This window comes from Choloepus didactylus (assembly GCF_015220235.1).
Source record: "Choloepus didactylus isolate mChoDid1 chromosome 25 unlocalized genomic scaffold, mChoDid1.pri SUPER_25_unloc2, whole genome shotgun sequence".
Classification (NCBI taxonomy): Eukaryota; Metazoa; Chordata; class Mammalia; order Pilosa; family Megalonychidae; genus Choloepus; species Choloepus didactylus.
The window spans coordinates 4661090-4796615 of NW_023637607.1; the positions used below are offsets into that span (position 1 = coordinate 4661090).

Genomic DNA, 135526 nt, shown 5'->3' on the forward strand with positions numbered 1-135526 from the left:
TCAGCACTGTTAGTTATTCTCACAATAACATGCTACTGTCAGCTCTGTCCATTTCCAAACACTTATATTCAACCTAGTTAAACATTCTGCTCATAATAAGCAACTGCTCCCCATTCTTTAGCCTCATTTTATATCCTGGTAACTTGTATCTCATGTCTATGAGTTAACATATTATAATTAGTTCATATCAGTGAGACCATACAATATTTGTCTTTATGTGTCTGAATTATTTCACTCAATATAGTGCCCTGAATGTTTCTTCATCAACCCATTTTTTAAGATGGTTTTGTTCACCCACCATGCATTCCATCCTAAGTAAACAATTGATGATTCCCTGTATAATCATTTATGCATTCACCACCATCACCACTATCTATATAAGGATAGACATCTCTATTTCTTCCACAAAGAAGGAGGAAGAGTCAAAGAAGTAGAGAAACAAAAGAAAAAGAAAAGGAAAAGAAATAAAAAATGACAGCTAAAAAAAGCAACAAAAGGAAAGATAGAATTAAGCTAAAGTACAATAAGAGTCAGATAACATCACTAATGCCAAGAGTCCAATACCCCTCCCTTATTTCCCCCTCTTATAGGCATTTAGCTTTGGTATATTGCCTTTGTTACATTAAAGGAAGAATAATTCAATGTTTCTGCTAACTATAGTCTCTAGTTTGCATTGATTGTATTTTTTCCCAATACCACCCCATTTTTAACACCTTGCAAGGTTGACATTCTTTTGTTCTCCCTCATGTAAAAACACTTGTATATTTTATCACAATTTTTGAGCACTATAGGTTTCACTGAGTTACACAGTCCCAGTCTTTTTCTTTCCTCTTTCCTTCTGGCGTCCCACATGCTCCTAACCTTCCTCTTTCAACCATACTTATCATTGTTCAGTGTACTTACATTGCTGTGCTACCATCACCCAAAAATGTGTTCCAAACCCCTCTGACTTCTGTCTTTTCCTACCTGTCTGTAATGCTCCTTTTAGTATTTCCTGTAGAGCAGGTATCTTGTTTACAAACTCTCACATTGTCTGTTTGTCAGAGAATATTTTAAACTCTCCCTCATATTTGAAGGACAGTTTTGCTGGATATAGGATTCTTGGTTGGTGGTTTTTCTCTTTCAGTATCTTAAATATATCACACCACTTCCTTCTTGCCTCCATGGTTTCTGCTGAGAGATCCGCACATAGTCTTATTAAGCTTCCTTTGTATGTGATGGATTGCTCTTTTCTTACTGCTTTCAGGATTCTCTCTTTGTCTTTGATATTTGATAATCTGATTATTAAGTGTCTTGGCATAGGTCTACTCAGATCTATTCTGTTTGTCAATTCCCTGAGATGTTGCTCATAGTTTTCCATTCTTTTCCCTATCTGTTCTTTTGTGTGTAAGATTTCAGATGTCTTGTCCTCCAGTTTCTGAGTGTTTTTTCTGCCTCTTGAAATTTGCTGTTGTTTGTCTCCACTGTATATTTCATTGCTTTTTTTCTGACTTTCATTTCCATAGATTCTGCCAGTTGTTTTTTCAAACTTCCAATTTCTACCTTATGTTCACCCAGTGTTTTCTTTATATCCTTCATCTCTTTGCCATAACTTCCCTGAACTCATTGATTTGATTTTTTATTTGATTTAGCATATTTCTTTGAAAATCTTTAATTGATTGTTCCACTAAAGTGAAACAGTGTCTCAACTGTATCTCAATTGAGGTGTAAGTTTGTTTCTTTCAGCAATATCTTCATTTTTCCTAGTGTAGTTTGTAGTTTTCTGTTGTCTAGGCATCTGGTTTCCTTGGTTACCCCAATCAGATTTTCCCAGACAAGAATGGGTTTGGATCTCAGAATGGGGTTACATTCAGTTTCAAGTTTCCCTGAGGGTGTATCTGAGAAGATTGACAGACTTTCCTGTGAGGCCTCTAGCTGCTGTACTTTTCTTAACCTGCCCAGCAGGTGATGCCTGTCAGCCTGTTGCTCCAAACTGGTGTAAAGGAGGTGTGGCCCCTTTAATTCTCCCCTTAGGTTGTTTCTGGTTTAATTATTTCCCCCCAAGCCCTGAGGTCTGAGTTCTGAAGGGAAGGCCAGCGCTAGATCTGGGCCCAACCTCCTTCCTCTTAGGGAAGATACACCCCCTAGGGAGTTATCTTCTGCATTTGAATTGATCCTTTGTCTCTCTGACACTGTTATCCCCATTCCTGTCTGGGTCAGAGTGCTGCAAACTGAAAATGGCTGAGGCTTTCTCCACTGAGCCACTCATGTTAAGAGAGAGAAAAAGGGAAAGAAATCCCCCTTTCAGAGCCACTCCATGGCCCCCCAGTTTCATCCTTTGGTCAGAGAGCACCTGGTCTTCTGGACTCCCTTTCAAGGGACAAAGGAGTTTTCTTGCTCTTTAAGTTCAGTCATCACTAAAAGCCCCTGTCTGCTTATTAGGGGTTTGTCTATGTTTGTAGCTTGTATTCAGCAGTCTACATTTGTTAATTAATACCCCAGTTGGAGCAGGGTTGAGCTATATTCACCTGCTCCTGACAGGGACTATTGCTTTCTCCTACAGTGAGGTCTTGTAGCTCAGCCTGCCATGGGGGAAGGGGGCTTCTGGCATGGTTCTGCAGTTTTTACTTACAGATTTTATGCTGTAATCTCAGCCATTCCACTAATCCAGATTAGTGCATGATGTGTGGACAGTCATGGTTGTCCCCTAGCAGTTATTCCAGATTATTTACTAGTTGTCTCTGTTTGTTTGTTAGTTGCTCCAGAGGACTAACTAAATTCCACTCCTCTTTATGCTGCCATTTTGCTCTTCCTCCATCAAATGATTTTTGATAATGCTGCCAAGTCCCCCCAACTGGGACAGAGAATACTCTTCAACAGATGGTGCTGGGAGAACTGGATATCATATCCAAAAGATGAAAAAGGACCCCTATATTACACCTTATATAAAAACTAACTCAAAGTGAAACACAGACCTAAATATAGAAGCTAGAACCATAAAACCTAGAAGAAAATGTAGGGAAGCATCATCAAGATCTTGTGGTAGGAGATGGTTTCTTAGACCTTACATCCAAAGCACAAGCAATGAAAGAAAATATAGATAAATGGACCGCCCCAAAATTTAATACTTTTGTGTTTCAAAGGACTTTGTCAAGTATTGGTAGGCAGCTGATTCAATGGGAGGAAATATTTGGAAACTACATATCTGATAAGGGTTTAATATCCAGGATATATAAAGAGATCCTACAACTTACTGGTAAAAAGACAAAAAACCCAAATAAAAAATGTGTAAAAGATATGACTAGACATTTTTCCAAAGAGAATATACATATGTCTAAAAAGCACATGAAAAGATGTTCAACATTGCTACCTATTAGGGAAATACAAATCAAAACCACAATGAGATATCATTTCACACCTACTGGAATGGGCACTATTAAACAAATAGGAAACTGCAAGTATTGAAGAGGATATGAAGAAACAGGAACACTTATTTACTGTTGGTGGGAATGCAGAATGGTGCTGCCACTGTGGAAGACAGTTTGGAGGTTTCTCAGGAAGCTAAGTATAGAACTACCTGCAATCCTGCTACTAGTTATATACTCAGAAGAACTGAAAGCAGGGATGTGAACAGACATTTGCACAGCAATGCTCATAGCTGCATTATTTACATTTGCCAAGAGATGGAAACAACCCTGGTGTCCATCATCTGATGAATGGATAAAAAATATGTTGTATATACATATGATGGCATATTATGCAGCTGTAAGAAGAAATGAAGTCATGATGCATGTGATCACATGGATGAACCTTGAGGACATTATGTTGAATGAGATAAGTCAGACACAAATGGACAAATATTGTATGACCTCACTAATATTAACTAAACATAACTAGCAAACTCACGGTGCTAATATCTATAACATAGGTCATGAGAAGATAGAATGAGGGCAGATAATGGGGAGCTGATGCTTAATTTGTGCTGAATATGTAATAAGGTTGATTGTAAATGTTTGCAAATGGTTGGAGGTGATGGGAGCACATTACACATTAGTGTAACTAACAGTGATGATACATGAGTGCAATTGTGATTGAAAAGGAAAGTTTAAGGTCGTGTATGTCACTAGAAGGAAAGTCAGAGTATAAGACATGGAACTGTATAACATAGTTGTGCTGGTTTTTATATATTGTCCCCCAGAGAAAGCCATATTCTTTAAAGCAATCTTGTGGGGGCAGACCTATTAGTGTGGATTATGTTGGAACCTATTGGTTCAGTATTTCCCTGGAGGTGTGGCCATGCCCATTCAGCACTGGCCTTGATTAGTTTACTAGAGCTCTATATAAGCTCGGACAGAAGGAGCAAGCTTGCTACAGTCAAGAGGGACATTTTGAAGAATACACAGGAGCTGAGAGAGGAGCTGGAACACAACCTGGGACCAGCAGATGCCAGCCGCATGCCTTCCCAGCTAACAGAGGTTTTCCAGACACCATTGGCCATCCTCCAGTGAAGGTACCCAATTGTTGATGCATTACCTTGGACACTTTATGGCCTTAATGCCTGCAACTGTGCAACCAAATAAACCCTCTTTTATAAAAGCTAATCCATTTCTGGTGTTTTGCATTCTGGCAGCATTAACAAACCAAAACAATAGTGAAACCTCTTCAAGTTGCAAATGTTCTAGAAGTGGTTGTGGTGATGAATGCAAAAATCTATGAATAGACTAGAAGAGATTGATGGTACACATTAGATGAGTTGTATGATTTGTGAATTTATCCCCATAAAACTGTTTTTTAATCAGTTGTCCATAGAAGTGAAGGTTTATTTCTGAACTTTCAACTCAATTCCATTGGTCATACGTCTGTCATTGTGCCAACACCATGCTCTTTTGATTACTGTGGCTTTTATAAGTTTTACTATCAAGAAGTGTGAATCCTCCAACTTTGTTCTTTTCTCAAGTGGCCTTGGCTATTCAGGGCACCTTACTGTTCCAAATAAATTTGATAGTTGGAATTTCCATTTCTACTAAGTCAGCTGTTGGGATTTTGATTGGGATTGCATTGAACCTGTTGATCACCTTGGTTAGAATTGACATCTTAACAATACTGAATCTCCCAGTACATGAACATGAAATGTTCTTCCATTTATTTAGGTCTCCTTTGATTTCTTCTAGCAATGTTTTGCAGTTTTCTTTGTACAAGTTCTTTACAGCCTTGGATAGACTAATTCCTGTATATTTGATCCCTTTAGTTGCTAATGTAAATGGAATTTTTCTTTGATTTCCTCTTCAGATTGTTCACTACTAGTGTATAGAAACACTACCAATTTTTCCATGTTGATCTTGTACCTGACACCATGCTGAATTAGTTTATTAGCTCTAGTGGCTTTGTTGTGGATTTTTCAGGATTTTCTATATATTTCATCATGTCCTCTGCAAATGGGAAATTTTACTTCTTTTCCAATTTGTCAGCCTTTTATTTCTTTTTCTCACTTAATTGATTTGGCTAGAACGTCTACTACAATGTTGAATAACATTGGTGAGAGTGGGCATCCTTGTCTTGTTCCTGATCTGAGAGGGAGAGCTTTCAGTGTTTCACCACTGAGTATGATAATAGTAGTGAGTTTTTCCTATTTGCCCTTCATCATGTTGAGTAAGTTTCCTTTTATTGCTAGTTTTCTAAGTGTTTTTTATCTGCAAAGGGTGCTGGATTTTGTCAAATGCCTTTTCTGCATCAATTGAAATTATCAAGCAGTTTTTCTCTTCATTCTGTTAACGTGATGCATTACAACAATTGATTTTCTTATGTTGAACCACCCATGCATACCTGGGATAAATCCAATTTGAACATGCTGTATAATTCTTTAAATGTGCCATTGGATTTTTTTGAGTATTTTGTTGAGGTTTTTGCTTCTATATTTGTAAGGGAAGATCTGTAATATTTTCATTTCTTGTTGTATCTTTATCTGGCTTCAGTGTTAGGATGAGTTTGTCTTCATAGAATGAGTTAGGTAGTGTTCTCTCCTCTTCAGTTTGTAAGAGTTTGAGCAGGATTGGCATTAACTCTTCTTGTAATGTTTGGGTAAATTCACCTGTAAACCATCTGGTCCAGTGATTTTCTTTGTTATGGGGTGTTTGATTACTTATTCAATCTCTACTAGTTACTGGTGTAGTGTACATAGTTGGTGTGTCTCTAGATATTTGTCCTTTTCCTCTATGATATTTAATTTGTTGGCATATCATGGTTCATAGTATCCACTTATAGTCCTTTTTAGTTCTTTTAAGGTCAGTAGTAATGTCCCTCCCTTTCATTTCTGATTTTAGTTATTTGCATCCTCTTTTATTCTTTGTGTGTCTTGCTAAATATTGGTCAATTTTATTGATCTTTTCACAGAAACAACTCCTGGTTCTGTTGATTCTCTATTCTTTTTTAAATTCTCTATTTCATTTATCTCCACTCTAATCTTTGTCACTTCCTTCTGCTCACTTTGGATTTAGTTTGCTCTTCTTTTCCTAGATCCTCCAGTTGTGAGGGTAAGACTCTGAGGTGAGATCTTTCTTCTTTTTTGATGAGCTATACATTTCCCTATCAGCACTGCCTTTGCTGCCTCCATAAGTTTTGGTGTGTTGTGTTTTCATTTTCATTTATCTCAAGATATTTCTAATTTCTTTTGTGATTTCCTCTTTGATGTTTAAGATTGTGCTGTTTAATTTCCACATATTTGTGAATTTTCCAATTTTCCTTCTGTTATTGATGTCAAGCTTTATTTCATCGTAGTCAGAGAATATATGATATATAATTTCATAATTTTAAATTTATTGATATCTATCTTATGCTTTAGCATATAGACTATGCGGGAGAATGATCCATTTGTATTTAAGGAGAATGTATTCTGATGTTGGAAGAAAAATTCTGCATACTGCATGCATGTGTGTAATTCCATCTTTTACTTCTTAAATGGTTTTAAATGGAAATGCATAAAAAACAATAATAAATCTGTGTTATTGGGCACACAATATATGAAGAGCTACTTTGTAGCCAGAACAATATAAAGGGGCTGGGGGGTGCAGAGGAATATAGGAACATGCCATTTCTAAGCTATTGATATAAAGATGATAACCATATAATCTGAATTAAATAGATTTAGGATGTTAAATGTATTTCCCAAGGTAACTATCAAGAAGATGTCAAAAAAATTTACATGATCTAATTGGCTTATAGTGCTGTTCAAGTCTTCCAGTTTCTTGTCAATCTTCTTTATAAATGTTCTATTTGTTATTAAAGTGGTGTATTAACATCTCTAACTATTATTGTGGAAATATTTCTCCCTTCAATTCTGTCAGTGTTTGCTTCATCTATTTTGGGGCCCATAGTTAAGTGCATATATGCTTATAATTGTTACATTTTCTTGTTGAAATGAGCCTTTTATCAATATATAATGTTCTTATTTTTCCCTTTAACAGTTTTTATTTAAGTTTATTTTGTCTAATATTAGTAGAGACACCCCCACTCTCTTTTTTGGTTACTATTTGCATGGAATATTTTTCCAATCCTTTCACTTTCAACCTATTTGTGTCTTTGGATCTAAGATGAGTCTCTTCTAAACAGCTTATCTTTGGGTCATACTTTTTATCCATCCTGACATTCTCAGCCTTTTGGTTGGAGAGGTTTACTTCTGCCATTTTGTCATTCATTTTTTGTATATCATAATGTTTTCTCTCCTTTCCTCCATTTTATTTAGGTGGAATTTTGTCATTAACTGTTTTGAATCACTTCTCATTTCCTTTCATGTAAGTTTTTTAAGACATCTTCTTGGTAGTTACCATGGGAATTACATTTAACATCTGTTCTAGTTTGCTAATGCTGCCAGAATGCAAAACATTAGAAATGGATTGGCTTTTATAAAGGGGGTTTATTTGGTTACAAGGTTACAGCCCTAAGGCCACAAAGCATCCAAGGTAACACATCAACATTTGGGTAACTTCACTGGAGGATGGCCAATGGTGTCCAGAAAACCCCCATCAGCTAGGAAGGCATGTGGTTGGTGTCTGCTCCAAAGTTCTGGTTTCAAAATGGCTTTCTCCCAGGACATTCCTCTCTAAGCCACAGTTCCTGAAAAATGTCACTCTTAGTTGTTCTTGGGGCATTTTTCCTCTCTTAGCTTCTCTGGAGCAAAAGTCTACTTTCAACATTCATCTTCAAACCGTCTCTCATCTGCAACTCGTCTCTCAGCTCCTGTGCATTCTTCAAAGTGTCCCTCTTGGCTGTAGCAAGCTCACTCCTTCTGTCTGATCTTATATAGTGCTCCAGTAATTTAATTCAGACCCACCCTGAATGGGCAGGCTAACACATCCATGGAAATTATCCAATCAGATTCATCACCCATAGTTAGATGGGGCACATCTCCATGGAAACACTCAAAGAATTACAGTCTAATTAACACTGATAGGTCTGCCCACACAAGATTACATCAGGATAATGGCATCTGGGGGGACATGATACATTCAAACGGGCACATCCTGAATCTATTTAATTCAGATTGTATGGTTATCATCTTCATATCAATAGACTAGAAATGGCATGTTCCTATATCCCTCTGCCCCACCCACCCCTGACCCCTTTATATTGTTCTGGTTACAAAGTAGCTCTTCATACATTGTGTGCCCAATAACACAGGTTTATAGTTGTTTTTTTATGCATTTCCATTTAAAACCATTTAAGAAGTAAAAGATGGAATTACAGATGAAAAATGCAATAGGTGAACTTGGGCTGCAGTCACACAGGGAGTGGGTTCAAGTATGTTGCCCTGGACAGTGGCACATGGGGCCAGCACAAGGCAGGAAAAGCAGATGGTAGAAGAAAAAAATGAGGCAGCAATGGGAATTCTGATGCCATTATGCAGTGAAGTATCACGTAAGGACCCTGCTCCCCCAACCCCCATGTTCTCAGGCTCATGCTCTGCAAGTCTTTTGCTTCTTTCTCTAAATCTGAGCCTTAGAAGAACTCAAGTCAGACTTGAAGTTGAAATTTCAAGGCATTGGGCAGTATGGAAAATGAGGAGTGGGATATAGAAGAAAGGAAGTGTATTAGTCAAAAGTTTTTCAGCAGCAAAGGACAGAAACCCTAACTCAGTGATTCTCAACCAGGGGTGATTTTCCTCCCTCCCCCTCCCCCCAGGATCTGGAGACATTTTCAATTGTCACAACTGGGGGCATGCCATACGTATCTAGTGGGTAGAGGCCAGGGATGCTGCTAAACATGCTACAGTGCAGAGGACAGTCCCCAAAGCAAAGAATGACTCCACTTAAAATATCAATGATTCCAAAGTTGGGAAATGTATGCTAACCTTGGCTTAGGGGGGCCAAAAAAGAAGGGAATTGTTTGGCTTATGTAATTGAAGTGGAGTAAAGGCCTCAGACTGGTTTGGATCCAGTTGCTGAAACTTTGTCTCTGGGAATCTTAAATGTGGTAAGATGATGATGTCATATTTAAAACGTCAAAAGCAAAAAAAATTGCCACCCAAGAATCCTATACCCAGCAAAACTATCTTTCAAAAAATGAGGGAGAGATTGAGATATTTCCCAGATAAGCAAAAGCTGAGGGCATCACCACTAGACCTGCCCTACAAGAGATGCTTAAGAGAGTTCTGCAGTTGAAAAGAAAGGACAATACCCAATAGTTTGAAGCCATGTGAAGAAATAAAGATCTTTGGTGAGGTTAATGACATGGGTAAATATAAATATAAGTCCCATGGTGACTACAAAGAAAATGTCAGAGAATATGTGTGCTGGTTTGAATTTATTATGTCCTCCTCAAAAGCCATGTTCTTTAATGCAGTCTGGTGGAGCAGACTTATTAGTCTTTTGATTAGGGTGGGACATTTGATTGGCTTGTTTCCATGGAGATGAGACCCACCCAACTGTAGATAATACCTTTTGATTAGATCATTTCCATGGAGGTGTGACCCAACTCATCCAGTGATTAGTTGACTTGAGTATTTAAGAGCTCACAGAGAGGAGAAGCTCAGAGAAGCTGAGAGAGACATTTTGAAGAGAAGCTAAGATACATAATCCAGAGTTTGCCCTGGGAGAACAAGCAAAGATGCATAGAAGCTAAAAGATGAAGCCCAGAATTTGCCCCAGAGAGGCTAAGAGAGGACTCCCAGATGCTTAAAGAGAAATGCCCCAGAACCAAGCAGAGAGCTGAGAGAAGCTAGGAGAGACAGAAGTCCAGAGACATTTTGAAGAAAGCCATTTTGAAGTTAGAACCCAGAAGTGAAGGACCATCGGGTACCAGCCATGTGCCTTCCCCACTGGCAGAGGTTTTCCAGACACCATTGTCCTTTCTTTAGTGACAGTGTCCTCTTGTTGATGCCTTAGTTTGGACACTTTTGTGGCCTTAGAACTGTAAATTTGGGACCTTGTGAATCCTCTTTATGGAAGCCAAACCATTTCTGGTACTTTGCATAATTGCAGCTGTAGCAAACTGGAACAATATGCAAATTCAGAGACAAAAATTAGAATACAGGTTGCAGGGGTGGGGGCAAGGGGAATGAGGAGTTAATACACACTGGGTATTGGTTTTCTGTCTGGGGAGGTGGGAAAGTTTAGTAATGAAAGGTGATGAGGGTGCCACAACATTGTGAATGTGATTAATCCCATTGAATGGTATGCTTGGGAGTGGCTGAGATGGGAAAGTTTATATGGCATATATGTTCACCCCCCCACCCCCCAACAGAAAAAGAGCAACAAAGGTGACATGGCAATTAAATGGAATACGTGATCATGGATGGGATCTAGCAAGGGAGGAGAAAAGGCTCAAAGAGACATTAGGACTTTTGAAAAAATTGGAATGTAGACTGTAAGTTTTATATCAATGTTAAATTGCTTGAACTTGATAACTGAACTTAAAGTGGTTATATAAGTGAATATCCTTGTTCTTAGGAAATGTATGTGGCCATGTTAAGTGTTGAAGGAGCATGATATATAAAATGTACTCTCAAGTGTTTAGAAAACGGATTGACAGATGGATAAATAGAATGATATGGCAAATGTGGCAAAAAGCTAAAATTGGTGTTTCTGGACGAAGGGAGGGGTTAGGGGTATCTTGGAATCTCTGTTTTGTGATTGTATTATTTTTCTAACTGTTCTGTAAGTTTGAATGCATTACAGAATAAAAAGGCGTAAAAGAAAAATGTAATAATACTGGAATTTATATTTAATTATATAGTTACCTATACCAGAAGTCTTTATTCCTTTATACAGTTCTGAGTTACTTTCTAGTATCCTTTCCTTTCAATATTCCCTTTAGCATTTCTTGTAGGTAAGGTCTAGTGGTAATGAGCTCTCTCAGCTTTTGTTTATCTATAATTGTCTTAATTTCTCTCTCATTTTTAAAGGAAAGTTTTGGCAGATGTAGCATTCTTGGTTGACAGTTTTTTGTTTTTGTTTTTCTTTTTCTTTTTCTTTCAGCCCTTTAGGTATGTTGTCCCATTGCCTTCTGGTCTCCATGGTATCTAATGAGAACTTGGATGTTAATCTTATTAAGGATCACTGGTGCACAACATGTTGCTTCTCTCTGACTGTTTTCAAAATTCTCTCTTTGTCTTCAGATTTTGACAGTTTAACTATGTGTCTTGGTGTGCATCTCTTTGAGTTTATTCACTTGGAGTTCATTGAGAATTTTGGATGTGAATATTCATGTCTTTCATCACATTTGTGACGTTTTCAGCCATCATTTATTTCAATTTTTTTGCTTCTTTCTCACTCTCTTCTCCTTCTGGGACTCCTATGATGTATATGTTGCTATGCTTGATGGTGTCCCACAAGTTTTTCAAGCTCTGTTCATTTTTCTGCATTATTTTTTCTTTCTGCTCTTCAGAATGGATAATTTCAATTGTTTTATCTTCAAGTTCATTGGTCCTTTCTTCTGTCTTCTCCAATCTGCTGTTAAACCTTTCTCTTGAATTTTTCATTTCAGTTATTGTACTTTTCTACTCCATAATTTCTATTTGGTTCTTCTTTATAACTTGTATCTGTTTTAGCTCCTGGACTTCTCAAGCAAATACCATGAAGTTGTTTAGGTTAAACAATGTGAAGTTATTTGCTCATGATTTGAGGCTGGGGAAAAGTCCAAATCAAGGCATCATCAAAGTAATGCCTTCTTCCCAAGACTGTGGTTTTGGGGCTGGCTGGCAGTGATCTTTGGTCCTTAGCTTGTCAATGGTAAGGTACATGATGGTGTCTCCTGGTCTCTTCCTTATCTTCCAGGTTCTATTTCTGCTTCTTTCTTCCCATGGCTTGCTATGTGTGTGTGTGTCTGAATTTCACTCCACTTATAAAGGACTCCAGGAACAGGATTTAGACCCATCCAGATTGAGTTGGGTCTCACTTAACTGAAATAATCTCATCAGAAGTTCCTACTTAAAATGGGTTCACACCCATGGAAATCAACTAAACTTAAGAACATGTTTTCCTGGGGTACATACATCTTCAAACCACAAAAATATCTAATCATTGAAATTCTCATTTTGTTCATGTATCATTTCCCTGATATCTTTTAGTTCTTTGTCAATGCTTTCCTTTAGTTCATTGATCCTATATAAGAGTGTTGATCTAAAGTCTTGGAATAGTCATTCCAGTGGCTGGGCTACCTTCAGGACATTTTCTGTCAAATTATTTTTTTCCTGTGACTGGGCCATAATTTCCTATTTCCTTGTATGTTTATAGTTTTATGTTGATAACTAGACATTCTTAATATTATATTGTAATCACCATGGAAATATAGTCTCTCACTCTTCAGTCTACTGTACCTTCATCCCAAAGGGTAAACTGCCTCCCCAAGTCTCCTGATACCTGGTAGTGGGGAGGGCCAAAACCAAGACCAGCACCTTCACTGGCCCCGCAGGGAACCACCAGCCATAAATAAATAAATAAATAAATAACAAAACAAAACAAAACAAACAGAAAAAGGTGCAACTGCCTCTCCAAATCTTCTAGTGGATGAAGGGGAGAAGCTAGAAGCTGCTGCTGCTGAAAGGGCTGAAACCAAGACTTGTATCTGCACCGGTCCCTCAGGGATACATTGGACCAACCTCAACTTGGAACTCAAACTTTTTGGAGGATGAGATTTCCTCTGCCAGTCCTGGCCCCCACCAGTTGCTTCTGGAATCAGGATTGCTGTTTCCACAGCTGTCACCATGGAGCTTAGGAATGAGGGACGGCTTGCACATATCTCCACTGATGAAGGCTTGAAAGCTCAGCAGCCTCTCCCTTCATTCAGCACTCCATTAGCTGTTCTAATTGTCCAATAGGGTTGCAGAGTTACCACTTAGTTAATTCCAATCTCTTTTTCTAGCTCAAACATTTTTCTGGTGGAGGGAGTGATCTGTATAATGTCCCATTCCACTGTTTGTGTCTCCCCAGGGATATCAGTTTTTATCTGAAGGCTAATCTGGGGAAAGATTTACTTCCGAGAAAACTCACATGCTCATTGGCAGAATTCATTTCTGTGGAGGCTGTTGTAATGAGGATCTCTGTTATTAGCTGGCTATTGGCCAGATGATTCCCACAGTTCCTTGCCACATGGGTCTCTCCAACATGGAAGCTTACTTAATGAAAGCCAGCAAGAGAGAAGTCAGAGTCTTCTGTAATCTAATCACACAGTGACATTTCCTCAATATTGATGTGCTCTATTGGTTAGAAAGAAGTTACTCAAGGAAGAGGATTACATAAATCCATGAAAAACAGGAAGTAGGGACCACTGGGGCCAATGTGGAAGTTGCTTACCACACCCCAACAGAATATAAATTATATGAGAGCAGATTGTTCATTGTAACCATCATTTCTCCAGTATTTTGAACAGTTAATGCCATGTATTTGGTGTTCCTATCATATTTGTAAAATGATGAAGTCAGCTGTGTGGTCTGAGAATGGGATAACTAGGAAGGTTTCAAATCAAGACTTCTTTTATTATGTTCAGGGCCTCTAGCCACAAGGGTCTTGTTGAGATTTTTCAAGAAAGAGTGGAATGGGTAGAATTGTCATAGCAGGTAAAGCCAGGGGTAACAGACTGTGGGATGAATGCACACAGGGAGGGGTCATTGGACTCCAGAGGCCTTGGGATATCTTATAAGAAGCCTGACTTGCATTACCTTGTAGGGCTCCAGGAAGTGGTCAGCTAACGTTAGGCTTTGTGAATGCTATATTCCTTTGAAGATGCATTAATTGGCTATTGTTGCATAACAAATTGTCCCCAAAATTAATGGCTTAAAACAACAATTTATTTAGGTTGCAATTTTGTGATTCAAGAACTTGGGTTAGTGTTCCGGTTTGCTAATGCTGCCATTATGCAAAGTACCAGAAATTGATTGGCTTTTATAGAGGGGATTTATTTGGTTACAAATTTACAGTCTGAAGGCCAAGAAAATGTCCAAATTAAGGCATCAACATGAGTATACCTGCACTGACGGAAGGCCAATGGCATCCAGAAAACCTCTGTTAGCTGGGAAAGCATGTGGTTGGTGTCTGCAGATCCCAGGTTGTGTTCCAGCTCCTCTGCATTCTTTAAAATGTTGCTCTTGGGGCATTTTGTCTATGTTAACTTCTCTGGAGCAAACTCTTGGCTAGCATTTACAAAGCATCAGTAAAAGTCTGCTTTCAATGGCTGTCTTCAAAATGTCTCTCTCAGTTGCTCTCCAAAATGTCACTCTCAGCTGCTCTGAGATCCTTCTGTTTGTGGCCACACCTCCACGGAAACAATCCAACCAAAAGACAGTACCCACAGTTGGGTGGGTCACATCCCAATGGAAACAACGCAATCCAAAGACTCCAACCCAATCAACACCAACACGTCTGCTCCCACAAGACCACATCAAAGAACATGGCATCCTGGGGGACACAACACACCCAAACTGGCACAGTTAGGCTTAGTTGGGAAGCTCAGCTGGGTTCATTTATATATCTGTGGTCACCTGGTAGATTGGCTAAGTCTGGTACTCTTGGATGCTGTAGAAGTTTTAAAACCCAGCTGAAAATACTTTGACAATATTACCATCAAGTGATGAGGTCTATGTCCTCTCTCCTTGAATCTGGGAGGGGTTGGACTTCTTCAGTCAGTAGAGTATAGCAGAAGCAATGTTATATGACAGCAAGGCTAGATCATAAAGGACCATGCAGCTTCTGACTTGTCCCAGAGCCTTGGGATATCTTGCAAGAAGTCTGACTAACTGAGGCAGCCAGGCTGGAGATGTCATGTAGAGAGACCATATGGAGGATTCCTGAAAGACAGCACGGTCTCTAATGAGACCCTAGTCATTTGAGTCTTCCCAGTTCAGTACCCAGACATGTGAATGAAGAAGCCCCCAGATAAATACCCACAGCCCTTTGAAGAACCCCCATTCATTCAAGTCTTCCCAGCTAAAGTCCTGGACATCATGGAGCAGAGACAAGCCATCCCTGCTGTACCCTTGTCCAAAATCATGACCCACAGAATTCATGAACATATTGAAAATGGTTGCTATTTTAGGTGAGGTTTGCTACAAAGCAATAGAAAACTTGAACCGATGGCTTCATTCTTGACTGAAGGTTGTTTGGCAGGTGAATGAGGCCACAAATTTGCCTGAGCCATATGCCTCTCATCAACCAGGCTGGCTCGGGCTTGTTCACATGAAGGTGAGAGAAGAAAGAACAGAAGCTGCAAGGTGTCTTATGACCCAATCTCAGGATAAGCACAGCATTTCTGATGCATTCTGTAGGTCAGAACAAGTCACAAGGCCAACCCAGATTCAAGAAGTGAGGGGAAAACCCCACCTTTTTTTTTTTTTTGAAAGTAATTTGATTTTCAGTTTTATGTTTTTTTATTTAAGAATTTTAATCCATGTAATATACATAATAAAGTGAAAAAAAAAAAGGCAAATAACACCAAAAAGCAAATGGCAAAATGTCTCTTTCCTTCTGCTTTCCCCTCATAACCACCTTTCCCTGGCCAGTTTCACCACCCCAGGACTAACCCCCTTTTACCATTTCTGTTTTTAATTATTTTGTTGGCAGTTCCCTTAAGCCTCAATAAGAAATGCTTGTGCCTCTGTTTTGTAATTTATCAGCATTTGATCGAATGTACCGGTTTCCTGATAGGACAGAGGGATAATTCTTTGCTCCACCCCTCTTGTTCCTCTACCCCTCTTTTACTTTGGGTGGGTGTTTTAACTCTTATGCAGGTTGTGCTGGAGACTTCACATGGTGAGATTTACAGGGCTCTCAGCATGTTGTGGTTACGTGGTGGTCGCTGCAAAGCTAAAACCTGGGCTAGGAGGAAATCTCCTTCTCTGTGGCCCCTAAAGCCAGCCCCCACTCCCTTTGGAGCACTCAAAGAAGATATTCTTAGCATTAAGGGCAAATTGAGCGCATTTGACACCCCATCAGTACCTTAAAATCCTATCATGTTTTAGTTAGCTTTATATTTGAAGCTTACTTTTCATATACAGCTTTTTATTTTTCCCTGTAGCTTTTAATTGCCTTTCTTCTTTCTTGTTAACCAAAGAATAGTGTGTCTCTGCCAAAGCCTTAGTTTTACCACCTTTTTATCCCCAAGACCTCCTTCCCAGCCCCCTCCCTGCTCTTGACCCACTGCAGTTCCCAGCTCCCTGGAACTATTTACAGCTTTCCTCTGGGGACCTCCTTTGCCACCCCAGGTGAAGCACTCCATAGTCCAAATTCCATATCTTTCTCTTCCTCAGTTTTCCTCTTTTTTCAAATAATTCAATTTTATTGAGATATATTCACATACCATACAGTCATACAAAGCGTACAATCAATTGTTCACAATACCACCACATAGTTGTGTGTACATCACCAAAATTAATTTTTGAACATTTTCATTACCACACACACAAAAGTAATAATAATAGAAATTAAAGTAAAAAAGAACAATGAAAGTAAAAAAGATCACTGGGTGTTTTTTGTTTTGTTTTGTTTTGTTTTGCCCCGTTTTTCTACTCATCCATCCATACACTGGACAAAGGGGAGTATGATCCATATGGCTTTCCCAATTACACTGTCACCCCTCATAAGCTACATTTTTATATAATCCTCTTCAAGACTCAAGGGTTCTGGATTGTAGTCTGATAGTTTCAGGTATTTATTGCTAGCTATTCCAATTCATCAGAACCTAAAAAGGGTTGTCTATATTATGTGTAAGAGTACCCCACCAGAGTGACCTCTCGGCTCCTTTTGGAATCTCTCAGCCACTGAAAACTTATTTCATTTCATTTCACATCCCCCTTTTGGTCAAGAAGATGTTCTCCATCCCATGATGCCAGGTCCAGTTTCCTCCCCGGGAGTCATTTTCCACATTGCCGGGGTATTTATACCGCTGGGTGTCAGATCCCATGTAGGGGGGAGGGCAGTGATTTCACCTGCCAAGTTGGCTTAGCTAGAGAGAGAGGACCACATCTGAGCAACAAAGATGCATTCGGGAGGAGACACTTAGGCACAAGTATAAGCAGGCCTAACCTCTCCTTTGCAGTAACAGTCTTCCCAAGGGCAAGTCCCGTGATTGAGGGCTCAGCCCATCAAACCACCAGTCCCCAATGTCTGTGAGCACATCAGCAACTATCAAGATGGGGAAGCCCAATACCCCTGCATTCTCCCCCAGCAATGTTCACATTAGTGGTAGCATATAATATTTCTCTTTTTGTGCCTGGCTTATTTCACTCAGCATTATGTCTTCAAGGTTCATCCATGTTGTCGTACATTTCACGACATCGTTCCTTCTTACTGCTGCGTAGTGTGCCATTGCGTGTATATATCACATTTTATTTATCCACTCATCTGTTAAAGGACATTTGGGTTGTTTCTTGGAAACTGTGAATAATGCTGCTATGAATGTTGGCGTGCAGATATCTGTTCGTGTCACTGCTTTCAGGTCTTCTGGGTATATACCAGGAAGTGCAATTGCTGGATCGAAGGGTATCTCTATATCTATTTTTCTAAGGAACTGCCAGACTGTCTTCCAGAGTGGCTGAACCATTATACAGTCCCACCAACGATGAATAAGTGTTCCAATTTCTCCACATCCTCTCCAGCATTTGTAGTTTCCTGTTTGTTTAATGGCAGCCATTCTAATTGGTGTGAGATGGTGAAAACCCCACCTCTTGATGTAAGGAGCTACAAATTTTGTGATCTCTTTTGCTACCTATGTGACGAGCTCTGAGTCCACATTGATCAGCATTCCCAACCAGAGAGTGTTAAGTCCAAAATTTGGTCCAGAAAAAAATTTGTTTGATTGTAGGAAAATGGTATTGGCTAAGCATTAACAGAAGAGTGTTTCAGTCAAAGCTAAATATACAAAATTTGACTAAGAATAAATGACAACCACAAAAAAAAAAATCACAATGGTAGAATCTATAGTTGGTAAAAATTAAACAAAGCAACCTGATTAAAGATTCAAATGTTCACTGTAAAAATCACATGGAAAAGAAATGTTCCTGATACAAAAAAAAGTTCAAACAAAAATGAAACTTGAAAAATTTGGAAATAGTTTGACTGCAATGAATAGAAAAGTGATCCAGGAATTCAACTTCAAATGCAGTTTATGATCGAAAAGCCTTTTCCAACAGAAATTTGTTGAATCTTTTCCACTTGTTCTCATAAAAATGGAATCAAAGTGTTCCCAGAATAAAATCATCCTTTGGGTCAAAATGGTAGTGTAAGAATGAGAGGGCCCTAACGTCCTGTGCATCTTCCTTGTGTCTGATTTTATTCCCCAGTCACCAGCTGCCACTTATTTCCCTGGCAAGTCCCCCAAAACTGGTCCTGATCACTTCCTACCTGCACTCTGGACCCCACCCTGCTCTGAGCCTCCCCAGACCTCTCTGTCTCCCAAATCCTGGCTACTATCATAGAACCAGAAGCTCTGGGGTTTTCTGTTCCTGGGAGGCTGTGGCTCAGAGATTGTTCTTTTCTGAGGAGATCATTTGCAGAGTGGGCAAACCCCAAGACTTTGAATCTTGTGATGGCTCCTTAATCCCCCACACTGAGGGACCATGGGCAGCCAGCCTCAGGGATCATCCCTTGCTTGGCTCCCACCACACCCTGGTGTTACCCCTGCCCTTCTTACCTAACACCCTGCATCTATCACCAACCATGCCCATAGAGTCCACGGCCCCTCCCAGGCCTGCTCGGGGCCCTAGGAATCAGAAGACAATGGCCATCAGTGAGATTTACTTCAGCTTCACCCTCTGCAAAGTCAAAGTCGTGTTGTGACTTTGTTGGGACCATCAAATGCCTAGCATATAACATGACTTGTTGAGGGAAGGAGGTAAAGATCTCTTTAAAAAAAAAAAAATGGGGGTAGTGTTGAAATGTGGGGAGGGGATGGAATGCATTAAATTTATTTTTACCACCCAAGTTTTCAGTACTTGGGCTTTTCTTAACAGTTCCAGCATTTTAACAAATGCAGTATAGTCTATCTATGGGGGAGGGAGAGAGGGAAAACATATAGAGGCAGAGAGAATGTTGAGTGACACAGAACCAGAGAGCGTGTAGACAGTAGGTAGGAAGGGTGGAGACAGGGGCAGAGAGTGTAGACTGTACCAGAGAGATTGTAGATAATGGCAGAGTGTTGACAGGGGCAGAGTGTAGATAGCAACAGTGTAGACAGGGAGAGAAAAAGTGTAGACAAGAGAAGAGTATAGACAGGAGCGGGGTGTAGACAGAGGCAGAGAGTATGGGTGGAGTCAGGCATTGAATCCTGGACCAAAGCCTCCTACTATATTGATCTCAGACCTGACATGCCCCACCCGGACTTCCTTCGGTTTCTGTCTTCCTATTTGCAGCCTGATTCGGACTCCTGCCATGTTACCTTCTCTTCTGTGGCAGAGTCCTTCCCTGCCCCACCCCGCTCCTGGACCCGTCCCTGTATCTTTCCTGGAAACATGTTCCTGCAGAGTTTTGCCCACTGGCCATAACTGTCTCCTCAGGTCCTTCCCCAGCCTGGGCGACCCCCAGCCGTCACTTCCCGGTTAAGTGTCTTGAGCCCACCATTCATTGATTCATTCATTCATCAAACATTTATAAGTAGTTACCACGTACCAGGCCCCTGCTAGGCAATGCTGGGGACCCCGGGAGATCTGACGTAGGCCCTGCACACCCCTGTCCCCGAGGAACCATCAGTCTGGGGAAGACGGGTGTTAGGAGGGCCGTGCAAACAGGGACAATCCAGAGAGATCGGAGCTTTGAACGGGGAACACAAGGCATTGTGAGCCTCGATGAAGACACTTAAGCCGGGACAAGGGAACGAGACGCGCCCCTGTCTTCAGGGTGATCCCTACCCCAAGCCCCGCCCCCGGCATAGTACTAGGCTCTGAAAGGATGCGGTCTCCTCACCTCCCCTTCCGCCTTAGGGATTTCTTCGCAACGCCCCTTCTCCGACCGGGGCCAATAGCCCCTCCCTTGCCTGACCCCGCCCCATCGGTGGCCTAGGCCCCGCCTCTCTTTTAGCCGCTTCTCCATTTCATTCAGGCCCGGCGTCAAGCTCCAGACTCGAGGCCAACCTCACACCCATCTCATGACACCATTGGTCAGGGGGTGTCACTGAACCTCCCTCCTACATTGTCATTGGCTCCCTAGGTGTCAATCTTCTTTATCGCGCTCCAACAGTTGCCAAGGCCGAGGATTGAGGGGCAGATAATAATGGTCGTCTCAGGACGTCTCATCATTGGGCAGAAAGCCCAGCTCTGGGTGGGGCTTAGTGCCAAACGCTTGGCTGCCTCTGGCTGGTGTTCCTCAGGCCCGCAGCCTACCCGCAGCGACACACCCCTCTTTCCTTGCTATTGGCCTAGTCAGGTGTTGGTCAACGGGGTTTCTGCTTTTGATAGGTAAAACCACCTGTCCCTCACGGCTTCCCTAATTTCAATTCGCTTCTCTCCCAAAAGGCGGCAACCTTCTTACCGTAGCCAGGGCCCGCCTCAAGGAGTGGCCACCGATTGGCCAGACAAGCTGTCACTCCCGGCCAGTGGGCGGAGCCGCGCGCCCGGGGGTGGTGAATTGGCTGACCGGGCCTCGGGGGCGGGGCAGCGGCTCCTGTCAGCGGGTGGAATGGCAGCGGCGGAGCCGGCTGCGGCCGCGGTCCCGGGGGGCGGCTGAGGGGGCCGGGCCGGGGCTGCGGGGCGAGCGGCACAGCGGGGATCCGGCGGCGTGGCCCGGGACGGCGAGGGTCGGCACGGCGATGGCGGCGCGCTTGGCGCAGGTAGGGCGGCACGGGCCGGGCCTCCCGGGCGCTGCGGCCCGCGGGGGCCGGGCAAGACTGGGACTCCGGCCGCTCCGGACCCCGCGCCGGGAGCCCCCGGCATTTCCAGCCACGGATCCGGGACCCCCGCCCACCCTCGCTCCCGATCCCCCCACACCCCTCCTCCAGGGGTCCACCCTCCCGGTGAGGCCCCATCAGGCCCATGACCCCCGCCCACCCTTTCTAATGACCCTCAGGACCCCTCCCTGGACCCTTCGGGGACCCCCGACCCCCACCCGGAAGACCCGCCCCCTCCCACGACGGTCCCCCTCAGATCCATGACCCCTCCTGTCTGCGGGATTCCTACCACCCATCCCTTCCCTCACTTTACCCCCCTATCTCCTGGCCCAGACCTGCCCTCCCCTCAAAGAGGCCACCCCAGGGCTCGCCCCCTCCCCTCTAACTCTAAGGGTCCCCTTCCCTCTGACCCCACAGGCCTCCTCCCATTAGGACTCCCACCCACAGGTCTCCCTTCAGCCTGCTGTCCCATCTCCCACCCCAGCCACCCTGTGCCCAAGAGCGCCCCTAAAAATCATTCCTCTGGGTCCACCCAGGACACTCCAGGAGCTCCCCACACCCTGGATCCTGGCCCATCTTGATTCCAGATTACTGAAAACCTCTCCACACCTCGTAGTCAGACATCTGGAGCCCCCCTCCCCACCCCTAGATGCACATCTTTCTGCGAGTCCCAGATACACACACATGCACATCTGGGAGCCTCCAGTTCTCAAGCAGAGACACCTATGAGCCCCCAACAACTCATACTGACAGTCACGCTGCCCCCCTCCCCCAAAACACAGATGCCAGGGGCTCCTGAGCTCCCCAGTACACACACAGAGAAACTCAGGACCTCCAACACACACACCCCACCACACAGACACCCACACCTAGGGCTCATCAGCACGTCCACAAACTAACCAGGACCCCACCTGCCCAGGCCCTTCAGGAGCCCCCAACAGGTCCCAGCTTCAGCACCCAACCTGTCCAGCCACACCATCCTCCTTGAGACGGGCCCCATAGTAGGGCCCCTGAGGATGGCAGAGACCCAACAGCTCCCAGCGCCCCTGTGGGCCCCTGCCCCAGGCCTCTATCCATGTCTGCCTGCTTTGCCCTTCTTCAAAAGGAAGGACGCTCACTCCCTCCCCTACATCAAAGTGTCCCGAAAGGCACCACTGCCCACCCCCTAATTTATGCCACTCACTGTGGGGTTGGGGGGTGGCAGGAAGCAGGGAGGGGCTCAGACCACCCCTGGCCCCTGTCCTGAAGTCTGACTGGACTGGTAGGACCAGCACCCTGACCCCATTGCACCTGCTGGCCTCAGATGGCAGAACTGGCACCGCCATCCAGGCTGCCCACTGGGGCTGGCTCCTGACGGCCCTGTGAATTCTTTCACCCACAATGGGTGTGTTTTGCCAAAATGAAAGGGCTTCCTGCTCTCCTGGCCTTTAGAACCCTGCGGGGCTGGGTTCGGGCCTGCCAGAAGCAGACATCTCTTTGTTAAGGAATATTTTCAGAAGGGGGAAAAATGTGCCGAAAAGGCTTGGGAAGCACATGAGTGAACAGACTGCTTAGTTTTGTCCTCAGCCAGGCTGTGATTGAGCTAGAGGACCCATCTCCTTGGATCTTTCCGGGTTGTGCTGATGCTTCTGACCAGCCAGTGGGTTCCCCTGGGCTCCTGTGGTTGACTGGGGTGGTTTGGAAGGAATTGCAGGTGGCTTGGCTCCAGCACAAGGATGGTGGTGAGACAGAAAGGAGAGACCGCAGAACTGGCAAGACGGTGTGACAGGGACTGCAGGGATGACGAGAAGCCCCCGGGTCCTGCCCGTGTGGAATCAGCTCAGTCCAGCCCCAGCACAGCCTGACCGTGGGTCTGAAGTCCTTCTAGTGACAGATCATTACCACAAAGCCCCCGATTCATCACAAGCCTGGGCTTTGTTGGAGATATTCAGCAGTGGGTTCTGGGTGGCCCTGGGTCAAAGTTCATCTTGGCTCAGTGCATCAACTTCCCCAACCGGCAAATGGGGAGATAGATCCATAGCACAGTACTTTATACTGCAGGGGCACCCGGGAGGTCTGACTGTTCTCTGGGCACTGTGTGGAAGGAGACAGTGAGATCTGGGTGGACAGTCCTCTGTCTGTGGGAGCAGGTCACTTGCCGCCCTGGCCCTGGTAGTAATTGGACTGTGCCTCACTCGTCAATGGCCATTTTTCCCTGGCTGTGCTGCATCACAGGAAGCTGGCTGGAACTGGGCTGGTAGAATGAGAATGAGAGATGGTCTGTTGTGGGATTTGTGGCCACACAAGGACCTCTGGGGGTACTGAGGGGCTCCAGAGTGGAGGGCTGCTTGCAGGCAATGCTGACACCCCACACAGACCTCGACACAGATAGGGAGAGGTGTGTTCATTGCACCTGCTGGAGGAAGGAATAAAAAGACTTCTGAAGGTCACGTGGCACAGAGGAGCTAAACTCCACAGCCTCCCTCATAGGTGGGACTTTGTGTGGACGAGGCAAGGTAAGACAGCTCCCCTGGATAGAGCCTTGAACTCTAGGAAGACCCAAGAAGGCTCCCGAAAGGACTTGTGAACGATACCAACACAGTTTTACCCCCGACTGGGGCAGTGGTTCCGCGTGTTTGTGTGTGTGTGCTTTGGTAGGTTCAGGGAGGCGGGGAGGCATATGTACTTCATTTTCATCATGCAGAATATTGTTGCCGATTGTCCCCGGGGGAAGCTCCACCATGGGCCAGGAATTGAGTCATGTGTTGGTGTATGAAGGATGTAAAATGTGGTCCATGCCCTGCATCCAAAGACCCTCTCAATATCATGAGACAAGAGCTGAAACCAGTAAGCACCCATTGATCAGACCCATTCCACATGCTTGATGCTGTGCTAAGTGCCATTTATGTATTATCTCATTTAACCCCCAAAACAACCCCGAGGAACCAGGGTTCCTTACCATCACATCCTGCTGCCTGCTGCACTGGAGGCATCAGACAGAACTATCGACAGTATTCTGCAGGTGCATAGAAAAGGGCCTAGCACCTTCCTGGATTGGTCGGGAAGGCGTAGCAGGGATGACGCAGGGATGGGGTCCAGGAGAGGGAGAGGCGCTCACCAGGCAGGCGTGGCAGGGAAGGGTGTTCCAGACAGCGGAAGTGCTTGGCTCAAGGCCCAGGAATCAGAACCAAGCATGGTGCCAGTCAGGGAAGGGTGCCTCATTTGGTGGGCTTCATCCAGTAGGTCTCTGTGTCTTGGGGGACGCTCCCTGACACAAGGGTTCCATAACTGGAAGAACTTGGGAAAGGCAGCAAGTCCCCCTCCCCAGGGAGGTGTACAGCATGCTTGTTCTAGAAGCCAAAGGTTTAGATGGAGGGGTGGCAGGAGGAGGAAGGTTAGTCAGGAGAACAGAGGAGGGGCCTGGGAGAGAATTGTTGCTTCACAGGAGATATCAAAGGCCATATTGGCATAACTTGCCTCCACGTTTCTTTCATTTCTCAGTGTTCCGTGATGCTTCTGTGAGATTATTTCATGGAGAGGCCCCCCACACAAGTCTGCAAGGCCCACAAGGGTAGGGCACCTGTCTGTTTTGTTCACAGTTGTGTTCCAGAGGAGTTACGAGGCACATAGCAGATGCTCAGCAAACACTTGTTCAGTTTGCAGAGCTGACAATCTTCCCCTCTCATCCCATATGGAAAAGGGTCTGGAGAAGAGAGCGGCTCATCCACAGAAAAAAGCCTGACCCGCTTTCCTCGAAGAGCTCCCCAAGGCAGGGCTGACCCCACCTCACCCTTGGACCTCACCTCACCCTTCCCCCTGGCCCAGCAAGGTTTTACAACTGGCAAGGATGGCAGAAAAGAGACTGCTGATCTCAAAAGGGCCAAGGACCTTTGCAGAATCCTGCTTCTATTCACCTGTCCCTGCAAGGGCTTATAAGAGCTTTAGCAGTTTTCTTTTGTCCTTCTCAGAGACTCCAAAATACAGAGAAATGAGGGATTTACCGGAAATGAACCTTTCACAGTGGCAGAGAGAAAGCCGGTGAACATGCAGGTGGTATACTTTTTTTTTTAGGTCCAAAAGTATTCCACGCTTCTTAATGGTTCACCCCTCAGATTTTAGCCTAAAGTTATTTGCTGCTGCTGCTGATGATAACGATGATATTGTGATCACCAATAATGATAGTTCTAATTTTACTAGGTTTAGTGTTTCAGCAGGGTCACTGCATAGGGGACGAGCCTGCTGAGAAGGGGGATCTATTCATTCATTCCACAAATATTGGATGCCCAATAGCACGCCAGACTGGGAATCCATCCAGTAGTGAGCTAGACAGTCCCAGCCTCTGCCCTCAAGGAAGTTATCATCCAGGAGGGAAAAAATATTATGGGCCAGGGCTGGTGCTAAGCACTGTATAAGTTTTAGCCATTCCAACAAAGCCTGAGAGTGTCATTAGCCCTACTTCCGATGAAGAAACTAAGGCAAAGCACATTGTTCCCAAGGTCGCAAAGAGACAAAGTGGTAGAGGAAGGATCGGAACCAAGCTACTGGCTCTGAATCCCTCACTGGGAGCTAAGAGATCTAGGATCAGCTCCCCATACTCTAGGAAAGTCATGAAAGAAGTGCCCTGGATGTGGAGATGTCCTGGAGCAGCCCAGAGGAGCAGCTAGAATTGGGGATGAGAGGAGGGAAGGCAGTGACCTCTGAATTCCAGTGGTGTCCTTGGTATCTAAGGGGTAGCTCCCTTTCAGTTGCCCACCCCTTGCCAAGGGAAAGGACCCGAGATGTTCGGCCGTGCTGCTTCCCTAAGAGTCAAAGCCAACCAGGATGGAGCGGACCGTTTCTCAGACTGGGCAAATTGACGTCCAAGGGCATCTTTCAAGGCTTCAGATTCAGAAATGAGTCTGTTTCCCTGGTGATCATTAAAGATGGGAGATCAGAAACCAGGGGTGCCAGAGGGTTGGGAGCCAAAATCCAAAGGAAACCCAGGATCTTTATTCACTGCCTCTGAGCACACCAAGCTTCAAAAGATGGCATGTGCACACTCACTTGCTCTTCCTGTTGAAAAATAGTTTGCAATTTACCACGTCTGCTGCACTTGGCATTTTCCATATATTATTTCTAAAGTAAAAGAATGCGGAGAGCATGGCAGTGCAGCAGAATGATTTAAAGCAGAGTTGCTGGAGTGAGAAAGTCAAGTTTGAGTCCTTGTTCCCCAAAAGCCTAGTCTAAGGACCCAGTAAGTGACCCTCTGCTTGCCAAAGCCCTTCCAGGTTTCAGCCATCTTTTGCTTTTCTGTCGCCACTGGCATAGATTTTTTTTTTAATGTTTTAATAGACTTTATTATTTAGAACCATTTTAGATTTACAGAAAAATTGTGAAGCGAGCACAGAGAGTTCCCATGTATGTCACACCCAGCCTCCCTATTATTAACATCTTACATCATTTGTTACAACAAATGAACCAATATTGTTACATCATTATTAACTAAAGTCCATATTTTATTCCGATTTCCTCAGTTTTTCCCAGTGTCTTTTTGCTGTCTCAGGACCCCACCCAGGGTTCCACAGGTCAGTCAGTCATCACAGCCTTTTAGGCTCCTCCAGGCTGTGACGTTTTCTCAGACTTTCCTTGTTTTTGATGACCTTGACAGTTTTGTTTGCTTGTTTTTAACTTTTAATTTTGAAATACGTTCAAACTTTCAGGACATTTACAGAAATAATACAAACACCACAAAGAGAATTCCAGCATACCTACCCCCTCCCAATACCCAGATCCACCAATTTTAACTTTTTGCCATAGCTATCATTTTATTGTTCTATTGTTCTATCATTCTAAATCAATCAATCCATTTTCTGAACACTTGAGCGTAGGCTGTAGACATTGTGCTCCTTGAATATTTAACACTGCCATGTACATTTCTTAAGAAAAAGGATATTCACTTATGTAGCCACCTTAAATGCAGTATCAAGTTCAAGAAGTTTAACATTGATCTCAAGCTTACGGTCTATATTCCAATTTTTTTCACATGTCCCAATAATGTCCCTTTGAGCCTTTTTTCCTCCCTTGCTAGATCCCATCCAGGATCATGTGTTGCATTTAGTTGTCGTTGTCTCTTTAGTTGCCCCCTTTTTTTTTCTATTGTGGGAACTTATATACAATATGAACTCTTCCCACCTTGACAGTTTTGAAGAGCGTAGCTTAGGTGTTCTGTAGAATGCCCCTGTATTAGAATTTGTCAGATATTTTTCTCATGGTTACACTGGGGTTCTGTGTTCCTGGGAGGAAGATACAGTAGGAAAGTGCCCTTCTCAACACTTCATATACAAGGTCTGTGCAGTCAACATGATTTATCTCTGTTGATGTTGACCTTGACCACCTGGCTGAGTAGCCCAGAAATTTTTGTCTTAATTCACAGAGACAGAAAGTAGATTAGAGGTCCCTGGGGAGATGAGGGCAGGGGGAGTATTTGGGAGAAAAAAAATTTTCTTCTGTCTTCATTCATTCAATACACATTTATTAAGCACCTACTTTCTGTATGCCAGGTGTTGTGTTAGGGGCTTAGAATAGAAAATGAAGACAAATAAAAGAAACCCCATCCTCAATAGCTGTCACCCCTCATTTCCCCCATTCGCCCCTGGCAACCATGAATCTACTTCTGTCTCTATGGAATTGCCTGTTCTGGACACTGCACATGAATGGAATCATGCAGTACGTGGCATTTTGTGTCTGGCTTCTTTCACTGAGCGTCATGTTTTCAAGGTCTTAGCGTGTATCCCATACCTCAGTCCTTTTGCTGACTGAATATTCTGTTGTCTGGATAGACCACTTTTGTTTACCTTTTCACCAGCTGATGGGCATTGAGGGTGTTTCCATTTGGGGGCTCTTACGAACAGTGCTGCCGTGAACATGCAGGTCCGAGTTTTTATATGGAGAGTTTATTATTCATTCCTCTTGGCTACAAACCCAGGAGTGGGGTTGCTGGGTCATATGGTAACTCTGTGTTGAACTCTGTGAGGAACCACCAGCCTGTTTTCCAGTTATCTTTTATTCCAAGTATTTATCTGTCTGTAATAGAAAATTTGGGTGGTTGTTTCATAGCCTCTTCCCCCCGTACACTCCAGGAAGCCTTTGCCCACCAGTTTTCAGCCCTTGGCATGGTGCCAGCCCCCGGTAGACACACAGTAAATGTTGGGTGGGTGGAGGGTGGGTTCAAGTCTACAGATATTTATCGACTTTCACCATACCAGGCCCAGTGCCAGGTACCGCGGGAGAGGAGAGAACCAGACAGATTGATAAGTTGTGGCCACCAGGAGGGACGGGTTAGATGGCCCACTATCTACTCCACAGAGGCCAGAAGGGGGAATGGGGGAACAGGACCTGATATGTCCCCTGGAACAGGGTCTGGGTGGGCCATGGGTTGGGTGCTGAGGCAAAGCAGAGGCGGGCGAAGGGCAATGAAATTGAGGTTGTTAAGAAGCTCGAAGGCCGGCCCTAGGGGGCCTGCGTATGGATCCTGAGAAACCAGGGGGCCCTCAGCACTCAGGGAGCCACCTTGCCTTTGCGTCTGGGTGCCCATCCAGCAAGGGTGGAGCAGCTGCAGGCTCTGTGTAGGGGGCGCCTCATCCACCTCGTTCCACTCCACGCCTCAGTGCCCAGAACAGTGCCCTGCCCTCAGGTTGAGTCAGGGAGAAGCTTGCCACTCTGGAGAGGTATGCAGGCCCACCCACAGAGCTAGGACAGCAGCAGCAGGTCAGCCTCCATCCCAGACCAACTTGATGCTGAGAATGGTGAGATCTGGTCAGTGCAGAAAGTGTGTGTGAATGTGTGAGAGTGAGTGTATGTAGATATGGGTGTGTGTGAGAGTGAGTGTGAATGTATGTGACAGTGTGTGTGTTATGGCATGGGTGTGTGTGTGCAAGTAGATGTGAGTATGAGAGGTCTGGGTATGGAATTGTGCATGACTGTGAGAAATAAGGTGTGTATATGTGAGTATGTAAGAGAGGGAGTGGGGATGAGTGCATGTGGGAGTGTGTTTGAGAGTGTAAGAGTACATGTGATTATATGAGCATGTGGGAGAAAGAATGTGGGGGCGTGGGAGTATGTGTGTGAGAATGTGAGTGAGTGTGTGTGCACACATGCACACAGGCATGGATGGTTTCCAGGCTGGGCAGTGTTTAGAGAGCTAAGGAATAGTCAAGTCAAACTTCCTCTCTGGTTGCAGATTTCAGGCCCATGAATTTAATAAATTGCATTTCCTATATGAAATATACATTATTATATGATACATAACTCAACACACCCTGCTGGTAGGTGGTCCATTTGCTTGTTTTTTCCAGAAACCCAGAGCTGTACCATTCTCTTGACTGTGGTGCTCTGAGGCTTGGGTCCCTTCCACTCAGCAAGGAGAAGGTGGTCCCAAGCCCATCTGCCCCGCCACATGACTCTTTCTCTGAGCTCCCACTGCTCCCCAAATGCAGCTGTGGTCAGAGGCTCCAACCCCCAGCTCCACCACCCTTCACCACTCTGCCTTCCCAGCCCTGCCCTGCCCAGGGATCCTCCCAATTCAGCAGTTCTCGTCCACTGCCCCAGCCAGCTGCAGACTTTGACTCTGCAGGAGGCCCCGGAGCAGTTCCCACTGTTCTCTCTTGGGAATGATTAACTCCTGGTTAGAGGGTGCACACTCGCTTGATCTTCAGGGCAGGTGGTCCCTGGTCAGCTGTCCCAATAGGAGGCAAAGGTCTGCAGGCTCTGCCGAGAGCTGCCACCCAAAGCCGGGGCCTTCTGTGCCCAACAGACTGGGGAGCCCTCGGGGCCAGAGGTAGAACCAGTGGCACTGGGTAGCCACAGGGTCCTGGGGAGGGAGGGTCCTGGGGTCCCCGGGAGGTGAAAGAAGAGTGGTGCCTCCCCCCACCATGCAGGGCAGCACAGAGTAAGGGAGACTGGATTGAGGATGTGACCAGAGTCAAGTCCAGCTGACTACGGACCCTCTGGCATCCGTTGGGGTGGGAATGTGCCCAGCAACTTGAAGGTGACCAGGTAGGTATGAGGTGGCACTGTGCCCTGCCAGCCTGGGAGACCAGCTGCTCCTCTCTGGGGACCTGGCAGGGTCCCCCTCAGGGCTGAGGTGTCAGAGCTGGGTCAACAGGACCCGAAGGCATATAGCAAGCTCCTGGTTTGGAAGGTGCAGGAGCGTAGGCAGGCATGAAGATGGTAACAGAAGTGGGCATGGGGAGCAGGGTTGGCTTCCTGCCCCATGACCCTGGGTATCCCATCTTCTCAGACCCTCAGAGCTAGCCCGGGCTCACCAGGAAGAAGTGTGACTAGGCAGCAGGAGTCTTTCCCCAGTCCCTGCCCCTCTGCCCTCTGCTGTTCCCGACCCCTAGAACTTTCTCCAGGGTGACAAAAACCCCTGTTAGTGGTCCTCACACAGGACGTAGTGCAACCTGAGAACCCTGGCTCCCAGTCTAGGCCTTGACCTTGGGCCCACGACGGATGATTATGGTCAGTGTTCTTGGTATGGTCATGAAGTCCAGACACTGTTCAAGCCCCTGCCAACCTGGGGGACCAGATGCTCCTCTCTGGGAAAAGCTAGCAGGGGCTTCTCTCGGGGTTGAGCTGTCAGAGCTGGATCAGCAGGGCCTGATCATGCACACCCTGATCCCATACCCTGAGGGAAGTCCTGTATGATCCTCAGTCTCCAGAGGCTCAGAGAAGCAAAGTGACTAGCCCAAAGTCACACAACTGGTTGAGCGGGAGCCAAGCTTCAGACATAGGTTCCATTTGAGTCCAGAGCCTTTGCTTTCAACACAGCATCAATCTGCCTCTCACAATGCTGGCAGAAGATGACAGTGCAGTGTCCTTGAAGCCCTGAGAAAGGCAAGGCCAGACCACCCCCAGGAAGAATGAGAAAAAGGGGTGACTGGGGTGCCAGTCAGAGTCCGCTGCTCTCACCCCGTATCTGCCCGGGCACTACTTCCCAGCACTTCAACACATCCCTGACTTCCCAGCTGAAGGGAGATCAACTCTTCCAGTCCTTGGCAGTGCCAGACAATTAACATTAGAGAATAGTTGCTTCTGGCCGTGCCAGCAGCCCACTTTGGTTGATGAGCTGGAGAAGGTCAGATGCAGATGCTGGGCTCCCAGGGCAGCCGCAGCGGGGGACGGGGACAAGGCTGTCAGAAAGGGCATCCAGAGCAGGGGCTGCTGCACCTCAGGTATCTGCAGGGTCTCTGGGCCCTGAGTGACAGGGAGCCTTCATCCTGAAACCTACTGAAGCCTCCAGCTGCCAAGTGGAGCCTTGACCTCCTTGCCCAAGGATAACAGGTCCTGGCCGGGGTCCTCCTGCCTCCATCCAGGTGTCTGGCCTGACTACTCAGGCAGGAAGGCAGCCAGAGTCTGGAGCAGGAGCTGGTGTTGTTATCAGTTTGGCTGGGATGCATGGGAGGACAAGGGGGGTTGGGGCAGAGTGGGTGGACCAGAGGTGGGAAGCCTGGGTGAGGAAATGTTCAGAGAGCGGGCAGGCAGGCTCAGCTGCCACCAGGGACAGGGTGGGCATCTCACCCAGGGCTGACCGTGTGTGTCTCCCACCCCCAGACAGAGCTGTGACCCAGCCTCACCTCACGGCTGAAGAGCCTGCCCACCATGGCGAGCCCCACTCTGAGCCCCGACTCCTCGTCCCAGGAGGCCCTGTCGGCCCCCACCTGCTCCCCGACCTCTGACTCCGAGAACCTCAGCCCCGATGAGCTGGAGCTGCTGGCCAAACTTGAAGAGCAGAACCGGTGAGTTGAGGCCTGGGGGACGGGAGGGGCCTCGAGGTGTAGCCTGGGCCCCACACAGACGTTCTTGGATGCCCCTTCAGACTTGGAGCTGGGCCGGGCCCTGGGAAAAATAATGGCTTGACATTTCTTTTCATCCTCCCAACCCGAAATGAGCAGCTCACTGTTCAGATGAGGAGACCGAGGTGTGCAGAGGTCAACGGCATCAGCCATGATTCATTGTGCCTTTACTAGAGGGAAGAAGTGAGAACCTCAGACCGCAGCTGGGCCTTCCCATGTTGCTCCTCTGGCTCTGCCCCTCGTGGGCTGCGTACCCTCTGCTGGTCTGGAAAGCGCACCCCACAGAGAGCCAATTATACCCATGGAGACTAGAATGGGAACACCTAAGGCGGAAGCCTCTTCAGGCTCTGAGAGGTTGGGGAGCTGGCCAAGGCCACCCAGCAGCCCTCAGTGTCCTCTGGGACCCTGGAAGGCAGGCTTGGGCTCCCCAGGGAGTCACTGGCACCCCTGGGTCAGGGCAGGAAAGAGCCTGCAGCCCAGGCACACCTCCAACAGCCTTCCCTGCCCAGGCTCCTTGAAGCTGACTCCAAGTCCATGCGCTCCATGAATGGCTCCCGGCGGAACAGCGGCTCCTCGCTGGTGTCTAGCTCCTCAGCCTCCTCCAACCTGAGCCACCTGGAAGAGGACACGTGGATCCTGTGGGGCCGGATCGCCAATGAGTGGGAGGAGTGGCGGCGCAGGAAGGAGAAGCTGCTCAAGGTGGTGGGGGTGGCTGGGTAGAGACAGCGGGGGGCCAGGGGCCAGCCCGGGCACAGGGGCAGGAGTGGAGAGGAGCCGGCACTTTCCGGGTGTCTGGCCAGAGCAGGGGAAGAGGAGAGAGTGGGGGTGGGGGGTGGGGGGTGGGGGGGTGCGTCGACAGGGGCCTCAGCGGCTCAGGTGCCTATTTGTGCTCTGCCTTGCTGCATTCTAGAAGGACTAGGGGCAGTACATTGAGGCCTCTGAACTGTATCTGCCATGCCCTGGCATGGATGAGCTCTGTGCTGTGGGCAGGTCGGGGGCCAGCCTCCTCTCAGGGTGGATTGGGTGGCCACGTGGATGCTGAATGGGGCCGGGGTCCAGCCTGGGCCTCCCACTCCACACCCCACCCCATCCCCAGGAGCTGATCCGCAAGGGCATCCCGCACCATTTCCGGGCCATTGTATGGCAGCTCCTGTGCAGTGCCACGGACATGCCAGTCAAGAACCAGTACTCGGAGCTGCTCAAGATGTCCTCGCCCTGCGAGAAGCTGATCCGCCGGGACATCGCCCGCACCTACCCGGAGCACGAGTTCTTCAAGGGCCAGGACAGCCTGGGCCAGGAGGTCCTCTTCAACGTCATGAAGGTGAGGCCCGCAGGTTCCTATCCCCCCCTCCAGGCCTCATGCTCCCAGGGGCCCAGTGTCTGGGGCCTGCACGAAGAAGCTGCTCCCATGTCTGCTGACCTGGGCCAGGCCCGGCCGGACACTGCCCTGACGCCACGTGTGTTTCCTTCCAGGCCTACTCCCTGGTGGACCGGGAGGTGGGCTACTGCCAGGGCAGCGCCTTCATTGTGGGCTTGCTCCTCATGCAGGTAGGTGGCCCCAGCCAGCCTCCAGGGAAGGGCCAACCCACCCTGGGCACCACCTCCAGGCCGGTGGACAAAAGCAGTGTTCCCTCAACCCTGGGTCCTCCTGGAGTCAGAACCCTCATGTGCCCAGTGTGCCCAGAGCCACCCTCTCCAGCCACCTCCTGTCTCTGACAGTCCCCAGGCCAAGCCTCTGATGGGATTGGTAGACACAGGGGCTAGGCATCTGTCCACTGTACCATCCAGGGCAGAGATGGGGAGCTGGAGGGGCAGGCAGTCCTGCCCTGTCACGTCCCAAGGTTAGATGGGGAGCTTAGGCTGGAAGACTTCAGTGAGCCCATGTCACATCTATGGGACGAGGGGTGTTCTCCAGAGAAACCAGAAGGCTTGGGAGGGGGAGAAGAGAGACAGCCGGAAGTGGAAAGAAAGGTGTCTCTACCGAGTGGCATCAGCCAGACCTGGGTTCAAATGCTAGCTCTGCCGTTTTCTGCCGTGTGGCCTTTGTTTTCCATCGGTGACACTGACCTTAGAGCTTTGCCGTGAGGGTCCAGGGAGAAAGTGCAAGGCTCAGCCTGGTTGCCTAGCATAGCCAGCATTCAATAAATGTAAACATAACAGACACAAACTCCCAGGGAAAGCCCACCGTGCCAGGGCCGGAAGGAAAGCTGCGAGCCCGGCCCCTGCGCGGCCTGCCTCATGGCCCCCTCGCCTGCCCCCTGCCCGCTCAGATGCCCGAGGAGGAAGCGTTCTGTGTGTTCGTGCGGCTGATGCAGGAGTACCGGCTGCGGGAGCTCTTCAAGCCCAGCATGGCTGAGCTGGGGCTCTGCATCTACCAGTTCGAGTACATGCTGCAGGTGAGCGGGGCCAGGTGCCCTTGGCAGTGGGTCTGTTCCACTTCTGCCAGCCCACCTGTGCAGCGACAGGCCCCCAGGTGCTCAGCGAGGCCGGCCTCGGGAGTCCCTGAGAACTCCAGGGCCGAGAAGTCACACCTGTCCCCCAGGACTATGCAACCCTGCCCCAAAGGATGCTCCGGGAGACGGGGTAGGGAACATCCATGAAAAGCGAGGGCTCCTGAGAGCACGGGTTTGCAAAGCCCGCTTGGGCAGAGGGGTGGTGCTGGCTTTCTCCATGTGCCAGGAGAGCTGCTCCCACATACACTCCCGGCCCCTCCCTGTCTGCTCCTGGGGTTGGTGGTAGGGAGGGAAGATGGTGTCTGCCTGCCTCTGATGATGACTAGCCAGCTGCAGCCGTCTCTGTTTATAAATAGCAGCTCCACAGAGTCCTGCTCCTTGCTGACTCCAGAAGCCCACAGCAGGTGGGGCCACGAGGCTCCGGGCGGCAGAGGGCAGGGTGACAGCATGTTCATGGCTCAGGCTTGGCTCATCGGCATGCCATGGACCAGCCTTGGGACGTGCCTGGACACGAAAGCCCCACTCCTCGGGCCTGTGGGTCAGGGAGGTGCTGTCACTCAAGGTGGCCCAGTAGTTCTGGTGAGGAGGTGGCCTGGCCCACAGTGGCATCTCTCTGCGTAACCCCGGAGAAGACACCAACCCCACCCCAGGCTGGGTAGCCAAGACCTGCCCCAGCAAGGTGGATAGCCACCACATTAACCGAGGACCCAGGCAGCTCCTGGCTCCAGGAGGAAGCCCGGGAATGGGACAGAGTCCGTTCTCTCAGTATGGGACATCCAGGGGATCTGAACGCCTTCTCCCTTCTCCAGCCTCACTTTCCCCAATGGGCTGTTACTTTGCACAGGTCTGAAGGGCAGGCCAATGAAACTACCGTGCACAGGTACCCAGCTGGGAGCAGTGGGTGGACATGACTGGGCAGCGGGGTCACAATACAGGATGGGCCGTGATGTGCTCATACCAGGGGCTGTGTGGCACAGTGCCCCCCACCCCTTGCTCTCTTTGGAACCTTCTGGTGGTGACATGGCCTCTCTGAGACTCAGAACCTCCCTTCCAGGCCATGATGCCCTGAGCTGCTGAAGGCAGAGCAACCAGGCTGGCACCTGTTCAGGGTGTGCCCCCTCTTATACCCCTGCCCATGTCTCTGCCTCAGCCTCCTCCAAGCTCTGGGGTGCCTCAGCCTCATCCCCAGTGCTGTGGGAACATCAAGAAAGGGAGCCCAGGTTTGCCCAGGGGAGGCCAGGGAAGGCTTCCTGGAGGCGGGGACATCGAGGCCCAGCATGCCCAGCTGGAAGGGAGCCTAGCAGGCAGGGATACCTGTGCCCAGCTGTCATCACAATGCCTAGCCCTGCCTCCCCCACTTCCCACCACCCGGCAGGAGCAGCTCCCGGACCTGAACACCCACTTCCGCTCCCAAAGCTTCCACACATCCATGTATGCCTCATCCTGGTTCCTCACTCTCTTCCTGACCACCTTTCCACTGCCCGTCGCCACCCGTGTCTTCGACATCTTCATGTATGAGGTGAGGGCCTGGCCAAGGAGGCCCACGTGCCTCATCCTCCCTAGTTGGCTCTGGGTCCAGGAAGTCACACCCTACAATGGAAACCAGCCCGATCTGGGCTTGGGGTGGGGGCGGAGAGAAAGCTCCTTGGGGACAGGAGACGCACTGCCACTGCCACTGCCACCTTTGCAGGGGCTGGAGATCGTGTTCCGGGTGGGCCTCGCCTTGCTGCAGGTGAACCAGACGGAGCTGATGCAGCTGGACATGGAGGGGATGTCCCAGGTGGGCAGGGGGGCGGGGCAGGTGGGATGGCTCCACCCCCAGGGCACCTGGATGGGCAAAGCCCTCACAAGGAATGGGGGACGGCCCAGCTTCGAGAGACAAAGACATCCCCTGAGCGTCCCCAGTCCTTTCGTCAGCTTCACCCACCTGAGGACCCCTCTGGGAGCCAAGGTGGCCCTGAGAAGCCTACAGGCTCTGCCAGACAAAGTCCAGGGCTGGCAGCCTAGCAGTGAGGAGAGAGGAAGGCCCAGGCCCACGAAGAGCCCTGGGAGGTGCCCCCCCAGCTCCGAGTTCCCCAAAGCCTGATGTAGCTGAACTTCCCTGCCAGTAAATAGTAGTACTGGCCATACTTCGAGGCTTTGGCTATGGTTTCTGCCCCAGCGACCTGCCGGATGAAGGCACAGGAGGGGTGAGGGGTCTGAGGCAGCCTCCCACCCTGCCCTGCCTGCTGGGGAGTAGGCCAGCCTGCTTCTCACCGTTCCCCCATCACGCTGGCCCCCACCCCCTCCAGTGTCCTCCAGCTGGTGCTCCCAGGAAGAATGCACAAAGGCCACAGTTGTGCCTGCAGACATGGGCATCCATTGTCTGCAGCTGCCAGAGGGGGCCAGCTGGGCTTAGGAGCGAGAGCCAGGCTGCCCCCAAACAGCAACATGCCATGTCCACCCACGGCTTGCCCTTAACCCTTTTGCTGAGGCTCGAGGGTCCCGGGCAAGCAGGCAACCACTGGGGGACATCTTCCCCTCTGCAGGTCCTCAGCCTCCCCTAGCGCCTGCCTGCTTTGGGTTTGTGGACACAGACCTTAGGTCCTCCGCCTTCCTCAGTGAAGGCCCTCTGTGCTCAGGCACCACCCCAGCCCCCCACAGCCTTTGACCCAATCAACATTCCTGGCCTGCTTCACTCCAGAAACAGAAGCCCTGGCTGCAGGCAGCTCAGGGAGGCCAGCCATTCCTTCTCCCCAGTTCTCACTTCTCTCCCTCAGTCACTCCCCAAATGCTTACTGAGCGTCCGCAACAGGTGACACCCCAGCCAGACTGCTCCTTTCCCTCCCTCCTGAAGAACCCAGGCCCTCCGGGAAAGCGGGAAGCAGCAAGGGCTCAGGTCGGAGTCCGGGTCCTCCTGGAGTCAGTGACCACCTGTGTCCCCACAGTACTTCCAGAGGGTGATCCCCCACCAGTTCGACAGCTGTCCGGACAAGCTGATCCTCAAGGCCTACCAGGTCAAGTACAACCCCAAGAAGATGAAGAGGTCAGGACCAAGCGCCCCGGGATGCTAGCAGGGGGCTGGGTCCTCAGCAGCGGGGCACTGACCACGTCGGCCCTCCCCCTCTGCAGGCTGGAGAAGGAGTATGCGGTCATGAAGAGCAAGGAGATGGAGGAACAGATCGAGATCAAAGTGAGCCCGGGGAGGGGACAGGATGCGATGCCTTTGTGGGTCCCAACCCCGGGGCCTTGCTCACTAGCGGACAGCCACTAGAGGGCGGCCCTGCCCAGCATATGCCAAGGACCGAGGCGGGCTGTCCTTGGCCCTGGGGCAGTCATCCCTCTGTCCACCTGCACCTTCAATAGTCAGGGAGACAGTCAATAAACCAGGAGGACAGAGCGTGCTATAAAGCCTACTATAAAGAACTCTGGATGAAAATATGCAGGGGAGGGAAAAGGAATGGCTTAGGGATGGAACCGACCTGCCCAATGAAGAGTGTTCCAGGCTGGGAATAGAAGGCAAAAGGCCCGAGGCAGCAGCGAGCTGGCAGGCTGCAGGAATATCAAGGGAGCGATGATGGGGGGAGCTCCCGGGAGTGGAGGGGGCGAGTGGTGAGAGCCCAGACAGGCCGGGGCCAGACAGCAGGGCATGCAGGCCAGGCCACAGGAGAGTACAGGCCACCAGCTCTGGCACTCAAGGGCTGCCCTGAGTCCACCCGGAGCAAGAAGAAGCTGAGAGCCCCACGGGTCTTCAGGGGTTTTGGCAATGCCTTCGTCCACAACCCCACCCTTTTTCTCTTTCACCTGTAGCCCCACCTGTAGCAAGATGGTTCTCATTCATCTTTCATTTTCCCTTTGGAGTAAGCAGGAGAGAGGCAAGTGGGCAGGCAGGCACCTCCAACTCCCCCAAGGATGGGTCTGCTTGGTACAGCAGTGGGTGAGGCCAAAGGCAGGGGTCAAGGCAATCCAGGGTCAGGGGTCAGGCCTCTGGATCACTCTGAGGGACAGAGACCTGACCCAGGTGAGCTGGGAGGTGCGGGGAAGGCCCTGCCCCACTCTGATTCAGTTTCCCCAACCATGAAACGAGATATCTGCGATTCTCTCGGACCGCAGTTGTTTCCTGGGAATGTTCTGGGTGTTTCCATCACCTTTTTTCCCAGGAAGAAAACCAGGCCATTTTCTGGTGACCCACCAGAGGCAGGATTCTCACTAATCTGCTGAGCCAAACTATTTCTGTATCTACTTCTTAATGGGTATGCAGGGAGAGACTAGAGAGAGGGCATCTGTGATCCTCGCCTGCTTCCCCAAATGTCACCGAGTAACCTAAACCCCCAAATACCTAACCAGAATCGTCAGTGCAGAATGGAAGGCAAAAGCCAGTGACCGCCTCCAAAACCCCAGCTGGGGCAAGTGACAACCGTGGAGTACAGCTTGCTCTCAGCAAGTGACACAAATTCCTTGTCGAGCCTAAGGAAGTGAGCGTGTTCAACGAGACCCTTGCCCCCAGACCCAAACTCTGAGAAGAGTTTGTCCTTTGAGATTTTTAACCCAGGGGCTTGGAGCCAAGCCATGGGGTGGGGCTGGAGATGGGGGTCTGTCTGATTGCGCTGCACCCAAACATGGAGACATTTGCCACAGGGTGGGTGTCACGTGGGCCCTTGACCAGCCCAAGCATGGATGCTGACTGTCCCCCAATACTGCCAGTCGATGCAGGAGCCATGAAGCATTGGAATAGCCACAAAAGGCACTCATATTATTTTTATTGAACCAAGAGTGGTTTAAAAAAGAATTTAATGGGCCATTCTGAGGAGGAATTGGCCCCTGACTGTCTTCTGAACTCACCGAGCCAGAACGTATGACACGGGCTCAACTCAAGGTGACTTGGCGCCAGTCCCGCTTGGCGGTGGCAGGTGAATGGTGGTGGGGGTAGGGGGCACAGGAGTGCAGGAAGGGCTTTCACATGCTCTCCTCCCTCCCCCAACAGAGGCTTCGGACAGAAAACCGGCTCCTGAAACAGCGGATTGAGACCCTGGAGAAGGTGAGGGGCACGACTGCAGAATTCTCCAGGCCCCGCGCAGGAGCCAGCAGCCAGAGGGCCAGCCTGCCCCCGGCCCCCCTGAACCCTGTGGGCTCCTGGGAGCATGGCATAAATCCCACGGCCCACTGAGTTGGGGCCAGAGAAATTGCCCCTGTGCTGTGATCCTGACTCACTATAATTACCCCAGGGGTTGGGGTTTAATCATTACCCAGTTAACTGCACCCACCCCCATGCCAATTGGAAGAACAGCTGCTTTAATTGGGGTGCAACAAGGCACCCCAGCCTGTAATTTGGAAGTGGAGGAGGAGGGGCAGCATGGCCACCAGCCGCATTGTTGGTGGGGGTGTTGGGGGGTGCGGCCTTGACCCTGAACCCTGACATTTGAAAGATGAAGGTGGAGGTGGGGAGCGGAGCACAGAGAGTCAGGCTGTCCACAGGGTTTCATTGCCCTTGCCCCAGAGCCTGGGGTCTAACCCCGCCTCTTATTGTGCCTCAAAATTAAAACACACCCCCAGGCCAGCTCGGCCACCACAGTGCTACCCTCCCAGGATGGCTCTTTCTTAGCCTGAGGCCACCAGGCCTGAGTTTGCAGGAGTTCCAGGCGCTGAGTCGCCCTGGCTGGCCCTGAAGGGTGGGTTTCCCAGCCCTGCGGAGTCCTCGCCTCCTTGGGAGGCAGCAATGGGGGCATCCCCACCCCCACCCCCCGCAGTCACGCACAGAATATCTCCGGGACAGAACTGCCTCTGGCTTTGGTCTTTCTCCGGGGCCTCTCCTGCTGGTTCTCTGGCCTCCACTCCTCTCTCCCCTGCTTCTAGAGATAGCCCATTGCTTTAGTGACAAGTGGTTCTTGTCTGTCTCTCCCCCTCTCCCTTCCGCTCTGCTCCTCCCCCTGTCGCTCGGACCCCCTGCGCCGGGTAGGAGAGCGCTGCTCTGGCTGATAGGTTAATCCAGGTACTGTAGCTTTTTATCTCCCTCTCCAATTTCCTTCCTGGTCCCTGCCCTGCACATGACAGCCAGTAACTGCCTCTTCCCTGGCTGCTGCCACTCTGGGGGTGAGGGGATGAGGGGGTAGACCTGGTGCTGTGCATGGGGGCAACTGGGGACAGCTTCTCAGGGGGAGGGGCATATGGAGAGGAAATGGGGTGGGGGTGGTGAACACACATGCACAGGTACAGAAAATTTCCTTCCTCCGGGGGACACAGGAAAAGACCAAGGAGGGCCTGGGGACCCTAAGAGTGTATCAGCTCCAAGCCCTGGTGTATGCACTTGGCTGAGCTTTCCCACCCTATAAGCACGTGCGTGCTCACACACAACACCCCTTCTGGCCCCTTCTGCCCCCTTCTCTTCCTACCTGCAAGGCCTGGCATCTTCTTTCACTCACCTGCTTCTGCTGCTGCCTCATCTTGAATGGCTTTCTCTGAAAGCTTCCACCCATCCCTGGTGACTCTGAGCCTGGAATGGGGGCCTACCGCGGGGGGCGGGGTGTGTGTGTGTGTGAGGGGATGAGGGGCAGGGGTCTTAGCCCCAGGCAGATGGAAGCCCCTGAGTCCAGGACTAGAGAAGGCCCTCAGCGAGCTCCCCCCTACCCCCACCCCACCAGTGGTGCCCAGGATGAGTGGGGAGAGAAGGCCTCCACTGCACCTCCTACTCTGGATGAAGGGATGTTTCCCCTCACCTCGGACCCAGGCTGAGAGCCAGAACAGGGAAGGGGAAGATGCTGTGGGAAACCCTGGCCTGGGGCCTCTGTTCCCCACTTAAGACCCTTGCCAAGCTTGGGCCCAGGGCCGGTTCTGTTTCTGCTGCCCCCGACCCAGGCTCTGAGTGGAAGAGGCCTTATCCATCCCATTTCCGCCCTCTCTGGGCCTCTGAGCCCAAATTCCCTCATCCATCAGCAGGCTGAGACAGGGTCTGGGGTCTGAGCTGAGGGTCACAGCAGCCCTCCCCTCACTGTGCTCAGGGGCAGGTGACAAGGGCGCAGGAGGCCGAGGAGAACTATGTCATCAAGCGAGAGCTGGCAGTGGTGCGACAGCAGTGCAGCTCGGCAGCTGAGGACCTGCAGAAGGCACAAAGCACCATCCGGCAGCTGCAGGAGCAGCAGGTATCGACTGGGTGGGCCGGCAGCCTGGGCAGGGCAGAACCCATGCCCCAGCGCCTTCAGGGTACCCTTGGGAACAACTGGCCCCCATCAGCCCTGCCTCTGCCCGTGGCTCACCTGTTCCTTCCTGGGGTCAGGGGGACCCAAAGCCAAGCTCAGGATCTCCCCCATCCCCGCCCCCATAATAGCCCCAGTTGCCTCAGTGGCAGAGGGGAATCTCGTGGTGGTCTCCATGTCCTGCCATCTGCATTGAGTCCTAGGCAGCCTGCCTCCCCACTGCCCCAGCCTCAGCCGGAGGACCCCTGAGACCCAGGCTGTCCCTGCAGCCCCACCTCCCCATCCCCCTACCCCCCACTCCCTGGCACACTGTTCACGGCCATGGCACAGTTGACTCCTTGGGGGAGCCTTTGCAACTCTCCAGGGTCTGATGAGCTGCTGGACTTCCCCAGAGTCCAGCCGTGTAGGACAAGAGCTGGGACATGGGACAAGAGCTAGGACAAGAGAACAAGGATTCCCTCCTCCTGCCGGTGCCCCAGGACTCTGCCCATAGAAGAGAGTGGCAGGGCCATCAGGGGCTGTTTTGCAAGCAAAAGCCCAGGGCCTGGGAGGCCAAGGAAAGGGCACCCCAAGTCTGTTGTGGGGTCATGAACTCAGGATCCAGTGGTGGGAGGCTCTTGGGCTGCAGCACTGCCCAAAGAATCTGCTGCTCTGGGAGGGGGTTTTAGAACTCTTCCTACAGCTGTGCCCAGCAGGTGGCCTTTTCTGACAAACTGCCAGTGGCTGCAGCCCCCAAGCCCAGCAGTACATGCACCCATACACCCTGGAGGGGCAGGGAAAGAGGCTGCAGGCTCCGCGAGTCCTCTGCAATCCAGGGCCAAACCAGGCAGGGCCTGGAGGTGGTGCAGGGACCCTGATTTGGAGAAGCCACAAAGGTGCTCGATGAACAGGGGGTGGAGAGGAGGAAGGGTTATTCACTGAGGAAGGGCTCCCACCCCCACCCCCCAGGCCTGGAGACCCCAGCTCAGGCCTTGGCTGAGGGAATTGGGCTGATCCATGGCTCTTGGGGGAAGGGGGTAAATGCAGCCTTAGGAGTAGGGGGCAGAGGGTCAGTCCCAAAGCCTTGGCTTACATTCCATTGACCAGCTTCTCGTGCCCGTGTGCACCACCCATCCCTCAAGAGCCACAGTCTGCAGTGGTACTGACCCCTGGCCAGGCAGTCCCATGGGGCCCATGAGTACTGGCAGGGATGCTGAGGCTGGGCTTGACCCACCCGTGGAATGATGCTCCTGTTTCAGGCCAGTCAGAGAGATATGGACCAGCCTAGAAATGGATGAAGCCCAGGGCTGCATCCTCAGGTCCAAAGGGAAGCAGGAGGAGGTGATGAGGCAGGTGGGCAGCTACAGCCCTCCTGGGCTGAGAGGGCACTGGCACACCTCAGATCCCAGAGGGCTGTGGTTGAGAGCAGCAAGCAAGCCTGGGCAGCTGGGGGGTCCAGCCAGGGAGAGGGGCAAAGCCATCTGGAGAAGAGGTAGCACTGCCCTGCCAGGCCACCAGGGTAGCAGACCGGGCCACAACTCCAGCCCCGGGGGCTTCTCTCAGGGTTTTTTCAGGCCCTGGTAGCTTTCCACTGTTCACAGCACGCATCACTCCTGGGGCTGCCACTGGGGTACCTCTGAGAGGCCTTCTAAGCAATGAGGAGGGTGGCCCCAGCAAGGTCTTTCCCAATCCTTCCCTGTTCTGAAATGCAGGTGGGGAGTGGGGGTGGGGGAGGGAGGCGGTAAAAGGGGAGGAGGAGAGAGGGGGGCAGGAGTGTGCACGCAAAGCCCTGAGCCCGCCCCTGCCTCTGGCCACCCAGAGGCACATGGTGGTGCACCCCTTGCCACTGCATTGCAGGGAGGCAGCCTCAGGGAATCCCGCTCCACCCGCAGCCCAATGATCCTGAGGAAACCAGGAAACCGTGGTACCTTTCAGGGGCCATCCTGTGGTCATGGAAAGTCCCCTTCAGAACCTCACCTCTGTGCCACTTCCCCAGGAAAGAGGCTGGGCCAGACCGTTGCACCAGTGCCACGACCCCCCAGGAACAGCTTCAGGGCCCCCACCACCCAGAGACAGAACCCCACCTGGGGGTCAGCCCTCTCCACTGCCCCCAGGCGGTCAGAGATCACCAGGAGGGTTGTCCTGTGTTTCTCTTCACCACCCTCTCTCCGGGCGGCCTGGGGCTCTAAGAAGGGGGCCCCAGCCGCAGCCCTCTGCCTCCCCCAGGATAACCCACGCCTCACTGAGGACTTCGTGACCCACCTAGAGACAGAGCTGGAGCAGTCAAGGCTGCGGGAGACAGAGACACTGGGGGCGCTGCGGGAGATGCAGGACAAAGTCCTAGACATGGAGAAGGTATGACTGGGGGAGGGGGACTACTGGGCAAGTTTGGACGAGGTCCTAGTCATGGAGATGGGGCAGCCAGGTGGATGGGGGGGTGGTCCTCGAGTTGGGAATCAGAACCCCACCCTCACCCATCTGCCTGCTGCATTCCCAGCCCCACCATTTCCTACCTGCCCCAAACCAGGCACATCCAGGCCCCACTCCTTCCACTCTCCACAGCCTGGCCTTCACCTGAGGGTCTGGGGGCATGGGAAATTGGACACCTCGCCCCCAGACCCTCCCCAGCCCTGGAGATGCACACACTGGAGGGCCCCCACAAAGCAGCACGACTCCACGAAGGCATAACCACCGGCAGTGTAGCCAGCTTTCATAAACTTCCCGGATTCCCCGCATCCCACCTGTGCATGCCTCCTGCCCCCCCCCCCCCTGGCTTCCAGATGGAGGGAAGGGAAAAAGAAGCAGGGTGGGACAAGCAGGCTCAGGCCCATCAGGGCTGCTCCCCGGCCCCCCACTCCCATGGAGACACCACCCAGCGGGCAGAGTGGAGTCTGCGCTCTCCTGTCTAGAGTTCTGTGGGTCCACCAGGCCTCCTGAGTCCCTCCCCAACTGCCTTCCCTGTGTCGTCGGCATTGACAACTCCCCCAGGGAGCCACCAGAGGGCAGCTGGGAGCCAGAGCCGGACCCTCAGACCCTGCACTATTTTTGGTACCCTCCTGGGTGTGCCCACCACAGCCGTACTTACGTGCAGCCATCAGCCTCTCAGACCCATCAGCCAGCCCAGAGCTGGGACTCCCTCCTGCCTTCCTCCTTATTGGAGTAAAACGTGCACCTAACAGGTCCTGCCACCCGCCAGCACCCCCAGACTCAAGCAAGGGTCTGTGAGAACCTCGCCTGCCAAGCTGGACTTTGGTCCCAGAGTGTGGAGCACAAGTTCCCCATCACCAAGCCCTTGGGAGGCCAGGGCAGGGTCTCAGAAGGTTCCCAGGGAGGAGCAGCCTGGCCTGGCAGGTGGAGGGGGTTGGAGTACAGTCCTGTCAGCCACTGCTTGGGGCAGATCCTGGGTCTAGCCATGGGACCCGAGGGGGGTGGATCTCAGACTCCTGGGTGGGTAAGCACCTGCCCTCAGCCCTCCACATGCCAGCTCCACCCTGAGCCCCCCGCTTCCTTGGGCTTACAAAGGACCCACTACTGGCTTTATGGGGTTTGCCCTAGCAACAAGGTGAGAAAGCAGGAGCTGTTAACAGACCCATTTGACAGGCTGATGTCCCAGGAGTGTGATGTCCCAGGAGTGTGGGCCTGCACAGGAGTCCTCTCCTTCCACCCCGCATGTCTCACCCTGGTCCCTGCAGTGTCCCCCTGATGGGGCTCAGAGGAAGTGTGGGAGCCAGCCTGGGTCCTGCAGGAGGATGGTGCTGCTGTGCAGCTCCCCTGGCTTCTGACCACCTCTCTCCTCGCAGAGGAACAGCTCGCTGCCTGACGAGAACAACGTGGCCCGGCTGCAGGAAGAGCTGAAGGCGCTAAAGGTGCGGGAGGGCGAGGCCGTCGCCTCAGCCCGAGAACTTAAGCTACAGTTGCAGGAGCTCTCAGATACCTGGCAGGTGAGGGCCGCGATGGGCTCCGAGGCAGGCAGACCGCCCTGAGTCAACACACAGGCACAAGAAGTGGCCTGAGCGTCCGCTTCAGGCGAGCCGCGAGGCCCTCGACCGCAGCCTCCGGCTCCTTGGTGGAAGCTGACCGCCCAGCCCTCGGGCCCTTCCCACAGGCCCACCTGTCCCGTGGCGGTCGTTGGAAGGAGTCCCCGCGGAAGCTGGTGCTGGGCGAGCTGCAGGACGAGCTGATGAGCGTGCGTCTGCGCGAGGCCCAGGCCTTAGCCGACGGCCGTGAGCTGCGGCAGCGCGTCGTGGAGCTCGAGACGCAGGTGGGCGGTGCTCGCGCCAGGTGCCTGACCGCGGCCACTCGGCGCCCCAGTGTCTGCCCGTCTGGGATGAGGGGACTTGGCCGTGACCCACCCCCTCCCGCCCGGCCTCTTTCCTGTCCCCAGGACCACATCCACCGCAACCTGCTGAACCGCGTGGAGGCGGAGCGCGCGGCGCTGCAGGAAAAGCTGCAGTACTTGGCGGCGCAGAACAAGGGGCTGCAGACGCAACTCAGCGAAAGCCGCCGCAAGCAGGCCGAGGCCGAGTGCAAGGTGCTGCCCCGCGTCGCGGCCCCGCCCCCGCCCCGGTCCCCAACACGCCCCTTGACCCACCCTCTCCCCACTTACCCCAGAGCAAGGAGGAGGTCATGGCGGTACGCCTGCGGGAGGCCGATAGCATGGCTGCGGTGGCCGAGATGCGGCAGCGCATCGCAGAGCTGGAAATCCAGGTGAGCCGCGGCCGACGGGGACGGGGGCGGGGGGAGGGCCCGGGGACAGGGGGAGCCCTGCTCTGACCCCAGCGACCTGGCCCGCCCCGCAGAGGGAGGAGGGCCGCATCCAGGGCCAGTTGAACCACTCGGACTCGTCGCAGTACATCCGCGAGCTCAAGGACCAGATAGAGGAGCTGAAGGCCGAGGTTAGCGCGGAGCGGCCGGGCCGGCGCGGGAGATACGTGGGCTGGCGTTCCACGGGCGCCAGGACCCCTGAGAGTCCTGGGCCCGTGACGCGCCCGGCCTCGGCGCCCGGGGGAGGGTGCAGCTCGGGCCGCGGGGGAGAAGGGTGTCTGGTGGCCCGACGCCGTCCACGGGTACGTCAGCCCACACCTCAAGCGCGCCCGGCCCCCGTCCCAGGTACGGCTGCTGAAGGGCCCGCCGCCCTTCGAGGACCCGCTGGCCTTCGACGGTCTGGGCCTGGCGCGGCACTTGGATGAGGACTCGCTGCCGTCTTCGGACGAGGAGCTGCTCGGCGTGGGCGTAGGGGCGGCGCTGCAGGACGCGCTCTACCCGCTTTCCCCTCGCGACGCGCGCTTCTTCCGCCGTCTTGAGCGGCCCGCCAAGGACAGCGAGGGCAGCTCGGACAGCGACGCCGACGAGCTGGCTGCGCCCTATAGCCAGGGCCTGGACAACTGAGGCCGCGACCTGCCTGCGCCACACCTATGGAACTCCATGCTGCGGTGGCTCCAGCAGCCGCCAGGGCTAGGCCCAGCACAGAGGGCAGGGCCGGAGCCTGGCAAGATCTTTAGGACCCAGGCAGGCCCACCCTCCCCAGCAGTGTTTACTCATCTTGGTCCGGATCCCTCCGGACCGTCCTGGAGGTGCCTGGACCTGGAGGGTGGGGATGACCCAGAGGTCCCAGAACTGGACAAGCAGCAAGTTCCCTTCTCCTTCTGAGACGAGGGCGGCCCTGCTGGGAAGGGCCCAGGAGCTAGAGGAGGCCTGGGGGGGGGGGGGGGGGGGCTCTGGGCTGGATGTTGTTCACTATCCCACCACACCCCTGGGGACACAGCCACCCTTGACCAGCCCCTGGACCCCTCCAGGGGTGTCTGGCCACCGGGGACAGATGGCTGGACTGCGCTTTCCTGCCTGGTGCAGGTGTCGTGGCTCCTGCAGCAGAAACCAAAGTCCCCTCCTCCTGTGTTCAGGGCCCCCTGGGGTGTGGGTGGCTAGAGGGAACTCACCCAGCCCTGGGCAGTGTCTGTTCTCTCTTCCTGGGGCCAGAGCAGCTGCCCAGAAGTGAAGAGACCCCTTCACAGCACCCCACACCTTCCTCTGTGAGATACCATCCCCTGACTTCCCATGATGGAGGAGTACCCCTCCAGCCAGCCTCCTCTCCAAGGGGTCTTCAGCTTCCACTTCCCTTCCGGGTGCCCCAATCCCCATCCTCCACCAGGGTCAGGCCCCAGGTGAAGCTTCCCAGAGGAGCTGCCTCCCCCACACCTCCTCATGGTGGGCCCGTGGTCTCTGCTGAATCAGAGCCGAGAACGGTGCCAAAGTCCAACAATGCCCCCCCAGACTCCCCCACCACCCCCCACCCCCCGGGACCCTGAGACCCGCGGGGTTGACCCTCTCGGTACTCCTGGAGCCTCTAGTAGCGTCACAAGCAATCTCCCTGGCGCTTCCTGGGGCAGGGCCCATGCTTAGTGCCCCCCTGCCCGGCCCCTCCCTCTTCAGTGTTACAAAGCCTGGGGCCAGGGTGGACATCCCCCTCACACGTGCCCCACACACTGCCCACCACCATTTTGCACACTGCCTGTTCACAGCCCACATGTTGCCCAGGTGGGAACGATGGAAAATAAAGTATTTACACAGTCGTGGACAGGGATGCTGAGTGGGCACAGGCTGGGGGTGGGGGCATCAGAAGCAGTTGCTGGTTCCCAGCCCACTGTCCAGCCAAGTAGTGTTGGGATCTGGGGAAGTTGGGGAACAATCAGGGAGCTTTCCACAGTATGAGAGATTTGGGGGCAGAGGTCGTGGTTGGCCAGCAGCCTGGGTCAGGATGTGGGGTGAGGGTGAGGAGAGGAGGGTCTTCTGTAGTATGGGGTCAGCAAAGGTGTGGGGTAGTGGGGGGAGTCAGGTCATGGAGGGCCTCGGAAGTCAGGCTCACGAAGGATGACTCTGGAGATGGTGAGGGCTGGGGAGCAGAGGGAGGGTGGTAGAGGTGGTGATTTCCCACCTGGGTGGCTCTGCTGGAACCCTCCCATGAGGGACACGGAGGAATGCAGACTTGCCGGGGTATGGGAAGACAAAGGATCTTGCTGCATTCCCCCATTCAGCCTACACTTCTCAAGGCCTCCAGGAGCCCCGCCTGTGCTTTGCTCTAAGGGTCGGTCCCCCGTGTAATGGAGACAGACCGTCCGGCGGGCAGCTGAGCCTGTCACTACAGTGGGATAAGGGCCCGAAAGACAAATGTGCAGAGAGATCAGGCAAGACTTCCTGGAGGAAGTCACAGTTGAGTTGCCAAGGGCAAAAGCATAAAGCCTCGACATAGCAGGTACCAGCAAGAGGCACATGATACCTGTGAAGGAGGAACAGGGGAGAGGAGTGAGGCCAGACCTTGAAGGGACTGCTCAAGTCAAGAGTGACAGAGTTTGCATTTTCAACCGAAGGCAAGGGGGAGCCAGTGGAGGGCTTGGGCGAGGCAGGCACCGTCAGATGGACTACAGTGTATGGGGGTTAGTAAGGAAGGTGGTGCAGAGACCAGTCGGGTGGGAGCAGTGAGTGAGGGCCCCCTCGGGCCCACAGAAGCAGAATCCAGAGTGGGATTTCCATGGAGCACCCAGTTGAGATGGAGCCCTGGCTTGATGTGAGGGGTACAGAACCAGAGATGGTAAAGGCTTCCTAGGGACGGGAACTTGATTGGGTCCAGGCAGTTGAAGCCCAAGCCCTATCCTCCATGGGTTCACACAGGGCTCCCTCCCCCAATGCTTGATACCTGCCAAGCAGAAGAGCACCACCCTGGTTATCAATGAGGACAGCAAAGTTCTACAGATTGTCCCGTCAAACTTGTAGCTCCTTCAGGCACATGCACTATTCCCATCAAATGGATTCATGTTGAGGCTCCCACAGGGTAATTCCACCCCAGCTGGCTCCCAGGATGGAATGGCCTTCTGAGGAAGGCTCTGCCCTGCTCCATCATGGGACTGTTGCCTGGCCTCGAGGCTCTGGCTGCCTGGCATATCAGAGGTCAGCCCTTACTTTTGGGCCTCACAGATAGTGGACTATAGAGACTGGGTCTAGGGGCAGAGACAGGGCAGAGGTCCTGCTCTATGCTTTGACTCTCTTTGGGAGTAGTGCCACCTCCTCCCCCCCACCATGCCCCCATCATTCTTGGTGTGAAACAGGAGACCCTTGGGGAGGAAAGGCCCCAGGGTGAGTTTCTTGCAGGGGCACCTGGGAAGAGTGTGGGACTGGACTAGGATTTGAGGGGCTCAGGGCTAAGTGTGTCCAGGCTAGGGGAGGAAGGGCAAGGGATTCTGATGTGGGGAAGACAGATGAGGACATTGGGTGGGGTGCCTGGACTGACACCTGAGATGGGACAGGGCAGGGATGGAGGGCGAGGGGTCAGAACCTCCCATGGTCCCCTGTTGGTGGGGCACAGGCAAAGGTGCATGGAGAGGGAGGACAGGGTGATTGGCAAAGTCTCCCCTGAAGCCTTGGGAGAGACTGCTTCTTCCCTGCAGACCCCTCCCCGGGTAGAATCCCTGGTGGAATCTGGCCCGAGGTACCCCTATCCCCGCAGAGAATCTTCTGGAGAAGCCCCAGGACCAACTGCCAGCCTGGCCTTCTGCACCGCAGCCTCCTTGGTGAGCCCAGGGTGAGGAGGGCTCGGGAGAGCAGAAGGCACTGACGGCCGCAGCTGATCCCTCCGTCTCTCTCCTCCTGCACAGGTGCACAGGGCCTCTGCCTCCCCCGAACAAGGTCCAGGTCCGCAGCCTCTCGCACTCCCAGAGCATCGTCCCAGGGTGTGCAAGGTAAGGAGGCGCATACTGTGGCTAGGCGCTGCAGGAAGAGAGCCACCGGTACCGCCCCGACGCCAGCGGGCCTCTCCGCCTATGATCGCCAGTTCCCCAGCGCCGACCGTGGGAAGAGCTCCAGTCGTTCGTCCACGCTGGCCACACACCGGCTTATTCCCTCGGCTCGCGGACCCACTGGGGCCCCTTCTGCGCCCAGTTTCCAGTTTCCACTAGAAGTCAGCCATGAAGAAGCGCACGTTCATGGACACGGGTGGGTGCGCAGCTGCGAGATGTGCGGACAGGCTTTCAGCCTGAGCTCCAACCTGTTCTCAATGTTCAGCCGCCAGCACTGCGTGGCCGGCCCCTCAAGCTATCCGGCGGCCCGGACTAGTCTGCCTAGGTGAGCCCCTCAGTCCCGGCTCCCCCGCGGCGACGGCGACGGCGCAGGCGCCAGTGTCCGGGCTTTATTTCAAACTCCGGTGGCACGATAGACAATACGCGGGGCTGCGGGGCGGGGCTCGAGGGGATCGGGAGTGTGTCCTAAGCCAAAGGGGCGGGACTTGGGGGGGAAGTATGTGGCTGGGTCCCAAGCCTCGGTGGGGGTGGAGCCTGGGCCAAAGACTGGTTATCTAGAGGCTTTGGTCAATGGCATCCAAGCAGGGCCCTACGGGAGATGGCAGGGTCTAAATCGAAGGAGCGTAACCAGGGGGCCAGTCCTAAGGCGGGGGTGGGCTGGGGTGGGCTGGGTCTGAGTCTGGTTCAGTGGAAGGTCTCCACCTCGACAACGGTCCAGTCGCCCTGCGGGGAAGCCACGTCATCCGGGGAGAAGCTGGTGACCGAGGTGATGCTGGCCCGGGACTCGTCTAGTGGAGACAGCAGCTCTGCCCAGCGGCCAAGTTCGGCGTCGCTGAGCGCAGCCCGGCCGCCGCCCGCAACGCTACCTCCATCCGCAGCCCCGGAACCACCGCCGCTGCCGCCCGCAGCACCCTCGGCGGCCGCCAGCAGCAGAGTGCGGCTCAGCAGGTGCTGCACGACGCTCGCCTGCAGCGCCCCCAGCGGCAGCTCGCCCAGGCGCGCCGGCTTCGCGCCCCGCGGGCTGGCCCCCGCCACAGCCACAGCCGCCGGCTTCCCAGGGCCCGCGCAGGGTCCGGAACCTGGATCCAGCGGGCTTTGAGCGGGAGGCCCCGATTCGGGCCCTTCCGCCTCGTAGATGGTGCAGAGCCCGTCGGCGGAGCCCGACACGGCAGCGGGAGGCCACGGCAGAGGCGCTCCTGCGGGAACAGCCGCGCTGGGCTGAGGGAGATGGAGGGCGCTCTGTCGCGCCCCGCCCCTGTGCCCCGCCCCCTAGGCGCAACGGCCCCGCCCTCAAGAGGAGAGGCTCGCCTCCCACCCGGCCCTCCTCCCGCCCGGGCTCGGTTCTGGCCCCGCCCACCGCGGAGGACCGCTCACCTGGGGCGCCGCGGCCCGCCAGCGGCTGAGCCGGGCCTCGGCTCCAGGCGGCCGGGTGGCAGGCGGCGAGGTCCGCGTCGGCGGGCGGGGAGGCCAGGGCACCGCCCTCGGGCCCGCTGTCGTAGCCGCGCAATTCCTCGGGCGTGCTTGTGGCGCTGCTGCTGTGGCCTGCCAGGTCCGGGCCGCTCAGAGTGCTAGAGGGGCTGCGCGAGGGCGGAGGGGGCGGGCCTGGGGCCAGCGTCAGGGTCAGTCGTGGGCCCGGGAGCGGGGAATCGGGACCTGGGGTAGGCGGGCGGCGTGGAGCCTGCAGAGGGGGTGTGGCAGGGGGAGAGGGCGGAGCCTGCAGAAGGGGTGAGGAAGGGGGAGAGGACGGGGGAGAGGGTGGGGCCTGAAGGAGGGGTGAAGCAGGGGGAGAGGGAGGGGCCTGCAGAAGAGGTGAGGAAGGGGGAGAGGGTGGGACCTGAAGGAGGGGTGAATCAGGGGGAGAGGGACGGGCCTGCAGAAGGGGTGAAGCAGGGGGAGAGGGCGGAGCCTGCAGGAGTGGTGAGGAAGGGGGAGAGGGCGGAGCCTGCAGAAGGGGTGAGAAAGGGGGAGAGGGAGGGTCCTGAAGGACGGGTGAAGCAGGGGGAGAGGATGGGGCCTGTAGAGGGGGCAAGACAGGAGAGGGCAGGGCCTGCAGGAGGGGTGAGACAGGGAGAGAGGACGAGGCCCGAGGAAGGAGAGAGGCATGGGGAGAAATTGGGGCCTGTAGAGGGGGTGAAACAGGAGAGGGACGGCCCTGCAGAGGGGGTGAGGTGGGGGGAGAGGAAGGGGCCTGCAAAGGGGGTGAGGCCATAGAAGAGAGAGGAACCTGCAGAGGGGGTGAAGCAGGGGGAGAGGGCGGGGCCTGCAGAAGGGGTAAGGCAGGGAGAGAGGATGGGGTCTGTAGAGGGAGGAAGATAGGAGAGGGAGGGGCTTGAAGAGACGGTGAGGCCAGAGAACGTGGAGCCTGAAGGGGTGTGGCCAGGGGAGAGGTAGAGGATAAGGGACTGGGTGGCCACGGAGGCAGTGTAGTCAGAGATGAGGAGGCCAGCAGAGGGGATGTGGTCAGAGAAGCAGGGTCCTGCGTGGTCCAGGGCGTGGCCTGGAAGGCGGGCGGAGACAGAGGAGGGGCTTGACGAGGGGGCGTGGTCAGATCTAAAGAGAGGTGGGGTGTGGCTAGGGGATAGGGCCAGTTCAGCAGAGATGTTGCGGGACCGGGAGGGGGCGTGGCTGGTGGAGTTAGAGCCCGTGAAGAAAGTGTGGCCAAGGGAGAGAAAAGAGTCGGAAGAGGGGACACAGCTAAAGGAGTCTGGGTAGGTGGCATACCCTTCGGAGGGGATGGAGAGATTGGAAAGAGAACGCTGGGCGTGGCCAGGGAAGAGGCGAATGCCTCCGGAAAAGCTGTACCCTGACAGGAAGGCGCAGATAGCAAAGGGGGCGTGGCCGGCGGAGAGGGGACGGCCTGCGGAGGGAGTTTAGCAGGGGGAGAAGGCGGGGCTAGTGGAAGGGACGTGGCTAGTTGACCAGTAAGCGGTGGGGGCGTGGCCTGAAGACGGGGTTTGGCGGGCGGCGGGGGCGTGGTTGGTGGTGACGGAGGGGGCGTGGCCGGCAGCCGAGGGGCTGAGCTCTGGGGAGGCGGTGCCATCTGTGCAGTGGGACCCAGTAGAGAGGGTGCAGCCAAAGGAGGAGAAACTGCGGCCTTCCTTGGGGGTGTGGCCTGCGGAGGGCGCAGAGACGACTGCCCTTTGGTCTTGGGCTGGGAGGGATGCGTAGGAGCTCGGACTGCCCCACGGGGCGAGGCCTCCGAGCGGCCTGGGGAGGACAGAGGGGTGGCGCTGGAGACCAGGGAGCGCGAGGCTGGCCTCTGCAGAGCCCCACCGGCGCTGGGCAGCCTCCTGGTGGCGGGGCTTGGCTCTGCTGCGCTGCTCACTGATCTCCTGGGGGCCTCCGTCGCGGGCCGAGTCCGAACACTCGGAGCTGCCCGGGGGATCCCCACCTCGGCGCCCACAACCCGGTTACGGCGGGCGATGGTCGGGGAGGGGACACTTGGGGCAAGTCCGGAAGAGTCTAGAGGCAAAGCAAAGGGTCGCGGGGTCACTGATACCTCCGGGCCAGACCCCTCGCTGCCCAGGAACCCCACTCCTCTCCCAGTCACGTACCTCTCCGTGCCGCTGCGCTCAGGCCGCTTTTTCTGGGCACCTCTGCGGCTTTTCCTCTGGCCACAGGCTCCTCAGCCGGGGGCCGCAGCCCCTTCTGACTAGGAGGCCCCGACCTGGGAACAGGAGGGACCTCGCTCAGGGTAGGGCCCCAGTGCCTTGTTTGACCTCCCAATTCTCCATTTTCCCATCTGTGAAATGGGACATATGCCCTTTCTGCGGACCAATACCTTTCACCCAACTTGTGCCCAGTGATTTCCAAACGCCCTTCCACCCCAACTAATGTGTAAAATTTAAAGATTCGAGTTGACGACCGAAACCCTTGCCTAGGGGACTGCGGTACGGGGTTACCTGGCTGTCCCACTGGCACGCGCGGGGCTAGAGATACAGCCCAGGCCGGGGGCCTTGGCAGGAGCCCGCTCCCCTCTCCCAGCCGCTGGGGGTCTGGAAGCTGCGGGAAGAAGGCCCAGAGTTGTCCCGGAAGGGCAGGGCAGGGCAGGGGATGGAGGCTGGTGCCTTAAAAGGAAGGGAGAGGCGGGGAGGTGGGGTCGGGATTCGGGTCGGGAAAAGAGGTAGAGGTACCTGGGCTCCGGGGACCTGTCCCGACACTCCTTGTTGGTACCACCCGGGGAGCAGTCACAGGGAGAGCGGCTCCCCCGGTGCCCCCGGCTCGCTCCGCCAGGGACCTTCGCCCCGCCGCCGCGCCCAGTACTCGAAGGGTGGCGATGGTTACTGGGGGAGGGGGCCGAGGAGACCCTGGAGGCCTGGGAGTCGGAAGGCCGGGAGGGCGAGAAGCCGGTGTCCGCGCGGCGGCCCCTGCCTTGGCCTTGTCCCTCTTGTCCATGCTGCACCTGCTGAAGCAATAGACCCATCAGCATCCCAGGTCCTGAACCGCTTCGCTGCCTGCGGGGACCCCGCATCGGGGAACGATGCTGCTTGTCTGACCACCCACGGGCACCCAAACCTCAGCGTCGGCCTAGATCTGCCTCCCTACCACCCTCTCACCCACCCCCAGCCCCGCTGCTTCGGCCCTGTCCCGCCTCCCATACCGCCTTCCCCAAATGCTGGGAAATCTGGTCGGTCCCAGCCCACCCCCCACCCCCGCCTCTGCTCCCTTTCGGTATCCGAGATGACCGGCCTCGGGAACAGGGGGCCACCACGGGTTCCGGATGAGGGGAGGGGCACCGGAGCCAGCACCGGCGCCCTCCCCTGGGCTCCCGGAGGGACTCTGGCACCTGCCAGGAGGAGGCGCAGCCCCGGCTGCCCGCGAACCGGCTCCGGGAGACAAAGAGCACGCGGGCCTGGCCCCCTCCCCCAGTGGGGCCCTCCACCTGCCGGTGCCGCGCTTGCCTCCCTCCTCTCGCACGCAGGGTCGCCTGGGGTGGGGCCCGGCCAGAGCGCCGCGGCAACCGCGAGGGCCCAGGGGTCGAGGGCAGGGGGCTGCGGGCGGCGGTGCCGGGGGAGCAGGGCCCGGCTCCGCCTCTCGGCCGCGGGCTAGGGAGTCGGGGGAAGCGCGCGCGCTCGATGGAGACCCGGGCGAGCGGCAGGCGGGAGCGCGCCGCGGGGGTGGAAGGGGGAGAGGCGCGCGGCGGAGGGGAGGGGCGGGAGTTCTGGGGTCTGGGGGAGACCCGTTTGCGCCGCGACCGCCGGAGGAGCTCAGAGACCCGATGGGAGGGGCATCGGGAAAATCCTTTGGGGTCTCTCAGCGACTCACCCCCACCCCAGGACACACACACACATACACACACCTGCCCCGGCTCCCACCCTAACCACCTGGCGACCAAGGCCCTCCCGGACGCGGATAGGCCGGGCCCTGGCAACCAGGAGGTGGGTCCATCGCGCCTCTGGCCCAACCGACCAATCCGGCCGCTCGGCGTCCCCGGTCCCTGTCCTCCCCTTCAGGACCACGATAGTCAGGTCCTTAGGACCCTGGGGGGCTTCCGTCGCTCTCAAACCGCTCTCAAAACTACTCCAAATCCCCAACGTGATGCTGGTGAGGAGCTGCTGGGAGACAAGCAGCTCTGGGAATTTAAAGGATGCGTGGTAGACCCCAGATTTTGGGAAGAGAAGAAAGAAAGTGGTAGGGGGAGAGACAGAGAAGAGAAAGACAGAGTATGGTGAGAGACGACTCCAGTCTCCTGCAGGGCAGGGCCCCTCCACCCTCCACACCCTTCCAGCCCACAGGAAGGGGTTGAGGTCCTCAGCAGAGCCAGGCTTGGGAGCAACAGGATGTTGGGGGAATTGGAAGGGGTCAAAACAGGTGCATGAAGGAAAGGGCAGAGAACATCCTGTCCCAAGGGTCCCAGCCCTGCTACAGGGAGTGGGATGTGTAATTTTGGTGACCTTGCCAACCAGTGCAGGGGCCTGTGGATAGGGGATGTTGGCATGGAGGGGGTGGGAGCATGAAGGGGAGAAGTCCATCTTCAGCTGCCTGCGCAATGCCCTCCTGAAGCCAACCCCACACACACTGTGTGCTCCCCATCTCAGGGCCTCATCCTTCCAGACTCACAGACGCCCCCTGCCCCATCCCAGAGAACCAGCTCTCTCTGCCCTCAGCCCTGTCCCCACAACACATACAAACACACACACACACAAGCAGTCCATCCCTTCCTAGAACTTGGGGTGCTTTCATGCACAGAGAAGCAAGGGTGGGAATTGGCACCTGCATGGACCTGGGAATTGGCAGGCTTAACCCAGGTGTGGCTGGAAACAGGGGTTGGGGGCTTTCTCGCTTTAGGAGTTGTGCCCACAGTTGAGGTTCTGTGAATGGAAGAAAGAGAAAGGTGGCGGCATCAGAACTGCTTTGGCTGGTAGAAGGGGACCCTCAGAACCCACCCCTTCAATGTCCCCCTCCCTCCAGCCTTGGAGAGGGGCCCTTTCTGAGTTGCCAGGGCACTACCCTCTGGATTGGATCCCTCTAGGCCTCACTACTAACCCATGTCTACTGAGTGTCACCTGCATGAGCCCCTTCTCCCATGAAAGCAACCTGATTCCCCTGCCTGCCTGCCCACCCACCAGCTGTGCCCTCCTGAGTCACATCCATCCACCCAGACGTCTGCCCTCGTGCCTTCTTATTGTGGGGCTACACCAGACCCAAACTGCGTTGTGTGGGGTCTGGACTCTGCCCTCTTATAATGATACTCTCCAATCATCCATCAACAGGAGAATGGATAACACAAACCAAAGTAGGCCCCACAGTGGAGTACTACATCGCAATATAAAGGAACAAGCATGTGTGTAGGGGTAGGGGTGGGGAACATGGGAACTCCATAGGTTTCTGCATAATTTTCCCATAAACCTACAACTGGTCTAAAAACACAACAAGCTGTGGGGACACTCAAAACATGGACAAAACTCAAAAATATTAGGCTGAACAAAAGAAGCCAGCCACAAAAAAAAGGTATACACTGTATGATCCCATCTATATAATATTCTAGAAAAGGCAAACTCATCTTTGGTGGCAGAAAGCAGTTTGGTGGTTGCCTGGGGGCTGGGCGGTGGGGAGAGGAAGGGAGGAAAAACTGACCCATCCAGTGCAGCCACCTTCAGATTCCTGACCCTTGGAATCTGTGGGGGATAAGAAACGATTGTTGTTTTAAGCTATTTCTTTTGGGGGTAGCTTGTTATGCAGCAGTGGTACTGCTCAAACACAGGGTTCCCTGCCTGATGCACATAACAGACTATCTATGACAGTGGGGTTTCAAAGGGAGAGTTTACTGCTACACGAAGCAAGGAAAAGAGATAGGATCAATGGGCCTAAAATCTGTCTCCCTGAGCCTAAGTTTAGGGTTTTTATGGATTTAAGCAAGGAGAGATGAGTTGTTACCATTATAATAACAAGTATAAATGACTACAATATACAAATGTAAAGGGGCAGAGCTAAGCTAAAACTAAGCTAGAATAACCATTACCATAACACTGTAGTTAGTGGTTAGTTCCGGGCTGACTCAAGTTCCTTCACTAACATTAGGAAGTTGTCTTTGTGATCATAAGACTCTAAAGTTGTAAAACAGGATAAGGGGGTATAAGCAGGGCCAGTGAAGAGGTTGTTAAAATTTGCATTTCGGTGGGTTTCAGCAATTTCAGGTATTTCCTTTTGACTATTCTACGATATACTAGAAAGTAAGAAAAAGCCGTCTATATAATGACTCAGTCATCCTAAATATTTGTTAAATCTTATCATTTACAGCAATAGATAACTATCTCAGATTCACAAAACCTTAAAAGCTGGGTATTATCAATGTTGGAAAACTTTGCCAGTGGGAATGTAAACCAAGGCAGCCTTTCTGGGGAACAGCTGGAAAGCATTTGAGTCTGTAGTGTCCTATGACCTAGCCATTCCACTCCTGTGTCTACTACACCTGGGGCAGGTGTTACAGAGCCCCCTCTGAATCCCCACAGCAAGGTCAGAAATGCCAGGGAGTTAACATGCCTTCTGCCCACCATCCTCACCCCAGAGGAGCCCTTAGCCAATGACAGACAGGAGCTAGTGGATTAATACTTCAACTCCATCACCCCTTGAGTGGGACAACTTGGAGGTAGGCTGTATACCAGCTCCCAGCGGCCCCCAGCTGAACTGAGCCTAAGTTGCCCAAGGTGGTAACCTGCTCATTCATCTTCCTGTAAGCAGTCATTAATGGCTTCCTTCTCTGCTCTGTCTCACTTCCTTATTGCTTCCTGGGATCACCTGCCAGACAAACTATTTGCATCCAATTCCTTGTCTCGGGGTCTGCTACTGGAGGAGCCGATGCTAAGGAAGACAACACCTCCATCACTCACTCATCGATCATTTACTAAGTGGCTGCTGGCTGCCCTGCCCTGTTCCAAGTGCTGAGGATACAGCAGAGAGCAGAAGAGACATGTGTCTTGCCCACATGGTTGGAAACAAACACCCAGGGCTGGATCTGAAGGAGAGAAGCCTCTCAAGAGAGAGGAAGAGGCAAAAGGGGAGACAACCCGGTCTCAAATGTCCCCACCTCTTGTCCCTTGCTACCATCTTACTCTGCCTTGTTATATTCACGGCACTTGTCATGAACCACTATTATCTTGTTCCTTCAGTTGTATTTGTGTTCCGTGTTTGCCTCTCCCCATCCCACTAGGACACAAGCTCGGTGAGAGCAGGGAGGGTGTGTGGCTTAGCTATCCGTGGTCCACCGTGGAAGCTTCTGGAAGCTTTGGGCTGGTCACAATAGGTGCTGATTAAAAATGTTGAATAGTCAATGAAGGACTAACCCCAGTCTCTCCAGGGTTTCTCCTTGGGCTGCTGGGTTGGGGATCAAGCCCAAAGGGCCTCATCCATGGTTGGGTTTCACCCATCATCCTCCTGAAGCAACAGAGGGACCTAAGCTTAGGGGATCCCAATCCTCAAGGTTTGGGTTTCAAGCATCTCAGAGCTGGTGAAAAGCTTTGGCTTCTTTTCCCTTGTATCGGTTTGTATATTTTATGTCCCCCAGAAAAAGCCATGTTCTTTGATGCAATCTTGTGGGACCTTTGGATTAGGTTGTTTCCATGGAGATCTGACCCACCCAACTGTAGGTGATAACTCTGATTAGACTATTTCCATGGAGGTGTGGCTCCACCCATTCAGCATGGGCCTTGATTAGTTTATTAGAGCCATATATAAGAGCTCAGAAAGGAGCTCGCTGCTGCAGCCAAAAGAGACATTCTGAAGAATACACAGGAGCTGAGAGAGGAGCTGGAACACAACCTGGGATCAGCAGATGCCAGCCACATGCCTTCCCAGCTAACAGGTTTCCGGATGCCATTGGCCTTCTTTCAGTGAAAGTGTTACTTGTGTTGATGCCTTCATTTGCACATTTTCATGGCCTTCAGACTGTAACTTTGTAACCAAATAAACCCCCTTTATAAAAGCCAATCCATTTCTGGTGTATTGCAAAACAGCAGCATTAGCAAACCAGAACATCCCTCATGGGAGAAAGGTCTTGCTACCCCCATCCTAGTCCCTGTTCCCCTTTTATTGAGAAGAAAGGTTTTTTTCCTACTGACAACAGATCAAGGGTCAACTGCAGATGCCTCCTGGGCTGAAGTGCACATCTACCAGCCAGGCCAGGTCTCCCCGGGTGGGAGGAGAGGGTGGGGGTGGGAAGGCAGAGCCTCCCTAGGGAGAAGCTGGGCCCAGACTCTTCTTGTCCCTGCACTCCCCAGGCCCTGGGAGCAGCTCAGCACACCCTGCTTTGGGGATAGGCCATAGCACTGGGTGTAGACAGATGGGTGAGCACCCTAACTCCTACCTGCTTCCCCTGGCTTGGCCCAGCTCCCCTAAGGCCAAGTGAGGAGGAAGAAGACCTCAGCCTGCCCTGGCCCCGGGAAGCAGCAGCCTCCCAAGTATTCACTGGTTCCCTGGTTGGGCCCTGCCCTGGGGCTTCGAGGACTGGCGGCCCAGCTCTGGCAGAGAGGAAAAGGCCCTTCCACGATTTCCTGCCAGCGTCTCTGCAGCGTGGCCTCAAGAACAGCAGCCACGGGACAACTTTGGAGCCCAGTGCCTCCAGCTCTCTCGGTGTCCCCCACTCTAGGGGCCAAGCCCAGAGCTCCTCCGGCTGAGCCCCTCACCCAACTCAGGCAGAGCAGGAAGAGGAGGGTAGGGAGCGCCCTCCTCCTCAACCACACAGCCCCAGCGGTGGGAGCCAACCTGAGAGAGCCAGTGGGAGGCGGCCAGCGGAGGGCGGGGCGGGGCGGGGTGGGGCGGGCCAGCTCCCAGGCTCCTGTTCTTGCCTTCCCACCCTGACTCACCCTTGCAGGCCCGGGAACTCTGCAGGAGTCCTGGCCACTCTGCTCCGCTCCCAGGGACCCAGAAGTTGGGCAGAGCCCGTCCCAGAGAGGTGAGCAGTTACTCCCTGTCCCTGGGGACAGGGTGGCGGGACAGGAGTCGGGCTGGGAGCCAGGATCCTGCAGAGGGTAGGAACTGCCCCAGGTACTGCTGGCACCATGGCCAGGGCAGGCCGGAGGGGCACATAAGAGGGGAAGGGGCAAAGGCTCAGCCCCAAAGGCGCCTTTTCAGTGACGCTCAACGGGCTGGAGTCAACCTCAGGGGTTCTCAGCCATGTGCCCCCTTCCTTGGCTGCTGGGAAAACAGATACAACTCATACTGTGAGCCCCTCGAAGCCCCAGAACCTGGCCACTTGAGGTCGGCACCAGCCTGCTGTCTGGCGCTCTTGAACCTCAAAACTCCCCAGGCCTCCAAGTTTGGGCAGGGGCAGTTTGGGAAAGTACCAGGCTGGAAGTTGAGAGGCCTGGGGTCTGACTGTGGGGTGATCCTTCCCCACCCCAGACCTCAGTTCCCCCTTGTGTAAGAGGACCTCAGACCCCATGCTCTCCCAGCACCCTGTCAGTGCTGATAGCAGTCTGCTGTTTCTCCCTTGCCCCTTGGGCTGGACCATTGCAGGTGGAGGAGCTGGGGCTAGGCCAGAAGCAACTACTCCCGCCACCACCAGCAAGAACTTGCTCCCACTCCCCATATCTTTGGAGGCAATCTGGGGGCTTAAGGGTCTGAGAAGGGAAAGCATGGGTGGGTGGAGCAAAGGCTGGGTGCGAGGTGGACACCCGCTCCTAGGCTGGCAAGACAACCCCAGCCTGGCCATCTTCTCCATCTCTTCTCTGCCTGATGGACTGATGCTCAGAGGTTCCATTTCCAACCACAGAACAGAGTGGAGAAAGATCAGACAGGGGTGGGATGGATTGGGCCTCCAGTGCCACTTGCTAGCTGTAAAACCTTTTCTGCCCTGAGTATGTAAATGAGGCTCCTGGCACTCCACACCACAAGATTGAGAGAAACTGAGACATTTGAGGCATCTGGTGGTTAGAAGTTGCAAGGTGGTCTTAGCTGTTCTTTTACTCCAGGACCCCGTTCAGTGAGCCCTTCTTCCCGGCCCCCACCCCTGTCCCACTCAGACAAGGTGGGCAGCATGTGTCTGAAGAGACTTAATGACAGGTTTGGGAGTATTGAGCTTGAGTCACGGAGACACATAATGATAACCCCCATGTCTGCCTCTGGTTCTGTGTCTGTCTGCACCACTTTCTGTGTGAGTGCCTGTGCCGTCTGCTTGGGACCCTGGGTGTTTCCGCTTTCTGGCCCGTCACTGGGGGTGGCAGAGCGCATGACACTGTAAGATGGGTCTTGAGGGGTGGCAGGGACTGGGGCGGGAGGTGGGGACCCTGACTGTGTGTGGCATTTCTGCCACAGCCCCCGGGTTCTGTTCTTAGGTCACTGAGCAGAGTGTCACCCACAGGGCCCTGATGGGAGCCGCTGGCAGAAGCAGGGACGAAAGCAGGTGGCCAGAACTGAAAGTGGGTATTACAGCCACCGGATCTGGCTCTCCCATCAGCTCGGTGCACATGTGTGCCCCTTCTGGTGGTGCCTCAGGGGGTGGTTTAGCTGCCCTCGGTGTGTTTCTGTCAGGTCCCCTGGAGACTGAGGCTGACAGAGAAGCACGTGTGCATTTTTCCCAGGCTTTGGCGGAGGCCCAGGAGTATAACGGGAGCACGGCTCGTGCAAGGAGCTGCAGGGTGCTCCAGGCCACCCCCTTGCGTAGGTCTGGTTCCCCGTGACTCAAGGCCTGTGTCAGGGGGCCTGTGAGGCTGGCACAATGAAGAGCCCATGTATGGGCAGGCAGGAACTTGCCCCCTTGCGTGCCTATACCCTAAACTGAGGTGGAAGCCTCAGAAGGAAGGATTAAGGGGTGTGGTGGCCTGCCCAGCCCTCGGCCTGGTGGGCGGGGTCTGCATCCTGCTTCACCTCTGACCTCACCCCCGGGACTGCATCGTCACCCAGCAGACATTCCCAGGCCTTCAGGGAACATGGGGGCAGAAAAGAGAAGAGTGGAAGTGTCAGAGTGATGGGCTGAGGTGGGGATGGGGGAGGGGAGGGTTCCCCCAGACCCTTCCCCAGGAGATGGGTGGGAGGCTTGAAAGAAGCAGCTGGCAGCCCAGATGCCCTCCTTCCTTGCCCAGCCTGTGCCTGGTGATGATGCACTGTCAGGTTGAAGACAGAGGCCTTGGGAAACCTGTGTAAGAGGACAGGGGAAGCTGATTGGCAAGGATGGACGGATGGACGCCAGGGGGCGGGTACTGGCTTAGGAACCCCTGTGGAGGTGGTGGGGGCCCCCTTGCTGCCTCCCTTTTCTTTCCCTTCCAGCCTTGGGGAGAGGAGGAAAGATGGTCCCTGGCTGCCATGGAGGGTGACAGCCCAGCTTGTGGCTGATGCCTCTGGAGTGACTTGTGCCTTGCTGTGTCTGGAATAACGATACTTTGATCTGAGAGGAAATCTAAGTGCAGACAGAGTGGGCCGACCAGGTCAGAGGTTCACCCCGAGAGCTGAAATGTGCTGGTCCTCTGCCCCCTGCCACCTCAGAGCCCTGGTCTCTGTTTTCTACCCCAGATTCTGAGCTCAAACCCAGGTGTCCTGCCCCCTCACTCTCCCCAGGGCTGACTAGCCCTCAGCTTGGCCACTCCCTGTCCCTGGGGCCCTGGTAACCAGAGTCAGCTCCAGCCGGCTTTTCCAGTTAGAGGTGGTGCTCAGAGTGTCCCTGAAGAGGGTAGGAGGGGGTTCTGGGGCTGGTCTCAAGCCCCTGCCCGGAAGTCCTGAGCCTCGGAGGCTCTCAGATCCTGTGGTAGGGAGAGCCAGGGCTAACAGCCAGGACAAAGAGTCAAAGGGCACCAGGAAGAGTGCTCTGGGCCTCGGCGCCACAGGTGGGAGGGGGGTGCCTGAGTTCCAGGATGCTGGGGGACAGTGGCCCCGTGGACTTGCCCCTCCTGGGTGCTGTGCAGAGTCAGCTGGGTGCGGGGGAGCAGGAGAAGCGGTGAGAACGGTAGCTGCTTGGCTCTGGGAGGGAGGTGGGGTCTGCAGGTCAAAAAGGCCAGGCTAAGAGGTGAAGGGGTCAGCTTGTGGGCTCAAGGGCTCTGCAGGATTTGGGCAGGATGGAGAGCAGATTAGGGGCAGAGGCCTATGTCCTCTGGCTCTTCAGGGGACCCCACTGCCAGGCGCCCCTTCCTGACAGCATTGGCAACCCCCTGCCTCCTCTCCTGTAGGCAGGATGATCCCGGTGGCCGAGTTCAAGCACTTCACCGAGCAGCAGCCTGCATTCAAGGTACTCAAGCCTTGGTGGGACGTGCTGGCTGAGTACCTCACCATGGCAATGCTCATGATCGGGGTCTTTGGCTGCACCCTCCAGGTAAGGGGCATGCAGGGGAGGGGTAGGACCAGTGGGGTGGAAGAGGCCAGAAGCTGCCCTGTTACCAAAGGAAGGGGAGGAAGTGGGCATAGCTTAGTCCCGCAGACCAAACTTGACACCTTCCCATCCCTGCTACCATAGGCAGTGGCAGCATAGTCCTTCCATACTTTTTTAACACTCAGGTACATCCCAAGAATCTAGGAGGTGCTGCCACAATCAACTCCTTTTTTTCATACAAACACTGACGCTCAGAGGTCTGGCAAATTCTTCCAGGGACCCGGTCAGCTGGGGCAGTTGGGATGAGGGCCTCCTGCCTACAGCCAGCTTCTCTTGCTCCCCACTGCCCTGGCCTTGCCACTCCCCTCACTGGTGCCACCCTCTTTCCCCGTCCCCAGGTGACGCAGGACAAGATTATCTGTCTGCCCAGTCATGAACCCTGGGAGAACTCAACAGAGGCCCCGTGCCAGCAACTGCTGCCGCGGGGGGTCTCTGAGCAGATGGGGGGCCTCCGGGAGGTGAATGGACTCAAGAACAACCTGGACCTGCAGCAGTACAGCTTTATCAACCAGCTGTGCTACGAGACGGCCCTCCACTGGTACGCCAAGTACTTCCCCTACCTGGTCGTCATCCACACCCTCATCTTCATGGTCTGCACCAGCTTCTGGTTCAAGTTCCCAGGCACCAGCTCCAAGATTGAGCACTTCATCTCCATCCTAGGCAAGTGCTTTGATTCGCCATGGACAACGCGGGCCCTGTCTGAGGTCTCCGGGGAAAACCACAAGGGCCCCGCTGCTGGACGAGCAATTATGACCGTGGCCATGGCAATGGGGGCCGGGCCGGGGAAGGCAGGTGAGGGTGAGAAGGAGAAGGTCCTGGTAGAGCCTGAGAAGGTGGTGACTGAGCCACCAGCTGTCACCCTACTGGACAAGAAAGAGGGTGAGCAAGCCAAAGCCCTGTTTGAGAAGGTCAAGAAATTCCGGGTGCATGTGGAAGAGGGTGACATCCTGTATTCCATGTATATCCGGCAGACAGTGCTCAAAGTATGCAAGTTCCTTGCCATCCTGGTCTACAACCTCATCTACGTGGAGAAGATCAGCTTCTTGGTGGCCTGCAGGGTAGAGACCTCAGAGGTCACGGGCTATGCCAGCTTCTGCTGCAACCACACAAAGGCCCACCTCTTCTCCAAGCTGGCCTTCTGTTATATCTCCTTTGTGTGTGTCTATGGGATCACCTGCCTCTATACGCTCTACTGGCTCTTCCACCGGCCCCTCAAGGAGTACTCCTTCCGTTCCGTGAGAGAGGAGACAGGCATGGGTGACATCCCTGACGTCAAGAACGACTTTGCCTTCATGCTACACCTCATTGACCAGTACGACTCGCTCTACTCCAAGCGCTTCGCCGTCTTCCTCTCCGAGGTCAGCGAGAGCCGCCTGAAGCAACTCAACCTGAACCACGAGTGGACGCCCGAGAAGCTGCGGCAGAAGCTGCAGCGCAACATCTGGGGCCGGCTGGAGCTGGCCCTCTGCATGCTCCCAGGGCTGCCCGACACTGTTTTTGAGCTCAGCGAGCTGGAGGCACTCCGGCTGGAGGCCATCTGCGACATCACCTTCCCCCCAGGCCTCTCGCAACTAGTGCACCTGCAGGAGCTCAGCCTGCTGCACTCACCTGCCAGGCTGCCCTTCTCCTCGCAGGTCTTCCTGCGGGACCGGCTGAAGGTGATCCGCATCAAGTGTGAGGAGCTGCGGGAGGTGCCCCTCTGGGTGTTTGGGTTGCGCAGCCTGGAGGAGCTGCACCTCGAGGGGCTCTTCCCCCCAGAGCTGGCTCGAGCAGCGACCCTTGAGAGCCTCCGGGAGCTGAAGCAGCTCAAGGTGCTGTCCCTGCGGAGCAATGCTGGGAAGGTGCCTGCCAGCGTGACTGACGTGGCCGGGCACCTGCAGCGGCTCAGCCTGCACAACGATGGGGCCCGCCTGCTTGCTCTCAACAGTCTCAAGAAGCTGGTGGCATTGCGGGAACTGGAGCTGGTGGCCTGCGGGCTGGAACGCATCCCCCACGCCATCTTCAGCCTCGGCGGGCTGCAGGAAGTCGACCTCAGGGACAACCACCTGCAGTCCATCGAGGAAATCCTCAGCTTCCAGCACTGTCGCAAGCTGGTCACACTCAGGCTATGGCACAACCAGATCACCTATGTCCCTGAGCACATACGCAAGCTCAGGGGCCTCGAGCAGCTCTACCTCAGCCACAACAAGCTCGAGGCCCTGCCCACCCAGCTTGGCCTGTGCTCCAGCCTCCGCCTGCTGGACGTCTCCCACAATGGGCTGCACTCCCTGCCTCCTGAGGTGGGCCTCCTCCAGAACCTGCAGCACCTGGCTCTCTCCTACAATGCCCTCGAGGCCCTGCCGGAAGAGCTCTTCTTCTGCCACAAGCTGCGGTCATTGCTCCTGGGCTACAACCACCTGAACCAGCTTTCACCCTACGTGGGGGCCCTTGGGGCCCTCAGCCGCCTGGAGCTCAAAGGCAACAGGTTGGAGGCACTGCCAGAAGAACTCGGCAACTGTGGGGGGCTCAAGAAATCAGGGCTCCTGGTGGAGGACACCCTTTACGAGGGCCTGCCTGCAGAGGTGCGAGAGAGGATGGAGGAGGAATGAAGCCAGGGTGGGGCACACTGAGGGGGTGGGAGGCCTTTGGAGGCTTCCACCCCAAAATCTAACCACTGACTTCAAGGAGGGTGGCCATGTGGGTCCAAGCCAGGAGAGGAGGGACAACATGTCAGCTTTTTAAGGCCCAGGCAAGATGCTGGGACTGGTTTGTCTGGGGAGAGACAGAAATGTTGTGGATTAACTCAGTCATGGGATTCCCAGGCCAAAACCACACCTGTGTCTTTGGCTAGCCGGCCTGCCCCCAGCCCTGGGCCAGAAATGCTACTTACCCTCCCCCTGCATATCGCAGCTCAGTTAGTGCCATATTTGGAGGTGGGGGCACAACCCAGTGGGATTTCCAATCCTCTCTACCCCAAAAAACAGCTTACATCAGGGGTTCTCTCCCAAGGAGGGAACACAGAGACAAGGGACGATCCCCTCTCCCCCACTTTGAAGCTAATCTCTTATTTATCAGTTGTTTGCTGTGGACATGTGATCTCAGAACAAAGATTCTCATATTTGGCTATGCATCAGAATCAACTGGAGGGTGAGTGGGAAACAACATCCCAGGTTCCATCCCTGAAAGACTCTGACTCAGGAGGTCTGGGTGGGGCCAAGAAACTGCTTGTTTAACAAGCACCCCAGGTAATTCTGAGGCAGGTGGTCCTGTGTTGGGAAACACTGAACCTGCAGAATAGATATCTGAAAATATCCAGAGCAGGGATTCTGAAACCTTTTTTAGGGTCCTAGAACCTTTGAGAGTATGAAAGCTAGGCACCTCCTTCCTCAGGGAATTTGCATGTACACATACACATTCTGTAAACAACTTCAGGCAGATTCTCCTGAATGTTATTCCCGGACTTCCCAAGGTCAGCAGATCCAGGTTAAGTAGCTATGCAGGCTACAGTTTCTAAGGACAGTCAGGGACTCTGTCTTTTGAATGTCCTTGGAAAAAGGAGTATATACCAGTGAGTGCTTAATAAAGAATGCTAATTACGAGAAGTATAATGCTGATCTTTTATGTCCACTCCTGTTCTGGGCTAACTGTCCATGTTGCCAGACCAGTTACAGGCAAGCGGTGACAGCCACCTGCTAGAATCAAGGGTGTGTCTCAGGAGGGAGATTGGGAGAGAAGGGGGCCATCTCAGCTAATGAGATGAAGAAATCAGGTGGCCTTTTCTGCCTAGATTTTTTTTTTTCCCCTGGAGGACCACTTTTCCTCTACCTTCTCTTCTATCCCAACACCACACTTTTGTGTCTGCTCCAATCCTGAGCGACTGTCACCAGAGGGGGCCCCACAAGCCTTCAAAGTCATTACAGAGCGTTTTCCCAGGTGCATCTGCGAGATGCATGCAACCCTCTGGGGTCTGCTCTCCAGCTGTCATCAGATGGGGACATTTTCCAATGGCCCTTCAGTCCCTTTCCCAGAGGTGCTTAGGCTGCGGGGGATGCCAGGCAGGGACGCCTAAAGCCAGAGTCCGTGTTCAGGCGCTTCCTCTGCTGTGTCCGAGGCTGGGCTCATACTCCACGGGCGGGGCCTGGGGGGAAGTCCTAAGGTCCCACGCAGGTCTGGCTCAGAACTCTCTGGTCTTGACCTTGGCCCCGTCGCCGAAGTCAGGGGTCACGCTGCCGCTAACAGGCCCCCAGCCCTTCCCTCCCGCTTGTCCTCGGCCCGCCCTGAGCGTGTCGGGACCGGCTGAGGTGGCACGGGCTCCCCACAGGCACCTAATTATGGTCAGGAGGAGGCACCGCTCTGGGAGGTGGCCGGTTAACAATTAAGCATAACAGGCATCCTAATGAGGCACTGTCTGGGGCGAGGAAGGCAGTTCTGAGAGTGCGCGGGTGCCAGACAAGGCCGGGCGGGGCAGCGTGATGAAGCCGTGGTGACCGCCAGAGGCCACGGCTGAAGAAGACAAAAGGCACCAGCCACGCGCAGGCGCAGCAGAAGAAGCGCGCGACCCGCTTTTTTTTTTTCCTACGCACGCGCGCCACTTGCTCAGTCCACCGCCCTCTAAAGAACGGTGAGTTCCGCCCAGCGCCCCACACGGGAGCCCAGGGAATTCGCGCAGGCGCATCGCGCGCACAAAGGGTGGGGCGGGGCTGGCAGATTTGCCAGCAGCGAGCTCTAGGTGGCGTCATCTCTCCGCCTGGGACGAAGCACGCACGCGCCGAAGTTCGCACGAGGAAAGGGCGGGTGCGCGCCGCGGGCATGCGTCGTGCCGAGCGAGACGGCGGCTCAGCGGGGTCAGCGCGGCGCAGGCGCAGTGCGGTGTTTGTCTGCCGGACTGACGGGCGGCCGGGCGGTACGCGGCGGCGGCGGGGAAGATGGCGGCGTCCTCCCTAGAGCAGAAGCTGTCCCGCCTGGAAGCGAAGCTGAAGCAGGAGAACCGCGAGGCCCGGCGGAGGATAGATCTCAACCTGGATATCAGCCCCCAGCGGCCCAGGCCCAGTAAGCACGGCCGCGTGGGGGAGGGGGCGGGCGGGGCGGGGCGCGCGCCGCGGGAGGCCCCGCCCACGCTTCCATGCCCCGCCCACGCTTCCGGGGCGTTCGTGCACCTCCTGCTGCCCGCCCCCCGCCTTCGGCTCGTGGGGAGGGGGTCACGGTGACCCAGGGGGCGTGGGGTCGACGGGGACACCGGCTCAGGGCTGCCCCTTCGTTCCTGAGCGGTCCACCCCTGGCCTGGGTGTTCCCGCTTGCGGGACCTGGGAGCCAGTTTGCCCGGCCCCAGGCGAGGCCCGCACCTAGTCTGATCTAGGACCTGTTTCATGCGTCCGTGGCCACATTCAGGTAACCCGCCCCCCCCACTCAAAACACACACACATCACTTCTAGCAAGATTATTCTCCCACTTTCTCTGTGTGATTTTGTCTAACAGTACTTTTTCTCAAATGTGGGACTTTGTCATCTGGACTCAGCAGACGCCCCCTTCCCTGACACACCCTATCAACATACATTAGACCTGGAGTTACCAGTGACCACCTTCAAGTTCCCATCTACCTCTCTGACTAGTTTCCTTCCTACCATCTCAGTGACAGTGTCTAGCCCCTCCAAAAATACATACCCATTGCCCAGCCTGGCAACTTTGTCACCTGAGCTCAAGTGACTGTTCCTCTTCCTCCTACCTGGCCAGACACCTTGGAGTCATTATAACTATAACTAGGCATCTCAACATACACACCCCTCTTTTTGTTCCCACCATCTCAGTGCATACCTTCCTAGCGTCTTGTCACTTGGGGTCAACAGCTGCTCCCCCACCCCCACCCAGACACACACCTGGTCGGGCAAGACCACATCTAGTCTCCTTGTTATGTCCCACAGAACCCATTCCCCACGTCCTCCCATTTGGTGGGAATCAGACCACTCCCCAGTGTCATTGCCCTTTCTGCCTCTCTTAAGTGAGCAGATTGGTCTCTTTTACATTCCTTCTGACTTGGGGATGTTCTCTTCATGGTCCTTGTAGTTTATATACTCACTGTGGGATTTATCCTGACAGGAGGGGGAAGGCACCCCCTATCTCTGGGCACCCTACCAACTCCCTACTCACCCAGCTTGACGCCTATGGCCTGCCACCCCCCAACTCCCACCCTGTGCAGGGCACACTTCACATCTCTTTCTCTTCTGTCCTGAGAGTTGTTGTGGGTTCCTCCCTGGTGTGTCTCATAGAGACACAGAGAGGATGGGGTGGAATACTGTTGGGGTAGGAAGCTGGGCCAAGACATGGAGGGTCCCTGCTGGACCCTCCATGCTGCCTTTCCCATCTCCAGTATGGCTGAGACAGGGTCAAGTAGGAGTCTGGGGTGCCTTAAGGGATGGCTGGCCCAGCAGAACCCGGTCCCAGGGACAGAGTGAGGCACGGCGAGGCCCCCAGAGGAGCCCCCCCTGCAGGTGTCTGTGTCTGTGTCAGCTCCATCCCATCCTCCATCTCTGTTGGTTTCTCCCCATCTCTGCAGTTCGGTGCCTCATGCCTTCCCCTCCTCCTCGTTATGATTTGATTTCATTTCTTTTGGACAAATCGGTTGTTTCTGTTGTGATTTATCGTGGTGTTGTTTTTTTCTTCCTTCTCCCCATCCAGTTATTGTGATCACTCTAAGCCCTGCTCCTGCCCCGTCCCAACGAGCAGGTACCAGCCTTTTTATCATCGCTGCTTGGACATCTGCACCATCGACCTAACCGCTTTCCTGGGCTGCAGAATGCCAAACCCCCACCACCACCACCACCTGCTGCCTCCATCCTCCCATGCCTCTGTGTGTGTGTGTATGTGTGTGTGTGCTCTCACTCTCACTCTCTCTCTCTCTCTGTACTTGAGCAATGTCCAGCCCAGCCCCACTTCTTCCTCTATGCCCTTTCACCTCCCACTCCTTTTTCCTCTTGGGCTAGAGGAGGAAGCGGGCTCCTCCATTGAGTGGGGGCATGTCACCTGCCAAAGAAGTTGCATGTGTGTGCCTTCGTGTGTGTGAGAGAGAGCATATTGGGCCACCTGGGTGAACTGTGCGTATTTGGCCAACTTCAGCAATCTGATAAACACTCATTAAAGCTCTCCAGTTTGTTGTGCCTATTGTAGGGACTGAGGACACAGCAGGGAACAGTACAGACCCCATCCCTGTCCTAGTGGAGCTGACACCCAGCAGAGGAGGCAGCCACTGAATACTTAATGTTAGGAGTTAGTGAGAACATTAGAAGGCCAGAGTGCCTTGGAGAAAAGAAAAAGTAGAGCCAGGAAAGGGGGTTCTGTAGTGGGGTGGTCAGGGGAAGCCTCTTGAGAAGGTGGGATTTGAGCCAAGGCTTGTGGGAGCTGGGTGTGAGCTGCGGGACCAGGGGTCGAGGGAGCAGCCCTGCTGAGGCCCTGAGCACATGGTACTCACTGTGTTGAAGTCACTATGTGTGCGGTGTGTGTAGGGGAGTCTGGGTGTGTCAGTTCCTGTGTGCCCCATGTGTGGACATGTGCAAGTGAAACAGAGTCTCTGTTGGGAGAGGGAGACTGGGGTGGGGAATCTGGCCCTGTTGGTCATTGTGCATGGGTGTGGCTAATGCTCAGCCTTGTGTGTCAGAGTGTTGTGTTGGGGGCTGTGTGGCATATCCTCTGTCCATCTGCACGTTGGGGGCAGGGGTTTGTGCCATACTCCAGGGGCGTGTGTGTGTGTTTGTGTGTGTGTGTGTGTGTGTGTGTATGTACATGTACATGAGCAGCAGGGCTGGAGTCCTGGGACATCCGTGGCTCCTGTTGGCCATTCACCCACACGTCCTCTCTTGGTCTCGCTCTCTCATTCCCTCTTCTTCTCTTGTTCTCCCTCTTGCTCTCACTCCACTTTCCTGAACTGCTGTGTGGCCTGTTACCACCTTAATGATTTCTGTCCTCAGGGTCTTTGTGTATCTCTCCACCCCCTCCACCTTAGGTACCTTCTCTGGCCCCTCTTGAGTCCCCACGTGCTTCAGAGTCTGTGGGAATGGCTGGAAGCATCTGCTCCCAGCAGCCTTTTCCCCAGGTTTTGGAGCCGCCCTTAGAGGGCCTGGTAGGCTTTGAGAGGAAGGCAACTGATAGGACACCCTGAGGTGCAGAGAAAGTTGGGGCCATGGTCCTTACCACCAGAAAGCTGATGGTGCAGGGCAGAAAAGGAACCCAGATATCCCCAGGGCAAGAGCCCAGCAGTGTTGAGAGTCCAGGGATTGGGGGCTGGGGTAACAGTTGGGCCCTCAGGAGCCCCAGACTGTTGTTGAGCCACAGAAGGAGGGGAGCAGGAGTCTGATTCTGGCTACAGTTGAGGGCAGAGCAGAGCCGGAGCAGGGGAGGTTGTGAGGCCTGGGGTTGGGTGGTGCTGATACAGGGGGCCGAATTGGTCCCCAGAGCCCTTCCTTTACTCCTGTGTGGCCCCAGGGAAGCTTGCCCTTGTCCTAGGACTGCAGGTCAGGGTCATGCCCCTTGCTCTGACCAAGGCCAGGTTCCTGGACCAACGGGGCAAGGGAAGGGTCTGCCATTCAGCACTCGAGCACATTTGTCTTTTCAGTCGCCAGGTACCTGCAGAACTGTGGGAGCAGAAGGTGGGGTGTGGCAGGAGGGACGGGGGGCAGTTCTTGGGGGGAGAACTAACTGAGGGCTGTGGGCACAGCAGGTAGAGGCCCTGGGCTTCCTGGCTGGTTCTCCACGGCAAGGTGAGCCTTGGAGGGTGCAGGTGACCAGCACTGGAAGGCGAGCAAGCTATGGCCCTTCCCAGCCAGTGATCCCTTTCCTGCCTGTCCTCTGCTCCCCTTCCTCTGTTGCCAGCCCAGCTAGAGGGGGTTCCTAATTCCTTAGAGACCCTGCTCTTCTGTCTAGGCCCTCACTGGCCTATCTCTGCAGCATCTCCTCTGGGCAGCTGGGCCTCAAGTCTCGGTTCCTGTCTTGTCTGTCTGTCTCCTGCCCTCCCGTCCCCTAACGCTGCCCGCCCGCCTGCCCTGGGTGTCTGCTGCCTGCCCACTGCCTGCCTGCCTGCCTGTAGCATGCCCGAGCCGGACGTCGCATGCAGGCTGCTGGAAGGGACAAGCCACCCATCCACCCCAGCCCCTTCCCTTGCCCCATCCTGCCGGCCCCTGAAGGGGCTGTGCCACCTGGATCCCCTCCTTCAGAGGACACAGACCCAGCCTGGGGTCCTTCCTCTGCCCCCTGTTGGCTCCGGCTCTGCAGGCCAGGCTGGGAGGCTCCCAGATCAGATGGCTGGCCAGAGGGTAGGCCTCCTGACCCCAGAGTGGAAGGCGGTGCGAGGCAGCCTGAAGCCCGGGTCCCTCGCCCACGTCTCCCCAGGGTGGTCCATCTCATTCCTGCTCACAGTCAGCTCAGTGCCACAGCCAGGGTCAGAGCTCAAGCTGATCCCAGCTAGTGCACCCTCCTAGTGGGTCCAGAGTGGGCGCCTTGGCCCTGGGTCCACTGCCTGGGCAGAGGCGGGAGGAAGGGTACCTCCAGGGAGGCATCCTGGCCGGGTGACACCGTCAGGCCCTGGCCATGAGGCCATGTTTCTCTGTTGGTATAGACTTGGGGATGACCCCTTAGCCATTGGTTATTTCACCCCACCAGCCCTCTCTATCTCCTTCCGGGTCAGAGGGTGAGAGACTATACCCTGAGAATAGTCCAGGATGGGATGAGACAGGGACCCCACGTCCTCCAATCCAGCAGGAGGTAGAGGTCTACCTGCCGGATACCAGGGAGGAGAAGACAAGGGTCCCAGGCACCCCTCAAAAGCCAGAAACTGGAGCTGGTGCCAGAAGGGAGGGGTTGGCTGGGAGCTAACCCCAGCTCTGCCTCTGGTTCTCACCCTCCTAGCCCTTCAGCTCCCACTGGCCAATGATGGGGGCAGCCGCTCACCCTCCTCAGAGAGCTCCCCACAGCACCCTACACCTCCTGCCCGGCCCCGCCATATGCTGGGGCTCCCACCAGCCTCTTTCATCCCGCGCAGCATGGAGAGGTGAGCCGTCAGACAGGGCCACCAGGCCTGGGGAGCTGGGGATGCTCAGGAGGTTGGCGTGGGAGGTTCTCTGCCATGGACTAGGGCCACTGTGCTCCCCCTCCCCCAGACAGTAGGGTGGTTAAATTGGGGGGATCCTCTGGGGGTTGGGGATGGCTTCAGGTTGGTCAGGACCCCATACCGCCACCACTGGCACCTGCTCCCTGTCCCCCCAGCATCGAGATTGACCAGAAGCTGCAGGAGATCATGAAGCAGACGGGTTACCTGACCATCGGGGGCCAGGTACACTTCCCTGGCACCCCCAAATGGGGATGGTGGGAGGTAGGCAGACAGGACACTGCACACTGCGGGGCTGGCGCCATGTGACCCTTGCCTTCTTTGCCAGCGCTACCAGGCAGAAATCAATGACCTGGAGAACCTGGGCGAGATGGGCAGCGGCACCTGTGGCCAGGTATGGAAGATGCGCTTCCGGAAGACTGGGCACGTCATCGCAGTCAAGGTGAGCCTAGCCCCTGCCCCTGGTGGGGCCCCCACACATTGCTGCCCAGTGCTAAGGCCCCCTACCTTCTTGTGTAGCAAATGCGGCGCTCGGGTAACAAGGAGGAGAATAAGCGGATTCTCATGGACCTTGATGTGGTGCTCAAGAGCCACGACTGCCCCTACATCGTTCAGTGCTTTGGCACCTTCATCACCAACGTGAGCTGCCCCCGCCCAGTTGCACCCTTGGGGGAAAGCCCAGGGTCTTCACTTCCCTTTCCGTGGCCTCCCGGACACTTGGGGACCTGCCTGAACCAGCCCGGTGTCCACTTCCTGAATCTCTTCCTCCTCACCAGTCTTTGAGCCTGCCCCGACCTGACTTGCTCCCAGCCCCCGCCCCTTTCCCCGGGACCCGGGGCCTGGCTGGGGTGGGCAGGAGAGCACGGGCTACTCCCAAGCTGCCGCCTGCTGGCCCTGCAGACTGACGTCTTCATCGCCATGGAGCTCATGGGAACATGTGCCGAGAAGCTCAAGAAGCGAATGCAGGGCCCCATCCCTGAGCGAATCCTGGGCAAGATGACGGTGGCGGTGAGCAACCCGATGGGGGAGGGTGGGGTGGCCTCCTGGGCTGGCCTCTGTGCCCTGGGCCCCCTTACTGGCACCTTCTTGGTCCTCGCCACAGATCGTGAAGGCGCTCTACTACCTGAAGGAGAAGCATGGTGTGATCCACCGCGACGTCAAGCCCTCCAACATCCTGCTGGACGAGCGGGGCCAGATCAAGCTCTGCGACTTTGGCATCAGTGGCCGCCTCGTCGACTCCAAGGCCAAAACACGCAGTGCTGGTTGTGCTGCCTACATGGCGGTGAGCAGGGGGCCAGCAGCACCTGGTGGGTAGTGGCAGGGGGGACATGTCCATGCCCCTCAGGACTACATCCTTCCCTCCCCTGCCCCTGGCAGCCTGAACGCATCGACCCCCCGGACCCTACCAAGCCCGACTACGACATCCGGGCTGACGTGTGGAGCCTGGGCATCTCGCTGGTGAGCTGGGCCCCCTCTGCGAGCTGGGTCTGGGCCAACTCTGGGTCTTGGAAGGCAGGTGGGGGAGAGGAGGGAATGAGAGGGAGGGCACAGACCTGTCTGCACCTGGTCCAGCCCTTCCCCGTTTCTCTCCTAGGTGGAGCTGGCAACGGGACAGTTTCCCTATAAGAACTGCAAGACGGACTTCGAGGTCCTCACCAAAGTTCTCCAGGAAGAGCCTCCCCTCCTGCCTGGCCACATGGGCTTCTCAGGGGACTTCCAGTCTTTTGTCAAAGACTGGTGAGAATCCCTACCCCATCCCTCAGCTCTGAGGTGTGGGTTGGGGTTAGGGAGGCCCTGGGGTGGGCTGGAGGCCAGGTGTGTGTGGCCCACTCCTGACAGCAGGAGGGGAAGGAAAAGGGCCACTGTGGGTGGGCAGTGGAAGCAGCTCTGGGCAGAAAGGGACTCCTGGCCAGGGGCTGCAGCACCCAGGGAGCTGTGACTGAGGTTGGACTCAGTCCAAGGGGCTGCTGGTCCTGCGGGCCTTTGACATAGTGGCCCTTGAGCTTTGTCATGGGAGGCCGCGAGCTGGCAGAGGTGACCCAGGGCTGGTAGCTCTGAGCACCCTGTGATGCTAAGCAGAAGTGTGTGTTCTGGGATGAGCCTCCCAACCCAGTCCCACCTCCCACTACAAGCAGGAACAGCCCTTGGAACACCTGTGAGGGGACAGGGGCACTGTGACCAAGCCAGGCACAATGCAGCCCACCCTCGGCCAGGAGGCGGCAGGGCTGCCAGCAGCTCCTTCCCAAGGATCTTGAAGACACCTGACCCCCGGGGAGGGCAGTGGGCAGGCCTGGAGACAGGCAGCATGCCCTCCCCACAGCTCTCACCTCACTTTCCATCCCTCTTCTTCCTTCAGCCTTACTAAAGATCACAGGAAGAGACCAAAGTATAATAAGCTACTTGTGAGTACCTGTGGCTTCTCGGGGATCCCAGCCTAGCCCCTGCCCCTCCCACAAGACCTCATTCTAAGACTCACCCTTTGGGCCTTGCAGGAACACAGCTTCATCAAGCGCTATGAGACACTAGAGGTGGATGTGGCCTCCTGGTTCAAGGATGTCATGGCAAAGACCGAGTCGCCGCGGACTAGTGGAATCTTGAGCCAGCACCACCTGCCCTTCTTCAGGTAGCTGCGTGGTGGCGGCCACCCCTGCAGGGGGCCAGGGACATGGCCACAGTCCCTCTCCTCCGTCCCCACTTGGCCACCCAGCTACCCGCCAGGGGAGATCTGGGACCTGGACAGCCGCCGGGGGCTTAGGACAGAAAGTAGGGGGCACTGACCCACCCCCAGCTCCCTGCCTGTCAGCCACGGACAGACGGGCTTATCAGGCCCCAACCCTTCCTACCCCCCGGCCAGTAGCTGTGCCCGTCCCTCCACCCACTCCCCGACAGACACTGTGAACGGATGACAGCAGGCCTCGATCAGATCAGACTTGCTATTTATTCAGCCGTAGCCTCTGGGCTGGGACGGCACCCAGAGGCCAGGAGAGAGCCGCCGTGTCCCATACCCCTTCCCATTGCCTGAGTGTTGGCATCCTTGCCACTCCTGTCTCCCACACACATTCTCCATTTCTCCATCTCTCTTTCTCTCTCTCCCTCTCTCTCTCTCTCTCTCTCTCTCTCTTTCTCCCTCTCTCCGTCTCTTCCCTCTCTGTCTCTGTCCTCATCTGGCTTTCTCCCCACCTGCTTCCCTGCCTCTGCCGCTCTCTTGGCCCAGCCTGGGCTCAGCCAGTCCCTTGCAGTATGGAGAGGTGGGGCGGAGTTGCGGTCAGGCCCCCTGGGTCTGCTTAGGTCTCCGTCCTTTAGTGAATCCATAGGCTGGCTGGCATCCTTGCCCCAGGAAGGTGGTCTGGGCATGGTGACTGCAGCCAAACCGGACCTGGTTTTTCTCTCTTTGATCTCAGGGGGTCCTTTTTGGAGTTTATTGTATTTTATTGAACTTGGTGGGGTCTTTGGGGGGTGGGGAGAAAGGCTTGTTCTCATGGGGTTTGTTGGTACATTCAGAAACTTTACCAAAGTCATGTTTAGCTGCTTGTGGTGGAGCCCCCTTCTGCACGCAGGCACAGTAGGGACTGGGGGGGGGGGGCTGGGTTTGGTGGCTGAGCCATGGGGACCTTGAGCCACTGCTGCTCAGCAGCTCTGGTCTGAGAGAGACATATCTAAAGGTGGGATCTGGGGGCTCCTGGAGTCTGGCCACAGCTTGGGGGTGAGTTGACGATCTCAGGGGGGCACAGAGGGAGCCCAAAGGGCCGTGACCACCCAGGATGGTCTTCAGGGAATGTGGGCACGGGGTGGGATGAGTGCAGAAGGCGCTGGTGTGGCAGGGAGGCTGCTGGAGGGACTCGACGACAGGCTTGGGACAAGGGGGCTGAGGGAGGGGGCTGGAGGAGTCCAGTGATTGAGGATGCAGGGAAGGGACATGCGGGTTTGAGGATGTGCAACAGGGACAGAGGAGGGGCAGGCTCACAGGAGTGGGGAGGCCAGGCCGCCAGGGGTGGTGGGCATGGCAGAGGTGGGGAAGCTCCCATAGTGCCCCTGAGCAACCCTCTACTCACCCCGAGCTGGCTAGCCCCCAACCCAGCTTGGCCTGGGGAGGATGAGGCCGGGCTGTGGTGCACCCAAGGCTGCAGCAGCGGCCAGAGCAGAAGGGGGTGTGTTTCCTTTTGTCGGTGATGCATGCAAATCAAGTGGACAAAGAAACAAGATACAAAAAGAAAGAAAGAAAGAAAGAAAAACACACACACAAAACCGCAAACAAAAACCAATCAGCACCAAAGGTGAGGCACCTCGCTGGCTGTAGCTGAAGCAATACAGGCTTAGGCGTCGCTGTATCCTGTATCTAGTGTTCTGAGTCATTATTATATTCACGAAATGCCGCATGTTTAAAAAGTAATAGTCATCATCTTCTCCTCTGGGGGGGTTGCCCCTGCATCCCCTTTGTGAGGGAGCAGGGGTAGGGTGGGGGGCCAACGGGCTTGCCCCCCTCTCACCCCCAACCCCACTGCCCTCCCTAGCTGGGTCCAGCCGCGGAGGCCTTTGCAGGTAGCCTGAGCTACCTGGTTTTATTTTTATTTAACTTTATTTTCTGTTGTGTGTGTGTGTGCTCCTGCTCCTTTCCCCCACTTCAGTGTTAAGTGGGAGCCCTGGAGGAGCCTCTCCTCCCTCCCTGCCTCTCCCATGTCCTTCCTTTACATCACCAGCCATCCCTCTCATCTGGGCAAAGGGTGGACTGGACTGGCAGGTGCCTGGAGGGGGACCTGGCCCAGCCCACTGGCCCGTGTCCCCTTCTCAGGCCACTGGTGTTGCCCTGTCACTTTTTAAAACAAAATGCCCTTGTTTGTAAACCCTTAGATGCTTGAGAATAAAAGCCCTCCCTTTTCTTCCACTGAGTGGTGGTCCATGGTGTGTGGTGGTCCCGGCCCAACTTGGCGAGGAAAGGGGTAAGGGGCTGGGAGCCCCGACCTTGTGGGAGAGGGGAGTGCCCTTGGCCATGCTGGTGGGAAAGGCCTCTGCATTTGAGAGGGAGCTGGGGAGGGAGTGCTGCTCGGTCAGCATCTGTAGTGACCTGCCCAGTATCAGCAGCTGATGTGGAGCCACAGTTCAGCAGGAGAGGAGCTCTTAATCCTCAGCAGGCCTTGGGCACTGGATATGATGTCGGCCCCTCAGTCCACCGCCCCCGCCCCCGCTCCCTGCCTCCCTGGGTGGCTGCCCAGCCAAGGACAGGGACACCTGCCCACCTGCTGGGCCTGGGTGCTGCCTGGCTGGTGTCTCTGCTGCTGCCCCACACAGTGACCTCAGCCAGTCCACCATGTTGGGAGCAGCGCTCCTGCTACTGGCCCTGTTCCTGAGGACCGCCACCTTGCCCAGTGGGCTTCCCGGTATGTAGAGACTGGGGGACACTGGGCCTATCTCACTCTCATCCCTGAGTCACCTTTTCTCTGCTCCCATCCATCACTGCCCCCCCCGGGGGGGGGCATGGACCGTGGGATGGGGGTACTCTGCCTCTGTACCCCATTCCCAGGTTGGTCTGGATCCCAGACTTCCTCAAAGTCCCCTCGTATGCACGGTGAAAGCAGGGGCTGGAGGGGGAGAATCTGCAAGTGCTTCTAAGAAATGTATGTGCAGTGGACCTCACCATTTGTGAACACCCACTGGGTAAAGCACCCCTGTTGAGACCTGAGGGAAGGGTATCCACAAGAGTCTGGGTGTGAGCCCAGGCCAGCCCGTGTATGATATGCAGTCACAGAAAGGTTGAAGGACCCTCCCTGGCACGCTGCGGCCTTGGAATGTCTGGCCCCAGATCGAGGTGGCCAGAAGGGCAGGAGAGGTGCCCCTCCGTTCCCCTGCCCCGTTTATGACAGCACTCATCTCCACTTAGAACGGGAAGGGTGGGGCCAGTGTCCCTCTCCTGAGCCAGTCCGCTGTACCCCCAGGGAAGTCCACTGTCCCTTAGGTTGCAAAGTGCCCAGAAGGGAGTGAGTTCTAACCTCACTCAGTCGGCTCCTCTGCCAGGCGCCAGGGATTCCCTCGCTAAATTCGCAGGTCTGCAGCTGTTGGGCTGCGATGTCCTGGTGGTCGGCAAGGGGGCCCGGTCATAGCTTCCGTTGCGCTTGAGGCGAACGTGGCGCGAATTCGGGTGAATCTACCGCCCACGGGAAAGAGTTGTATCCATTTGGCAGGGGAGATGGTGGAGGCGAGAAGGTGGGGTCGCTTGCCCACGGCTCTCGTCCGTGCCACCCTCTCCTCCCCGTCCAGCACCCCCGTTCCCCGCGGCGCCCGGGCCGTGGCTGCGCCAACCCCTCTTCAGGCTGGAGCTGTCGGACGCGGAAGACGCGTTCCCGCGCCGCGCGGGGCCGCTCGAGGTGCCGGCGGACAGCCGCGTGTTCGTGCAGGTGCGGGCACCGGGGACCCTGGGGGCTGAGAGGGAGCGAAGTGGGCGGGCGAGCAGATCTGATCGCGTTCCCGTTCCCCAGGCGGCCCTGGCCCGTCCCTCCCCGCGCTGGGGTCTGGCCCTGCACCGCTGCTCAGTGACCCCGTCCTCACGCCCGGCCCCTGGCCCTTCCCTGGCGCTGCTGCGCGGGGGCTGCCCTGCCGACGCCTCGGTCGCCTTCCTTCCACCGCCGCCGCACCCCAGTGCCACCCGTCCCGCGCGCTTCAGCTTCCGCCTGCGCCCGGTCTTCAACGCCTCTGTGCAGTTCCTGCACTGCCAGCTGAGCCGTTGCCGCCGCCTTCGGGGAGTCCGCCGGGTGCCTGCGCCGCGGACGCCACCGCCGCCATCTTCGGTGCGCCATCTGGGCGCCCCGGGGGCTGGGGTTGGAGTTCAACACTGGGTCTTTCACTGCTTGGGGGTTGGGTACTGGAACCCCCAGGGGCCCGTGGGGTTAGGCACAAGCGTTCCTCAGGGGACAGGGGTGGACGTTGGGTTCCATCATAGGCAGGATGCAGGGGTCCCTGGGGTGGAGCTCTGGGGTCACTGGAAGACTGGAGGTGGAATGCAGAAGGCTGCTGAGAAGCCACATCCCTGGGTGCCTAATGTTGGGCTCTTGGTTAAGTAGGGTGACTCCCTTTAATTTGGGCTCCACCTGGGCGGCTGGCTGCTTGCATATTTTGAGAGCTGGGCTCAGAGATCCCTAAGGGGCCGGATTTCCAGGGACCCAAACGAGCCCTGGATGCCTGGATCTCTAAAGAGCTTGAGTCCCTGGGGACCAGACCTTGACATCCAGGTCCCTTCCCTCCCCCATCCACAGTGTCTGCCTCAGGACGAGGCGTGTGCAGTCTCTAGGAGTGGCAGCGGCGAGAGCCTGGGCGCCGAGAGCCCCCACCTGCACACGCTGACGCAGCCCATCGTGGTCACAGTGCCGCAGCCGCCCCCAAGTAAGCACACAGTCCTTCCTACGCAGGGATGGGTGGCGGCCAGACATCTGGGTTCCGGGCCCAGTCTCAGCATTCCACTCCCTACAGAGCCGCCCAAAAGCGTCCAGGGCAGGGCCGTGCGCCCTGAGCCGCCCGCGCCGGCCCCCGCGGCCCTGGAGACCGCGCCGGTGGTGGCGCTGGTGGTGGCGGCCTTCGTGCTGGGCGCCGCGCTGGCCGCCGGTCTCGGCCTAGTCTGTGCGCACTCAGGTACCGGCTCTCGCCCGTCCGGGACGCCCGCGCGGTCCCCCAACCTGTTCCCCAGCCTCTTACTCTCGCATGTCCGGACCCTGGGGCCACCGCGATCCCAGAGTACGGGGCCTGACGGTCCCTTGACCTGCCTCCGCCCGGCCCGCAGTGGTCCCTAGGGGGCGCCCTGACCCGGCGCGCAGCGCACACTACTACGCTACAGCCAACCTCTCCCTTTCAGCTCCCCGGCTCCCCGGCGCGCCCCCGAGAGCCTCGCCCAGCCGCCCCCAGCCCAGGAGGCCCCAGTGAGGCAGGTAAGTGTGTGTGACGGGCGGTGGCGCTGGTGGGGAGCGGCAGGGGAGCGGGAGGTAATCATAACTCTTAATGGCACTGACAGTATGCCAGTTTTAAGTGTTTTCCACATGCTAATTTAATTCTTGTAGCAACCTTTAGGGAGATACTATAATCCCCATTTTATCGATAAGAAAAATGAGGCACTTGTTAAGTAACTTGTCAAAGGTTTACAAAATTCGGCGGAGCTGGGAGTCAAATTCAGACAGTGGGCCACCAGCGGCGGACTGGGGGCCCAGTGTAGCGAGAGGGCCCCGGACAGGCTCTGGGCGAGGAGAGAATTTGGATTCGGACCCAGTCCCTACCTCAACCTGACACACAGACGGGGGAGGTCAGTGGCCCACTGAGGAGGTGGCCTGCGCAGTGTCCCCTCCCTAACTCAGCCTCCACTGCCCCTTCCAGGGATGGCTCGTCTTCAGCAGGATCCAGAGAAGCACCAGCCACGGTTTCGGACCAGGTCCGCCAGGACCCTTGGCCTCCGACAAGATGGGACCACGACCCCTGCGCCACCCCCTCCCCCTCCACTTTCTTCCCTCCCACCTGGGCTGAAAACGAATCTCTGAACTGAACTGCTGAATCCGGGAGTCTGTGTGTGCGCGTGGCAGGGAAGGGTGGGGGGAGCAGGAACGAGGGTGGGGACAGGAGAGGGGATCCAGGCGAGGAGACAGGAGAGGTCGGGACTGGAAGGGCCGGAGGGGAGTCCGGGACTGGAGAGGTGGGGCTGGGAAGGCGAGGCTCATACGCACAGGTACGCATGTGCACCAACAGGCCAGGGGGCACCCAAGCAAACAGAAAGCTACTCCCAACCCCATCAGTTCAAGTGAAAAATAAACCCACCCGTCCCCCCACCCCACCACCGGTCCACCTTCCTGCAATCCTCCAGGCTGATCGCCCAGACCCTGTACTTGCTCGGGTCTCGATCTCCTGCCTCTACCCAGGTGTCCTCGCTGGTCTTGCCTCCGCCTCCTGCTAGATTTGCCTTTCTTGCCTAGAGCTCCTTCAGTCCCTCCTGCCTGCGCAAGGATTAAGAGCACGACTATTAGCTCCATTTTACAGATGAGGAAACTGAGGCTCGGTGGGGCTAACGCGCTTGCCCAGGGGCTCCAGAGCTGTCCAATCCCTGCAGCCCAGGCTTCTCAAGGCCAGCCAGCTGCTTTCCGGTCAGGGCCACCCCCCTGCAAGGAGCAAAGCACACGGGAGTAATTTCCTAAGAGGCCCGGGATGGAGAGAGGGCACAGGATCTGAGGTCTCGGTTCGGGTCCCACTTTTAAGTTGGGAGTGCGATAACATGCCGGGCGGGGGTCTCGGCCGTCCCCTGCGCCCGTTCAGTCGCCAGTCCCCGCCTCACTTCCCGCTGGAGGCCCGAGAACGCGGAGCGGCGCCCCGGTTTGTGACCGCCTCCTCGCAACGCTTTCTGGCCCCGGCGGCCCCCGTAGCCCCGCCCACCGAGGAAGCGGTCCGAGCGCGCCGAGGCCGCTGCAAGCAGCATGAAGCCACCGCAGCGGCGGCGAGCAGCCCCGGCTCGCTACCTGGGCGAGGCGAGCGGTCCCGCGGCCTGGAGCGCTCGCGAGAAGCGGCAGCTGCTACGGCTACTGCAGGCGCGGCGGGGCCAGCCAGAACCGAACGCCGCCGAGCTGAGCCGGGAGCTGCCGGGTCGGAGCGAGGCCGAGGTCTGGACCGGATCCCCCCCGGCGGGTGCGAGGCGGGAGGCGTGGCCAGGGTGTGTCCGGGGCGGGGCGAGCGCGGAGTAAGGCCAGGGGCGGGGCTGGGAGGGCGGGGCGAACTCGTGGGGCCGGGTGAAGGGCCTAACCGGACGCGGCGGGAAGGAGGCTGAAGCAAGAGGCGGGAGATGGGGCAGAGTGGACGAAAGGGGAGCTAAGTAGGGTTGTTGTTAGCACAGGGACGGGCCAAGGGAGGAGCGAGGCCGGGGCTAGGCCTTACATCTTCATTAGGTAGCTGGGCCCGCCCTTGGGCCCTGGCCTGGGACCCCCTAACACCCAGCTAGCGGGAGGCTCCGGAGCAGTGTCCAGCCATGCTTGCTGGCAAGGCAGGACTCATGTGCGGCAGGGCAGGGCCCAGGGGTCTTCCTGAGCGGGCAGTGGGCTTTGGCTTCTCTCCCCAGCCCTGCATAGAGGGCCCATGGGGTCTCTTCCTCCCTCTTCCCCAGATCCGGGACTTCCTCCAGCAGCTCAAGGGCCGCGTGGCCCGGGAGGCCATTCAGAGAGTGCGTCCAGGTGGCCCACGGGGTCCAAGGTGCCAGGAGGCACAGACCCCGGCTCCCATTGAGGTAGGCAGGTGGGTAGGGCAAGGCTTTCCAGAGCTGTCCCTGAGGAGGGGGTGGGAGTTGTAGGTTTTAACTTGGTCAGCAGATCCCCGGGAAGGGCAGGACTTCACCAACCCCTGAGGGCTGATCCCCTGGCTGACATGGTACCTTCTGGTTGCCCTGTCCAGGTGTGGATGGATCTGGCTGAGAAGATAACAGGCCCACTGGAGGAAGCTGTGACAGCTGCTTTCTCGCAGGTACAGCTATCCCCCAGGCAGGGTGGTGGTGTCCCAGGGAGCAGGGGTGTGTATGAGTGAGTCCAAATCAAATCAGATAGACTTGGATCAGTTTCTGAGGCCATCTCCTGCTTGGGACGGCTTTCTCAGGGTAGCAGGGGAAATTTGGTGAGCTGGTGCAGGTGGAGGGCTTGTGGTTTGCAGGACAGGGGAGTGGCAGATGGGACGACTTTTTCCTTGATCCTTCTGCTGACCAGGTATTCACCATTGCGGCCACAGAGCCGATCAGCCTCCTGCACTCCAAGCCCTCAAAGCCCACGCAGGCCCGTGGAAAGCAGCTTCTTCTCAGCACCCCCGGAGAGCAAGAGGCGCAGGCCCCCAAGGCCCCTGACACTTCTGAAGTCCCTGGCCCTGCCCCTAAGTCTCCTTCCACACCATTGGCTGGCACCTCCATGGAGGGAGACCTCACCGTGGACTTCGAAAAGATCTACAAGTACTTGTCATCCTTCTCCCGCAGTAGCCCAGGACCCGAGCTCTCCGCAGCCGGTGAGATGCCTGTAGGGCTTGGGGCTGGAGGGTAGGGTCTCAGGTAGCAAGCACCCTACTTCTTTTACCTTTGTCTCTTCCTTCTTCCCCAGAGTCAGCTGTGGTCCTCGACCTGCTTCTGTCACTTCCCCAGGAGCTGACGCGCCTGCCCTGTACTGACCTAGTGGAGCACATGGCTGGAGCATACCTCCGCCTGATGGCTCCCCAGCCCAGCTCATCCAGTGGGAACTTGGAGTCTGGGGCTGAGGCTGGTGGGACTGGCTCCAAGGGACACGAACAGCCCAGCCAGGCCACCCCCCAGGCCCCTGACAATACCAGGCCCCACGAACTGACATCAGCCTGGCAAGCAGCCGGGGTCTGCCCCCTGAACCCATTCCTGGTGCCCCTTGAGCTTCTAGGCCGGGCAGCCACCCCTGCAGAGGACACACCCGGACGTCCCTGACTCCCCAGCCCTGTGTCCTGCTTGGGTTAGATGGTTCTGAGGAGCCAGTCTTGGTGGAAGGTTCTTGATATGGTGCCCAACAGGGCATGGCCCTAAAGAAGCTCGATACATCAGGGGTCTCAGAGATGGAACCACAGTTGATGCCCCTGGGGCTGGGTTGATGGAGAACAGAGGGACTTGGCACACAAGCAGCCTGACCTCCCTGGACGGGCAGATGGATGAACAGATGGACAGATGGGCAGGGCTGGCCTCCTGCCTGCCCCAAGCCCAGCCCTGCCTCATTCTCTGCCACAGGACGCTGTGAGCTGGCAGTTCACACAGTAAACCTTGTGTGCCCTCCTTTGTGGATTCCCTTCTTGCCTACCCCCCCCCCCAACCTTTTCTGTCCCTGGGAGCCCAGTGTGCACCTCAGGCCATGGGAGGTAACTTGCATTCTCTGCACCTCTCCTCAGCTGACCACAGGCTGGCGCCCCACCCTCCTCCCTGGGGGTGCTCTGTGGCAGTGAATAAAGGTCTTGTTGCTCTGCCTTGTTCTTTCCCCGGTGAGTTAAAGGTGGAAGTGGGGCTCTGAAGTGCGAGAGGGAGAAGACAAGGGGCACTGGGGCTAGAGCGTGGGGTCATGGAACCCGAAGGGGCACCGTGCCCAGCAAAGGCTGCCACCACCGAGGCTGGTCTTTTGAGGCCTGAAGTGTGGGCAGTGAGGAAGTGGAGGGGCCCTTGGACTGCAGAGAGGCGGGCCAGGGTTAGGGGGACAGGCGTCAGGAAAAGGTTTTCTGAGTGGGATAATGCCCATTGTGCCGATGGAAGAGGCCAGCAGAGGCCCAGGGTGGCTAAATGAGAGGGGCGAGTTCACAGGAGGGGGTAGGTGCTGATTCAAGGGCTGGCAGTTGGAAGGAGTGAGCCCCCCAGCGTGGTGTGGGAGAAGAAAGAGCTAGAGTGGTATGGGGAGCAGAGCTGGGTGGAGGAGGGGACTGTAGTCCTGACAAGCTGAAGACCCCAAATTCCTGGGAGGTGTTGCCAGGCCTCCATGCCTGGGACCCTCCATCAGCCTCTCCTGCCCCATGGTCGTGGATTCCAGGGCGATGTTGAGAAGGACTAGGGGCGTGGCAAGGGAACTTCAGGACCCCCCACCCCCACCCTGGCCTAACTTGTCTGGTAAATGTTCAGTCCAGGGCTGGGGCAGCCTTCCTTTTATAGAGATTCTCGTTTCTCCCTCACCCACTGAATACACACATCTTCGGGTGCCAGTGGAGCCCCATGGCCCCAGACGCATGGCGGGGGCAGGCAGGAGGGACAAGGCTCCGAGAGGTTTGGGGCTGCAGGTGCTGTCCCAGTTCTTGGAGACAACCTCAGCGGCTGGCTGAGGGCTCCCGTGGCAGCTGGCCACCAAGCTAAGTTCATCCCCACAGCCCCCAGCGCCTCCCGGGGTCAAGGGAAAGAAGGGCGGGGGAGTCAGCTGTGTCTGGAGCCGGGAGGGTGGGGTGGGTGATCAGTTCCCCAAAGCCGGTATAAGGAGGGCGGGGATCTGCGGGTGTCCTCGCAGCACTAGGCAGCCCTTAAGAGCCTGCAGGAGTCAGACCCGGTTCCAATTCAAGCCACGGGGCTCGGGGAAAGCCGCTCAAGTTGTGTCTTTCTCGGTCCCCCAGCCCGTCAAAAGCAGGAGGCACTAACCTGGCGCACCACTAGGCCAGCAGACAGCGCTCAGTAGTTACGGCTTTTATTCTCATCCTCAGTTCAGAGGCGGGGAAGGGGGAAAGGGGATGCGGAGGGGCGTGGGGGCGAAGGCGGGAGGACTCGGGGGGAGATGGCAGGAGGGGCGGTGGGAGGCGGAGGTGGTGACCAACAGAGGGGCCGCGTTGACCTGGGCTGGGGGCGGGAGTGAGGCCGCTGGCGCTCTCCCCCATGGACGCCGCGATCCATCTTGGACCCAGCTGGGAGGCTCCGGCCCCGGGGTGGGCTGTCCCGGGCGTAGGGGGGCCCCCGTGGGCCCAGGAGTGGCCGCCATGCAGGGCAGGAGCCCAAGGAGGGACTCAACACCTATGGGGGTGGCGAGGATGGGGGTGGGGTGGGACGTGACACTCATGCCTGGTGGCAGAATAGCAGAGCCACCCACACGCTGGGGGCCTTCCCACTGGGGTTCCCATTCGAGGGCCAGCGGGCCGGTGGGTTGTAGCGAGAGGACGCGGGGTCAGGGCAGAGAAAGACACGAGGTGGGGCCGGGTAGGAAGGGAGGCGGCTGTGGGGGAGGGGCTGGACTCCTATGCCCCCGCCTCCGCGGGCTGGGGGCTCCGGGGCTGCGTCCCGGTGGGGCCGCTCCCGGGAGAGCCCGCAGAGGGTCCGCCGGACGCCCCGCCCCTCAGACCAGAGCGTAGTCGAACTGCCCGCGCTCGAGCGCCTCCTTGTGGTCGGTCCAGGACGAGGCAGGCATGCGGCTGTAGGGGTCGAGCAGGATGCGCACGCAGCGCACCATCAGCAGTACCAGCACCACCAGCAGGCAGAGCACGAAGGCGAACACCGTGCGCTGCTCCGCGTCCAGGCCCGCGCCCCCCGGGGGCCCCGTCGACGGCGGCAGTGGCTCCGGGGACAGGGTCCACGTCGCGCTCATGGCTCACATCGCCATGCGCCCTGCAGGGAAGGGGATCCCGCCGGGGCGCGGGGATGAGGCCGTACCCCCGCGACCCTCCGCCGCCCCCGCCCCCGGGCGATGCCCCTGCCCGGACTGGCAACTCCCGGGCGCGCGCGCTGATGGGGTTGCCAAGCGCAGTGACAGGGAGCTCCGACCGGCCCAGCCCCGCGCGCGCACAACAGGTGCGAGTGCGCGGCCCGCGGCCCCGCTCCCTTTGTTCTCCGCGTCCCGAGGCGCCCTCCCCCGCTGCCCGCCCCGGCGCCCCCTCACCCTGACCTCGACCGGGACGGGGACCGACCGCCCGGCGGCCGCGCTCTCTCCTGGGACCGGCGCCGGCTCTGTCCTCAGCCTTTCCCTGCGGCGGCGGCGGCCCGGGCTCAGCACACCCCACCCGCCCCTGGAACGGAGGAGATCAAGGCCGGCGCGCAGCGCGCGAGCGGGGCCGCCGCGGCTGTTCCCATGGCGACGGGGGCGGGGCTGCGGGGGGCGGAGGCTGCGCAGGGAGCCGCGCGCGGCCCGGGACCCCGCTGGGGCCTCAGAGAGAAACGGGCCCCTGGCCCGGCCGCCCCGGGGAGGGACTCCGGGACCCCGGCGCCCCTCGAGCACCCGAAAACTTCACCGCGAGCGCGGGGAGCTGCCACTCCCCACTCCACCAACGCTCTCAACATCCCCGCCGTGATCTCAGTCCCTGCACCCCCTTTCCGCTCAGTGGCAGACCCCTCCTGACTCCGGTGTGTACGGGGGTGCCCACTGCTCCCCATCATCACGAGGGAGATCGAACTCCCCCAGCCTTGGTCCCTAATCCACTGGTCCCAACCCCCAACCCCCAGGGAACAGGGTTCTAAGATGGGCGGGGCACCCCAGTCAATCCAGGCTGCAGTCCCTTCGGCTAGCAGACCCCCCTCCAATCCCCGCCTCCACCCACACCCAGACAGACGCATGAAGCCATCCAAATTGCTCTTCTATATTTTGGGCTTTATTATTCTCAAATCTCAGACTCATGTACAGGAAATAAGGGCATTGTTAAAATTCAGGAAAAAAAATAAAAGCTAAAAGGGTCCTGCGGATGTGGCCAGCAGGCCGCAGCCAGTGGTGAGTGGTGGGCCAGGGCCTCCCCCCACTGCCCTCCCAAGGAGTGCCTAGACCCCTCTTGGCACTGCAGACCAGTGTGCCCCTGCCCATCTGCCCACCAGCAGTCCATGCATCCCGGAAGGGAGGAGCAGGGGCTGGCACTCTGAGTGCCCAGCTGGCCATCACCCCCAGCAGCCCAGTCCCCTTCCCCATCCTGCTGGTTTTTAGCCTCTTGAGTAGAAACAGGATAAGAGCCAGCAGTCTCGTCCCCAGATGCCTAGAGCTCCTGGTGGACCCTGTCACATCTGTCCACCACGTGAAGATCCAGCCCCAGAGGCCCTCAGTCCCTGCTGCAGGGCACTCAGAGAATCTGCTCTGTGCTGGAGGCAGAGATGTCCAGGAGCCGCCAGGCTGCGTAGGGGTTCAGCTCGTCCTGGTCTCGGCAGAGCGCCCACACATACAGCATGCGCAGCACCTTGTCCTGCCCAGGTGGGGATGGGTGAGGGGCCATGCCAGGGCCAAGGGACCATCGGGGGAGGCAGGGAAGGATGAGCGTCTGTGTCAGGGCAGGGGACCCTGGGGCTAGGCCTGGGTCTGCAGAGGACATGCTGTGATGAGGACCCTCTCCAGGGCTCAGGGCAGAGGCTGGGTGCCAGGCCATAGCATAGAAGCCACTCAGGACTCGGTGAACCAGACCAGTTGTAGGTCCCGCCCCCTGCCAAGCCCAAATTCTGGCCCTGGGATTCCCTCCCCATCCCCACAGGTCATGGAAGCTCCTGGCTAGGAGCTGGTATCAGCAGGCGGTGGCCCCTGCCCCCTCACTCACCGGGTCGCCCTCCACCACCTCGCCTTTGGGATTCCTGACCACCATCACCAGCTGGGCCTGGAAGGTGATGATCAGCACAGGCCCCTGCTCCATCATCTTGCCCATGGCCAGCTGCAGAAGGGGGTAACAGGGCGGGAGGCTCAGACCCCAACGCCAGCCCCTTTCCTGCTGCTCCCATGAGGGCCTCTGTGCCCAGCCCTGCATCCATGGCTACCTCCTCCTAGACCACCAGTCCATTTCCAGGTGGAGGTGTACCCTGAGACCTCTCCCGTGGGCAAGCCCAATTGGGAGGCAGAGTGTAAACTCGCCAGGAATTCTGTACAGTCTCCCCGGCAGGTGCAGGAGGACCAGGGCTCGCCCCGCCCACAAGCAGAGTGGAGAAGGAGGCTGTGTTGTCAGGCCTTCAGCTCCCTACAGGGAGGAAATCTGGGGATCTGTGGCCCAGCCAAGTGCCGGGGGCCCAAGCCATCCTGACAAAGCACCCCCTTCCCAGTGGAGGAGCAGGGATATCGTAGCCTAGGGGGCCCAAGGGAACCCAAGCCTTGGGCAGCCACACCCTGTGCCCCCTACCACTTGCCTAAGAACACTGTAAACAGTATTACAGAAGCTTTGTGCTGAAAGAGACCAGGCCCTGCACCTGCTGGAACTCCTCCTGGCACAGGGGCTGAGCTGAACACACTGCTCACTCCCAGCCTTGGTAAGGCCATCTCCTTGGCCCAGTCTGCAAGTCTTGCCCCGTGACTTTCCCACTAGGGTCCTGGGCCCCAGGTCTCTGGGCTCCACCCCACCCTTCGGAAGAAGCTCTTACATCGATGTTGTCAATGTCCAGGATGCGGGAGTGGAACTGGAGGCCCAGCGCCTTGGCCTGCTGGATTGGGTGGGCCAGCTGGCTATAGGTCTGCAACGAGAGGCCGAACATGTCCGTGTGGATGGCCACCCAAGGGCAGGCCACGCTACAGGTGCTATGCCACAGGGGAGGGCTGGCAGCTCCTGGGAACACTCCCCTGGGGGCTGAGTGAGCCCCTTGGAGCTGGCAGCAGCACCTCTGTGGAAGATCTCCCTAGGGTTTTGGTCCAACAGGCTGCTCCTGCACCTTCCAGAAATGGCTCCGGGTGCCTGCCAAGGAGTGGCAGAGGCCAAGAGTGTGGGTCCAAGCAGGGAGGCTGATGCCACTCGGGTGTGGACCTGGCCTGAGTCACACCCTTCTTGCCCTTTGTAAAAACAGCACTGTGTTGAGATGACAATAAAACAGTATCACTCAGCAAATTAAGTAAGTCTCTGAGACCAACACCTAAAATACGCTCCCAGGAGTACACGGACACCTTTCCCTGATTTTTAATAACTCGCCCATGTACAAACTGCTCTGGAGCTCAGCCTGCCACCAACCACCTCTTCTGGGACTTCTCCTACGCCCTTTTGAGTTTCCCACAACCAGCCCATTTCATGCAGCTAGTCCTGGCCACAGGCCACCCCACATGGCATCCTTAGCCCCCTTGTGCCTAGGCCATCCCAGCATGGAACACAGTCCCTGAGAATGTGTGGCCATGTACATGTCCACTCACACTTCCCTGAGCTTAGCAGCCAGCCATTGGCGGAAACCATTCTGACAGCATATATTCTTTATGGAAACAACTGCTCTGCCAAGCAAAAAAGAGTGCTGCTTATGCTACTTGTTCGGTTTTTCATATGGATGACATTTTAAAAACACCTATGTGTAAGCAGCTGTAACTTTGGCTGCATTTCCAGGGACACTGGCAGCCAGCTCTCTGTCAAAGACAATCAGCCACAGCTTAAAGGTCCAAGTCCCCCAAAAAAGAAAACCTCATAAACGCCTGCTGGGTTAGTCACTGTGCAGGGGAGTATTTTAAAAGAAATCTGACATGTTCTCCTCTGCTTGTTTCCAAGTTGTTTATGAACTGGGTACAGAATAGCATTAGCCAAAGAAGACAAGAGATTGCTTAATACGGAGAAGCTGGAAAAATCCCATGAAGACACAGGTCAGGGAGCAAGCAGGGTGAGAGGAGGCAGCCTGGTGAGACAGCAACACAGTCCCACAGCGAGAGAGGCTGCTGAGAGCAGATGGCGTGTGCCCCTGGGGACACCTGACCTGCCTTGCCTGCACACTCCTCAGTGCTGATGGTGGCCCTGGGACCCCACTCCGGGAAGCAGTCTGGGCCTGGTCTGGACACACAGCAACTCCCTAGGAGGGAAATCTATCAATGCCTGTTCTGACGGCAGTTTCAGGATCTTGTAACGAGAACAGCTAATTGCTCGATTGCGCACTTTCTGTGTCCTGGACAGCTTCTGCAGGACACCAGATGGGCACAAGGAGAAAGCTCTGGCCTGGGAGAAAACAAACTCCACACACTCCCCAGCACCCATGACTACTACCCATGGAACCCCCATACACAGAGGGTCTTCACATCCCTGAGTTAGTCCCTGTCCTTTTTCACTCACTCTTTGCCCCAAGGGACCCCCAGCCTTTACCCCAGGCCCATCTCAGTCATGGGGTTCTGCTTTATATGACTCACGGCTGCCCAACATAGGACAGGGAGACATGGGGAGCAGGCCACACTAAAACGTCTCACATGGTAGGTTGAATTATGCCCCCCAACAAACACATGTTCTTGATCTTACTTGAGATTCTGGTGGCTATGAACCCAGTGTAAATAGGACCTTTTAAAGATGTTATTTTTACTTAAAGGGGAGGCCTTATTAAAAAAAAAAAAACCCAAAAGGAACAGAAGCCAGAAAGAAGACAATGTCACATGACGAGAGGCAGAGACACAAGCCAAGGAACCCCAAGGATTGCCAGCAGCTCACACCAGAATGCTGCAGATTCCAGGAGAAAACAGGACTTGCTGATAAAATAGGTTGCTTTGCAACCCCCTACTTCTCTGGCTCTAGGCTCTGGTTGATGCCACAAATGAAAGAACAACCCAAGCCTTCTCTTAGGCACCACACAATGGGTCATTCCTAAGCAAGGAGTTTACAGACTGGAAGCCAAGAACCAGCCACCTGGCCCCCAGTGAGCCCCAGGGTTGGCAGCACCAGGCCCAGAGGCTCCCTCTGCTGATAACCCGAGGCCTGCACAAGCCAGCCTATCACACACAGGATCCCGCGCCTCTCCTGCCACCAGGAGACCAGGCCCTGCCTTGCCCTTCGTGGAGCGAGCTCGCTGCCCAAACAGGCCTCCACCTCCAAATGGCTATTTCCTTTTAGAAGAGAAAAGAGAAAACGAACTCACAGCTTCATAGCACCAGTCTTTCAGAATGTCAAGCTCCCCAGCAATCATGGCCTAAAAAAGGCAAGACAAAAAAACAGGCATGAGAACGAGAGGAGGGCTTCCGAGGCAAGGACGCTCTTGAGCGCACTCTCCAGCAAGAAGCTGTCCTCTGAAGAGGGCCCCATCCCAGGGTTCCAGTCCGTGGCCAAGCCAGATGCCTTCTGGGGAAGGAAAGAGATGTGGTCAGGCCACAGCAAAGTGTGCCCTCCCCGAAGCTCCAGGGAGCAAATCCCAATTCATGAGGTGTGGGGAAGGCTGGGTACCACAAGTGTAGGTCCCCGAGGGCCTGGTGAAAAGAGAAAGGCAGCTGGCTGTACGCCAGGCTCGGCTCACCCACTGGACAAGAAGCAGAGCCCAGGAGACGAGGAGCTGCCACCTCCCGGGGAGTCCACACCCTCGGCCTCCCCTGGGGACAAAGCTTTGGACATCCAGGTCCACCACCAGAACCAGAAGCCTCCAGCCAGAGGGGAGGTAGCTGGAGGGGGTGCTGCAGATACAGCAGCTGCTGGCATGAGGGGAGCTTCCCAAGGTACATGGGCGGAAGCTCCCACCCCAGGATGTGGAGACAGGGCTGGGAAGAGCGAAGGCAAGGGAGGTGGCCAGAAGAGGGGGAAAGAGCCAGTTGCCCCATGGGAGAACTACAAGCAAGATGGGAGATGAGAACATGGAGCATCCCCATCACTCACTCCAGTGCTCCAGCTGCTGCTTTGGGGAATCATTCCCACTTCCGAATCCTCCCAGCCCTGTCCAAAGCACTGTGGAAAACCTGGGCAATCAGGAGGGAACAGACCATGGAAGGACGGCAGGAAGGAGAGAAACCACACAGAGGCTGGAGGGTTTTCTTAGGTCCCCCTTGGAGAACGGGCCCTCTGGGGAGAGAACTGGGAGGGGAGGGGTCACGGGCCCATGCACTACAGGCCTTGGAAAGCCCAGCCTGAATGGGCAGCAAGATGCCCAGTCTTCGCCATATCCCAGGGGGTTCAGAGAGACAGAAACATGGCAGGAACAGGCAAGTGATTGTGGGGAGGGGCCTCGTGGAGTGTGTGCTTCACTGTGCCCTTGAACAAGCCAACCCTCATATATAAAGCAAAGGGAGGTAGAAGAGAACCAGAAGGTGGATTCTAGGACTTCTTTGGAGAAAATACTGCCAAGGAAAGCCCCCTTGACCCTGGCCATGTTCCTGCCTTCTGACCCTGTGGGTGTGGCCACTGCACTCAGACACAGCAAGAACATGGTACCTCCCAGGACCCTTTGCAGCTCGCTACTCAAGGTGGCCAAGCACAGACACTGGCACCCAAGGGGTGCTGCCAGCTTCTCCCAATTCCTGAAAAGCCCTTGGCACCTTGGAGACAAGCAGCTGGTCCCTGGCAGCTGCTCATAACCACCTCAAGGGAACAGCTTTAAACAGAGCAGGAGGCAAACACTCCCAGGAGGCTCCAGGTTTTGCTGGGGGCAGGCAAGGCAGACATTGCTGTGCGGTACCACAATGGGAAAAAGAACTGTTCCTTGGCACAGACACACCCAGTGGTGAGGGCTGCCAAAAAGGCTGGGGCCAAGGCAAGAAGCCACTGATGCCTGAACCAGTGGGGAACAAGTGGGGTTGAACTGGGGTTGAAGTGGGGGGGGGGGTTGGCCAAAAGTACCCACAGAGGCCTTCGCAGGCACCTGACTGGCCTGACCTAGGCGTGCAGTCGGGGGCAGGCCTCTGAAGCCTGGAAACGGCCCTGGGTGCAGCCCATCGTGGGCAACTGCACCAGGAAACAGCCTCTGCAGGCAAACTCTCCTGGTGGCACTCTTGGACTGCCATCTTTGAGGAAGTGCACACCCAGCTGCAGTGGGGAGGGGAAGGCAGGTGGTGGGAACCCTCACCAACCAGATGCGGGGTTGTGGCAATGAAGACCTGCTGAAAGGGGCCGTTGGGACTGCCCAATGTGGTCCTGGGAGGGACCCAGAGGGACTTGGTGCCCACCTCCAGGACATTGGGGATGATGTCATTCTCACACTGCCGCAGAAAGCGGTCCTTGTCGAAGGCTGGGTCCACTCGGAGGATCTCTGTGAGCACCTCTGACATCTCCGTCTTAGAGAACAGGCCCCCTGGGAAGGAAAGAGGGGAGCAGAGATGGTAATGGGTTGGGGGCCCAGGACCCCTCCACTGCCAGCCTGGGTGGACAGGATATTCCTAGGGCCGCTTGCTCACCCAGCAGGTCTGTGACCTTGTCTGTCAGCGCCCGGGATGCCCGGATGAACGCGTTGTCACTCTCGTCGTATTTCATCTTCATCTCGAAGAACCCTGTGGGGATGCAGGGAAGGGCAGAGGCTGCTTGAGAGGCACCCTCCAGAAAGACACCCCTATTCCATCACCTGGCCCCGGCGCAATCCACCCACAGCACAGGTCAGATAAACTGAAGGGACCTCTCTGAGCTGCTTCCTCATCTGTAGTGGGAGACGGGTGCCTGCCCACCTACCTCACACAGCTGCAGACACCCACCAGCAGTGGGCCTGGGTAACTATGAGGTGCTGCCGCCCCTGCTGGCTGTTGCTTCTGCTACAAAGGAAACACAGGCTTCTAGTGACCCTCACGGGACAAGTTACAGAGGCATGACATGGCAGCCCTCCTCCACCAGCCTGGACGGGGCTGTCTGTCCCATGGGGCCTTGGGCTGACTGCAGCTCTGCCAGCACCAGGGTGCCTGGTCTCCCAACCTCCGCTGGATGGAGCAATTGCCCAGCATCATGTGGCAGAATGCACAGCGGTCCGACTGTTACCACGAGCACCAGCAAAGGTCGGGGGTCCTGCCCCTTCCACATTGTCCCACCTGGTAATAGCTATAATGTAGGCTCCTCCTCGGAGTGGGACTGCCTGAAGGCAGAACAGCAGGGTGGGCCTGGGCTCTAGGGGGCCCCTTGGAAGTGACCTGCCCTATCTGACCAGTCTCCTCCTCTGTCTGTGCCCAGCATCCACTGTCATCTCCGGAGGCAGCAGTGTCACTGCCACTGCCTGCTGCCAGGCCTGCCCGGTGCCCAGGAGGAGGCAGCCAACTGCATGGGGACACAGGGAGCACATTCTCCAGAACATCAACACTCACGGTTAAACACCACGTTGTTGTCCTTGAAATCCTTCCATTGCTGATACCACTTGGAGTCCTTGTGGAGCACGACACCCAGGGCCTCCCTGGGAAAGATCAGGGTGGCTGCAGCGAGCAGTGGCTTGGGAGCCCCCTGCCCTATGCCTGCCTGCACCCCTGTCACCACGGAGAGGTATGAGGGAGAAGCAGGAAGATGGCAGGCTCGAGTCACTGAAGCCCAGGGGCTGTGATGAGCCCTTCCTTGTCTCTTGGTCTCCTGCCTTCCCTCTTTCTTTGCTAATCACCCCGCTACCTCCCCCAAGTTCTTGGGAGGAAGCCAGGAACCTTGAGCAGAAAAAAACTTGAGTAACTATTGTGGGCCCCTGGAAATGGACAATGACGGCAGAGCCTCAGTGCAGGGGACACTGAGGAAGGCGGCCAGGAGGGCATGCTCGGGCCCCTGGTGTCCCCTCAGTTGGTTAGATACATACTCATTGGGCTCAAACACTTTATCTTCCTTGATTTTCTCTCCTGCAAACTCTGTCCTTTTCCTGAGTCGCTCAGGCCTCCGATAGGGCCCTGTCTGCCCCAAAACACTCTCGTCGATCTCCTTCCTCACAGACTCCACTCCCTGTGAGGAAAGCACAACAGGCTGTGATGGGGGCTCAGGGGTCCAGGGACCCTCATGGTATGCTCAGACCACCACCACCAGCCAATGCAGTTGCACTCAAAGCCATGAAGTGCATTCCATGGACACCAGCACCTCAACCTCAGTCCCAATGCATTCCGTGCCACTCGGCTCAACACGCCCTGCCCATGGCCACCACCCTAAGCCTCAGGAGGCGGCAGGTGCTTGGGGTGCTGAGGGGCGATCCTGTGCTGCCTGACTTCTGCCCCCACCTCTCATGGAACAGTAACATGTCTCAACAGCCCCCAGACTGCAAGACTGAACCTCTCACACTCCCTTGAAACCATTCAGTTATGTGAGCCAGAAACCACAGGTCACCTGAAGATCCTGCCTCTGAACATTCAAACTGACCCAAAGCCTGTGGCTTCCACCTCCCCAAATCTCTGCGAGCCATTTCCCTCCTGCATAGTGGTGGACTGAGGCTTGGCTCCAGGCCCGTACCCTGCACCCAGGCCACCTGAGTCGGTCTCCTGCCCCTTGGTGCCATGGCTAGAGTCCTCTACAGGTGGCTGAGACTCTTCCAGCTTAAAATCCTTCAGCATTCCTTGTCACTTTTGAGACGAAATCCGAACTTCCCCAGATGGCCCACAGGGCCAACCTCACCGGACCTTGCTCTCCCTTCAGCCCACCTGACCACGCTCCCAGCCATCCTGCAGCTGCTCTGGCCCCAACAGCTGCGCGTGGTGCCCTGGACTGGCCACACTTGCCTTTCCTTCTGCGCCTTTGCATGGCTGCTCCCTCTGCTGCAGGACTTCCCTGCTGACCACCTCTCCTCTCAGGAGAGAAGGCCGTGGCAGAGAAGCTTTCCACTTTAACTGTGTGCTCTTCTGTCGCGAGTACCTCAAGTTAGGCCTGTCTCTTATCCTATCCCCAGCACCTCTTGAGAGCAGGAACTCAGACTTTCCTGTGGCCTGTGACCACTGTGGGGCCCAGCACGTGGTAAGCTTCAGCAGATGTTTATGGAATGAAGTCCAGCCCTCAAGTCACCCTACACCCAACATGTCGCTGGTTCACGGATGAAAACTAAGGGTATAGCAGGTAAGCCAGGGCTAGAGGCCCCCCAGTATTAATTTCTAAGGCCCTCACCTTCTTCAAGGTGCCACAGCCAGGAGCGGGGAGCAAGGACCCAGACAGGCCCTTCCCCACACGGCCAACTGTGTTCCCCTCAGGGAAGCCAGCTCTTTCTGAGGCTGAAGTCAGAGATGGGGGCTCAGCTCTCAGATTCAGGGCAGGTCAGAGCTGAGAGCACCTGGACAACCTTGGCCAAAGCCCTTGAGATGGGCAGGTTTGACCCGGTCCTGCCTCCTGGCCAAGCCTTCACTCACCTGAGATAGGGCTCTGAAGGCTGCGGTCCTGCCCAGCTTCTCCCCGCCCTTGGACACTGACTCGGCCGACTGCTTGGCTGTCTTGGCTGCTTCTTCCACGCCCTCCTTGATTTTCCGGCCCAGGTCGCTTTTACTGACCTCATCAAGACTCTACTAAGACACAGAGGCGGGGGGAAGTGTCAGGTCAGCACACTGCACGTGTCCGGAGGAGCACCCTGGAGCAGAGGCCAGAGAGCAGCTCCCCAGAGGGCTAGAACAAGTGTTCCTGACTCATCCAGGTCACAGAACCCCAAGGCCCTGCTGCACACAATCAAGAACACTGCATATAATTTCTGGGGTCCTGGCCCCTCAGTTTAAGGGATCCAGGCTAGACATTGGGCCAAATGGTTTCTCCTAGAAATGGGCAGTAGTCCTCAGCCCTCTGGGGACTCTGGAACCAGCAGCAGCCCAGGGGGTAAGAAAAGAGGTGAGCGGTGTGGCCAGCGCTGCAAAGTCCTACCCCCTCTCTCCCGCCCCCAGAGAGCAGGAAAAAAGAAACAAAACAAAGCCAACAAAGGAAAGCTCTGTGCCCTCATGGAGGCTCTTCCGTCTCCACCCTCTCTTCCAGTGACTCTCCCTTCTATTTTAAAGCAGGAAGGGAAAAAAATCCCCATTTGATCCTCTTGTGTTCCCTAGAACCATGTCCCAAGTGGTCAATTGTTGAGTAACTGGGCTGGAAACTCACTTTGCCCTCCTGAAGCCTCCCCAGGAGCATCAGCAGCTGCCACTGAACAGGCCCCATCTTCCCTCGCTGGCTGCCCACACGCACTCCACCCCTACTGCTGCCAAGCCATGTCTGCACACCCTTCGGGAGTGGGCTCTGCCCCGCTGCTTCAGAAACCATTCTTCTCCCAACAAACAAGTAACACGGTCCTCGGGAGTGGCAGTCAAGAGACTGCAGTGACCCAAAAAGGGGTCAGGGCCGGCTTCCGACATTACCTCCTTCACTGTCCCTGTGAGCTCCCCAAGCTTCTTCTTTATCACTTCGCTTGTCCTGACGGTTTCGGATTCAATGGTTTTCTGTGGTGAAGAACATGGTTTCTCTCTTTTTTTTTTTCTTAAATAAACTTTTTATTTTGAAATAATTTCAAACTTATAGGACAGATTACAAAAATATTACAAAAACCCATATACAGCACTCCAACATATCCCCCACCCAGATATCCAACTTTTAACATTTTGCCAGATTTGCCACAAAGATAACTTTTCTCCATGACTATGAAATCATTATCATTTTCAGAAATTATATAAAATAGCAATAATGCCTTATATCATCCACTATCGATTAATTAGTCAAATTTAACATGGTTTCTTTTTAAAACAACATAGCAATTAAAAGTATTTTCCAACAAACGGTCCAAAAAAGGGGTTTTCTCAGCAGTTCCTACCTCTGCAGAGCCCCCACTCAATCCTGCCCACCTCAGCTGTCTCCACACTCAGCCTGGAGACAGCAGAGGCCAGAGCCTCTCACCACCCCACAGCCTGGCTTGCGGGTCTCAGCAGCTGACAGCTCCTCGCCAAGAATGTAGGGCAGCCCCGACTCTGACCCTCCTGGGCAGCTGCCTCCTGCACACAGGAGCCCCTGGCCTGTGTCTCTCTCTGAGGGTGGCAGGAGGTGGTCTCTCCCCACTGAGCTCACCTCAGGGGGATGCTGCTCTCAGTGGCATCCTGACCTCACTCTGCCCCTAGCCCAGCCTGCAGCTGGGTCCTGTGCCCCAACCCTTCTACCACCTCTGACCACTCTGCCCCAAACTTGGCCTGCTCTGCCCCCAAACAACCCCTCTTCCCTCTCCCCTTCCTTAACGATAAGGAAAGGCAATTTTCCGAAGGGTCGAATCTCCTGCAGGCAAGATCCAAATGGGTGGTTACTTGGGGATACTCAGAGTGGACAGGCCTTGCCCATGGCTTGGTAGGTGACCAAGAAAACAAAACACTTTGGGACTGGGGGCAATGTCAACCTCTTCAGGCTTGACAACTCATGGGTAAGATGGGGACACTGTACTTGCCTCATAGGGTCCTTACATGGCAGACAACTACAGGATATTGAGCCTACTCATGGGCTGACACTTGGCAGCTGCTCAAGGGACGGCAGCGGTAATGATTACAACAGCACAGGAACCTGGTTTCTACCCCTTTTCAGACAGAGGGCACCAACCAGGAGGCCCTGGGGAGCTGTGCCTCTCAAATCTAGCATGCAACCTATCACCTAGGACCTGTTAAAACACAGGTTCCCATCCGGCAGGTTGGGAGGGGTCTGAGACCGCATTTCTCACAAGCTTCCAGAAGCTTTGCGCTGCAGACAGTGCTGTATTGTCTCACCGCAGAATCGGGAGGCCTGGGCAACCTACTCTTGTCCCCCGGGCTCCTTCCTGTCAATGCAGTTACCTCACTTCCTCACTGGCTGCCCTCTTCCCCCAAACCCCCTGGCACTGCGCTCTGCTCACTGCCTGGACCAGGGATATCCTGGCTCCAGAGACAAGGGTGTCAGCCAAGACAGATACAAAGCAAAGAGACTCACATATTTCCTCCTGGCTTCCTGAAGGGCATCTGACTCTTCCAGCTTCTTGGCCTCGTCTCGGAATTTTTTTATACTTTCTTTCATTTCCTTGTTTTTGGCTAACTCTTGTTTGATATTATCTAGCAAGCCAGACAAAAAGCCTTTTCTGTTTCCAGAAGAATATGACTTGGACTAGAAAGAATGTAAAACAAAAAATCAGCAAAAAAAACTTGAAGACCGTACACTGAAACATTTGGTTACTCAGAGGGACTTTGAGTAGTTCTTATTTTCTTCTTTCTGTTGATACAGGTTTAACAATGAATAGCTACCTCTTTTATAGTAACAATACTAATGGTAAAAGACAAATTAAAGAAACACCAAGTTCTTTCTCCAACAGAAGAAACACTAAGAAGAAAAAAAAACAGTCCTTAGGGGAATTCAAACATGCTCACATTAACCCAAGGCCAAAGTCAATTTCCAAAGGGCTCTTGTCCCACAACCAGGGCTGGAAAGATTCTGAGGTTCCTGACCCCATAGGATACAGCACAAGGCATTACTCCCTGGGCTTCTGGGGATGTATAACTTCCTCCCAGGCCCTCCCAGAGAACTGCTTCCTTTCGGGCCACTCCCAGGTACCCAGCTGGCACTCTCATGTGACCCAAGGGTCTGGGGATTGGCACAGACCTCCCTCTCTTGGCCCATGGGATCGTAGTCACAGAGAGCCCAAACTCAGGTGCCCACCCTTGGGAAAACCCAACACATTCAGGAGGCCAAGGCCTAAGACCCACACCTGAAGGTGGCCAGGACAGAGTCCAAGGCTCAGCTCCAGATGGAAGAGCCCGGGTTATACACTACTGGTTGACAATGACCTCAGCATGAGACAGAGCTAGACTTAAATCTTTCCTCTGCCAATTGTGCAAGAAAAGAGAAACAGCTAAAGAACGACTGAGAGAGAATCCTCGCATGTGGAAGTGGCACAAGCAGTCAGCTGCTCCCAACATTTCCATGGTTCTTTCCAAGCTACAGCACTTGGGGTCACTCTGCCCTCTTCAGGAGGGATCAACTCTGCTCTCGTCAGGCCCCAAGGGAAAGCTGTACTGAGCCTGGGTGCTGCTCCACAGGAGGGGTGGCCAGACATTGAGCCAGCAGGCTGCGGGCTCATTCAGATGCCCACTGTGGCCAGCCCCCCTGCAGGGGAAGCCCAGGTTCCAGGACCATCAGGGACTGTGCCACCTGGCATCGTACCTACCACATACTCTGGAGGGACTGGATCATTAAGGAAAAGGGTCACAGGGCCTGCCCCATGCCCATGACTGACCCAAAACAGGATTGGGAAGATGAAACCTGGGTGAGGCAGGTGCAGGTGACTAAGTTGAGACTGAGGGCAGAAAGAGAGAACAGGAAGGTATGGGCTGCCCAAACATGCTACTATCAGGTTCTTCTTTCCTGATGGTGAGGAGTCACAAACAGAAGCATACTTGAAGAGGATTGACTGGGGGAACAAAAGCTCTAGAGAATGTGACACATAAGGAAATAGAACGTGGGACAGGTAGCCTGGGGAAGCCAATACCCAGGGGATGACGGGCTGACTCAGCTCAAATGCCTAAAGGACTAGCACATTGAAAAGGAACAGCCTTGCTTAGTAAGCAACCCATGGGCAGAAGCCACAGGGAGGGCTTTTTCAGCCATTAAAGCCGACACAAGGTGCTACTAAAGATATTGAGCAACAGGCTGGTCCCCTGCATCCCAGGGATTCTGAGAAGACCAAGTGTTCTGGGATCTGTAGCCCCAAAGGCCTTGGACATGGCATGCCCACCGCTCAGAAGCTAGCAGCAGTGTGGACAACTTCCTGCATCCCTACCCCTCCCTTCTGCCAACAAGTTTGACTTTTCAGACCACCCCCTACTGTCTGCTTGCTCATCCTGCGTCACTCACCAGGAGCACTGCTCCACCAGATCGGTGTATCTGATAAGGTGAACCATGGGGTAGCGGCATGAGGCTGTGGTTGGAAAGAAACTGGATCCCATTGCCAAGACATCTCTAATTGGGGAAAAAAAGGAAAACATCCATTACACATGAGGGTGACTGGGAAGTAAGCATGCCACAGGAAAAGACGAGAGGTCGCCTGAGACTCGTCAGCTGATTTTTATCACATGCCTGCTGCATGCTGGACACTCCTCAATCTTTACAATGTCTGAGAAGCCAGTCGATCTGGTGGAAAGAGAAACCACTGAGTCTTTACCCGCAGGGTTTTATCTACCCTCACGCCTCTGAACCTGGGGAAAAACTGATGGGTCCCAGGAAATGCCAACCTGTCGGGTAAAGAAGACAAAATGTATGAGTCCGGTTTTAATCTCAGCCTGAAAATGGGCACACTGAGCCTTGATGCTGGTGGTAAGCAGTCTTCCCTCAAGAGCCCACCTCCACTTCTGCTGGCCTCTGAAGAATAGACACCTGGGCTTCAGAGGCCGACACTGATAATGTAGTGCCCCAGACACAGACCTGAAATAAAACCACAATGCCCTGGCCAAGGGTTGAGCCAACAAGCAAGGCATCTTAGGACAGTCCCTAAGAACAGCTAAACTCACATGAAAGACACTTTTGTTTCCCACCAAGCGATAAACTTGAAGCTCCGTGAGGGAGGTGCCCTGGGGATCCTATCCAACACTGCACTCAGCACAGAGCCACTGATGTCAAATGAACGAACAGAACTGTTCTTCCATTTCCACATTTCTGGGGCCTTTCCCTGACTCTTAGCTCTAGGAAACCCAAGCAACATCACAAGCTTATACAGATGCCACTATTTCCTACAGCTATAGAAGAGTAACTCTTGGGAGTTTAAATATCATGTTTTATTTCTCAATGTACCTACTCCCACCAATTCCAAAGTCCCTGACTTCAGCCACAGTCCAACAAAATAGAAGGAAATGGACATCTAATCAGGGAGAGAAATCCCATACCAGGACCAAACCTAAGCTGGGTCCCCCTGGGTCTTGGGACCAAATCCAAACATGTGTAAATACACCCTCTAATCCCTGACTCAAATGACAAGCAGCCAAAGACTGCAGAGTGTCGTGGAGACACTCAGACTCCTACAAGATTATTTTCCTTCCTCTTAACAGTTTGTCTCTGGAGTCAGATTGACCTGGGCTCTGGATCTGATCAACCAACCACTAGCTCTGGGACTGTGGGCAGGTTGCTTAACCTGAGTTTCCCGTTTCCTAATAGGTGAAATAGGGACAAACACCAACCAGGTGAAGTGCTATTTTCTGAATAGGCTTTACACGCCCTGACACCCACCACCCTATGAACCCAGTAGCTCAAAGCTCTTAGCCGTGACGAGAACCACCTCCCACACTGCCACGTGAGGGTTATCAGAGGCGATGCAAGAAATGCTCTCCATAGAGGACCTGGCATATCAACGCCAGCCACGACTGTCACTGGCTTTTGCCTTCTCCTAGCTACTTTTTTTCCACAGGCCGCCGGCGGCCACCAATCACATCCCCGTACGTGTGGGGTGTAAGCAGGCGGTGAGGAGCAGGCCTCGCCGTCCCTGGAGAGCTAGATCCCCGCCCTCAGGCCTCGCTCCGGGCCCCTCGCCCAGACTTCGGCGGACCCAATCCCAAGCTTCTCTCCTGAGCCCAGGGAAAGGCCTCAGGGGCCAAGAGCCGGAGGAGAGGGAGGCCATGGAGAGCGCGGGCCCGGAGCCCCCTAAGCCCGCCCCTGCGACCCCGCGCGCGCGCTCACCCGCGAGCACCTACACCAGCCTGTACGAAGCGCCGCGGCCGCCATGTTGGAAGATCCCGTGTGACCTTTCAGCGGCGCAGCCCGATTGCGTCATCCGCAGCGGCCGCCTGGTGCGGCCCGGGCCAGAGAAACAAGGCCCTGGGGTGGGCAGGGTCTAGGCGAGGGAAAGGCCTCTGATTGGGTAGAGCCCCCCAGTAGAGGCGGGCCTGGGAGAGGGGCAGGGCTACAGAGAAGCGGGGCTTGATACGGGGAGGGAAATTCCTGAAGAGCTAGGCCTCTGATAGGGTCTTCTTCCGAAGAGCGAATCCTGTGAATGGATGTGGCCCCGGGGGCGGGCACTCCTGTGAGGCAGAGACCTATGGTTGGAAGAAACCACGAAAGGGCGGAGCTTGGGGCGTGGATTCCGTCTGGTGCAGCGATTCGCCTACAGATAGCTCCGAGTTCTGGTGGCCGGAGGGACAAGCGGACAGACTGACCGACCACAAGGACGGGCACAGTTGGATTCTGACTGACTCTGACGTACTGACTGGCGGATCAGCCCGACAGTGACTGACTTTGGCTCTCACTGACAATGACTGATTGACTAACTGACCGACAGACCGCCTGATAACCCTGACTGGCTGGCTGACCTTGAGCGACAATGACTGCTGGCTGACTGCTGCCTCTGATCGACTCCCTGGCTAGACAGATTGACTGACTGACTGCCAAAGACTTTCTCAATGATCGGTTGTCTGACTGGCTCGGACCCTGAATGACCATCTGCTTGAACCACAGACCCTAACTGCCTTTGACGGAGGGTTCTGACTGTTTACTGACAGTGCCTGAATTGGACTGACTTTACTCAGAACTACCGACAGCTAATTGTCCAACAGACAATCTTGCTTGTCTGACTGAAGGGCTGCCAGAACTTTCTCCCTTGACTCTCTCTGATCAGCTGACTGATTGACAATTATGGTCTCTAATTGGCCAATGACCCCCAACGACTCTGATGGAAGGGCCGATTGGCTGGCTAGACCGACTGATACTAATGGATGCGACTGATGTGACCAATAACTGCCAGAATTGGCCTGACTGAAAGCATGAGCTCTCCCAGGAGGTGCCTTGGCAGATGGTTGGGAACAAGCCCCAAAATGTGCCTTACAGCCATTTAGTAGGCTGCGGTCGCAGTTGATTTGTCTGGGGGGGGGGGGGGGCGGCCGGTTGCTGAACCCTCGGCTCTCGGCGTTGCTCGGAGGGTGCCGGCGGCGGGGGCTCTTTCCCGGAGGCGAAGGCGAGGCGGGGGACTGGGCCCGGTCCCCGGCGGAGGCGTGCAAGGTGTGGAGGGCGGCGAGAAGGAACAGGCAGGACACGGTTCTTTGAGGGTGAAGAAGCCAAGAGCGTTTATTAGGGGTGAGCACAGGTTATATAGGCTGGCATAGAGGGCGGGGGTTGTTACAAGCCAATGCTGAGGGGATAAAGGCTAGGATTGGTTCTGAGAGGGTGCGGAGGTTAGGATTGGTTCTAAGAGGGCACGGAGGTAGTTTGAAAAGGGGCGGGAGTTGCTCTGGCAACGGTGTCTGGCAACAATGTATGCGCACTGGTGGTGATGGGAGTTGCACTGGCAACGGGGAGTGTCCGGGCAAGATAAGGGGGTGGGGAAAAGGCAGTTCCCTCCGGCAAGCCTCCCCTAACGGTGGTATTTTGGGTGAGGAAATGGGGCCTGCCTCCGGCCTCACTTTCTCAGGCCTGGGGGGCAGTGGAGGGCGCTGTCGCCCGTGCCCACCACCCTCCCCAGGGGCTGATCAGGTCCCCCAGCCCAGGCCCGCCAAGTTGAAGCACGTAATCAGTATCCCGCATTTCCCCCTTCTTTTCTAATTAAAGGAAGAAGCTTACCGGAGAGGTCCGCTAAGGGATGAGGGAAGGGGGAGGCCGGGGAGGGGAAAAGGGTTGACGGTTGCTCAGCAAGGCTGGAGCTCAGCGTTGGTGTGGCGCCCGGGCGCTCGACAAGGGCCTCGCTGCTAGCGGGATGGGCGAAGGTGGAAGGTTTAACTGGAGCTCGAGGTTGGTACGAGGTTCAGGCGATTGAGAAGGGCCTCGCGGTCGGCGGGTTGACCGGTGGAGGTGAGGTTGCGGAGGGTTGGTTGTCATCTTGGAGTAGGGAGCGTCAGAGGTGGCGAGTCGCTGGTACTGGATTTGCACGAACGAGGAAAAAATAGCATCTGTTTGTTTCCTTACAAGTTGAACAATTCTACGGATAATACAGGGTCCTAAAGTGAGAGCTAGAATGATCATTAGTAAGGGGCCGAGGAGAGGGAGGAGGTAAGGGAGGAGGGGGGCAAAGATGTGGGACCAATAACTGGTGGCTTCACGGTCTCTTCTACGTTGTTCTAGTCCCTCTCGGACCTTCTTTAGGCTGTCCTCGGCGAGACCTGTGGAATTGGCATATACACAGCACTCTTCTCCTAGGGCGGCGCAGAGGCCTCCTTCTTTGAGGAGGAGAAGGTCGAGACCTCGGCGGTTTTGGAGCACTACCTCAGAGAGGGAGTTGACAGAATTTTTAAGATGGGAAATAGCGTCTTGTAGGTGACGAATGTCCTCGTCAACAGCCGCCCGGAGGTGAGTTAGAGCGGAGCCTTGACTGGCTAATGCAGCGATTCCGGTGCCAGCGCCTGCAAGACCTAGGAGGGAGGCAATCGTGAGGACGGTGATGGGCTCTCGCTTTTGCAGTGGGGCAGGAGCTGCAGTTGTTTCCAGGCGGAGGAAGAAGTCTTCCTCGCTGTGGTATAAGACCCTAGGGATAAGGACAATTAGGAGGCAAGTTTCATTAGTGGTATTGAGGGTTTGCACATTAAGGCAGGGGGTAAGTCCTGTAGAGGAGCACAGCCATTGGGAGGAGTTGTGGGGAATAAGAAACTTGGCAGAGCTGCTGGGAGAGGAGTAGTTGGCACAAGCTGTGAGGCTGGGAGAGTTGCTTGAGCGAGGACGGATGCACTTTCCTGTAAAGGAGACTGAATGAAAGGTTAAGGGGACGGCAGAGGTATTCCAATTGCATTCTGAAGGGCTGTCCTCTGTGTTTTCTGAAAAAGAGAGGTTGGAGGCAACTGGCTCATACAGGGGGGGTGGAAGTGGAGAGGCAAAGCCAACAAGAGGAGGTAAGATTGGGGTTGGAGGAATTCACTGAGGTGAAGGCTGCTTGAATAAGGCCGAGGAGGGGAGAGGAGTAGCGAGAGGAGTAGCGAGAGGGGGGTAGAGGAGGTCGGGGTGGTGGGGTTGGCGATGCATTGTTTGCAGCTGAGGTGCGGCTGGTTGGAGCTGAGGTGCGGCTGGAGAGCTGTGGAAAAAGGGGGTTCACTCGGACTGGGGTCCAGGCCCAGGTGTACTGCTGTCATCTGGTGCACCAGGTTGCGGAGACGACGGCATTCTCGTCTCGTTAGACGCGTGGTTGCTGGTGGCGGGCCGGATTGCCCTTCCTGGGATCCAGATTGGTTGTGCTGCATCATCTGGGAAAACACAAGCAAACCCGCGCCCCTGGGCGAGGAGTGGGGAGGGACCCTTCCAGGTATTATTCTCCGGGTCCTTCCAGTAAACCATCGGGGCCTGGGTGGGCCTATACGAGGGCCCCCAATGTTTATGTAGGGGCGAAAGCCCTTCTTTATTGAATGTGAGTAGATTAAGGTGAATAAGGGCTGCTATGATAAGGTCCCCTGGAGTTGCCTGGGGGAGCATTGCCCTTTCTTTTTCAATTTGTGTTTTTAAGCGGCGATGGACTGCTTCCACAATGGCTTGCCCCTGAGGATTATAGGGGATGCCGAAATGATGGGTGATGTTATATAACTGAAGAAAGGCCGCAAAGGAGGCACTGCGATAGGCAGGCCCATTGTCTGTTTTTAGGTCCCAGGGAACTCCCATGAAGAGAATTCCTTGTCTTAGGGCCTTGATACAGTGTTTGGCCGTTTCCCCGGCAAGGGGGACTGCATAACACATGGCCGAGAAGGTGTCAATTATTACATGCACATATTTGAGGCGCCCAAAGGACGGAACGTGAGTTACGTTCATTTGCCATTTAGAATTGGGTTTTAGGCCTCGTGGGTTGACTCCCTGAGGTTGCAGGGGGCCAAGCGGCGCAAAGGGCGCACAAGTTGCACAATTGCGGACAAGATGTTTACAGGTATCTAGGGGGAGGCCACATAGATGATGTAACAACGTAGCCGAAAAGTGAAACCTGGAATGCAATAACTTGGCCTGGTTAACAGCATCCCCCGGAGGGGCTGCCGTGTGGGTTAGTATAGCTTGGGTATTCTGAGCTGAGACCGCTTGGTCTACTATACTATTGCCATTAGCCAGGGGCCCCGGAAGGCCTGAGTGACTACGAATGTGGCTAATGAACCAAGGATCCTGTCGATGCTCCAGGATGCTTCTGAGGTCAGAAAGTGCTTTATCAATGGCCAAGTTTCCCGGGAAAAAGGTGGAAAACGCGAGGACTCGGCAGACCTGATACGTGTAAGCAGGCGGGTTTGGCCTGCGTCCAGGGGCCAAACAATTTTTTTCCGGCGGCTCTCCAAATACATGAACAGCCAGGGTGACTAGATCTGAAGCTAGGCTGATTCAGAGCCACACTGCGGGGCAAATTTTCCTAAGCTGGCTTTTAGCAGGGTGCACCCAAAGCAGAGGGCCTGGCACGGGAGTGGGGGTAGGGGGAGCGTTGTCCCAAGGGTTGCCTTGAGGTGTAGAAGGCAGCCAGGGGTTGTTAGTCGGCAGGGTGGGAGGGGCGGCGGCAGCTGCCGGTAGCGGCTCCGAGGGGGAGCTTGTCGAAGGGGGAGGTGGAAGTGGGAGGTCCCAAGCGTCGCAAGATGGCGGCACGGTAGGCGTGGCCAAGACACAAGATGGCGGACCAGCCCCGCCCTGTGAAAGGGCGGGGTCTAAGGCACAAGATGGCGGACTAACTCCACCCTGTGAAAGGGCGGTGCTTAAGGCATAAGATGGCGGACTAGCTCCGCCCTGTGAAAGGGCGGGGTCTAAGGCATAAGATGGCGGACTAACTCCGCCCTGTGAAAGGGCGGGGTCTAAGGCATAAGATGGCGGACTAGCTCCGCCCTGTGAAAGGGCGGGGTCTAAGGCATAAGATGGCGGACTAGCTCCGCCCTATGAAAGGGCGGGGCCTAAGGCATAAGATGGCGGACTAGCTCCGCCCTGTGAAAGGGTGGGGCCTAAGGCATAAGATGGCGGACTAGCTCCGCCCTGTGAAAGGGCGGGGTAAAGCGCATGCGGTTTCCGGCCGGGCTTAGGGCTGACGTCATCACTAGAGCACTTCCTCCCCTCAGTAGAAGAAGAAGGAGGAAGTTCGCCATCTTGGAGCAGTCTGGGGGGGCGGTTGCAAAGAGGCAGAGGGCGCCAAACAAAGAGAGAAACATACAAAGGACTACAGCAAAGTAATGGAGGGGAAGAGGGAGAGCGTTAGGAGGAATGGGGGTCATAGAAGAAAAGGACGAGAGGCAGACGGAAGAATGGGTAGTGGGGAAGGGAGGAGCGGCTCCGGAGCGGCGAGGGAGAGGCGGCCCCTGACGCGGAACGGCGAGGGAGAGGCGGCTCCGGGAGCGGCGAAGGAGAGGCGGCCCTTACCTTGCAGGCGAGGAGAAGGGGAGCTGGAGAGGCGTCCGGGCGAGCGGGTGGTGTACTGGATCGCTGCGTGGAGAGGTCGCGCCCCACGTTGGGCGCCAGTTGCGGTGGCAGTTGATTCGTCTGGGGGGGGGGGGGGCGGCCGGTTGCTGAACCCTCGGCTCTCGGCGTTGCTCGGAGGGTGCCGGCGGCGGGGGCTCTTTCCCGGAGGCGAAGGCGAGGCGGGGGACTGGGCCCGGTCCCCGGCGGAGGCGTGCAAGGTGTGGAGGGCGGCGAGAAGGAACAGGCAGGACACGGTTCTTTGAGGGTGAAGAAGCCAAGAGCGTTTATTAGGGGTGAGCACAGGTTATATAGGCTGGCATAGAGGGCGGGGGTTGTTACAAGCCAATGCTGAGGGGATAAAGGCTAGGATTGGTTCTGAGAGGGTGCGGAGGTTAGGATTGGTTCTAAGAGGGCACGGAGGTAGTTTGAAAAGGGGCGGGAGTTGCTCTGGCAACGGTGTCTGGCAACAATGTATGCGCACTGGTGGTGATGGGAGTTGCACTGGCAACGGGGAGTGTCCGGGCAAGATAAGGGGGTGGGGAAAAGGCAGTTCCCTCCGGCAAGCCTCCCCTAACGGTGGTATTTTGGGTGAGGAAATGGGGCCTGCCTCCGGCCTCACTTTCTCAGGCCTGGGGGGCAGTGGAGGGCGCTGTCGCCCGTGCCCACCACCCTCCCCAGGGGCTGATCAGGTCCCCCAGCCCAGGCCCGCCAAGTTGAAGCACGTAATCAGTATCCCGCAGTAGGCAAGAAAATGCAAGTAAGTTTCTCCAAGAGCAACAGTGAATGAGCCCACTCTTCAACAGCAGTGCTGGAAGGAGCCTGTTGGTTGAGGTCCAGACAAGAAGGGGAAGCTGAAACCAGTTTTGGTGTGGGCCACTCCTCCATCGAGTCAGTGTGAATTGACACAAGCTTTCCCTGAAGAAGCCCAGGCCTTTGTCATTTCAGCATCTGGACACTATTCTTCATTTAGACAATGCTGGCACTAAGTAGCAGTTCTTGGACAAGACCACGTAATCCAAGATTCAGCTTGTGTGAGGAGAGGGGAGTTTATGTTTAACCCATGAGGGAGTTAATGTGTGTTGCATTTGCTATATTGTTGAAGCCTTTTTATTATAAAACTGTAATATGAGCTGTTCCAGTTTGCTAATGCTGCCATTATGCAAAATACCAGAAATGGATTGACTTTTATAAAGAACATTTATTAGGTTACAAATTTACAGTTCTAAGGCCATAAAAAAAAAAAAATATCCATACTAAGGCATCAACAAGAGGATACCTTCACTGAAGAATGGCCAATGGCCTGTGGCACATGGCTGGCTTCTGCTGGTCCTCTGCTCCCAGGTGTTGTGTTTCAAAGTGGCTTTCTCTAAAATGTCTCTGTCCTTTGTTTCTCTTAGCTTCTGTCAGCTCTCTGCTTGGTTCTTCTCTCTAAGCATCTGGGAGTCATCTCTTAGCTTCTCCAGGGCAAACTCTGGGCTTCATCTCTTAGTTTAGTATCTCCAAACGTCATTCTGTCTGCATCTCCAAGTATCTCCAGATGTCAGCATTTGTGTCAGCTCTTGAGCTCTCTTAAGTACTCCAGTGAACCAATCAAGACCCACTCAGAATGGGTGGGGTCCACATCTCCATGGAAATAACCCAATCAAAGGTCTTACCCACAGTTGGGTGAGTCACATCTCCATGGAAGCAATCAAAATTTTCCACCCAACAAGATTGGGTTAAAAAATCAGGGCTCTTCTGGGGTCCATAACAGTTTCACACTAGCACATGAGCTTGGGGGGACTTGATTCCTTGAAGAGGAGGGAGGCATCTTGGCACAGAGGAACATGAACTCCCTGGCTTGGCATTGGGAAACTCCTCCGAGGAATTTTTGCTGTACGTAAAGGTGAGGATGACAGCTGGAACAACATATGGGGACAGCTGAGGGGAGTTTCTTTGTTTTTCCCAACATTTTATTTTGAAAACTTTCAAAGCTACAAAAAAGTTGCAAGAATAGTAAAATGAACACCTGCATACCCTTCACCTAGATTCATTTTTTCCACACCTGCTTTAGTGTTCTTGCTTTTTGTCTCTCTTTATCTACTATATTTAAAGAGAGACAGATATAGATAGACAGGCATACAGACAGATTTGCTTTATGTTGCTAAAGCATTCCGAAGAGTTGCAAATAACAGTCAAGACCCTTCACCCTTGAGTATCTAAGCATGTATCTCCTAAGGACATTCTCTACAAGACCATAACGTCGTTTTCACCCTGAGACATTCATTAATATTGATTGAATAATTAAAATTCAATCAGAATAGCTAGAAGTAAATACCTGAAACTACCAAACTCCAACCCAGCAGTCTGGACTCCTGAAGACAATTATATAATAATGTAGATTACAAGGGGTGACAGTGTGATTGTGAAGACCTTGTGGATCACACCCCCTTTATCTAGTGTATGGATGAGAAGAAAAATGCGGATAAAAACTAAAGGACAAATGGGGTGGAATGGGGGGATGATTTGGGTGTTCTTTTTTCACTTTTATTTTTTATTCTTGTTCTGGTTCTTTCTGATGTAAGGAAAATGTTCAGAAAGAGATTGTGGTGATGAATGCACAACTATGTTATCATACTGTGGACAGTGGATTGTATACCATGGATGATTGTATGGTGTGTGAATGTATTTCAATAAAACTGAATTTAGTAAAAGAAAAAAAATTCAATCAGAATTTTCGCCCTCCATCCTCCGAGTCTCTTCCCCATTCCCTCCCGGTCTCCCTCCCCGCTCCTCCTCCTTCTTCCTCACCCCCGCCTCCTTCCAGGCCTCGGGTCCTCGGGTCTCGCCTCCCCCTCCCCTCCCTCCGGTGCTCCGCCTCCCCTCTCCCAGTCTTCCGGGTCGACCACCCCTACGACCCAGTCTCCAAGACCTTCCGGACCCTGCTGGCACCGGCCACCCTCGTCCCGCGTTCACTTCCCGTAAGGAGGCGCCTCCCATTGCATTCGTCGGTTCCCGCACTGTCCTCTCGGTCACCTCTGTGCGGGGGTGGGAAGCTGTTTTAGGGCCGGAGGAGGGCGCGTGATCGCAGAGCTCCCTCCGCGCTGACCGCAGGGGCAAGCTCGCCAATTAAATATCTGCATTTGCTGAGGAAGCTCGTCCTTGTTCCTGAGACACTGGCCATAAGCTAGATACAGAGGGATGAGGCGGGAAGTTAAAGTCAAGCACAACAAGGTGGATCTCAGCAAATCACCACCCCTCTCTATTGACACCACAAAGCTGTGATTGTCATTCAGGCACTTGTCAAAATACCAGGTATATGGCTCACATGATAGTAACAAACGTATACCCAGTGTTCCTTCCAGATTTCTTTGTAGGGCGAGAGCCAAAGCTTTCTCTGACAACTGATCTACTTGTCCAGAGTGGGTGAGAATGAAAATTGCCAGGAAGATGGACAAAGAGGTTGATGCTGTCTTCAAGTATCTGAAACGATGACATGTCCAGAAAGTTGGCATTGTGGGATTCTGCTGGGGTGACACTACTGCTTGTCATATGATGATGAAATTATGGGGATTCAGGGCCGAGGTGTTGGTCTAAGGCATTATCAAAGATTCTGAAGGCATAAACAGTTTAAAGAGCCCCACATAGTTTATTTTTGCTGAAAATGATGCTGTGATTTCTCTTCTCTCCCCTCCCCACTCTCTCTGTGATTTCTCGTAAGCAATTCTCTTTGCTGACCCAGAAGTTGAAAGAACACTGCATATTTGAATATGAAATTAAAACCTTTTCCGGGCAGTCTCATGGGTTTGTGCATCAAAAGGGAGAAGATAATTCACCAGCAGACAAACCTTATGTTGAGGAGCCAAGAAGGAATCTAATTGATGGCTGAAAAGTCCATTTAGCAGTGTCCAGGTGCAAGCTTTCTGAAACAAGTGTCAGTCAAAAATTTTGCTTTGGAAAACTTAGATAGTTTGATTTACCGTTCCCTTTATGTAGAATATATCAAAGAATCCAAAAAATTCATTATTTTGTCCGAAACACAAATTTACTAGGAAATGATAATATATGAAATAATTTATTTTTAATTTATTTTTAAATTTTGTTATTTTTTATTGTGAACTTTAACATATGAACATAACAGCAATTACTTCCAAGGTATGATTTCACAAGTTGTTAGAGAGCAAATTTCAAAGAATGTCATGAGTCACTGTTCCACAGCTTGTATGAAATAATTTAAATGTACTTTTAAGATGGACGTAAAATTTAAAAACAAAATTTCAAGACCTGAAGAAGTTGAATGATTATTATCTAACTATTAGTAAAAACCTTCCTGACAGCCCAGGGCTGGCCTTCCTGGTTTTACTTGAGCACATCCTTTAAAATGACTAATGTTGCAAAGCTGCGAAGAACTTGAACTGCCAATTCAGGTAGCTCAAAAGCCCCACTTAATTAATTAGCCATTTATCTTTGTCTTAATAGAGCTGAATTTGTCATGTTCATATATTGCAATTAAAATGAGAAGAATTGAGATTAAAATAGGGTGCCACTGATCTAATTATGTCAAGCTAATAAACTTATTTTTTGAATTTTTGAAAAAAATTAATCAGTGAAACTCTCTAGTAAATGTTCCCCAATTTTCTCTTTATAGCTTTGTAAAAATTTGAGGAACCAATGGATTTTCACTCGTTGCATCTGATTCTCATGTCTCTTTCAGTTTCCCTTCATCTAGAAAAGCCCCCTCACTTTTTATTTTTATCTTTCATGACTTTGACAATCTTGGAGGCCTGTTGTCTTGTAAAAATATTCCAAATTCTAAATCCCACTGATTGATTCATCGTGATCAGTTTCCGATTTTGTCAAGAAGCTTCCATCAGTGATGTTGTGTGCTTCCACGGCATCCCATTAAGGACACCCATAATGTAATTGTGTCTCACTATTGGCAATGCTAAATTGGATGGCTGGATTGAGAGCCTGATTGTTTTTAAAGGGAGGGGTGAGGGTAACTTAAATGCTGAGCAGAGTGAGCCAGTAGGGAGGAAGGAGTCGGAGAGACAGAAGCAGGAGGGGCTGATGAGTTCTGAGAGTTCTGAGAAGACAGGTTAGCACTGCACCTAGGAGAGACACCTCTCTCCCTGGGAGGGAGCAGGGAGAGGAAAGTGACAGTGGCAGGGGAGTCTGCTGCTAGTTCAGGAGGAAGTTGATGGGGTGTTCATTCCCAGCCTGTGATGCTAGAGTAGAAAACCCTGCACGTCATTCATGACCCTGGTCCCCCAGTAGAAGAACCAGGATATGGGGCTGGCAGGTGTACGAGAATGTTCTTCGGGCAACTCCAGGTCATCGCTTCCGAGTCTCCACCTCTCTTACCTCCTTGGAGACAGAGATTGCCATATTCTGATGCTTAGTGCACTGTGGCCTGGCATATAGTATGTGGTCAATAAATGCATATTTATTGACAAAATGAATGGCAGAAAGGGACCCTGAGGGACCTTATTTGAAAGCTCTTGCATGAGGAAGGTCTTATTTGTAGTACAGATTAACAGGCTGGGAGTGGGCTCCACCAGCTTTTACTGGGTGTGGTTGTGGGATCGGTGATATCGACACCAACTAAGTATTTTCAGCACTGTACAGGTCCCAAGTGCCGTGCTAAGTGTGCTACATGTATCATTCCACTTAATTCCTCCAACAATCTCATGGGGTTAGAGTATTTGTTTTCTATTTCTGTGTGACAAATGATCACAAACTTAGCAGCTTCAAACCACACCCGTTTATTGTCTCATCATTCTGGGGTTCAGAGCCAAACTCAAGATGTCAACCAGGCTGACTCTTATCTGTAGGCTCTGGGGAAGAATCTGTTCCAAGGTCTTTCAGATTGTTGGCAGAATTTAGTTCCTTGCAGTTTGGGGACTGACAACCCATTTCCTTCTGGTAGTCAGCCAGGGGCTGCTCTCTGTATCCACAGGCTGCTCAAACTCCTCATTTGTGGTTTCCTCCATCTTCTAGCCAGAAATGGCATATCAGGTCCTTCTCATGCTTGGAATCTCCTTGACTTCTTCTGCCACCAGCCAGAGAAAACTCCCAGCTTTTAAGGGCCCTTGTAATTAGATGGGACCCAGAGGGATACTCTCTCTTTTGTCAGATAGCATAATCAGGGGAGTGATATCCAATCATGTTCAGAGGCTCCACCCACACTCCAATGAGAGGAGAATATACAGGGCAAGGTCATTGGGGGTCATTTTAGAACTCTGCCTACCATAGTTAGGTATACTAATGTTTTTCCCATTTTACAGATAAGGAAATTGAGGCACAACTAGGTTAAGTAACTTGCCCAAGGCCACACAGCTGGCAAATGGTGGAGCTGGGACTGGAACTCATGTCTGCTGTGAACCAGAGTCCTTAATCCAGGTTCTGCATGCCCTCTCCTCTGCAGAGTGATGGATAGCAGTGGTGGAGGGATTACTTTCCGTTGGGGAGGTTAACTTTTATCACTCCTGGGAAGCAAGGGAGATGTGGACTGCAAGTAGGAGGACGGGGGAGTCCTTGAAAACAAAGCCCTGGAACATCCCTGTTTTAAGAGATTGTCCATTTCAACATCATTCCAGGAAGGGCATCTTTGGTGGTGCTGGAGACATTGCAGGATCGCCAAAGCTTTACCAGGGGACAGGGTGGTTGGGGTTCCAGAAGACACTGCTTGTGCCATCTGTGATGTGGACAAATCTAGACATTTGGTTGTGTGGGCCAGGGAAGCAAAGCCACCTGGGAAGGAGAAATGAGGGGACTCAAGCTGAAAGAGTTATCTGAGGGGAAGGGTGGTTTTGCATATGGCCCTGTGCATACAACCCACATTGCCCTTTTCTGGACTCTTGCTGGACCCCTGGGGAGAATGGGCCATCAGGCACATAGAGAGGAAATACAGGCTCATGGTTCTCCCCAACTAATAAATAGATGAAGCTATGAACCCAAGGCTGCCTGGCGCTGTGGCAGGGAACAGGGAACCTACCCATCTCCACACTGTGAGTGGGCATTGGAACAGGCAGGGCATGGTTACACAAAAGCCAGGAGCAGGAGAGGGAATGCCTCCTGGGAGCCAATCTTTGGAGCAGCATTCAGAAAGCCTGTTCTTGGGAGTGCATCTGGGAGAGGTCAGATTTGCAGCTAAGATTGTCACAGAAAGACTCTTGGCATTACTTATCTATTGCTCTGGGACAAATTATCCTGAAATGTAATGGCTTCAGACAACAAATCTTTATTATCTCACAGTTTCTGTGTGTGAAGAATCTGGATAGGATTTAGCTGGGCTTCTGGCCCAGGGTGTTCTCACAAGGCTGTAAACAAGGTTGAGCTCAAGGCTCAACTGGGGGAGGATCGGGTTCCAAGCTCACTCACATGGTTGTTACAGGACTCAGTTCCTTGAGGGCTGTTGGACTAAGGACCTCAGTTCCAACCAGGCTGTTGGCTAGAGGCCACTCTCAGTTCTTTGCCACGTGGGCCTCTCCGTAGGGCAACCCACAAGGCTGCTGGCGTGATCAGAGCCAGCAAGTGAGTGAGCCAGGGAGGACCAGCAAGATGGAAGGCGCAGTCTTTTGTAACCTAATCTCAAAACTGAGATTCTGTCGCTGTTGCTGTATTCTAGAATATTCTAAAATATGTTTAGAAGCAAGTGACTTGGGCCAGCCCACACCCAAGGTGAGGAGTTACACAAAGGCAGGAATACAGGAGGCAGGGATCCTTGGGGGCTGATGGGGAGTGAATCACGTACCCCACACAAGACATGCCCAAGTCTTAATTCATCTTTCTGTGGTTGTGAAGCCATTTTGTAAATAGTATTTTTGAAAATGTTAGGGTGAGTTTATGCAGACTCATTTGTGAATAGATTCTTTGAAGAGCCTATTTGGGTGTGGGCAAACCGAATGGGAGTGTGCCTGTAAAGAGGAAATTCTGACAAAGAAGCCACTGGAGGAAACTGAGGACACTGGCATATGACAGACTGCTTTCATCCCCATCTCTGGGAGAAAGCATGGCCTTGCTCACGTCTTGATTTCAGCCTTCTAGACTCCAAACTGTGAGCCAATGAAGTCTAATTGTTTAAGCCAACCTATTATGTAGTATTTGTCGCAGCAGTTCTGGAAAACTAAGGCAGGGGCCATCCTAGAGGCTGCATTCCACATTCTTCGTAAGTGTCAAAGGGATTTACTTATTCTGGTGGAGGAAAGAGGTACTTGGAACTTAGATATAAATCTACATTTATTCTTATATTTGTGCCATAACAGAACCTATGACCTGTACAGTTTCTATCTTTTGGGGCTTAGAGATGTTCTTTATGGCCATAGTATTTTGGAGGGATTGAATCATGCCCCAACTACCCAAACAAAAGGCACGTTTGGGCCCCAACTCCGGGTCATGTGAGGTGAATCCACCTGTAAATAGGATCTTTGAAGATATTATTAAAGTGGGCCCAAGCTGAATGAGGATGGACCTTAATCCAATATGGCTGAAGTCCTTATACACAAAGGAAGTGGACACGGAGAGGGAAGCCACAGGTTGCTGCCAGGAGCTGGAACTCAATGGAATCCACAAAAGAAAGGAGAAAGCACTGCCGTATGCATCACCATGTGATGGAAAAGCCAAGGACCAAGGTTAGCCGGCAGCCACAGTCTTGGGGAAGAAAGCATCATCTTGCTGATGCCTCAGCTTTGGACTTCTGGCCTCAAAACCAGGAGCCAATAATTTCCGTTGTTTAAGGCAATCCATTGCATGGCATTTGTTTCAGCTGCTAGGAAACTAAAACAATATGTGATCTTCTTTTGTTGTTGATGTTGTTGTTGTTGTTGTTGTTGTTACTGATCCTTGAGAACTTGAGAGGAGAAAAAAGGCCTCATATTACCGGTGATTGATCATGTTGACAATAGGTACATGGCCATGATGTCATGGGAAGGGCACATAGCCTCTGTGGTCTTTCTGCCAAGAATCACAACCCTAGTCTAATCATGAGAAAAACACAGGCGAATCTCAGTATAGTCAAAATGGGGGACCAGTCCTTAAACTGCCAGGAAAAACCAGGAAAGTCAGAGAAATTGTCACAGTCGAGAGGATCCTAAGGAGACGCGATGGCTAAATGTAAAGTGGAATCTGGAAACAGGAAAAGGATATTAGGGGGAAACTAAGGATATCTGAATGAGGTATGGACTTTAGTTAATAATAATATATTGATATTGGTTCATTCATTGGAATAAATGTACCACATTAATGTAAGATATTAATAATGGGGAAATGGGGTTGGGGTATATAGGAACTCTCTGTAGTGTATCTTTTTTTTTTAATTCAGTTTTATTGAGATATATTCACATACCATACAATCATCCATGGTGTACAATCAATTCTTGACAGTATCATCATATAGATGTGCACTCATCACCCCAATTTTTGAACATTTTCCTTACACCAGAAAGAATAAAAATAAGAATAAAAAATACAAGTAAAAAAGAACACCCAAATCATTCCACCACTCCCCATCCCACCCTATTTTTCATTTAATTTTTGCTCCCATTTTTCTACTCATTCATCCATACACTGGATAAAGGGAGTGTGAGCCACAAGGTTTTCACAATCACACTGTCACCCCTTGTAAGCTGCATAGTTATACAATCATCTTCAAGAATCAAGGCTACTGGGTTGCAGTTTGACAGTTTCAGGTATTTACTTCTAGCTATTCCAATACACAAAAACCTAAAAAGGGATATTTATCTAGTGTGTAAGAATGCCCTCCAGAGTGACCTCTTGACTTGACTCCATTTGAAATCTCTCAGCCACTGAAACTTTATTTTGTTTCATTTCACTTCTCCCTTTTGGTCAAGAAGATTTTCTCAATCCCACGATTTTACAATCTCGCTCATCGTAAATCTAAAACTGTCCTACAATTAAAAGTCTATTTTCAAAAGCCCATTATTATTTATAAGGTGTAAAATTGCCGATCATGTCATCTTAAATTAATAACAATAATAGCTATGATATATCGAGCTCTTACTGACCAGGCAGTGTGCCAAGTGCTTTATGTCCTGGGTTAGTTAGGCCCCTTCTGGCTTCCAGGAACCTAAATGAAGGAGACCTGCCTCTGAAGCTCGCAGCCAGGCCTCATGGGAAACTCTGCAACTCCCTCCAGGAGAATGCATCCCGCACAGGCATCTTCAGCAGAGGAGTCTGTTGCCTCCAGCCTAAAAGGCCTCTCCTCCCTGCTTCTCCCTCCACTCCCCTCAGCCCCTCCTCTGCCTCTTCCCTGGAGCTCTGCGCCTCCTCCCACTCTCAGCTTCTGCTTCCCACTGGCCTCCGCCATCTGTCTGCCTAATGTCTGGCTTCCTTTCCACTTCTGCTCCCACTTCTACCCAGCTGACTCTCACCCCCACCTCCTGTTCTCCTTCTCCGGGTATAATAATAGCTGCTGGAGCTTGCCGTGCACCTCTCTGTGCCAGACCCTGCGCTTGGCGACACTTCCAAGCGGTGTCTTATTTAACATCCTCCTGACAACTCTTTGAGGCAGGTACTATGATTAGCCCTCTCCTACGGATGAGGCACCCAAAGCTTCCGGAGGGGAAGACAGTTGCCCACAGCCACACAGGAAGTGTCAAGAAGATAATCTAGCTGGCCCGGTGAGCACAAAGCTTTTGTCCCAGGCCACGGCACGGACCCCTGGCCAGTCAGCTGTGTCTGGGCAGAGGTGGGTGGAAGCCAGGGGCTGTAGGTATGGCAGGCATCAGATCCTTCTCACAATCTGTGAAGGAGGCAGCATCCTCCGCCATTTTATAGACAAGGAAACGCTGGCCCCTGGAGTTCAGCAATTCCAGGGATGTGATGGGGGACATTGCAGGTGTTTGAGAGAATTTACAAAGTGTGGGTAGACATGGGCAGCGTGTGCAAAGGCTTTCTGCAGGAAGGGAGAGCACAAGCAAAGGAAGGAGAAAGGAGTGCTTCAGGTCAAGGGAACTGCATCTGTAAATGTCAGCAGGAGAGCTGAACAGCTTGGCTGGGGAGGTTAGATAGGGATTGGGTCACGGGGCCATGGAAGCCACAGTAAAGAATCTGGGTTCTTTTCTTAAAGCAAGGAATAGCTCATTGGAGGCTTTTAAATGGAGTGAGGAGGGGTGTTGTGCAAGTGACAAGGTTCATTCTGTTTTGCAGAAAGATCCCTCTAGCTGGTAGTGAACAGGGTGCCGTGATCACCCAGGAGAGAGACAACAGTGCCCCGAACTAGGGGACTTGGCAGTGGGGAGGCAGGCTGGACAGGGTCCAGTGACTGATTGTGCAACACCAGAGCCTTCCCTTGTCAAGCCACCTAACTCTGAGTCCTCCAGGCATACATACCCATGGGTGCAGAGCACAGCTTTGTCATCGCCAAGTGGTTTCCACCCATGCAGCAGGCAGGCAATTGGGAAGGGCCCCCACACTCTCTTCAACTAGCCTCTTCTAGCTTCTCTGGGTGGTTGTTTGTTCCAGGCTTTTCCGGGTCATGCTGAGTGGTTGTTCCTCTCATGATTAGTAGGAAATCTCTCCCCTTTGAAACCTCATCTCTCCCAGTTATTCATGTTTATCAGGATCCACTTAGGACATGGGCAGGGGTGGGGTAAGTGTAGCCAGCAGGTGGCTGTTGGGGATTAAATCATTTCCCCCAGCAAAAGACACATTCATGTTCTAACTCCTGGTTCTGGTGGGGGAGGGGTGAGCCTTTTTGTAAATAGGGCATATGACGATGTTATTACTTAAGGTGAGGCCAAAATGAATGAGCATGGGCCTTAGTCCAGTATGGCTAAAGCAAAGGAAATCAGACACGGAAGTAGAATCCAGAAGCCCAAAGTAGGAGGAGCCAGAGAGAGAAGTAAAAGTCATAATACCTGCTCAGAGGATGCAGTAAGGCCAACTGTCTCTCAGTACCAGGCCAGGCACAGAGGAGCATCCTCGCTCCACCGACGGCTTGTACCAAGGGGGGACCTCAGGGTTTATGGAGGAGCAGCTGGCGGGCCTGCAGAGCTGGCAGGGACATCTGGAGGTCTGTCCTCCCAGCCGGAGCAACCCCCTCTGAAATCCAGCAGTCCTGCACTGGATGGATTCAGGAAGAAGGGGTTGGAGTGGAATTCACTCATTTAGCATCTGTGGATCACAGGCTGCAAGCCAGGCATTGGGGATGCAAAGACTGATGGCCAAGTTCTTGGTCATCTTGGAGGATGGGGACATGGGACCTCCACCCCACTGAGGCTTGAAGTACATGTTGTTCATGGACAGCAACAAATCTGCTATTTTTTTTTTAAATCTGAGATATATTCACACACCACACAATCCATCTATAGTGTACAATCAATGGCTTTTGGTATAATCACAGAGTTGTGCATTCATTGCCACAGTCAATTTTAGAACATGTTCATTACTTCAAAAAAAAAAAAAAAAAAACAAAACAAAAACACCCCAGGCCCTTAGCATTCACCTCTCAATCCCTCTATCCTTCCCCAGCCCGACATAACAACTGATCTAATTCAGTCTCTATAGATTTACTTATATTTCCATTTTATACAAATGGAATCAAACCATATGTAGTACTTTGTGCCTGGTTTCTTTCCCTTAGCATAATGTTTCCTTTAAAAAAATTATTGCTGTTTATTTATTTAATTAGAGGAGTTGTGAGTTTACCTAAAAGTAATGTAAAAAATACACCGTTCCCATATACCCGCCTATTGTTGACACTTTACATTGCTATGGTGCCTTTGTTACAACTGAGGAAAGCACATTAAAATATTACTATTAACTAATAGTCCACAGTTGGCATTAGATATATATTTTCCCATATGCTACCCTATTAATAATACCTTGCAATAGTGACTTAGACATTTGTCATAATTCATGAAAGAACATTCTTTTATATTTGTACTATTAACCACAATCATCGTCCACAACAGGGTTCACTGTGTTATAGTGCACCTTCCTTCCAGTAACGTATGTGACCCAACTTCCTCTTTCAGCCACATTCACACAACTAATTCAGCCCTGTTAATCACACTCAAAATAATGTGCTACCACCACCACTATTCATTTCCAGACATTTACAATCAATCTAAACAGAAATTCTGCAAAAAATTAAGCATCAGCTCCCATTCTATCTCCTGGTAACCTATATTCTAGATTCTAACTCTATGAGTTTGCTATTATAATTAGTTCATATCAGTGAGATAATATAATATTTGTCCTTTTGTGTCTTGCTTATTTAACTCAACATAATGTCTTCAAGATTCATCCATGTTGTCACATGCATCAGTACATCATTCCTTCTTAACAGCTGAATAATATTCTATCTTATGTATATACTACATTTTGTCTATACATTCATCTACTGATGGACACCTGGATTGCTTGCATCTTTTGGCAGATGTGAATAATGCCGCTATGAAAATTGGTGTGCAAATGTCTGTTCAAGTCCCTGCTTTCAGTTGTTTCTGGGTATATACCAAGTCATATGGCAATTCTATACTTAGGTTCCTGAGGAAATGCCAAACTATCTTCCACAGTGGCTGTACCATTTTACATTCCCACCAGCGGTAGATGAGTGTTCCTCTTTCTCCACATCCACTCCAACACTTGTAATTTTCTGGGGTGTTTTGTTTTGTTTTGTTTTGTTTTAGTATAGTGGCCCTTCTAGTAGGTGTGAAATGATACCTCATTTGATTTGCATTTCCCTAATAACTAGTGATGAGCATCTTTTCATGTGCTTTTTGGCCATTTGTATTTCCTCTTTGGAAAAATGTCTATTCTAGTCTTTTGCCCATTTTAAAATTTTTTGTTTGTCTTTTTATTGTTGAGTTGAAGATTTCTTTATATATTCTGGATTTTAAACCCTTATTGGCTATTTGGCTTCCAAATATTTTCTCCCATTGAGTAGGTTGCCTTTGCACTTTCTTGACAATGTCTTTTGAGGTGCACAAATTTTAAATTTTGAGGCAATCCCATTTATCTATTTTTTCTTTTGTCGCTTGTGCTTTGGGTATAAAGTCTAAGAAGCCATTGCTTACCACAAGATCTTTTTTTGTATTTTTTAAATCCAGTTTTATTGAGATATATTCACATATCATACAATCTTACCACAAGGTCTTGTAGACACTTCCCTGCATTTTCTACTAGGAATTTTCTTCTAGGAGTTTTATGGTCCTTGCTCTCATATTTAGGTCTTTCACCCATTTTGAATTAATTTTTGTATAAGGTGTAAGATAAGGTCTTTTCATTCTTTTGCATATGGATATCCAGTTCTCCCAGCATCATTTGTTGAAAAGTCTATTCTGTCCCAGTTGAATGGACTTGGCAGCCTTGTCTAATATCATTTGGCCATAGTTATGAAGGTCTCTTTCTGAACTCTCAATTCGATTCCACTGGTGTGTGTGTGTGTGTGTGTGTGTGTGTGTGTATCTTTATTCCACTAACATGCTGTTTTGACCATTGTAGCTTTGTAATATGCTTTAAAATCAGGAAGTGTGAGTCTTCTGACTCTGTTCTTTCTCAAGATGTTTTTGGCTATTCAGGACCCCTTACACTTCCAAATAAATTTGTTAATTGACTTTTCCATTTACGCAAATAGGTTGTTGGAATTTTGATTGGGATTTAGTTGAATCTGTAAGTCAATTTGGGTAGAATGGACATCTTAACGGCATTTAGTCTTCCAATCCATGAACATGGAATGTCCTACCATTTATTTAAAGCTTCTTTGATTTCTTTAGCACTGTTTTGTAGTTCTCTGTGTATAAGTCCTTTACATCCTCAATTAAATTTATTCCTAGAGATTTGATTCTTTTAGTTGCTATTGCAAATGGAATATTCTTCTTGATTTCCTCCTAAGATTGCTCCATACTAGTGTATAGAAACTCTACTATTTTTGCATGTTGATCTTGTGTCCCATCACTTTGGAGAAATCATTTATTAGATCTAGTAGCTTTGTTGTAGAATTTTTGGAACTTTAAATATAGGATCATGTCATCAGCAAATAGTGAAAGGTTTACTTCTTCCTTTCTAATTTGGATGTCTTTTATTTTTTTTCCTTGCCTAATTGTGCTATCTAGAACTTCTGGCACAATGTTAATTAACAATGTGACAATGGGCATCCTTGTTTTGTTTCAGATCTTAGAGGGAAAGCTTTCAGTCTTTCACCATTGAGTATTATATTAGCTGTGGGATTTTCATATATGCCCTTTATCATACTGAGGAAGTTTCTTTCTGAGGAAGTTTCTTTCTGTTCCTATCTTTCAATTGCCTTTTCCGTGTCAGTCAAGATGATCATGTGGTTTTTCCCCTTTGATTTGTTAATGTGGTGTATTACATTAATTAATTTTCATGTGGTGAACCACCCTTGCATACCTGGGATAAAACCCACTTGAACATGGTGTATAATTCTTCTACTGTGCTGTTGGATTTGATTTGCTAGTATTATGTTGAGGATTTTTGCATCTATATTCATTAGAGAATTGGTCTGCGATTTTCTTATCTTGTAGTATCTTTGTCTGGCTTTGGTATTCAGATTGTGTTGGTTTCACAGAATTAGTTAGGTAACATTCCCTCTTCTTCAATTTTTTGGAAGAGTTTGAGCAGGATTAGATTAATTCTTTTTGGAATGATTGGTAGACTTCACCTGTGAAGCCATCCGGTCCTGGGCTTTTATTTGTTGGGAAGTTTTTTTATAGTGCTTTCGATCGCTTTATTTGTGATTGGTTTGTTAAGATATTCTATTTCTTCTACAGTCAGTGTAGTTTGCTCATGTGTTTCTAGGAAGTTGTTCATTTCATCTAAGTTGTCTAGTTTTTGGCATACAGTTGCTCATAGTATACTCTTATGAGTTGTTTTTTTTTTTCCTGTGGGGTCAGTAGTAATGTTCCCCCTCTCACTTCTGATTTTATTTATTTGTATCTTCTTTTTTTCCCTGTCAGTCTAGCTAAGGGTTTGTTAATTTTACTGATTTTCTTAAAGAACCAGCTTCAGATTTTGTTGATTCTCTCTATTTTTTTTTTATATTCTCAATTTCATATGTTTCTGCTCTAATCTTTATTATTTCTTTCCTTCTGATTGCCTGGGGGTTAGTTTGCTGTTCTTTTTCTAGTTCCTTCCAGGTGTGAAGTTGGGTCTTCAATTTTAGCTCTTTCTTCTTTTTAAATGTAGGCATTTAGGAAAATAAATTTTCCTCTCAGGATTTCCTTTGCTGCATCCCATAAGTTTTCATATGTTGTGTTATAATTTTTATTCGTCTTGAGATATTTTCTTATTTCTCTTGTAATTTCTTCTTTGATCCACTTATTGTTTAAGAGTGTATTGTTTAACCTCCATAAATTTTTTAATTTTCCAGTCCTCTGCCTGTTATTGATTTCCAGCTTCATTTCATTATGATCAGAGAAAGTGTTTTGTATAATTTCAATTTTTTAATTTTATTGAGACGTGTTTTGTGACCCAACATGTAATCTATGCCAGAGAATGATCCATGAACACTTGAGAAGAATGTATATCCTGCTGTTGTGGGGTGCAGTGTTCTGTAAATGTCAGGTCTAGTTCATTTATCATATAATTCAAGTTCTCTGTTTTCTTATCGATCCTCTGTCTAGAAGTTCTATCTGTTGATAAAAGTGGCATATTGAAGTCTCCAACTGTTATTGTAGAGATGTCTATTTCTCCTTTCAGGGTTGCTAGTGTTTGCCTCGTGTATTTTGGGGCACCCTTGTTAGGTGTATAAATATTTATGATTGTAATTTCTTCTTGAAGAATTGCCCCTTTTATTAATATATTGTGTCCTTCTTTGTCTCTTTTAACAGTTTCATATTTAAAGTCTATTTTGTCTGACATTAATATAGCTTCTTCTGCTCTTTTTTGGTTCCTGTTTGTAAGGAATATCTTTTTCCAACCTTTCCCTTTCAACCTATCTGTGTCACTGAGTCTAAAGTGAGTCTCTTGTAGACAGCATATAGATGGATCATGTATTTTTTATCCATTCAGCCAGTCTATGTCTTTTGATTGGGAGTTTAATCCATTAACATTCAATGTTATAATATCTAATAATCGTGTCAAAATACCTTTGTAAAGGCAGTACTTTCTTCAACCATTTTATCCTTTGGCTTTTGTATGTCATATATTATTTTTGTATTTTTTTACCCTTTTAGTTACCCTTACTGATATTCTTCATTTGTACACTCTCCTCCAAACCTCTCTCTCCTGTCTTTTCCTGTCAGCCTGTAGCACTCACTTTAGTATATCTTGTAGGGCAGGTCTCTTGTTAATGATCTCTCTCAGTTTCTATTTACCTGTGAATATTTTAAACTCTTCCTCATTTTTGAAGGGCAGTTTTGCCAGGTAAAGATTCTTGGCTGGCAGTTCTTCTCTCAGTATCTTAAATATATCATACCAGTGCCTGTCGCCTCTATGGCTTCTGATGAGAAATTGACAGTGTTCCGGTTTGCTAATGCTGCTGTTATGCAAAATGAAATGGATTGGCTTTTATAAAGGGGGTTTATTAGGTTACAAATTTACAGTCCAAAGGCCATGAAAATGTCTAAATTAAGGCATTAACAAGAGGACACCTTCACTGAAGAATGTCTGATGTCATCCAGAATACCTCTGTCAGCTGGGAAGGCACATGGCTGGCCTCTGCTCTTCCTTTGTTCCCGGGTTGCATTTCCAAAATGGCATTCTCCAAAATGTCTCTGGGCTTGTCTCTCTTGGCATCTCTGGAGCAAACTCTGGACTAGCATCTCTTAGCTAAGCATCTCCAAACATCCTTCTGTCCACATCTCCAAGCATCTCTAAGCATCAACAAGCATCTCTATCAGCTTCCAAGCATCTAACGACTGTGTGTCCTGGCTTAGCCTATCCCAGGACATTTTCAACTCTCTGCTGTCTGCATGAGCTCCCTTTAAAGGACTCCAGTAAACTAATCAAGACCAATTCTGAATGGATGAGGCCACACCTCCATGGAAATAATCTAACTGAAAAGTATCACCTACAGTTGGGTGAATCAGATATACATGGAAACAACCTAATCCAAATATCCCACAAGATTGGATTAAAACATGGCTTTTGGGGGGACATAATATATCCAAACTGGCACACTTAGTCTTATTGAGCATCCTTGTATATGACGAATCACTTTTCTCTAGCTGCTTTCAGAATTCCCTCTTTGTCTTTGGCATTTGACATTCTGATTAGTAAGTGTCTTGGAGAAGGTCTATTCAGATTTAGTTTGTTTGGAGTTTGTTGTGCTTCCTGGACCTGTATAGCAATAGCTTTCATAAGAGTTGGGAAATTTTTCAACCATTATTTCCTAAAATATGCTTTCTGTTCCCTTTCCCCTCTCTTCTCCTTCTGGGACACCATGATGTGTATATTTGTTCGCTTTATGCTGTCTTTCAATTCTCTGAGACCCTGCTCCATTTTTCCGTCCTTTTCTCTAACTAGTCTTCTTTCTGTAAGATTTCAGATTTCCTACCCTTTAGTTTGCTGACCCTTTCTTCTTCTTTTTCAAGTATCCTGCTGTATGTTTCTGCTGTATTTTTATCTCTTCTATTGTACCTTTCATGTCCATAAATTCTGTTTGTTTGTTTGTTTGGCATGCTTTTGAATTCTTCTTTATGCTCACCCAGTGTCTTCTTTGTATTCTTTATTTCTTTTGCCACATAATTCTTCATCTCTTTGGACTGATTAAGGAGATTTGTTTGAACATTATTTATTAGTGATTCCAACTCCTGTAGCTCATCTGAAGTTTTAGTTTGTTCCTTTGACTGGGCCATATTTTCTTGTTTCTTAGTATAGCTTGTAATTTTTTGCTGATGTCTAGGCATCTGATTATCTTGATGAGTTTACTCTGAAGATCAGTTTTTCTTTCTTGCCTAGGGTTTTATTGTTGATTGGCTTTGTGTTAATGTTCTTCTCTGACACTTGGTTCAACTTATTCCAGACTTTTTAGAATTACCTGTGTTTGATTAGATTTTTTTCAGTTCTTCTTCATCTGATTCTTGTCCTGGTTATGTGGTACCATTTTTAAGATTGCACCATTTGTGCAATTATTTCACCCCCAGGAGAAAGCTTCCTTTCCTCTGTTCCTTCTCTGGGAATCTTGTTCTGTTTGTTTTTGTTTTGCCTCTATAGTTTTATTTACTCTCCTTTCATTGCCTCTAACTGCTTTCACCTGGAGGGCAAATTTTGAAAGGAGGGTTGTGCTGGCTTGGATGTATTATGTCCCCCAAAACACCATGTTCTCTGATGCAATTTTGTGAGGGCAGACGTATTAGTGTTGATTAGGTTGGAATCTTTGGATTAGGATGTTTCCATGGAGATGTGACCCACCCAACTGCAGGTAATACCTTTGATAAGGTTAGTTCCATGGAAATGTGGCCATTCAGTGGAGGTCTTGATTAGTTTACTGGAGTCCTACAAAAGCTCAGACAGAAGGATCTCAGTGCTGCTGCAGTGAGAGAGTCATTTTGGAGATGGCCATTTAAAGTAGACTTTTGCTAGTCTGGAGTTTGCTTGGAAGAAACTAAGAGAATACCCCCCAGACACCTAGAGAGAAAAGTCCTGGGAGAAAGCCTTCTTGAAACCAGAACCCTGGAGCAGACAACAGCCACATGACTATGCCTTCCCAGCTAACAGGGGTTTTCCAGATGCCATCAGTGTTCTTCAGAGAAGGTTAGCCTATTGTTGATGCCTTAATGTGGATATTTTCATGGCCTTCAGACTGTAGATTTGTAACCAAATAAACCCCCTTTATAAAAGCCAATCCATTTCTGGTATTTTGCCTAATGGCAGCATTAGCAAACCAGAACAAGAGTCATCCTGGAGAGGACTTTCCTAAGTCAGTATTTCCCAGCCAAAACAGAGTAAGAGACCCTCAAAGAGGGTGCAGACCAGTTCCAAAGAGCTCTGGGGAAAGAGTCAGGAAAGATACCAAAAAACATTTTTGTTCAGTTCTCTGAAGCTGTGCCTTCCTGGCCTGCCCAGAAGATGTACTCCCGAGCAAACTGTTCTCCACAGCCCGAAGGAGGCCATGTGTCTTTAAATCCCCATGGCCTTTGCCCCTGTCAGGGATCGGTTAAAACAATGGCTGTGGTGGTGCCTATCTGAGGTGGGGAAAACAGTGGTTCATAGCCAAGACCCAGTGGGCTAAATTCACCAATCAAAAGCTGTGATCAGTAGTCAGCTATGTCCCCACCCAACCACCCAGGTCTTGGGGAAGAAAGCTTCCATGTTCCTCCCCATCTGCAGCAACCAACCAGGGACCAGAACAAGGTGGTTCACCTCAAGAATGGTTGATGGACAGTGGCAGTCACCATGGAGCGAGTTACACTCAGTTCTTTACCGTAATTTCTTAGCCTCTTTGTCCTACTCTTCCCTGAATGTTATACAATGCTCCCTTGGCCTCCAGAGCCCCAGAACAGTTGTTTCAGACAGTTTCTGCCTGTCCATTAGCTGTTTTAGGAGGAGGAGTGAGTCCTGGAGCTCAGTACTCTGATCTATTTCCTGGAAGTTCCCCAAATCTGCTCTTCATCAGGGGCACTGCAGTGGAGCCAAGAGCCAGTGGTTGAATTCTTGTTGCTTTTGGTTCACTTGCTTTTTGCAGGAAAAATGAATGAATGCACAAACTCAAGCTCAAGATTTTCCTGACCTCCTCAGTGGATTTCCCCAACCTGCTAGCCATAAAGGAATCAAGTCAGGCAGAAAGCATTCCTCCTTTCCTGTCCAGAGCCCACCCTTACTGGGTCCAAGCCCATTCCCCAAAGGAAGAAGAGGCTGCCTACAGCTTCTTGCCTCAGGCTCCTCTCTTCCCCCACTCCAGACCCCTTGTGCATGCAGAGGTGGGTTCCATGGTGCTCAGGGGTGAAACCATGGATCCTCAGAATTCTAAGGAAATTATGATTGCATCTACCAGAGAGTGTCCAGCTGGCTCCCTGTGGCTCCAGCTTCTAGTCATCCTTGCTGCCCCTGCTCTGCCTCCTCTCCACTGACCATGGCTCTGACCTCTGGTGGTCCCTGGTGGGACTGACATTGAAGAAGTGTTGACTGCAGAGAGAGCCAAAAGCCCTGAGAGTTCCTGGAAAGGTTCCTGAGGGATGCCATCCACACTGGGATTTCTTGCTGAAAGTGCCTTTAAGTTGATGTTTTTCTCAAGCCCTTAATATTTTAACTCTCCTCAGGTGTGGATCATGTGTAGTTTTGTTGCCATAGTGTGGAGAGTTCCAAACATCAGCTAACAAATATTGCCTTCTTCAAGGCAATGTGAGATGGTGTAGCTACTGTGGAAAACAGTGTGGCAGTTCCTCAAAAAGTTAAGCATAGAATTACCTCGTGACCTGGCAATTCCACTTGTAGCTACATACCCCAAAGAACTGAAAATGGACTCAATCACCAATGTTCACAGCAGCATTATTCACAATAGCCAAAAGGAGGATAGAACCCAAGTGTCCATTGACAGAATGGATAAACAACACATAATATACGTACAATGAAATAGTATTCAGCTGTAAAAAGGAATGACATTTTGAGACATGCTGCAACACAGAAGAAACTTGAAAACATTATGTTGAGTGAAATAAGCCAGGCACATAAGGACAAATACTATGTGATTTCATGTTCTGGTTTGCTAACGCTGCCAGAATGCAATATGCCAGAAATGGGTTGGCTTTTACATTGGGGATTTATTAGTTTACAAATTTACAGTTCTAAGGCCATGAAAATATCCAAATTAAGGCATCGACAGGACGATATCTTCTCTGAAGAAAGGCCACTGGCATCTGTGGTTCCTCTGTCAGATAGCAAGGCACATGGCTGGTGTCTGCTGGTCCTTCACTCCCAGGTTTCGTTGCTTTCAGGTTCCAGCTTCAGTGGCTCTTTTAGTTTCTGTGGGTCCTCTCTTAGCATCTCTGGGGCTTTTCTCTCTTAGCTCTCTCTGTGAGTTTCTCTCTGAGCTCTCTTGGCTTTTTCTGTCTTTTATCCTCATAAAGGACTCAAGTAAAGGATTAAGACCTGACTTGAATTGGGTGGGTCACATCTCAATTGCAACAATTAATCAAAAGGTCCCAGCCACAGTGGATCTGCAGCCACATGAATGGATTAAAAGAACATGACCTTAATAGACAGCACTAACTTGCCAACCATGTGTGTGGGCTATCTTTAAAAGCAAATCCTCCTGCCCCAAACTTTCAGATGACTGCAGCCCTAACATTTTGACTGCAACCTCACAAGAGACCAGACTAGAATCACTCAGACAAGCTGATTCCATATTCCTGATCCACAGAAACTGAGAGATAATAAATGTTTATTATTTTTTAAGCAAAAAAAAAAAAAAAAAAAAGGAGAACATGGCTGTTTCTTGGGTACGTACATAATAGCATCAAACCAGCGCATCTCACTTCTATGAAATATCTACAACAAGCAAATTCTTAGAGACAGAAAGTACATTAGAAGCTACCAGGGGAAGGGAGATAGGGGAAGGGAAAGTTCTTGCTTGTTGGTTACAGAGGGTTTATATATTTTGGAATTTTTTAAATAAAATTAATTTTTTTTAAAAAAAGCCCTGATAGCAGAACTTAAGAGTTCAGCCTTTTTGGTTTGGTGAATTTTTTTTGAGCAGGTCAAGCTCATCTCTGGGTGTGTTTGGACCCAATCATGGATCTCTGCATTTGTGGTGAGGGTTAAAGGCAGAACCTCTGAAGCCCCCTGCTCCCAGAGGATGAGGCTGAAAAGGACATTCCAGGGAGAAGGAACAGCGTTGTCAAGGCCCAGAGATGTGAACCCTGGAGTAGGACTGGAGGCTGGGAGTGCCCATTCCATCGGGAAATGGTGGACTTCTGAGACATGGGAGAAGTGGAATGTTGTGGCCCCTCAATGTGGGACCCCCTCCATTTACCCCCTATGCCTCCTGTCTTTGAATATTCTAACTAGAATGGAGGGGGTACTGGGACCAACAGGGCTCTGTCTTCTTTATGCATGTCATCTGAGCATTGGGAAACATTTGGTCATGTCTGCTGATGGAAACATCCCAGGAGCCCTCTCCACTACCCTCAGTTTCCTTCTGTCCACTTCTGCCCATAGCATCTCACTCCTTTTCCTTGCTCTCTCCCCTCCTGGTTTCTGAAATCCCCATGGCTCCTCGACCCCATCCCCATTCTATATTTGGCCCCTCCATTGTTTGTTCTCATAGCTCACTGTTCTTTTTCTTCATATCACTCATCCCAGCTGGCATGTATGCATGAAATAATTTGATTGATGTCTGCTTTCCTGTCAGGCCAGTGTTTCTCTCTCTGTGCAGAAGGTTTTGGTTTGTTTTTTTAAAAAGTTTCCAATCCATTGTGAAGCAATGGGTGGTTCTGCTGGGCATGACTGACACTTAGCTGGAAATGCACCCAGTGAATTTAACAACACTGAAATTGGTCTTGTAGTAGATTGAATTATGTACCCCAACAAAAACATGTTCTTGATCCGAGTCCCTGTGGGTGTGAACCCATTGTCAATAGGACCTTTTGAAGGTGTTACTTTTTTTAAGTGTGGCCAACTGGAGCAGCATGGGTCTTAATCCAGATACTGGAGGCCTTATAAAGAGAAAGCCACAGGGAGGAGACAGAAGCAGGAAGTCAGTGGAAACTGGAAGAGCAGACACAAGAGACAAGAAGACCCTTGTTTCAGCCAAAACTCATTGTGTGGTATTGTGATAGCAGTTCAGGCAAACTAAGACAACCCAGTACAAGGAGGTGAGTCCATTGAAAATGCACTTGGACATCATGACAATGTCAAGTTGTTTTAAAAGTTTCTAAGCACTTCTTCTCAAATTCTGTACTCACCTTATTGTGGGCCACACTTGAACATCATGGCATGTGCTCCATGAGGGCAGAGACATTGTCCTTTGTGGCTTTCAGAACTGGTAAGTAGTAGGTGTTTAGTTAACATCTGTTGAAAGACTGAACAAATGGACTTGAGACTCCTGTGTGAGCTGGCTGATATGGAGCAAAGAGGAGTCACAGCACCTCAGGAGTACCCTCCCGCCACAGGGCAGCCCATAACTGGGTCATCCGCTCTACCACACATGCCAAACATTTGGCAGTTGTGAAACCCTAAGATGTTTTTTTGGTTTAATTGAAATGAAATTCATGTAACAAAATTAACCAATTTAAAGTGAACACTTCAGTGGCATTTAATACATTCATTATGTTGTGCAACTAGAGGTGATGTCACCAAGATGGCAGAATGAGATGCTTTGGGGTTCTTTCCCCCCATAGAAGCTTTAAGCAACAAGCAAAAGCTGGTTTTTTTTCAGAGCTATGGAAAACAGTTAAAGGGTTGCAGTAACAGAGTGTGCCATTTTGGATGTATTATGTCCCCCAAAACGCCATGTTCTTTGATGCAATCTTGTGGGGGCAGATGTATTAGTGTTGATTAGGTTGGAATGCTTTGATTGAGTGCTTCCATGGAGATGTGACTCCATCAACTGTGGGCAAGACTTTTGACTGGGTAATTTCCATGGAGGTATTACCCCACCCATTCAGGGTGAGTCTTAGTTGAATCACTGGAGTCGTATAAAAGTGTTCACAGACAGAAGGAGGTGTTGCAGCTGAGACAGACATTTTGAAGATGGCCACTGGAAGCTGATGCTGACATTTTAAAGAATGTCATTTTGAAATGCAACGTGGGAGCAAGCAGATGCCAGCCAAAGGCCTTCCCAGCTAACAGAGGTTTTCCAGGTGCCATTGACCTTTCTCCAGTGAAGGTACCCTATTGTTGATGCCTTATCTTGGACACTTTATGGCCTTAAGACTGTAACTTTGTAACCAAATAACCCTCTTTATAAAAGCCAATCCATTTCTGGTGTTTTGCAAAATGGCAGCATTAGCAAAGCAGAACACGGGGTGAGTGCCAAATCAAGAAAAGACAACTTAAAAGTGGTGGGGAAGTACGTGGGACCTGACTCCCAGGGGTGTAAAT

The 135526-nt window shown here is 53.2% G+C and overlaps 9 protein-coding genes and 1 pseudogene across 26 annotated transcripts; 7 read left to right on the forward strand and 3 right to left on the reverse strand.

Annotated features, from left to right (window-relative positions):
• The first annotated feature begins 21066 nt into the window (after positions 1 to 21066).
• Positions 21067 to 48259, forward strand: EVI5L (ecotropic viral integration site 5 like). 6 transcript variants are annotated; one of them, XM_037824355.1, is made up of 20 exons: positions 21067 to 21222; positions 31849 to 32033; positions 32600 to 32789; positions 33187 to 33411; positions 33564 to 33638; positions 34361 to 34486; positions 35919 to 36062; positions 36234 to 36323; positions 37471 to 37568; positions 37655 to 37715; positions 39507 to 39560; positions 40479 to 40511; positions 41518 to 41658; positions 43882 to 44046; positions 45492 to 45632; positions 45797 to 45952; positions 46076 to 46222; positions 46303 to 46398; positions 46491 to 46586; positions 46801 to 48259. In XM_037824355.1, exons 2-20 carry the CDS (start codon positions 31897 to 31899, stop codon positions 47077 to 47079), a joined length of 2454 nt encoding a protein of 817 aa, XP_037680283.1. In that variant the 5' UTR covers positions 21067 to 21222; positions 31849 to 31896; the 3' UTR covers positions 47080 to 48259. The 6 variants fall into 6 exon arrangements, with proteins under 6 accessions (XP_037680283.1, XP_037680284.1, XP_037680287.1 ...); XM_037824356.1 differs by lacking the exon at positions 21067 to 21222 and adding an exon at positions 29778 to 30291; XM_037824359.1 differs by lacking the exon at positions 21067 to 21222 and having other exon boundaries at positions 31878 to 32033; positions 43918 to 44046; positions 46801 to 47079.
• A 7-nt stretch (positions 48260 to 48266) lies between these two features.
• Positions 48267 to 55815, reverse strand: PRR36 (proline rich 36). Of its 5 annotated transcripts, none has more exons than XM_037824353.1 (6): positions 55777 to 55815; positions 54611 to 54879; positions 54380 to 54479; positions 54032 to 54144; positions 51852 to 53939; positions 48267 to 51673 (listed from the first exon to the last, which is right to left on the reverse strand). In XM_037824353.1, the coding sequence occupies exons 2-6, from the start codon at positions 54870 to 54872 to the stop codon at positions 51162 to 51164; spliced, it is 3075 nt and encodes a 1024-aa protein (XP_037680281.1). In that variant the 5' UTR covers positions 54873 to 54879; positions 55777 to 55815; the 3' UTR covers positions 48267 to 51161. The 5 variants fall into 5 exon arrangements, with proteins under 5 accessions (XP_037680281.1, XP_037680277.1, XP_037680280.1 ...); XM_037824349.1 differs by lacking the exon at positions 55777 to 55815 and adding an exon at positions 55379 to 55527; XM_037824352.1 differs by lacking the exon at positions 55777 to 55815 and adding an exon at positions 55379 to 55527 and having other exon boundaries at positions 54611 to 54882.
• On the forward strand, positions 50039 to 50636 carry LOC119525550 (atherin-like). The gene is made up of 2 exons (XM_037824323.1): positions 50039 to 50252; positions 50337 to 50636. The coding sequence occupies exons 1-2, from the start codon at positions 50058 to 50060 to the stop codon at positions 50634 to 50636; spliced, it is 495 nt and encodes a 164-aa protein (XP_037680251.1). The 5' UTR covers positions 50039 to 50057.
• Positions 55816 to 60795: 4980 nt separating the features above from the next.
• LRRC8E (leucine rich repeat containing 8 VRAC subunit E) lies at positions 60796 to 67835 on the forward strand. 4 transcript variants are annotated; one of them, XM_037824403.1, is made up of 4 exons: positions 60851 to 60867; positions 63180 to 63337; positions 64073 to 64215; positions 64611 to 67835. In XM_037824403.1, exons 3-4 carry the CDS (start codon positions 64078 to 64080, stop codon positions 66858 to 66860), a joined length of 2388 nt encoding a protein of 795 aa, XP_037680331.1. In that variant the 5' UTR covers positions 60851 to 60867; positions 63180 to 63337; positions 64073 to 64077; the 3' UTR covers positions 66861 to 67835. The 4 variants fall into 4 exon arrangements, with proteins under 4 accessions (XP_037680332.1, XP_037680331.1, XP_037680333.1 ...); XM_037824405.1 differs by having other exon boundaries at positions 64077 to 64215; XM_037824404.1 differs by lacking the exon at positions 63180 to 63337 and having other exon boundaries at positions 60796 to 60867.
• Positions 67836 to 69111: 1276 nt separating this feature from the next.
• MAP2K7 (mitogen-activated protein kinase kinase 7) lies at positions 69112 to 76968 on the forward strand. 2 transcript variants are annotated; one of them, XM_037824395.1, is made up of 12 exons: positions 69112 to 69300; positions 70924 to 70971; positions 74143 to 74284; positions 74500 to 74566; positions 74670 to 74783; positions 74861 to 74980; positions 75242 to 75349; positions 75444 to 75623; positions 75719 to 75799; positions 75936 to 76078; positions 76698 to 76743; positions 76834 to 76968. In XM_037824395.1, the coding sequence occupies exons 1-12, from the start codon at positions 69177 to 69179 to the stop codon at positions 76966 to 76968; spliced, it is 1308 nt and encodes a 435-aa protein (XP_037680323.1). In that variant the 5' UTR covers positions 69112 to 69176. The 2 variants fall into 2 exon arrangements, with proteins under 2 accessions (XP_037680323.1, XP_037680324.1); XM_037824396.1 differs by lacking the exon at positions 70924 to 70971 and having other exon boundaries at positions 69177 to 69300.
• Positions 76969 to 76973: 5 nt separating this feature from the next.
• On the forward strand, positions 76974 to 82857 carry TGFBR3L (transforming growth factor beta receptor 3 like). 2 transcript variants are annotated; one of them, XM_037824397.1, is made up of 8 exons: positions 76974 to 79278; positions 79628 to 79716; positions 80594 to 80730; positions 80812 to 81120; positions 81586 to 81712; positions 81800 to 81958; positions 82179 to 82251; positions 82691 to 82857. In XM_037824397.1, the coding sequence occupies exons 1-7, from the start codon at positions 79190 to 79192 to the stop codon at positions 82244 to 82246; spliced, it is 978 nt and encodes a 325-aa protein (XP_037680325.1). In that variant the 5' UTR covers positions 76974 to 79189; the 3' UTR covers positions 82247 to 82251; positions 82691 to 82857. The 2 variants fall into 2 exon arrangements, with proteins under 2 accessions (XP_037680325.1, XP_037680326.1); XM_037824398.1 differs by lacking the exon at positions 81800 to 81958.
• A 389-nt stretch (positions 82858 to 83246) lies between these two features.
• Positions 83247 to 86302, forward strand: SNAPC2 (small nuclear RNA activating complex polypeptide 2). Of its 2 annotated transcripts, XM_037824384.1 has the most exons (5): positions 83248 to 83958; positions 84456 to 84575; positions 84740 to 84808; positions 85045 to 85333; positions 85426 to 86302. In XM_037824384.1, the coding sequence occupies exons 1-5, from the start codon at positions 83776 to 83778 to the stop codon at positions 85773 to 85775; spliced, it is 1011 nt and encodes a 336-aa protein (XP_037680312.1). In that variant the 5' UTR covers positions 83248 to 83775; the 3' UTR covers positions 85776 to 86302. The 2 variants fall into 2 exon arrangements, with proteins under 2 accessions (XP_037680313.1, XP_037680312.1); XM_037824385.1 differs by lacking the exon at positions 84456 to 84575 and having other exon boundaries at positions 83247 to 83958.
• A 1174-nt stretch (positions 86303 to 87476) lies between these two features.
• On the reverse strand, positions 87477 to 88887 carry CTXN1 (cortexin 1). Of its 2 annotated transcripts, none has more exons than XM_037824429.1 (2): positions 88672 to 88887; positions 87477 to 88400 (listed from the first exon to the last, which is right to left on the reverse strand). In XM_037824429.1, the coding sequence occupies exon 2, from the start codon at positions 88378 to 88380 to the stop codon at positions 88132 to 88134; it is 249 nt and encodes an 82-aa protein (XP_037680357.1). In that variant the 5' UTR covers positions 88381 to 88400; positions 88672 to 88887; the 3' UTR covers positions 87477 to 88131. The 2 variants fall into 2 exon arrangements, with proteins under 2 accessions (XP_037680357.1, XP_037680356.1); XM_037824428.1 differs by having other exon boundaries at positions 88678 to 88879.
• A 468-nt stretch (positions 88888 to 89355) lies between these two features.
• Positions 89356 to 105046, reverse strand: TIMM44 (translocase of inner mitochondrial membrane 44). Of its 2 annotated transcripts, none has more exons than XM_037824491.1 (13): positions 104945 to 105046; positions 103133 to 103237; positions 101219 to 101389; positions 99640 to 99720; positions 98662 to 98811; positions 97140 to 97279; positions 96670 to 96755; positions 95782 to 95874; positions 95554 to 95678; positions 93546 to 93596; positions 91107 to 91196; positions 90299 to 90409; positions 89356 to 89953 (listed from the first exon to the last, which is right to left on the reverse strand). In XM_037824491.1, exons 1-13 carry the CDS (start codon positions 104987 to 104989, stop codon positions 89834 to 89836), a joined length of 1368 nt encoding a protein of 455 aa, XP_037680419.1. In that variant the 5' UTR covers positions 104990 to 105046; the 3' UTR covers positions 89356 to 89833. The 2 variants fall into 2 exon arrangements, with proteins under 2 accessions (XP_037680419.1, XP_037680421.1); XM_037824493.1 differs by having other exon boundaries at positions 104959 to 104998.
• An 8842-nt stretch (positions 105047 to 113888) lies between these two features.
• LOC119525551 lies at positions 113889 to 114449 on the forward strand (annotated as a pseudogene).
• Positions 114450 to 135526: the final 21077 nt, after the last annotated feature.

What these genes read in the sequence shown, in the direction of transcription:
- EVI5L (XM_037824355.1), top strand. Translation starts at nt 31,897, where the DNA reads ATGGCGAGCCCCACTCTGAGCCCCGACTCCTCGTCCCAGGAGGCCCTG. An exon ending in TCCTCTTCAACGTCATGAAG is followed by an intron (nt 33,412 to 33,563) that starts GTGAGGCCCGCA and finishes GTTTCCTTCCAG; the next exon opens with GCCTACTCCCTGGTGGACCG. An exon ending in ACATGGAGGGGATGTCCCAG is followed by an intron (nt 36,324 to 37,470) that starts GTGGGCAGGGGG and finishes GTGTCCCCACAG; the next exon opens with TACTTCCAGAGGGTGATCCC.
- LOC119525550 (XM_037824323.1), top strand. Translation starts at nt 50,058, where the DNA reads ATGGAGAGGGAGGACAGGGTGATTGGCAAAGTCTCCCCTGAAGCCTTG. An exon ending in TCTGCACCGCAGCCTCCTTG is followed by an intron (nt 50,253 to 50,336) that starts GTGAGCCCAGGG and finishes CCTCCTGCACAG; the next exon opens with GTGCACAGGGCCTCTGCCTC.
- PRR36 (XM_037824353.1), bottom strand. Translation starts at nt 54,872, where the DNA reads ATGGACAAGAGGGACAAGGCCAAGGCAGGGGCCGCCGCGCGGACACCG. An exon ending in CGTGCCAGTGGGACAGCCAG is followed by an intron (nt 54,145 to 54,379) that starts GTAACCCCGTAC and finishes TCCTGTTCCCAG; the next exon opens with GTCGGGGCCTCCTAGTCAGA. An exon ending in GAGCGCAGCGGCACGGAGAG is followed by an intron (nt 53,940 to 54,031) that starts GTACGTGACTGG and finishes CTTTGCCTCTAG; the next exon opens with ACTCTTCCGGACTTGCCCCA.
- LRRC8E (XM_037824404.1), top strand. Translation starts at nt 64,078, where the DNA reads ATGATCCCGGTGGCCGAGTTCAAGCACTTCACCGAGCAGCAGCCTGCA. An exon ending in TCTTTGGCTGCACCCTCCAG is followed by an intron (nt 64,216 to 64,610) that starts GTAAGGGGCATG and finishes CCCCGTCCCCAG; the next exon opens with GTGACGCAGGACAAGATTAT.
- MAP2K7 (XM_037824395.1), top strand. Translation starts at nt 69,177, where the DNA reads ATGGCGGCGTCCTCCCTAGAGCAGAAGCTGTCCCGCCTGGAAGCGAAG. An exon ending in TGGGCAAGATGACGGTGGCG is followed by an intron (nt 75,350 to 75,443) that starts GTGAGCAACCCG and finishes TCCTCGCCACAG; the next exon opens with ATCGTGAAGGCGCTCTACTA. An exon ending in CAAAGTATAATAAGCTACTT is followed by an intron (nt 76,744 to 76,833) that starts GTGAGTACCTGT and finishes TGGGCCTTGCAG; the next exon opens with GAACACAGCTTCATCAAGCG.
- TGFBR3L (XM_037824397.1), top strand. Translation starts at nt 79,190, where the DNA reads ATGCTTGAGAATAAAAGCCCTCCCTTTTCTTCCACTGAGTGGTGGTCC. An exon ending in CGCCACCGCCGCCATCTTCG is followed by an intron (nt 81,121 to 81,585) that starts GTGCGCCATCTG and finishes CCCCATCCACAG; the next exon opens with TGTCTGCCTCAGGACGAGGC. An exon ending in AGTGCCGCAGCCGCCCCCAA is followed by an intron (nt 81,713 to 81,799) that starts GTAAGCACACAG and finishes CACTCCCTACAG; the next exon opens with AGCCGCCCAAAAGCGTCCAG.
- SNAPC2 (XM_037824384.1), top strand. Translation starts at nt 83,776, where the DNA reads ATGAAGCCACCGCAGCGGCGGCGAGCAGCCCCGGCTCGCTACCTGGGC. An exon ending in AGACCCCGGCTCCCATTGAG is followed by an intron (nt 84,576 to 84,739) that starts GTAGGCAGGTGG and finishes TGCCCTGTCCAG; the next exon opens with GTGTGGATGGATCTGGCTGA. An exon ending in ACCCGAGCTCTCCGCAGCCG is followed by an intron (nt 85,334 to 85,425) that starts GTGAGATGCCTG and finishes CTTCTTCCCCAG; the next exon opens with AGTCAGCTGTGGTCCTCGAC.
- CTXN1 (XM_037824429.1), bottom strand. Translation starts at nt 88,380, where the DNA reads ATGAGCGCGACGTGGACCCTGTCCCCGGAGCCACTGCCGCCGTCGACG.
- TIMM44 (XM_037824491.1), bottom strand. Translation starts at nt 104,989, where the DNA reads ATGGCGGCCGCGGCGCTTCGTACAGGCTGGTGTAGGTGCTCGCGG. An exon ending in CCTTCAGAGCCCTATCTCAG is followed by an intron (nt 97,280 to 98,661) that starts GTGAGTGAAGGC and finishes CTTTCCTCACAG; the next exon opens with GGAGTGGAGTCTGTGAGGAA. An exon ending in CAACAACGTGGTGTTTAACC is followed by an intron (nt 95,875 to 96,669) that starts GTGAGTGTTGAT and finishes GCATCCCCACAG; the next exon opens with GGTTCTTCGAGATGAAGATG.